Raw genomic sequence first — 144179 nt, forward strand, 5'->3', positions numbered from 1 at the left:
AGGTAACTAAAGATGTTTTCACACAATAAATATAACTTTAGAGGAAAGGCATTTTGGTTTCACTTCAGTTTGGAACAGTGTGGCTGTATATTAAGTACAGTCTGAAAGGTTCAGCACAGATTGTCAAAAGAGCAAAGATCAGGGAGATATTCGAGAGGTTAAAGTCGAACACTGCCTTGTGTTGGACTCATTTTGGGCTTTAACACCTGATTTATATTCCATAGGTTTAAGGTCATAGTGTGAAGCTGTAATGGATTTTCAGTGATGATAAACTTGCAGTGAATATGTGTTAGATATATGATATTCATTGAAAAAAACCCCACTGAAATTCACTAGGTTCAATCAGAATATTTCACATCACATTTTTGTAAATAGTTTCTGAAGAAAAATCCTTGGAACTATTCAAAATATAGTAAAAAGACAGTCTACATGCATGCTTTTGTTTTCTAAAATGTATGGAGCGGCTGTAATCAAAATCATTTTTGCAGGTACAAAGTTATGTCATAATACATTTTGTTCATCCTGGATTTTATTTTTACATGTTTTTGTTCATCAGTATTTTCATCTGTTTAAAGTAAATTCCATGGCAATCAAACCCCTTGTAGTGAACAGCCTGTGGGACGTTTAACTGGAGATAAAATCTCCAGTTCTGACACTCTAATGTTTGTTTATTTTTATCTGATAATTCTAGCATGACATTTGTTGAAGGATGACAGAGGTCATAATGCAACATCACTCTTGTACTTATGCGAAGGGAGAGAATGAAATATGAGCACTTAATAGCACATCTCAAGTCGCAAAAACTCTCCATAATTTATCTTTGTCAAAACTGCAAGTTTTTGAATGCTTCTGACAGACCTATTATTCTTTTGTTGAACAGATGAAATAGCTGTTCTTTAAATGTACCCACACTACTTAGAAATAAGAGCCTTTGGTAAGGGTATTTGAAGGTCAGAAAAATGCTTTATGTAAAGCTGGTATTTGTGTCTACACAACTGACACAAGCAAATCCATAAAGCCCCCTGTGCATTTACCTGCTGATTATAGTAATAATACATTGAATTTCCAGCAATGGCATGCATTCCTTTATAATGAATCTTATACTTAATAGATTATAACATCATTCAAGCATTTAGTTAATTCTATCTTAGGCTGCTGACCAAAAAAAAATATTTTTGCCCAGTCCAAAGGATTGTTGTGCAGAGGCAAAAGTCTCAAAAGTGACATCAAAAGATTTTTGATCTTATTATATATATATTCTGCATTTATAATTGTTATGAAATGCATGTCATTGAATGGGATTTACACTTCAAGTATATGGAAGGATTTCTGATTTTATCTCAAGTATGATGCATTATAATGCATCATGTTACACCATTTCATCTTATTCATATGTACTGGTCACTGTGTTTGAAAACCTCTCATCACAAAAACGAATTCATTTCATGGGGTACTCTAGACAAAAAATGCCATTAAACTAAGTTGCGAAGCTAAATTTAAATTTCTCTACTGTGACTCGGATTTTAAAATAAGTAATAAATACATTGAATTGCTAAATGGAAACCTCATCCCAGCCTTGTGATTCACTTCTGTGGCAAGCAGCCCCAGGATGAAAGCTTTGCACAAAAGGATTTTTCAAAATGGTGGTCATTAATATTAAGACCCAAGAGGGGCTGAAGATTGTATTGCTGCAGCAATAATTTTGTGTCAACAAATGATGGATTAAAAAAATCCATTCTCGATTAAAAAAAAAGCAAAAAGAACAGTAGAACACAATTTTTTTTACAAAGATCATAAGTCCAATATAATTATTGATATTATGACAGATACATAGAAGGAAGCATTGAATAAAATGTTTTTTTTTTCCGGTTCAACAGTCAATTTATTACACAGCACAAGAATAAAACTTAACAGAGCTCTGGGTCAATCGTTAGTTCATAGGTCACCTGCACAGTGAGCTATTCCCCAAGACTGACCCCTATTGTCCAGTTGGCTCAGTTTATATAGATCAACCTTATCATACAGAACAAAAGTTGGCTTCCTTTGCTAGATTTTTTTGCATAAGGGTTATCACAAGTCATCTCCTGTTTTGCAGATATCTGGGGTGTAGCACTCCCATCTTAATCCTCCAGGCCAGACTATCCTGTTGTGTTGATCAGAAAATGTTCATGTAGGTTTGGTGACTGGGCAATACTTCTGAAAAGTTAAACTTCAAGGCAACAAAAATATGGACAAACATTTGATGGCCATTGGGAGTCATGTAGTTGAGCAAACAAACGAATTAGCAATGGATTGTAGCTGTGGCTTAGCAAGTTCTGAATTTTTGATCAGGGAGAGAGGTGCTGTGAATAACATTGTGGAGAAAGGGGCTGAAAATGAAAATTTTGTTTTCTCCGATGTAAGTTTGAACAAATTTTGACATAGATGTCAATCCGCTGGTGCGATAGCTCAGAAATGATTTAGGGATTAGGAGAAATGAAACGAGGGTAAAAATTGGCAAATCCGTAAATATATGAGCTGATAACATCACAGCATAGACATCAGATAACTGTGATCTGAGAGAACAGAATAGGAACTATGTTTCTCTTTAACCAATTAAAGAGAAAGACTGAAATACTTAGCAGAAAGATTGAGAAGCAATGGTAAATTAGCTTAGATAATTCCACAATACATCAGAGACAAAGGAAAATAAAGAGGGTGAAAAATATATTGCATTAAGAAAAACACAAAGAGATAGATGGGAAAAGTAAAACAAAATGACAGTAAAACCCCTAGTATTGGGCACCTAGTATGGGGATTATGGATAAGTGTATTTTCTGGTTGCTTGATACTCTAAACATGTCTAACTAATACATCTGCATTTAAGAATAAACAGCTTAAAAGACAAAAATACTATACTGTATTTACACTGAACAAACTTCACTTGCATGAATATATAAACCTTAAAGAATTTTACTTTATTTTCAGTCAGGTTCTTTTAAAAACATTTAATTGTCACTGTATTGGAAGTCCCTCCCCCTCCATGGAGCCACTCAAAAGATGAACAATAACATTATAGATAATTAACCACCTCCCCTCCCCCAAGTCTACAGAGAAATCCTCTGACTGGAGCAACTCCTACTAAGCAGGGATAAGGAGAAACTTTGAGAGTCCACCCCAATGGCGAGAGGCATCAACCAGATCTTCATCCTGATTGACACCATTGCTGTTTCACACAACTTTATTGAAACAGCTGCTTCAAATAAAGCATGACCAAGACACTCTACTGGTTGAATATTTGCTCCCATTTTCACCAAGGGATTATGTGTTACTACAGAGGAGATTTACTTTTACAGATTTAAACTTACATTTTTAAAAACTTATTATTGTATTCTTATTTATTTCAATTTTTAAAAACATATTTTCCTCAACTTTTTTTGCCAATTGCTTGAGGCTGCCAGTTTCTTGAATTCTGGATAGCAGGGGTTTTACTGTACATTAAAAAAAAATTCTTAACAACCTTTAATTTTTGAAAGAGATGCTACACTTGCAACAGTTATCTTCCTGTAAAGAGGGTTAGTTTGGCAGAAATTAACACTCAGCACATTATTAAAGGGCTGACTAAGATTTAAAATTGTCATGTTGTGTATTCATTATAATTCATACACATTCAGTGGTAAGATGTGAAAAATAGCAAGACATCAATTTGTATAGCTAATGAAGGTTCAGAGATTCTCAAACAGCAGATCTCTCTCCGGGCTGAAGATTTTGATATATTTGCATGTAAATAATGTTAATCACTAGTTTGAGAGCAAAATCAAGTTGAATATACATTATAATAAAATTCAATAATATTAGAAAGAATTTGAGACTGTCTCTTTCACTATATTACCAAATGACCAAATAATTATTACTGGCATGACCACTCTTAGTTGAATTGGTAGTCTAGGAAAACTGATTGACAACATCAGTATAATACATTGCTGTGAATTCTGCTTGAGAATTATGATCCTTACACAATAATATTATCAGTGATGTGATTCTGTACTCCTTCATGTCCAATATCAGACTTATCTTTATTATCCTCTCACCTCTGGCACCTAGTACAGCTTTCATCTTCACCTCAGCACCTTGGAAACACAGTTTAGTAACTTGAACCCAAGCTACCTTCAACAAGCTATAAATACTGTCATATATATTATTACGAATAAAAAATGACTGACAGATTACTAGGAGTAATTGAACCTTTGGGTTCTAATGACAATGCAAATCATTTGAACTAACTCCAGCATTTTACAGCATTGTCAAATAATTGATTCAATTCTTGCTTTTTTTAAAACTTTCTGCTGGGATTGAATTTCAATATCAGGCTTACTCTATTAATGCACAAATATATGCTTTTTTGTCTGGAGATTACTTTGGCAGTAACAGCCTAGTGCCATACTTTTGGTGAATCTCCTTTGGATTGTTTTTTACTTCTCTCCTGTGATTCTTTCTCTTTTTCTCCCTACCTCTCATGAAGAAGATTGCAGAATATGGTTTCCAGGGAAAAGAATTGGTTTGACTGATATGAAAAGAACAAGGAAATCCCTTTGAATGGATTCCCATCTTGCAAATGTAATAGGACATTTTTAGTTCTGGACTGTAATAAAGAGACAATAATAAAGATTTTTCAGAATCTATTAAAATGTTATGTTAGTTTCTTTAATGATAAATGTATATTGTGCATTTAATTTACAGAATATTTTTTGGAGAGTTCTATATTACCCTTTTCTATTCATATTTTACTTTTGCATATAAATGATGAAAATGAATAGAGGGGGAGCATGAATGAGAGGAAGCTCTCTCAATTAAAGTTTTACCAATGTTCTTTGGCTTGGCTTCGTGAACGAAGATTTATGGAGGGGTATGTCCAAGTCTGCTGCAGGCTCGTTGGTGACTGACAAGTTCGATGCGGGACAGGCAGGCACGGTTGCAGCGGTTGCAAGGGAAAATTGGTGGGTTGGGATTGGGTGTTTGGGTTTTTCCTCCTTTGTCTTTTGTCAGTGAGGTGGGCTCTGCGGTCTTCTTCAAAGGAGGTTGCTGCCCGCCGAACTGTGAGGTGCCAAGATGCACGGTTTGAGGCGATATCAGCCCACTGGCAGTGGTCAATGTGGCAGGCACCAAGAGATTTCTTTAAGCAGTCCTTATACCTCTTCTTTGGTGCACCTCTGTCTCGATGGCCAGTGGAGAGCTCGCCATATAACATGATTTTGGGAAGGCGATGGTCCTCCATTCTGGAGACGTGAACCACCCAGCGCAGTTGGATCTTCAGGAGCGTGGATTCGATGCTGTCGGACTCTGCTAGCTCAAGTACTTCGATGTTGGTGATGAAGTCACTCCAATGAATGTTGAGGATGGAGCGGAGACAGCGCTGATGGAAGCGTTCTAGGAGCTGTAGGTGATGTCGGTAGAGGACCCATGATTCGGAGCCGAACAGGTGCATGGGTATGACAACAGCTCTGTACACGCTGATCTTTGTGTGTATTTCCAGACTCTTTTGTGTAGATTTTCCAAAGGCGCTATTTGCCTTGATGAGTCTGTTGTCTGTCTCATTGTTGATCCTTGCATCAGATGAAATGGTGCAGCCGAGGTAGGTAAACTGGTTGACCGTTTTGAGTTCTGTGTGCCCAATGGAGATGTGGGGGGGCTGGTAGTCATGGTGGGGAGCTGGCTGATGGAGGACCTCAGTTTTCTTCAGGCTGACTTCCAGGCCAAACATTTTGGCAGTTTCCGCGAAACAGGACGTCATGCGCTGGAGAGCTGGCTCTGAATGGGCAACTAAAGCGGCATCGTCTGCAAAGAGTAGTTCACGGACAAGTTGCTCTTGTGTCTTGGTGTGGGCTTGCAGGCGCCTCAGATTGAAGAGACTGCCATCCGTGTGGTACCGGATGTAAACAGCGTCTTCATTGTTGAGGTCTTTCATGGCTTGGTTCAGCATCATGCACCAATGTAGGTCTCCAGGTATTTACATTTTTGGACAGACATTGTTGAATGTATTTGTGAAAATGTAGCTTTTCCAAGTAGTTGGAGTTCAGCAACTGTGTCCTCTGATGGAATCTGACCTGGAACTAGTGGCTTAGCTTGGTGGGGGGCAGGGGGAGTGATTGTACTGCCTGAGCACTTTTCAAAAGTGCACCATCCCCAACCCCCCCACTCCATGTTGCTGCTGCCAACCCCCACCATGCTCTAATGCTGCTGAAAAATATGCTCCTCCTGAACCTCATAGCTATGCCACTGGCTGCATTATGCCCAGTCAATCCTTCCTCAGCGGTTCCCAATGAAGCATCTGGAGATCAGCCACCCGTCAAGGTTGCGGCAGAAATTGTGATCTCCCACACCTTTGTTTGGGAACTTTCGATGAAACTGGGGATGGTGCCCCACGGCCAGCACCTGCGGCCAGGCTCGATGGAGCCACAGGGCAATTGGTTGGGGGGACGGGTGGTGCCAATACACTACACTCTGGAGAACAGAGCTGGCATGGTGATGCAGCTGCCCGTGGTCCTCATGGCGAGCAGTGTCTGCCTGCATCCATCGCCCAAGCACATGGACAATGGCAGGGTGGCTCTCGGTGCAATCAATCCCACATCCACTGACTAAAACCCCATAAAGTATGTGTGTGTATTGGCTGGGAGACGAGGGTTGTTGGGGGGGAGAGGTAATATGGATGCGAGAGGGAAACTCAGCTCAACGCCGGGGTGAGGGAGTTTACATATAACACTTGTGACTTATGTATCTATTCTGGTTCTGGCAGTGGGAGAGAGGAGGTGGATGCTTGGTGTGTGGTCAGCCAAGGGGAGGGTTCAGAGTCGGGTGTCGGGAGCTCTGATGTGCAGTAGGCCGAGGGGAGGGTTTGGAGTTGTGGCGTTGGAAGCTCTGATGCGCGATTTAAATTTTGATTTTAAATACAAATAACAATTATGTACTTTCTTTAAAATCGTATCTTCTTTAAGTTCCTTGTGTTTTGATGTTAAGTACAAAATAAAAATGTATAATAAATTTAAAATTATTTAGTATGCATTGTGGATGTGCTGATATTGATTTCCTTTGTGGTCTGGTTGCAAAATGTGCACTACTTTCAGGGAATAGTGGTCATGGTGCCTTTTTTATGTGCTTGCTCCCCCTAACATTGAAACCTAGCTGTGCCCTGCCTGGAACCAACTTGCACCAGAGGAGTTCAACTATGAACATGTTTCATATCACATCCAATTCCAAACTACCTGAGGAGAGATCAGAAATTTCAATCAAACTGTTCTACACAAATAAATTAGACAAATCATTGAAATATTGATTGCTCAGACAGATATCTCAAATCACTGCTTCTGGGTAAACCAGAGCAGAATCAAACAGACTTTTCTAGTTTCCATATTTCTAGGATTTATTTATCCTTGTGATTAGTTAGGACCTTGCTTACCATACGTGTTCTTCAATTAACTATAAGTGTTACCATGCCATCAATCTACAGGTGGGAGCAAAAAGGATTATACTTTACATGGGTCATTAAGCATGCAGTCCTCAGTGCTTTCACTTGATCTTTTAAGAATTATGGGGGTGGGGGATTAACCTTCAACTTCACTACTGAGCCCCAAGACCCAGAACTAGGAGTCAGAATTAAAATGTTTTGAAACCTCCAAGCCAGTGGTTTTCAATTTTTTTCATTCCACTCACATAACACCTTCCGTTACTAATTACAGAACATCTATGGTATAGAGATTACATAAAGTGCCATGTGAGTGGAAAGAAATGTTTGAAAACCACTGCTCCCAATCTGTCCTTGAAGAAAATTCTTGCAGGTAAAGTGCAGAAAGCAAGACCAGATTTATGGAATGTGCTTTTAGCACTGATTGTTTGGTAGGTGAGTACTTCTCCAGACCAAATGAGTGTATATTTTTAGATAACCTGACTTCTCCATTGACTACCTTGATCAAAAGAACGATGAGTGGGGATTACAAGACCATGACTAATTCAGATCAGGCAAATAGAAGGAAGATTTTCTCACCTGCGATTGGTTCAAGGAACAGAGTGTACAGATAAAATATTCTTGGGAAAGTCAAAAGGAGGCATGTAAAGAAAAAAACATTAATGGTGAAAATAATTTGGGATTCATTATCAGTAAAGCTGAGGGAAATTTCAGAAGAGAATTGGAGAGCCAGGAGAACAAACAACTTGCAGTGTTATGGAGAACATGCATAATGGTGCGACAATAAGGATCACTCTGCTAAGAGCAGTAGAGTTTAATGGGATGAATTTTCACCTTCTGCCCTGTAATCATTCTGTAATCATTACCTGTTCCTCTGATATTTTCATGCATGGCAGACAGCTAGTTTGTTAATGAACAACTCTGTGCCTCTTGCAAGAGAAATCCATGAGCAAAATTAAAAAAAAATGAGCAAAGAAGCCTTGCGATGGTTGTAGGCATTGCTTTCCATGGGTGTGATTTGTGAGTGAAATTATTTTGGAATATTATAGAAACAAAGGTTTCCATAAGTATAGTAAGTGTAAAAGGATAGAAAGGGACAAAATTAGTCCCCTGGAGAATCAGAGTGGTCAACTATGTGTGGAGCCTCACGCAATGGGGGAGATCTTATTTTATTTATAGATTTTTACACATTGAATATATATACATTGTTAAACTTAAAATTGATTAATTACATTAATCAATTTGCAATGTGGTTATAAAAGGAAAAGAATGAAGAAAAAAAGAAATAAGAGCACTTATCTCCCCCCACCCCCGAGAGATCTAAAAAGGAAACAAAATAAAATGAATTAAAAGTGGGCTTCCAAAGAAATATAAAAAAAAGATTAATGCCCATCTTTTTCATATATGGGCTCCATATTTTCCAAAATATATCAATTTTATTTTTCAAACTATATGTTATCTTATCAAATGGTATACAACTATGAAATTCAGCATTCCACGTTTCCATACTCAAATCAATATCCAATTTCCATGTTATTGCAATACATTTTCTCGATATTGCTAAAGCAATTTTCACAAATTCTGCTTGAGTTATAGTTAACTTCAAATTTGGTCTAATTCCTATAACATTTCCTAACAAAAGCAACATTGGATCTTGAGGAAATTTTACTCCTATAATTTATTCTAAACCATTGGCAATACCTATCCAAAATGGTTTTACTTTTGGACATTCCCAGGTGGAGTGCAACGATATTCCAATTTCTTGACCACATCTAAAACACAGATTTGATAATGTCAGTATCAATTTATTTAATTTTTGTGATGTAAGATGTAATTGATATTAAGAAGTTATACTTGATATAAGAAGAATATAATTGATTTAAGAAGAATTGCAAAAAGTTAGGTTGCAGGTGCAGCAGGTTATTAAGAAGGCAAATGGAATGTTGGCCTTCATCACTAGAGGAATTGAATTCAGGAGTAGGGAGGTAATGTTGCAACTGTATAAGGTACTGGTGAGACCGCACCTGGAGTACTGTGTCCAGTTCTGGTCTCCATATTTGAGGAAGGATATACTGGCTTTGGAGATGGTCCAGAGGAGGTTTACGAGGTTGATCCCTGGGATGAAGGGGTTGACTTATGATGAAAGATTAAATTGTCTAGGATTGTATTCGCTCGAGTTCAGAAGAATGAGAGGAGATCTTATAAAAACATATAGGATTATGAAGGGTATGGATAGGATAGATGTAGGAAGGTGTTTTGAGCTGGCCAGGGAAACTAAAATGAGAGGACACAGCCTCAAGATTCGGGGAAGTAGATTTAGGACAGAGATGAGGAAAAATAGCTTTTCCCAGAGAGTAGTGAATGTTCAGAATTCTCTAACCAGGGAAGTGGTTGAGGCTGCTTCATTAAACATATTTAAAATTCAGTTAGATAAATTTTTACATGATAGAGGAATTAGGGGATATGGGGAGAAGGCAGGTAGGTGGAGTTAGGTCATAAATTAGATCAGCCATGATCTTATTGAATGGCAGAGCAGGCTCGATGGGCCATTTTTGGCCTACTCCTGTTCCTACTTCCTATGTTCCTATGTTGCTATGTTCCTATACTGAACCAATCTATATCTCACATTTATCGTATTTGTCATACTATCTTTATAAAGTTCTTTCCAATTCTGTTCATCTAGCTGTCCATGTAAATCTTCTTCCCATCTTAATCTAGATTTATGAATTCCTTCTTTTACTGATTCTCTTTTTAATAAACTTTATCACTTATCAATCTGTCAATCTTATTAGATCCCATTATGTTTATATTTGGTCTAATTCATTAATTTAAAAAGTCTTTAATTTGATTATTTGCAAATCTAGTAATCTCCAAAGTATCAAATTTATTTTTCATTTGTTCAAATGTCATAAAACGACCTCCTTCAAAATATTGTACAAAACTTTTAATCCTTTTCCACATCTATAAATAAAAAACTATCCACCGTAAAAGGTACCAGTCTATTCTGAAAGTTTTAATAGATAAAAATGTTTCTTTTCCTAAATCTTTATGAATTTTATCCAATAGATTAACCAAATGTTTCAAAATTAAAGTATCCTTACTTTCCGTTATTAATTTAGAATTCCATTTATAAATATTTTTTTCTGTTTCTTTTTCTCCTATCTTTTTAAATGCTATATCAATCCATGAAAGTTTCTTTTCGTGTTCAAATAATATATTCAAAAACTGCATTTTTGCAGCTTTATAATAATTCTTAAAATTTGGAAATTGTAATCTCCTAACTCAAATTTCCATGTCAATTTTTCCAGTGATACCCTAGCCATTTTACCTTTTCAAAAAAAAATCTTATAATTTTATTTATTTCCACAAAAATACTTTGAAGAATATTTATTGGAATTGAATTCTGAGAACTATATTCATTTTAATGCAATTCACTATGCCAATCAAAGTTATCGGTAAATTTATCTAATTTCTTCAATCTTCTTTTACCTTTTTTAAGTAATGAAACATAATTGAATTTATGTAGATTATTCAAATTATTATCTATTCATATCCCTACATATTTAATTCCACTATCTGACCATCTAAATTGTGTTACCCTCTTATAATAGTTATAATCTCCCTTAACCAATGGCATAATTTCATTTTTATCCTAGTTTATTTTATACCCTGATACTTCTCCATATTCTTCCAGCCTTAAATATAATTTTCATAAAGAATCTACAGGTTTAGTTAAATATATCAAAACATCATCTGCAAACAAATTTATTTTATATTCATCATGACTTACCTTAATATCTATATCTGTCCAGATCAATTTTGCTGGAGGTTCTATTGCCACAATAAATAAAGCTGGTGATAAAGGACATCCTTGTCTACTAGACATAGATAACTCAAAGGTTAAAGAAACTTGCACATTTGTTGCAACCTTTGCTGTCCTAGATTATCTAGTTTAACAAATGAAGAGCAAAGAGATTTAGATGCTCTTTTTACAGTAAGGGAAATGAATCAAGTATTAGGTACATTGCAAAGTAATAAATCACCTGGAGAAGATGATTTTCACTGGAATTTCATAAAATATTTATTGATTCCCCCATTTATGGAGGTAATCAAACAAGCGATGGAAACCTAAACTTTACCAGAGTCCTTTTCTACTGCAATAATTACTGTAATACCAAAGAAAAATAGAGACCCATTAAAACCATCATCATACAGACCTATTTCATTTTTTAAATGCAGATAATAAGATTGTTGAAAAAAGTATTGGGCAACAGACTAGCTAAATTTTTACCAAAATTATTTCATATGGACCAAACAGATTTTGTTAAAAAGAGACTATCAGCAGATACTATAGCTAGATTAATAAGTTAAACACATTTGTGTCAGAAAAGAAGAGATTTCAGTATAGCAGTGGCATTAGATACAGAAAAAAGCGTTTGTTAGACTAGAATGGGACATTTTGTTTAAAGTGTTAGAAAAATATGGTATGGGTCAAACTAAAATAAATTGGATTAAAGCATTTTATAAAAATGGGGGAGATCTTAAACAGTTTTTTTGCATCAGAATTTACTCAGGAAATTGGCATGGTGCATAAAGAAGGAAGGGAAACAAGAGTAACGGAACAGATGGAGATTAAGGAGGAAGAGGGGCTTGCTGCCCTGCAGTGAATAAAGGTTAATAAATCATCTGGGCTAGATAGGATATTCCCTTGGACCTTGAGGGAGACTAGTGTAGAAATTTCAGGAGCCCTGGCTGATATATTCATTAATGTCCTTGGCCATGAGTGAAGTGCCAGAGATTGGAGGGTAGTTCATATTGTCATGTTGTTTAAAAGTGGATCCAAAAATAAATCAGGTAATTATAGGCCAGTGAACCTGATGTCAGTGGTGGGTAAATTGTTGGAAAGAGTTCTGAGAGACAGGAGATATAGGTATTTCGACAGTTATGGGCTGATCAAGGATAGTCAGCATGACTTTATGTGTGGTAGGTCATGTTTAATGAATCTTGTAGACTGTTTCAAGGAAGTTACCAGGATGGGAGTTGAGAGAAGGGTTGTGGATGTTGTTTATATTGACTATAGTAAAACCTTTGACATGTTCCGACATGGGAGATTAGTTCAGAAGGTTCAAACATTGGGTATTTAAAGGAGAGGTTGTTAACTGGATTCAAAATTAGCAGTCTGGGAGAAGTCCCAGTGGATGGTTGCTTCTCAGTTTGGAGGGCTGTGACTAGTGGCATGCCTCAGAGATCCATATTGGGACCTTTGTTGTTTGTTGTCTATATCAATAATCTGGATGATAATGTGGTGAATTGGGTCAGCAAGTTTGCTGATGACACAAAGATAAAAGGCATTGTGAACAATTTGGAAGATTTTCAAAGCTTGCAGAAGGATGTCAACCAGCTAGGAGAATGGCCCCAAAAAATGGCAGATGGAGTTTAATGCAGACAAATGTAAGGTGATGCATTTTAGAAGTGCTAACCAAGTTAGGAGATATACAGTTAATGAGTAAAGAGATGCCATAGATGTACTGTCATTAGTAAGGTATTACTTAAGGTTGTACATGAGTGAAAAAAAAAAGGTTGAAAACCACTGCTCTAGCAGATGAAGTATAATGTTGATAAATGTGAGATCATCCATTTCAGAAGAAAAAATAGATCACATTACTATTTTAATGGTTAAAGATGTTGTTGTGCAGAGGAACTTAGAAATGCTTGTGTATGAATCAGGTTGCAGTTTATCAAGAAGGCAAATGTTGGCCTTCACTGCAAGAGGAATTCAATTTAAGAGTAATGAGGTCCTGCTGCAAGTGTACAGGGTACAGCTTTTTAAACTGCTGAATCCCTCCAGCTTCTCATTGTTTGCTCAAGATTCTAGCAATTGTTGTTCTCGAAGTTCTCTAGTCAATTAATCCTTGGCGAATTCTTGTCAAGATATCCCTACTTTGAAGAAATTTTTCACCTCCCTCCAGTGAGAGTTTTGTGAAGTTCTCTCACACTGCTCCTTCTCTCCACTGTCTTGAAAAAGGGCCCCAACCAGAAATGTTCTTTCATTTCTCTCCATGGATACTGCCTGACCTCCTGAGCCCCTCTCGCCTCTGATTGTTCACTTCGATTTCTACTATGTTTCCCAAGTGGCTTCAATATTTTGCTGGGAAGACAAAATTTATATATAATCTCCAAGGTATTGCCACCACCTCTATTCCTTTTTTATGGACTGTGTGTGTGTGTATTTCTTTAATCTACTCAATGGAATATTACGTATTCTTGAAATTTAAGTTCATAGCCAGCTACATTTGTTTATCCCTGATGTATTTTATTCTCAGAAATTAAATCTTATCTATTCTACTTCATGAAAACAAACAGTGATCATATAACTAGTCAAAGTAAACATGATCATGAAAAATGAATGGAAAACCCATCTGGTTCACTAATATATTAGAGGAGAGGAAATCTGTTTTATTGCCCAATCTGGCCAATATCTGATTCTAGAATCATTCATTGTGGTGATCCTTTTAAATGTCTTCTGAAATGTCCTTGCAGGCCACTCAGTTTACCACTCACATTACCTCTATGTTTAAACAAATCTGGATAGATGATTTGGGAATGACCTAGGTACCAGATTCAGACTTGAAAAAGGCAATCCCATCTCATGTTGACCATGAGAAATCTGAGAGTCATAGAGTACAGAAACAGGCCACATTGTTCATGCCAAGCATCAAGTATCTCTCTAAATTAATCCCATTTCCCATCACTTCTCCATAGTCTTTAAGCTTTGGAACAATGAAGGATGTAAGGTAACTTTAATAGTGGTAAGAAATAGACAAGTATCTCATTAGTGAGGGCATCAAGGGATATGGGGAAAAGGCCGGAAATGGAACTAGTATAGAGTAGCTTAGTGTAGATTTATGGAACAGACTCGATGGGCCTAGTGGCTTGCTTCTGTTCCTTTGTCTTGTGATCTTGTGATTTTATGAAGTTCAGGGGAAATTTCAGAGATACGATTTTTACTCAGAGTGTAGTGAGTGTCTGGAATTCTTTGCCGAGAGAGATGGTCGAGGACGTTGGTACAATAGGGACTTTCAAAAAAACTCTTAGATAGGCAAGAAAAATAGAAGGTTTTCGGGAAAAAAATAGATTGTTGTCGAGGAGGTTGACGTAGGTCTGGCCAGCATCGTGAGCTGAAGGGTCTGTACTGAACTGTAATATTCTATGTTCTAAATATTGGCAACTAGTTTCCCAAAGGGAGCCTCTTTGAGATGCTTTGTGATATATGCTTTGCAGTGGATAGAAAGTTGAACAGTCTGCTCAGGCACCTTCCTGTTTTTGTTTATACCTGACAAAGTGCCCAGGCTGAAAATGTTGCTTACTCATGATCTAGCAAGTTTCTGCAGCACGTTTATGCATTAAACTCGACCCCAGCACCTGCCAAATTTTTGCTTGCTTAGCTACAGTCATATGGCAAGCTTTACATAAAGCCTTACTTCAGATGAAGCAAATTAGATCCCCTTCTTCGCAAAAAAGTTGTTGAGAATCTGTTCTATTTATTCTAGTTTATTAGCACATGCATCAAACTAGTGAGATGGTTGGGGTATGTAAGGGTATATATGCCAGCAGGTTATTCCCATTGAGTTTAGATGAGACAAAAATTAGAGGACATGGGTTAAGAGTGAAAAGTGAGATGTTTAGGGGGAATTTCAAGGGGAACCTTCATTGATGAGAGTGTGGAATGAACTGTCATTTGAAGTTGAGAAAGTGGACTCAAGTTTTTACAGGTAATAAAAATTTGGGCTGCTACATGGATGGGAGGGGTATGGAGGGCTCTGGTCTAGGTCAATGAAGTTCGGCAGAATAATTTTTCGACATGGACCAAAGGGTTTATTTCTGTGCTGTAGATTAGATGCTTATTTTGCTGTGTTCCCAATTTATAAAGAATGGGCCTATCAATAAACTTCTGTTCATTTTGTGACTGTTTAAACAGCTCCACATCCAGCAGAATTGGCACTTGGGGGGTGTGGAGGGTACGGTCAGCACCAGGTGGCACCCTCAGAGAGGGTGACACCAAAATGACTGTGCAGTGTTTCAACAGAAATTTATTATTTATTATGAAAATATCCCTGTAGTTATTTATAACAACAAAAACATTTTTTGTAAGCCTAGCTTACATGTATCAATGTACCTACAAGGCTAAAGCTTTATGCTAATTTATTTTTTTGAGCCTTCTAATGCGCTTCAGTCAGAGCTCATTATTACCCAGCTACAATAATGCTCCGAATTACGTGGTTTCGTCTGCACATGCAACAAACGTGCTGTTGTTTTCGTTGCTGGCAATATTTTTATAGTCACTGCTTTTGTCAAAGTTTCTGAAGTTTTAGATAAAATATTGTGCTAATTAGTATTTGTGAACCTATATCAATAACATTTTTGAGAATATAACAAAAAACTTAATTAATTTTTACTTTAACCACATAAAACTATGTCAATGTAAATACATTTAGGCTGCGTGTATGAAAGCATAATACCTAATATTCTGTCTGGGAACCCTCCAATCAGATGGCATTAGCATCAATTTCTCCAGTTTCCATTAGGCCTCTCTCTCTCTCTCTCTCTCTCTCTCTCTCTCTCTCTCTCTCTCTCTCTCTCTCTCTCTCTCTCTCTCTCTCTCTCTCTCTCTCTCTCACACACACACACACACACGCACACACTCTCTTTCTGTCTCTCACTCCCTATCCCTCTGCCTCCTTTCCTCCAGTTCCATACCCACTCCCTCTCCATTCAGAAAGGTAAACCCTCCCTCTATCACCTCACCCCACCTTGTTATTCAGGCATCTGCCTTCTCTTTTCTCATAACTTGATGAAGGGCTCAGGCCCAAAACTTTGGTTATATATCTTTGCTTCCTGCAGGACCTGCCGAGTTTCTCCAGCGCTTGTGTGTATTAAACTATAATCAGAGCGTCTGCAGACTTTCTTGTTAACGGCAAGAGCTCCAAGAAAAGTGCAGAGAACAAAACAAAGGACTCTACATCACCTTTGTTGACCTCACCAAAGCCTTCGACACCGTGAGCAGGAAAGGGCTTTGGCAAATACTAGAGCGCATCGGATGTCCCCCAAAGTTCCTCAACATGATTATCCAACTGCACGAAAACCAACAAGGTCGGGTCAGATACAGCAATGAGCTCTCTGAACCCTTCTCCATTAACAATGGCGTGAAGCAAGGCTGTGTTCTCGCACCAACCCTCTTTTCAATCTTCTTCAGCATGATGCTGAACCAAGCCATGAAAGACCCCAACAATGAAGACGCTGTTTACATCCGGTACCGCACGGATGGCAGTCTCTTCAATCTGAGGCGCCTGCAAGCTCACACCAAGACACAAGAGAAACTTGTCCGTGAACTACTCTTTGCAGATGATGCCGCTTTAGTTGCCCATTCAGAGCCAGCTCTTCAGCGCTTGACGTCCTGCTTTGCGGAAACTGCCAAAATGTTTGGCCTGGAAGTCAGCCTGAAGAAAACTGAGGTCCTCCATCAGCCAGCTCCCCACCATGACTACCAGCCCCCCCACATCTCCATCGGGCACACAAAACTCAAAACGGTCAACCAGTTTACCTATCTCGGCTGCACCATTTCATCAGATGCAAGGATCGACAATGAGATAGACAACAGACTCGCCAAGGCAAATAGCGCCTTTGGAAGACTACACAAAAGAGTCTGGGAAAACAACCAACTGAAAAACCTCACAAAGATAAGCGTATACAGAGCCGTTGTCATACCCACACTCCTGTTCGGCTCCGAATCATGGGTCCTCTACCGGCACCACCTACGGCTCCTAGAACGCTTCCACCAGTGTTGTCTCCGCTCCATCCTCAACATCCATTGGAGCGCTTACACCCCTAACGTCGAAGTACTCGAGATGGCAGAGGTCGACAGCATCGAGTCCACGCTGCTGAAGATCCAGCTGCGCTGGATGGGTCACGTCTCCAGAATGGAGGACCATCGCCTTCCCAAGATCGTATTATATGGCGAGCTCTCCACTGGCCACCGTGACAGAGGTGCACCAAAGAAAAGGTACAAGGACTGCCTAAAGAAATCTCTTGGTGCCTGCCACATTGACCACCGCCAGTGGGCTGATAACGCCTCAAACCGTGCATCTTGGCGCCTCCCAGTTTGGCGGGCAGCAACCTCCTTTGAAGAAGACCGCAGAGCCCACCTCACTGACAAAAGGCAAAGGAGGAAAAACCCAATACCCAACCCCAACCAACCAATTTTCCCTTGCAACCGCTGCAATCGTGTCTGCCTGTCCCGCATCGGACTTGTCAGCCACAAACGAGCCTGCAGCTGACGTGGACTTTTTACCCCCTCCATAAATCTTCGTCCGCGAAGCCATGCCAAAGAAAAGAAATGATATTGTAATTTAAAGGAGTAATTTTAATTTTGCTAATTGTTTATTTCACTACAATTGCCATTACATTCAGTGATTATATGGGAATTGCAATTTTTGAGTAACATTAAAACAGAAAACATTACTAAGGGTTCTGTATAGTCTGGTACAGGAGGAGGTCCATGGGGTGGGGTGTGGGAGTGGGGGGTGGTTACACCACGAGTTACTGCACTGGGTGACACCAACCCTGGTGATGCCACTGCCAACAGTGACCTACAAAAAGATGTGAATCTGCTTCCTTGAAAGATTTCCGTAAATATATTTTGTTATTTCAATATAAGTGCTCTCTAACTCCTGTGCAACTCTGATATGATATTTTCTGTGGACAAAGGTACATTTGCCGTTAACAAGAAAGTCTGCAGACGCTCTGATTATAGTTTAATACACACAAGCGCTGGAGAAACTCGGCAGGTCCTGCAGGAAGCAAAGATATATAACCAAAGTTTTGGGCCTGAGCCCTTCATCAAGTTATGAGAAAAGAGAAGGCAGATGCCTGAATAACAAGGTGGGGTGAGGTGATAGAGGGAGGGTTTACCTTTCTGAATGGAGAGGGAGGGGGTATGGAACTGGAGGAAAGGAGGCAGAGGGATAGGGAGTGAGAGACAGAAAGAGAGTGTGTGCGTGTGTGTGTGTGTGTGTGTGTGTGTGTGTGTGTGTGTGAGAGAGAGAGAGAGAGAGAGAGAGAGAGAGAGAGAGAGAGAGAGAGAGAGAGAGAGAGAGGCCTAATGGAAACTGGAGAAATTGATGCTAATGCCATCTGATTGGAGGGTTCCCAGACAGAATATTAGGTATTATGCTTTCATTTTGTAGATGGCCTCGGTTTGGCGGTGCATGAGGTCATGGACCCACATGACAGTGTGGGAATGGGGCGCGAAATTAAAGGTTGGTGTTACATAACATAAAACATAACATAACAATTACAGCACGGAAACAGGCCATTAGGCCCTTCTAGTCCGCACCGAACCAAACACCCCTTTCTAGTCCCACCTCCCTGCACAATGCCCATAACCCTCCATCTTCTTCTCATCCATATACCTGTCCAACCTTTTCTTAAATAATACAATTGACTCCGCCACCACTATTTCTCCCGGAAGATCATTCCACACAGCTACCACTCTCTGAGTAAAGAAGTTCCCCCTCATGTTACCTCTAAACCTCTGCCCCTTAATTCTTAACTCATGTCCTCTTGTTTTAAACTTTCCTCCTCTTAACGGAAATAGTCTATCCACATCCATTCTGTCTATCCCTTTCATAATCTTAAATACTTCTATCAAATCCCCTCTCAACCTTCTACGCTCCAAAGAATAAAGACCCAATCTGTCCAATCTCTCCCCATACTCCAGATGCTTAAACCCAGGCAACATTCTGGTAAACCTTCTCTGCACTCTCTCCACTCTGTTTATATCCTTCCTATAATTAGGCGACCAGAACTGCACACAGAACTCCAAATTAGGCCGCACCAACGTCTTATACAATCTCAACATCACCTCCCAACTCCTATATTCCATGCAATGATTGATAAAGGCCAGCATACTAAAAGCCTTCTTCACCACCCTATTCACGTGAGTTTCTACCTTCAGGGAACGATGGACCGTTACTCCTAAATCTTTCTGCTCTTCTGTATTCCTCAATGCTCTCCCATTTACCACATATGTCCTATTCTGATTCTTCTTACCAAAATGAAGCACCTCACACTTATCAGCATTAAATTCCATCTGCCATTTTTCAGCCCACTTTTCTAAGCAGCCCAAATCACTCTGCAATCCTTGAAAACCTTCTTCATTATCCACTATTCCACCTATCTTAGTATCGTCTGCATATTTACTAATCCAATTCACCACCCCATCATCTAGATCATTAATGTATATAACGAACAACAATGGGCCCAATACAGATCCTTGAGGCACACCACTGGTCACCGGCCTCCAACCTGACAGACAATTATCCACTACCACTCTCTGGCCTCTCCCTTTCAGCCAATGTTCAATCCATTTGACTATCTCAAAATTTATACCTAAAGACTGCACCTTCCTAACTAACCTTCCATGTGGTACCTTATCGAAGGCCTTACTGAAGTCCATATAGATAACATCCACTGCGCTACCCTCATCCACATTCCTAGTCACCTCTTCAAAAAATTCAATCAGATTGGTCAAACATGACCTTCCTCCCACAAATCCATGTTGAGTGCTCCTGATCAGACCCTGTCTATCCAGATGTTTATAAGTACTATCTCTAAGAATTTTCTCCATTAATTTACCTACCACAGACGTCAAACTTACAGGCCGATAGTTGCCAGGCTTCCTCCTTGAACCCTTTTTAAATAACGGAACCACATGCGCAATGCGCCAATCCTCCGGCACTATCCCCATATCTAATGACATTTGAAAAATTACCGCCAGAGCCTCTGCTATTTCCTCCTTCACTTCTCTCAATGTCCTGGGGAAGATCCCGTCTGGTCCCGGAGACTTATCCACCTTTATATTCTTCAAAAGCCTTAAAACTACACCTTTTGTAATCTCTATATTCCCCATATTTACCCAATTTGCTTTTTTTATCCCACATCTCCCAATATCCTTCTCCTTAGTGAATACCGAAGAAAAGAAACTGTTCAATATCTCCCCCATTTCTCTAGGTTCCACACACAGTTTTCCACTCTGATTTTCTAAGGGACCAATTTTGTCTCTAGCTTTCCTCTTACCATTAACATATTTGTAGAACTCTTTTGGATTAGTTTTCACCCTGCTTGCCATAGTTTTCTCGTACCTTCTTTTAGCTTTCCTAATTCCTCTCTTAAGATTCCTCTTACATTCAATGTATCTTTCAAACATCTCCTTAACTCCATGCTTCTTATATCTAATGTACGCCTCCCTTTTTCTTCGAACCAAGTTTCCAATATTCCTTGAAAACCACGGGTCTCTCAAACCTTTTGCCCCTCCTTTTTACCTAACAGGAACATAAAGCTTTTGCACTCTCAAAATCTGATCTTTAAAAGACTTCCATCTCTCTACTACATCCTGCCCATAAAACAAATTGTCCCAATGCACACCCTGCAAGTCCTTTCGCATCTCCTCAAATCTAGCTTTTCCCCAATCAAAAACCTCAATCCTTGGCCCTGATTTCTCTCTTTCCATAATGACATTGAAGCTGATGGCATTATGATCACTGGACCCGAAGTGCTCGCCAACACTAACCTCCGTCACTTGACCCATCCCATTTGCCAACAGTAGATCTAACACTGCTCCTTCTCTGGTCGGCACCTCTACATATTGTTGTAAAAAACTATCTTGCACACATTTCACAAACTCTAACCCATCCATTCCTTTCACAGAATGTGTTTCCCAATCTATATGTGGAAAATTAAAATCTCCCATAATTACAACCTAGATTACGACCTAGATCAGCAGCAATAGAAATTCACCAAGACAATGGTGTCTTCTAAACAATAATTTCTATTAATAACTATTAATAATATAAAATCTTACTTTTTAAAAAAAAACTTTATTTAAAGATTTTATCACATGAATAAAACAAAAAAATTACATTTAAAGAAAAATAAGAATAAAGTAATTATTGCAACACATCATTGATGACCTAACTTAAATCAGTCTAAACCCCTCCCCCCATATATACGGCCACTAAAAAAAATCTATATATATAAAAAAAAACACCCTTCCCCCCCCAAATAAAGAGTGAAGAATTAATAAAGTTAATAATATTATATATTAAAAAAAAACACTCACAAACAAAAAAAACAAGTAAAAATGCTAATAAAAAAAGTTATCAAATCTAAAATATCACACATAAAACATATTTAAGTCAAACTTAATTGCATGTACTTAACAAATGGAGTCCACTTCAGCTTATAAAAAGACATCTTATCTTGAATTGAAAAAGATCTTCTTTGGCTTGGCTTCGCGGATGAAGATTTATGGAGGGGGTAAAAGTCCACGCCAGCTGCAGGCTCGTTTGTGGCTGACAAGTCCGATGCGGGACAGGCAGACACGGTTGCAGCGGCTGCAGGGGAAAATTGGTGGGTTGGGGTTGGGTGTTGGGTTTTTCCTCCTTTGCCTTTTGTCAGTGAGGTGGGCTCTGCGGTCTTCTTCAAAGGAGGTTGCTGCCTGCTGAACTGTGAGGCGCCAAGATGCACGGTTTGAGGCGATATCAGCCCACTGGCGGTGGTCAATTTGGCAGGCACCAAGAGATTTCTTTAGGCAGTCCTTGTACCTTTTCTTTGGTGCACCTCTGTCACGGTGGCCAGTGGAGAGCTCGCCATATAACACGATCTTGGGAAGGCGATGGTCCTCCATTCTGGAGACGTGACCCATCCAGCGCAGCTGGATCTTCAGCAGCGTGGACTCGATGCTGTCGACCTCTGCCATCTCGAGTACTTCGACGTTAGGGATGAAAGCGCTCCAATGGATGTTGAGGATGGAGCGGAGACAACGCTGGTGGAAGCGTTCTAGGAGCCGTAGGTGATGCCGGTAGAGGACCCATGATTCAGAGCCGAACAGGAGTGTGGGTATGACAACGGCTCTGTATACGCTTATCTTTGTGAGGTTTTTCAGTTGGTTGTTTTTCCAGACTCTTTTGTGTAGTCTTCCAAAGGCGCTATTTGCCTTGGTGAGTCTGTTGTCTATCTCATTGTCGATCCTTGCATCTGATGAAATGGTGCAGCCGAGATAGGTAAACTGGTTGACCGTTTTGAGTTTTGTGTGCCCGATGGAGATGTGGGGGGGCTGGTAGTCATGGTGGGGAGCTGGCTGATGGAGGACCTCAGTTTTCTTCAGGCTGACTTCCAGGCCAAACATTTTGGCAGTTTCCGCAAAGCAGGACGTCAAGCGCTGAAGAGCTGGCTCTGAATGGGCAACTAAAGCGGCATCGTCTGCAAAGAGTAGTTCACGGACAAGTTTCTCTTGTGTCTTGGTGTGAGGTTGCAGGCGCCTCAGATTGAAGAGACTGCCATCCGTGCGGTACCGGATGTAATTAAGAAATTTAAATTGAGCTGCCTCATAATAATATTGAAAATTCGGTAATCTAAAACCTCCAAATTGAAAATCCCACATCAACTTTCTCATTGCTACCCTCGGATTTTACATTGAAAAAGATATCTTTTCCATAATTAAACAAGACTTCATCTCTAAATACCACCTATCTAAGGTTAATATATTTCTGTCTTTCCAAGTAAGCACTATACATTTCTTGGCTACCGCTAAGGCTAAATAGATAAAAGAAATCTGATAATCATTTAAGCCTAAGTCAATTAATGATTGCATATTTCCTAATAAAAATATATCAGGATCTAATATAACATAGATATATAAACTATTAAATATAGATTGAATACCTTTCCAAACTGTTGCAATCGATCACAAAACCAAACAGTATGTAAAAAAGTATTGGCCGTCTGATCACAATGAAAACAACAATCTGACTTACTAAGACCAATTTTTTTTAAATTTCTCTGGTGTTAAATATAATTGATGTATAAAATTATAATTAATCATCGCTAATCTAGCATTGATCAATTTCAGAATACTATTCTGACAAATTTCCATCCAGGCTTCTTCAGCTATTATAGAACCTAAATCTTTTTCCCATTTCAACTTATCTTTATTCCAATCTGTCTTGCTTTCATTTTCTTGTAAAATACAATACAAATCAGATATTTTTGGTATGGAAAGTACATATTTCTCAAAACTAGTTTCAGGCAACAAAATCATATGTCGGCCACATATCTGTTTTACAAATGATCTTAACTGATAATACACAAATACAGAATTTCCACTAATACCAAATTTCCTTTGTAATTCCTCAAAAAAACAAAAACATCCTTCAAAAAAAAATCTGATAAATTTTTTATTCCTTTCCTTTCCCATTGTTTCAAAGTAATATTGGAGACTGTAAAAGGAACAAGTTGATTATTATATAATGGCAATCGCCCAGACCATTTATTTTTAAGCCCCAATTTATTAAGTTTACTTGTCCATAAATTCAATAATTGTTTCAATATTGGTACATCATGAGTTCGTAATAAATTTTTATTCCATCGAAACAAAAACTCATGTGGAAATTTTTCTAAAATAACTGCCATTTCTATCTTTGCCCAACTAGGTGGATCCTCCATATTCATTAATGCATTAAGAAATTTAAATTGAGCTGCCTCATAATAATATTGAAAATTCGGTAATCTAAAACCTCCAAATTGAAAATCCCACATCAACTTACTCATTGCTACCCTCGGAAATTTTCCCTTCCATAAGAAGTCTCTAACTGCTTTATATAAATCCTTAAAAAAACCTTTTTTTTTAAAATAAGGAATTGATTGAAACAAATATTGTATCCGAGGAAAAATATTCAATTTTATAGTATTAATCCTCCCCAATAAACCTAAAGGTAAATCCTTCCACCTAATCAAGTCTAATTTAATCTTTTTTATTAAAGGAAGATAATTAATTGAATATAAATCTTGATATTCTGTATTAACATTAATTCCTAAATATTTAATTTGTTTAGTCCACTTCAAATTTATAATATTTTTATATATTGAATAATCATCTTTACAAATTGACAAAATTTCACTTTTAGCCCAATTTACCTTATAACCAGATAATTGACCATAATTTTCTAAAGATTCTTGAATTGCTGGTAAAGAGATATCAGGATCCACCAAATATAATAAGACATAATCAGCAAATAAATTAATCTTATATTCCTCATTCAAAACTCTCATACACTTAACATTTTCATTTTGACGTATTAATTGTGCCAAAGATTCAATAACTATGGCAAATAAAGCAGGTGACATCCTTGTCTAGTAGACCTTGTTAAGTCAAAAGATTCTGAAATCTGTCCATTGGTAGCAACTCTATCCTTCGGACTATTATATAAAGCCTTTATCAATCCAATAAACGAGGAACCAAAACAAAATTTCTCAAGTACTTTAAATAAAAACTTCCATTCCACTCTATCAAAAGCCTTTTCTGCATCCAACGAAACCACTATTGGATAATTCATTTGAGATTTAGATTTGTTTATCAAAGTTATTAAACACAAAATATTATCAGACGCATATCTATTTTTTATAAATCCTGTTTGGTCTTTATGTATTATTTTAGGTAAATATTGAGCTAATCTATTAGCCATAACTTTAGCTACAATTTTATAATCCACATTTAACAACGATATTAGTCGATAAGAAGAAACCTGTAAAGGATCTTTATCTTTTTTTGGTATAACTGTGATTATTGCATTAGAACAAGATTCAGGTAATTGAAAAGTTTTATAAATTTGCTGTATTACATCCTTATAAATAAGAGATATATCAACATAAAAAGTTTTATAAAACTCTATAGAAAACCCATCTTCACCAGGTGCCTTTCCATTTGGCATATCTCTTATTGCCATTTCAATTTCATTTTCTGTAAAAGATTTATCCAACTCTTGTCTATCTTCTTGATTCAGTTGTGGCAATTTAATATTTTTCAAAAAAGAATCTATTGCATCTTCAGTTACATCTTTACATTCTGAAGTATATAATTTTTTAATAAAAATTACAAAATTCCTCATTAATTTCTTTTTGTCTAAAAGTAATACCCAATTTCTTTCTAATTGCTGGTATAATCCTAGATAATTGTTCCTTTTTTAACCGCCATGAGAGAACTTTATGAGCTTTCTCACCCCATTCATAAAACTTATGTTTAGATCGGTTCATTAAACATTCAAACCGATCTGTTTGTAATTCATTATATTTAAATTTTAAATTAGTTAACTGATTCTTTTGCATTTCGGTAGCATTTTTTTGAAATTCTTTTTCAGTAACAGTTATCTTTTTCTCTAAATCTTCAATCTCTCTGATTCTCACTTTCTTTACTTTTAAAGCATAACTAATAATTTGACCTCGTAAGAAAGCTTTCATTGCATCCCATAAAACAAAATGACTAGAAACAGAATTAATATTATTACTAATAAAAACCTCAATTTGTTTTTTTAAATAACTAATAAATTCTGGTTTTTGTAATAACATAGTATTAAATCTCCATCTTGGAGTTCTCTGAACATCTTGTGAACTCTGATATTCTAATAATAGTAATGAATGGTCTGAAACCAACCTTGCCTTATAATCCACAGATATACCCTATCCTGCAAATGTGTTGAAATTAAAAAAATAATCAATTCTTGAAAAAGGATTATGGCGTGAAGAATAAAAAGAAAAATCTTTCTCTGTAGGATTAAATCTTCGCCAAATATCAACTAAGTTCAAATCTGTCATCATATTAGTCACTTGTACTGCCATCTTAGATTTCTTAATTGCTCTTGGATACTTGTCCAATAAAGGCTCCAATACCACATTTAAATCTCCCCCAATCATCACATTGGAATTTGCTTGTCCAAGTAATAAAGACATATCCACAACAAAAGCTGTATCCTCAACATTTGGAGCATAAACATCAAGCAAAGTCCAAGCCTCATTAAAGATTGTACAATTCAGTTTTAATAATCTTCCACCATTTTTCTCTTCATTCTGTAACTGAAATGGTAGATTCTTGTGCACCAAAATTGCCACTCCTTTTGCCTTTGAATTAAATGAAGAATAAAAAACTTGTCCAACCCCTTCATGTTTAAGTTTCAAATGTTCCTTATCCGTTAAATGAGTTTCCTGGAAAAAAGCCACATCAACTTTTAATTTTTTTAAGTAAGCAAGTACTTTCTTACGCTTAATAGGATTATTTAAACCCTGGACATTAAGAGAAGCAAACTTTAATTTAGACATTTCTTACAACAACACAACAAGAAAAAAAAAGAAAAAAAAAGAAAAGAAAAAACAATCAGCTTTGTCACTCCGATCACCATTGCTTTCCATTTCTTCTTGAAATTCGATTCCCATCTTGCGTCTCCACTCTCTTTGGAGACCGTGGAGGACTACGTCGTTCCTGGAATTGCGTGATTGGTAACAGTTGAGCAAAGTCCATAGCTTCTTTAGGGTTATCAAAAAATTTTGGTTTATATCCATCCTGAAAAATCTTCAATACTGCAGGGTATCTAAATGTTGCTTTATATCCTTTTTTCCATAGCACTTCTTTCACAGGATTAAATTGACGTCGTTGAGACATAACTTCTTGACTTAAATCCGGATAAAAAAAAAACACGATTGTTCTGGACCATCAAAGGAGATCTACTTTGTTGCGCATTTCTAATAGCCACATGCAAAATCGTCTCTCTATCGTAATAGTTTAAAAAACGGACCAGAACAGGTCTTGGATTCTGTCCTAGAAAAGGCTTTCTTCTCAAAGCTTGGTGAGCACGTTCCAGTATTAAACCTTCCAGGAACTTATCTTGTCCTAACACTTGTGGAATCCAATCGGTAAAAATTTTTCTTGGATCTGGTCCTTCTATATCTTCTGGCAAACCAATAATTTTTACGTTGTTCTGTCTAGACTGATTCTCCAAATAATCAACCTTTTTCGCTAAATTTTTATTCTGAATTTGTAAAGTTTCAATTGTTTTATTTATGTCTTGTATTTGATCTTGTACCTCAACTATACCTTGGTCACAAACATCAAGTCTTTCATTCGTTTCAAGCTTAAAAACTCCATAATCAACCATCTGTTGAGTATTAATGTCCACCAAGGTATTAAGCTTAGTGTTAACTTGAACCAAAGATTTACCTATCTCTTTGATTGAAGAAGATAACTTAAATTTAAGATTCTTAATAAGCATATCAACTGGAATAGATTCAGGCAAAATAGAATCCTGCTGTTTCTGAATAACCAGAGGGTCTTCTAATCCTTCCCTTAGTTTAACTGCTTTTCTTGCAGTCTGACTCCGTGTAGAAACCCCTGCCACAACCTCCTCAGCAATATCAGAAGACTGATAGTCAGGGTTATCCTCAACCCATATTACATCAAGAGCCTTCATTACATCGAGATCTATTGAAGTCTTCATAACTGGTGGTGCATTTCGCAGCGCCACCGCTATATCAATCGGCGGACGTCTCTTTAAAGTCGGGTCTTCAGCTGGCGGCGTCCCAGCTGTTCCAACTGTCAAAGGTTCAGTGACAGCGCTCATAGCGGGCGTTGATTGAAATACACGCGCCTGGCTAGCCCTTTGTTCCAAAGGCTGCCGGGCGCTATCTTTAAAGAGCCCTACCGGTAAAGAGCGGGGCTCCATTGCTGAATCATGCACTTCTCCTCCTAGATCCATTCCACGCTGAGTCCTGGCTTCTTGTAAACAGGTAGGCTCAGATAACTTCGGGAAATGTAATTTCTTAGTGATCTGTTGCCGTTTTATTTTACTTTTTTTCAGCAATTGTACCATTAGAAGCTAGTTCAACACCTCTAACTATTTATAAACTTTTTAGAAGGTTTCAACGGGCACTTATAGACAAAACAATAACAAAGAGTCAGGAGAGGACTGGAAGGCACGTCTATTCCTTACGCCATCTTGCCACGCCCCCCATAAAACCTTACTTAACTCTAAACTTAACCTCACTATGCACAAATGTGTGGGTGTGTGGCAAATCCCAAAACCATTAGAATTCAGGCATAATTCTGAAGAGATGACTTTAAAGTTCAATTTCAGAAATCTTTTGTGTTGAAACAGAGTCTTCAATTGCTGTTCAAAATTTTTTTGTAGATCTGTTTTTGGAGAAATGTTTATTCATATGAATGATTTTGCACAAATCCCCGTCTCTTGCATGGAGGTTTTTGAATATGTTTTACATGATGATTTCACAAACTCAGGTATGAGTCAGACAAAGTAATCCTCACAATGGTTTTGATCCAGAAACAACAATGATCTTGCTTACTTTACCCAGAATTGGGTCATTCACAAGTGACCATTTAAAATAGCCACCTCAACACAGCTCTCTCTCTTGACAAAGAGAAGCAGCAAAGTGGTCATCCTTTCTGAAGCCATTGCAATTCTGTGTTCCTCCCTTGTCAAGGAGAACAGAAGCAGTTCTTTTCTCTCAGAATGTTACTGCATTTCTGACTTCAGATGAAATTAGTGCGGGGGTGGGGGGGGAGCGTGGCAAGATGGCATAGAAGACAGACGTGCAATTCCACCTTCCCCCAGCTAGATTTTTAAATACCCAATTTTAAAATTTATAAAAGTGGTTAAAAGTAGTATTTACAGTTTTTGGAATAGTGAAGGATTGCAATGGCTACTAATGTGAAAAAGTCAAAAGCTCAATTACAGAAGAAATTACCTTATAAAAGTGTTGAAGAATTGAGGCCTACCTATCAAGTTGAAACCACGGAGTCGCAAATTGGGAGTCCCCAGGCCTCAGAGAACTTCTGCACGGATAAGTATTACATGGGTGCCAATCCTGCATCTGCAAGATGGCACTGGCTCGACAACAAGATCGGCTGGTGCTGACTAGCGTGCCCGTGAAGCTGGGCACATGGGCGGTCCAGCCGAGAGAGGAGCCCTTGAGCCCGCCATGTTGCCTAGTGGTCCAGGGCGCGCAGTGAAGCGTCGGAGGATGCACCTACGCAATCAATGGTTCTGCCGGGCATGTGCAGTGCTCCGAGGGTGTGTGAGTTACTGGAAAAGGTGTGGGCTGTGGGGGAAACAGAGCAACGGCGGCCTGATGAGGTCGGTGAGCTGTTGTCAGGTGTCTAGATCCGCAGCCGCACCGGGAAAGGACCAGTTGTGGTTGAAGAAGAAGAGGATTTAACTTTACTGGTATGTACACAAAAAGAAATAGGGGCTGAGACCAGAGAAGGTAGGCCTCAAAGGGAGATGATGGAATCTGGACTGGGATTCTGTGCTTACTGTTTTGGAAGGGATTGCTTGCCAAATGGAGAATATGTTGAAGCAGATGACTCAAGAATTTTTGGAAGTGAACACTAAAATGAGTAGTATGTGTGAAGAAATGACAAATATGAAACAAGAAATGACTATAGTTAAAAGTGATTTTACAGTTTTTGGAATAGTGGAGGATTACAATGGCTACTAATGTGAAAATGTCAAAAGTTCAATTACAGAAGAAATTACCTTATAAAAGTGTTGATGTATAAAATCAGTAGACACTGTACAAGATAATTTCAAAAAAATTGAAGGTTCTTTTTTTGAATGTAAAAATCAAGTGGAATGTAATAGGGAAAAATGGAAAAAGTGGAGGATTCTTTTGTTGACTGGGGATTCAGAAAAATGAATTATTGAAGAAGAATGATTCATTGGAAAATCAAAGTCGGAGGAATAATTTAAAAATAATGGGTCTTCCAGAAAATATTGAAGGTTCTGACCCGATGAAATTTTTTCAGAAATGGATCCCTGAGGTGTTGGGCAAGGTGCTTTTTCCGGAAGGTCTGGAGTTGGAATGAGCACTTAGAGCATTAAGGAAGAAATTGTTTCCAGGACAGTCATCACGGGCAGTTTAATTCATTGTTTGAAATACCAAGATAGAGAAATGATATTACGACTGGCGGTGCAGAAGGTGTGACAAAGACAAACTTCAATGATGATTCAAAATAATAGAGTATTCTTTTATGTGGATTTGAGTCAAGAAATTATTGGACGTCGGGAATTTAATTCAGCTAAAGAAGTATTGTGGCGGAAGTGTTATAAATTTGCTTTTCATCATCCTGTGGTGTTGAAAGATTTTTACAGAAATTTTCAATCCCAATTTTATGAAAATGATCATGATGCATTAATTTTTGTTAATTCGTTGCCAGATTTGTGAGGGAACGGTCGGTTTTCATTGTTATCCCCTAAAAGAAGGGCAAATGGAAATGGGAATGGGAATAGGAAGAATGGGAAGCATGGAAAGAATGAAAAGAAAGAAGAACTGACACAAAGTCTTCTTGATATTGAAGACCCAGAACAATCATTGGGGCTGGAATCACTGGGTTGAATATACTTACTATATTTGATTGTGTTTAATTAAACAATGTCTGGCTGGGGGGCAGGGTGGATGGCACTGAAATCTTTGATAGTCACCTGCCGCTAGTGGGCTTTACCACACCCAGATTTTTAGGGTGTTACTACCTTTGGGTGGTTATTTTAGAGGTGATTTTTCTTTATTTTTTTAATTTGATGATTTATAGGGGGATGGTTTACGATTTTAAGGATTTATAAGGGGAGCGATATTTTATAGTGTGTGAATATATTATTAGTTTGTAGGAATGTCTAATTTGAAATTTGCAACCTTTAATGTTCAGGCGTTGAATAATCCAATTAAGCGGAAGCGAGTATTGGCCTGTATAAAAAAAATGAAAGTTGATATTGCTTTTTTGCAAGAAAGACATTTGACTGAAAAAGAACACTTGAAATTGAAGAGATGAAATTAGTGCAATATTAAAGATGTCTCCTTGAAGTGTCTTTACTCCACATGACATGACATCACTGCTGATTTTGTTTGAAGTTCCTCTCTTCCAAAAGTTTATGAGAAAATGCTTCCAGGCTGTCTGCTCAGCTAACCAACAGATGACTTTTTTGTGTACACAGGTGTTTCTCTGAATAAAAGGCATTGTCTTTGGTTTCAATGGACAATCACTTCAGTTTTATGGCCATTTATTCAGCTTTAACCAAACAATGGATTAGCAGGCATTTTGACTCTAAAAATAGTTTCTAAGTGTTTGTGTGTCCCTGTCAACCCACAAAGTCTTATCAAAGAAATATATTATTTTATAACTCAATTCTGTCACAGTTGGCCTATTGCAGCGGACAGAGCAAAGGTGCTCAATGAAACAACCTCCCAGTCGATGTGCAGGCTCTCCGATGTAGAGAAGGCCACAACAAGAGCATCAAATGCAGTAGATGACCCCTGCAGATTCACATGAAGCATTGTTTCACTTGGAAATATTGTTTGGAGGCCCGAATTGTGGTAGAGGGAGGAGGTGTGGGCACAAGTGTAGCATTTCTTGTGGTCACAGAGGTAGGTATCAATGGGGCAATTAGTGGGTCAGAAGCCTGAACAAGAGTGAGCTGAGCACACAGTCCTGAGTTTCACCAGTGTGATGGTGCTTGATATTCAGTTCCTAATCCGGACAGACTGGTCTTTCTGTAAGGAAGTCGAGAATCCTTATAGACAATGGGATGTGAAGAAGTAATTGTAGGAGTGGAATCCTTACACTTACAGATGTTGCTGTTGCCTCTTGTCTTTCTATTTTTTCTGGATCCAGAATAAAGTGATACATATAAAAGGTATAAGATGACAAAAAATTGGAAAGGTAACCTTTTGTTTTAAAAAAAAGCAACTCCAAATCTGGAACCTTTCCAGGTTGTAAAAAAATATTTCTTTGATTGGTCACACATTTACCTGATGACATCTTTTCATACAGATTCAACAACTCTTTCACCCCAAACCTATTGGCACGGTAGCAGGCCATTTCAGCCCACAAGCCAGAGCCACCCAATTACACCCATTTAACCTACACCCCCCCCGGAACCTTTGGAACGGTTGGAGGAATCTGGAGCCCTCAGGAAAAACTAACACAGATGCAGAGAAAACATACCAACTCTTTAAGACAGCGCAGGACTTAAACTACAGTCCTGTTCACTGGCACCATAACAGTGCTGAGCTAACCACTACACCAACCATGCTGCCCTTTAATTGGCAAATCTGGGGCAGCTTTATCTAGAATTGTTATCAGGGGTCTGATTAACACACACTTGTCTGATTTTTACACATGAACCAGTCTCTCCTGAATTTGAAGTTGGACTAAATGTGTCAGGAACGTAATGCGTAGGGATAAATTAGGCTTTTTATGTATAACATAGAATAGCTGCATTTTCAGATACTGTATTTTTGTCTTTTGCCAAATTTGGGACATTGTTTTTCAGTCACGCATTTTTCCCTAATGCCATTTTGTGTTCAGTCCTAGACCTTTTAACTTTGTCTTCATATTAGAAATACATTGGTGGCATGGATGGCACAGTTAGCGTAGCAGTTAGTGTGATGCTATTACAGAGTGATCGGGGTTCGAATCCCTTGCTGCCCAGAAGGCTTTTGTATGTTCTCCCTGTGTCTGCGTATGTTTCCTCTGGGTGCTCTGGTTTCCTCTCACCTTCCAAAATGCACAGAGTTTGTAGGTTAAGCGATGTAATGGGCAGCACAGGCTTGTGGGCTGAAAGGGACTGCTTTTGTGCTGCATGTCTAAAAAACAATGAATAGGATCCAAATTTCTGGATCTCCTTGTCTGTAAGGATGTCAAATGGATGAAAGCCCTGTAGAAGGTAGTGGACATCACAGGCAAAACCCTCTCAAACATCGAGGACATCTGCTGTCAGAGAGCAGCAGCAATCAACAAGGATCCACACCACCCAGCACACATTCTGTTCTCATCCCTACCATCAGGAAACAGGTATAGGTGCAAAAGAATCACACCATCAGGTCAGGAACAGCTGCTACTCTTCAACCATCAGACGCCTCAACAATAAACTCAATCAGAGACATTTAAGGAGTCTTTTACACTATTGCACAGTCAGTTTGTGTACATTTCTTTATATGTTTACATATCTATGTATCTATGTATCTTCAGTAATACTGCCTGGCCCACAGAAAAAAGAATCTCAGGGTTGTATGTGATGTCATGATTATACTCCGACAATAATTCTGAATCAGAATCTTGACAAAAACATAGACATAGTTATGAGTTCACTGTGAAGTTTGAATATCATAGAAATGAACAATGGATCTAAAATACTCCAGGAAAGTGTTCACCTTTAGGAGAGATGCTTGGCTGTGAAGAAAATGGGCTAATCAGCTTTGTTATTTAATTGTTATTCTGTTATTGACACAACAATAACAGTCATTAAACTCAAGCTAATATTGATACTGCTTTTTTTTACATGAGAAAGAAGAAGAAGAACATAGGTGGTCTAATTCTTCCATTGAATGATAATCTGCTTGAATAACTGCACTAAAGCCAGGAGATTCAATTGTTTTCTTAAAAAAAAACCCCATAAACTCAACAAAGCATATTTGAAGTCTTTTGTGTTAAACATGTACTTATCACGAGAAGACAGAATTAAACATCAAATATTTTCCATGGGGTAAGATATTACCACAACAGATAGCTTCAATGCCTCTGCAGACTGAATGACTACATAATGTTCGGCCTACAGTATTCAAGGGTGTTGAGGATCTTTTTCAAGCTGTCTGACAATGGACACACTTCATAAACTTCATTGAAACAAAATGAATTGTTGCATGAGGCAAGGCCATTTGGGTATGTTGCGACATTTTGTCACAATTTTACAGCCCAGATTAACTAATGATATTGGTCTGTTGCTCGTAAGTGTGAGTGATTTTTTTTGTGGGAGTAGAGAATTGAACTGAGGTCATGGACATGGGAGGATGCCAGAGAACGATGTGTTGTTAAAAGTTATTGAGTAACATTTGTCATGACATAGAACAATGAGGACAATCCATCCAGACCTAATGATTTATCTGAGGCCATGCTTCTAACAGCAGTTTCACACTCTAATATAGCAAAAAAGTATCTTGAGATGATCTCCCTGTTGGGTGGTCTAACAAAAGGTTTCAGCTCCATTCTTCATTGCATGGAGTGGAAATAATGTTTAAAGGGAAAGTGTACACTGTAGAATGCATATACATTTTATTTTTATAAATAATGATGTCTGGAAACTCAACATTACCTCTTAGTTGCCCAGTCCTATGTCAGTGTATTTTATGCTTTGAAACAGTGAGTGATAGTTGTCTGATATTCTCAGGAGAAATACATTTGATTACTCAATTAGTGAGCCACAGACTGAAGCTTCTATTTAAATCATGGTGTATTTAACTTCTATGACAGGCTATTTGTTGGAACTGTAAAATCAAATCTATATGTTTCAAAAGAAATTAATCCACAACCAGAAATATAGTAAGGCAAAAATGAGACAAATAATACACTCATGAATTCACAATCTCAGGCTAGCCTGAATCACTTTTACAATTAATGAAATACTCTTGAAAATGATAGTCAAGTACCAAAGTCAAAATAGTAGATTGTATACCAATTAGAGCCATGTATAAACCAGCACCAAATAATTCAATTACAATGATTGACATGTTCTTGTTTAAACAATAAAATTCACTCAATAAAATCCAAAGAAAACAAAAGTTCATTGTAAATTAAAGACTACAATGATGGAATAGATTTTCAACTGTTAAGAAGTTGATTCCTACTTAAAAAATATGACAGCTGGTAATTAAGTATTTATCAAAAACCTTGTACAGTCATTTGTTCTACTGAGACTAGTTTGAGTCAGGCTTTTAAATGGTTATCATTATGTTCACCCTAGGTAAGGGAGGGAGAGGCATATCTGGTATGAGTTTGATTTTAGTTTTTTTAAGTTCAACAAGGAAGTTATAAGTGTGCTGGTATTAGGAAGCTAAGAGGTTTGGATTTGCTTTAAAGTTGCTTACACTCTTTAATACCTGACGCTACATTCCCTCACTCACTTCATTCAGGTTGTGTATTGGTAGCAAAACACATTCTGAATCTCTTTACAGTCACTAGATTAAAAGGTTGTGCAGAATGGAGCCACCCAACCCACCATTATTTTCCTTTATTATGTGTCACAGGGAACAAACCCAGAGCACATTAACAACTTATATACTTACCATCATTTAGTATCTGAGATGCTGCTCCTCTTTTTCCAAAACAGATGACCTTCTAGTCTACTACTGTTTGGAGGGAAAATCATAGCATATTTCTGAATTATATCACTGGGAAAAGGCATGCAAGTGTAAGAACCTCTGTTTATTTGAGCAGATGTCCTTGCCAGTTGCTTAGTCCATCTGGTTAAAATTGGAACTGTGAGGTTCTGGCAGACTTCAAACAATTAAGTAAACTTGACAAATTATTACTACTTACTTGGTTTCTTCTGAATAAATTGAGTTAACTTTGTCTCTTAAAATGTCACAATCCTGACTATTCTTGGAAAGGATTTCAGGCATGTTTCACCACATGTCAATTTAATAGTTAAAACTTCTATGACAGGCTATGACAGGCTATTACAGCGCAGTAACAGGCTCTTCAGCTTGTGATTGAGCTAAACATGATGCTAAAATTAAACTAAGGTTCTGTTGTTTACAAATGACACATATTACCCTATTTCCTTCACATTCATGCATCCATCTGTAAGTCTGTTAAGCACAACTGTTATTATCTGCTTCCACCAGTACACCTGGAAATCTGTTCTAGGAACTTTCCATGCTCTGAGTAAAACAGTTGCCCCGTACATCTCCTTTAAACTCCATCCCCTTCAGCTCAACTTCTATGCCCACTTTGAGAAGAAGAACCAAACAGTGTCTACTGGAATTTCTGCAAAGGCTGAGGACCTTGTGATACCAGGGTGATGTTAGAACATCATTCAAGGCACCAGACTTTCGCTCCGTCGAGGACATCTCCACGAGATGATGTCTTAAAAAAGTAGCCTCTACCCTCTGTGTGACATTTTTACCCTGTGATAAAGATACTGACTGTCTAACTTATTAATGCCCCTCATAATTTTATTAACTTTTATCAGGTTTCTCCTCAGCCTCCAGAGAAAACAGCCCAAGTTTCTCCAACCTCTCCTTATAGCTCATACCCTCTATTCTTGACAACATCTCTTCTATACCCTTTCCAAAGACTCCACTTCCTTCCTGTAATAGGGGTAGCTAGAATTGCACACAATATTTCAAGAGTGGCTTAACCAAAATTTTATATAGCTGGGATAGTGTTTTATATAATTGGAGGATGACAGATATATTAGTGAGGGCACAATTGTGAAGTGTTGATTTCAGCTTCCACATGTCTTCTGATGTTACTCATTGTTGACCACCGTGACTTCTGTTGACAATTTTTGATGTTAGTCAGTCACAATTTCCTCCCTTAAACAGTGGAATCATCAAAACTAATTTTTGTCACAAGCACTGATTGTAAATGGTCTTGGAAACTGTGTGTTGTATGTCCTCAACCTCGGCAGCCATGACCATGTGGCCATTCCTATACCTGGATCCAGGCCAGCAAGATTCTTCTGTTTATTAAAGCCAATTGTTCCCTCAGCCTAGTCTTGGTGGTTACTAATAGAGTACTACACTGTTCTAAGTAGGTCATGTGGTTTTGCAAGCAGAGAGAGAGAGAGAGAACTGGTTTCTGCAGCATTGTAAGATGGCAGCTTGTTTAAAATCCCATTTTGAAGACAGGTTGGGAGTTCTGAGTTTAGCCTGTTGAAACAACCCACTGAAGTGGCTGATCAGAGCGAATCAGTTTGTGTGTGTCCAACGAGCAACAAATCTCTCTCTGAAACCAACGAGAACTTTCCTGAGCAGTAACCAATTACTTCTAGGCACCAGAGCTTGGTGAAAATTCATGAATGTTGAATTCTGTGCACAGTATAAGAATTGCCTGCAACCAGTGAACTTGGAGGAGTGAGAAGTGAGATTGGACTGTGAATCAAAGAAGTTTTCTGAACTTATCCACATTACATACACATGTGCTTAGAATTAGAAGGGGGTTAAGTTAGGTTAAGTTAATAGTAATAAGTTAAAGTTTGATCCTGCTTTCATGTTTGAAGAAAATTAAAAACTACTTTTATTTAAGTAACCATTTGTCTTGGTGAATTTCTGTTGCTGCTCGGTTTTGGGGTCCTCTGGGGCTGTAACAACACCATCTTGCGAGAACTTTCTTCCCAAAGCCACTCTCAAACCTCAGCATGAGATCCTGTTGATATGACCTGCTGTCACTTGAAGGATGGAGGCAAAAATATCTCTCCCCGAACACTGCTTTGATATAAAAATAAACAGCAACTCTGACCATCAAATTATTCAAGAATACTGTCAATATTTCTGAACAGCTCTGGTATTCAGAAACATTCAAAACAATTTAAAAATGAATTAAATAAATAACAAAATAAAAAATGGAAATATAAATTATCATATATTTAAAAATATTCAAAAACATTATGTGTTTAAAACATTTAACCTAATTAAACTTACAATTAATTTTTAAATGATATGATTTACAGTGATTAATTTTTACAAATGCTTGAAGGACCTACTTTTTGCCATTGAAATAATGTTTGCATTTGTCCTTTTCTGATTTTGGATAGATGTTCACCTATGACTGCATTGGTCAGCAGTGAACAGTTTGCAACAAACCCTGTCTTATTTTTTAATGTTATGATCTCATTACACACTAATATTGTGACATAAAATCTCTGAACTATTGCTCTCTATTGTGCTAAATTGGTTATGAATATCTCACTATTGTATAGCACAGGCATTGTATACAATGACTTTTTTTGTCTGCTTGTTCACTTTATTGTTCAACTATTCCATCTTGTTAGCTTGGAAAGAGTTGTGTAAGTTTTTCTGTCATGTAGAAGATGAACAACGTCTCCAGTGCTTTCCCCTTGTCAGCCATGATCTTGGGTTCATTATTAGTCTGGAAAAGACCTATATGATAAGGAAAGGTATTGCTCCGTCTGCCTCAATCCTCATCAAAAATTTCATTTTGGAGTTTGTCACTATGTTAGCATACTTGAGATCCATCATTACTGAGAACCTCGATTCATATAGAAATCTATTAATTTCCTTCTTAAATTACATATACACAAAACTAATAGAAATGTTCTTGTCTGCAATATTACTTTCTTAAACACATCTATCAACCCATCTCCAATTTCTTTAAGTGCACATTCACTTTGTCCTTAATTATATATTCCAATATTTTGCCTTGACAGGTGTTAGACTAACTGGTCTATAATTTCCTCAAATAATGCAGCTGGATTGGCAATGTTCTTATACATAGGATAACTTCAGTTTGAAAAGAACTTTGAAAAATAATGGCTAAAACTATTGTGTTTCCTCACACCCTTCTTTTAAATTTCCGAGGTGAATTAGATTAGGTGTTGGTGATCTATAAACAGTGGCATTGGGCTTGATTTTGTAAATAAGCAATGAACTGTTTGTAACAGACACTGGCAACATAATGAAGCAAGGCTTCAGATATTGGGCACATCTTTCATAGTTCTAATCTAGTAGTGAGTTTCAAGATTCAAAATTCAAAGATGTGCCACCGGCATAGCTCGGTTCCCCTAATAATAAGAGAATGAGAAGCAAAAAGAGACCCTCCAGAAACACAGAGTGTCCATGGATTAACTTCCAGTGCTCCTGCAGCCTCCGTGCCCACATAGATCTGAACCTCTGATACAAGGCCCGAGGCCCTTTCAGGAGCCATTCTTGCCCCCGGCACCTTCTCAAATCTCTGTCTCGACACCTAGTTCCTACTAATCTGTCTCCAGCAGCCCACAATCTGGTACGAGTCCTTCAGCTGCTGAGCCTCTCATTGGCCCACTGCAATGCTACCTTCTCAGTAGCATCATCTCTGGTCTTCTCCTTCCTGGTGGAAGGCGGTTCTCCTGCTCTGATCACCTTTGGACGTCCATTGATTGCCCAGAGTCTGCAACCCCTTGCAGACTGCTGCCAAGCATGGGGACTGCCATTTTTGGCACAGTCCTCCATGATGTTCAAGAAGTTCAAAAAAACATGTTGGCCCCTTTAACAGGCTGTTTAATGTATGGGCCGTTGGCATCAAGGTCAGATAGTAGGACCTCGTGGAGTTTGAATGCCTGTAAGTTCCATCATTCTGGGAGATGGGGGAGAGGTGACGTGGTGTGGCATGGGGGGGGCAGTTGAGGGGTTTGGTGGTGAGAGGTGGTGAGACAGAGGAAGAAGCAAAAACAAAATCTGCTTGTGAAACTTTTGTCAGGGGTTTTCATGCAAAAACCCCTGATTTGGCATTTATCCAAGCTTTCAAAACACAATAAATATATCTATTGGTGGAAGGGCCTGGAACCAAAGGATAAATTTTGGTGGCTGGGAAAAGGAACATTAGCCCCTTTCACAATGGCACTTGAAAACAACAATTTAGCAGTACACCAACCAGTGTGAATGTTCCCAAACAGGTATGGGGGCTCCATTTCAACCCAGGACTCAACCGCCTAGGGAGGTTGTATCAGATCCGATCTGTTTCGAATAAGACTTTTTTGACAAAATTGAAGCTAAAATATAATATATTGCAAACTGACCAATTTGATTCAAAGATCTAAGCAACGTTAATACAACTGAAGTTCTTTTAAGCAAGTGCAAAGCTGACCCTGTCTGTATTACATGTAGCATTTAATTGTGAATAGCATTTTATATGTTCATTGACAAATTTGACATTTTTTTCATAAAATATAATCAAACATTAAAAACAGACAAACTTTATCACTTTATTGATCCTTAAATTGGCAATGTTTATTTAAACTAATTCAAACTCTTTTTTTGAAACAGAATCCTTGTTAGATTGTCAAGGTATAAATATTTTGTCCATGTTAGACCCATCGGGGTAACCAATGTAGCAATTGTGTTGCAATGTGAAATGAAGGACGAGAGAATGATCAAACTTCATTGAGTCAAATTTCAGTAAAAGTTGTTACTCGGTGTCCTTGGTAAACTTGTACCTCTCACTTTATTCGTTTTAGATTGGTCACAGTATTTGAGCTTCCGAAAGAAAATAGACACACACGCCGAGAGCACTTCAGTTTATACAAATCTTTATTACAAATTTTAAAGCTGATATCAAACTACAATATGCAAGCCCTTCCCAATTATACTTATCAACTTCTGGACTGGTCCCAACTGCCGAAGCGAGGCAACGACCGCATACTTGTAGTAGGTTGTCGGGGCGCCGGTAGGGGCTTCTCCACCTCCCCCGACCGGGACGTTGGCTGGACTCTTCTTGCTGAGAAATGTTGCCACCTCTCGGAGAGTCTCAAACTTCAGTAGCGGGACCATGGCTTATATTACCCAAAAACTGGTTACTTAAGCACCTATTCCCAGCACAAAAAGAAAGCTAAGCAAGCATGCTAGCATGCTTAGGCTTCTATTGAATAACACAACTTTCAGCTTATCGCTTTGAATACAATGGTTTATTTTGCGTCAAAGTTAGGTCTCTGCCTGAAAGACTGTGACCAAAACAAGCAGGAAGATTAAATGTTCTTGGTACACAGATGTCTTTTTTGTCAGAGAACTCATCTCTGGGCCCCATGGTGGAATTTAGCTTATGTCTGCTGAGTCTCAAGCAGGTTACTGATTCTCAGCCTTGCAGGAGCAAAAACATGGTTTGAATCCTCCAATACACTCAGTCACCTGCAGCTTTTGGAAAAAGCCAGCATGTTCCAAATGACATCATCACATTGTGACATCATGACATCACTCGGAACCTCCCGAGCTGGTTCGATTAATCCTTCGGTGAGCTGCTACAAGCCCATCTTTTCCATGCCAATCACGATGCCTACCGACACTAATCCCATTTGCTTACATCTTTTTCTTTCCTGTAATTGAAGTAATGGAGGCCTATGAAAGAGACCTGGATTAAAAAGATCTGGTTAAGAACCTGAAAGGAATGGATGTGCAGATCTATGGGGATAGGATTAGGTTATGTTGGATTATTCATTGAGGTGGTGCAGACAAAAGGCTGAAAGACCTCTTTTGTTGTAATCTTTCTGGTATTTTATGATTTTCTCCGCAGCCAAAACTCTAGTAGGATGCAGAGGCAGAAAATTTGCTAGTCATTTTCAGTACCAGTGATGCTGATAACCACAGCTAATGGATGGATGGACATTAGCAGCCAACAGAACTTTTTCTTGGAGGTGCAGATGTCAACTACCAAATGATATGCAAAACTGGAACTTGTGAAACAATCAGACATGTTGACTTGGTATCACATCTAATCTTTCTGTCAGTCACATTTTGATGTTTGCGGTTTCCCTCATTGCAGTGCAGTTCTAGATTCGTGACCATTTGTGAAGGTAGAATGAGAGCTCCATAGCTGCTAGGATTGGGGTGGAAAATGTCAAGGTGAGGTTTCATTGCTTTGCAAGGGTCCAGGAGCACCTTTCCATGCTCATCAAGCAGACCTCAATGTCACACTGGATGTTGCACCATCTATCAAATGATGGATAGAAGCCAGTGCTAGAGGAAGAGCATCGAGAAGACCCAGGCCTGAGGATCATGAGGCAAAGACTGAGGAGCACCAGGCTCAGGCAAACAAGAAAAAAGATTGCCACCAGGGAGATGTCCCTGCTCAGCACCTGCAGCCTCATCTCTAAATCAGCACAAAATGCAGATCTTGGCCATGGCATTAAATGTACACCCTAATAGAGATCTAGTTTACATAGCCAAGTGCAAAATAAAATGCTGCTGTGTAGGTCTACCTGTGCAGAATGCAACAGATAACTAAATAATTTCCTCCTCCAATTACTCATTAATTTTGATTCAAGGCCCGATCTAATATTAACAGCCCTACTTCTGAAATTATGGAACAAAGTGTAAAAAAGTGATCTCTCAGTCCAAGTATTGTGAACAAATCTTCCATTGCCATTAAGTATCTGTGAATACTGAATACTTATTGGTCTGGTGCCCTGTGACTGATTCAGCCATTTTTAACTGTCAGAATCAACTTGTATCACTAGCAAGTTTCAGGAAGGCTTGGAGGTATATGGATCCAATGTTGGAGCCAAATAAATTTTCATGATATGTACTTGGGGAATATTAATTGGCAACCTGCTCTCCTGAAGGGTTAGTGTACATGCAGCTTAATGCACTTTGATGAAATGTCTCAATTGATGGGTTGATGCTGACCAGCTGCCTCTTGACTTGGTATGTGGCACCAATACCTCTGAGCGGAAATCCCTGAAAAAGGTAGTGAACACATCCCAGTACATCACAGGCAAAACTCTTGCCACCATCGAGAAAACCTACATGGAACGCTGCCATCAGAGAGCAGCAGCAATCATCAAGGATCCACAACACCCAGGATGTGTTCTCATTGATGCCATCAGGTATAGGTGCCACAAGACTTGTTCCACCAGGTTCAGGAACAGTTGCTACACCTCCATCATTGGACTCTTAATCAACAAACTGAATCAGAGACTCATTTAAGAACTCTTAATATGTACATTATTTAAATTTAAATTCATTAATTTAAAATTTTTTAAATTTAAATTTATACATACAGCATGGTAACAGGCCATTTTGACCCATGAGACCGTGCCACCCAATTTGCACCCCATTAACCTACAGCCCTGGTACGATTTGAACATTGGGAGGAAACCGGAGCCCCCAGAGAAAAGCCACACAGACATGGGTAGAACATACAAGCTCCTTTCAGATTCAAACTGTGGTCTCGTCCTGATCACTGCTGCTGAAAATGTGTGAATATTATTGAATATTTATTTTCTGTATTGAACTGTCAGTTTGTTTACATTTCTTTCTTTGTTTACACCTCTCTTTTGTATACGTATATTTTTTGAGTATTGTTCTTTGCTCGACTGAGAAGTAAAAATTTTGCATGGCCCGCAGGAGAAAGAATCTCAGGGTTATATGTGACAACATGGATGTACTCCGACAATCCCAAAACGTTCCCCGTGTTCAATGCTTATTCATACCCAAATTCACTAGTTCCGTGGACTGAAATAGAACTCTTCAAATATCAGAACCAATTCTTCAATTTGTTGGAGGTCACAAATGCCTTTTGGTCTTCAAACATGGTCCTTACATTCTCTGCAAAGTTTGCTGAACTTATTTGGATTTGTATTAACTACAAATTCCAGGGCAAAATAACCCCAGATGGTCAGTGGCCAAGTGTGTATGGAGTGAACAGTTAGTGCCTCTTTGTACATGGTTAGGTTGCCTTTCTGGGATTTTTTTAAAGCAAAATGATGTGTTAATTAAGTTCACAAGAAAATAGAAGATCGATTGAATTAAAACAATCCAATAAGTCAGATGTAAATCAGCACACCTTTGGTTGGTTTTGCAGCTGGGACACGAGAGGATTAGGGAGGATGATGAACTTCAGTCTTTTTAGATTAGGATCAGAGCACACTGGAAATTAGAGGGCTTTACTAGTCATCACAGCAGATGTGATTTCCATGGTTTTAAATATGATGCTCAGATTTATATTAAAATGTGAAGGATTATGCAGGTACATAAATGAAAGATGGCATGCAGCCCTTTTATTAAATAGATACAGGTTCAAAAGAAATCTTTTATACTTTTAACATCCTACACTCTATCACCTGGATTACAACACAGGCCAACTCCTCCCTTCTGTTCAGGTGCATCCCTTTAAACAGAAGTGCAGACAATATCATTGTCAAAGTTATATATAAAATTTTATGTGTATATATAACATATACAGTGTATGTGTGTGTGTGTGTGTGTGTGTGTGAGTGTGTGTGTGTGTGAGTGTGAGTGTGTGTGAGTGTGAGTGTGTGAGTGTGAGTGTGAGTGTGTGTGTGTGTGTGTGTGAGTGTGTGTGTGTGTGTGTGTGTGTGTGTGTGTGTGTGTGTGCGTGTGCGCGCGCGCCCACAGAGAGACACATATAACCTCTAACCAGTCATGTATCATTGCATAAAGGTCTAATTTTACTCCTGCAAGATAATTTTTGGATGGAAAATTAATTCTAAAATGTATATATTTCTGGATGGATAAAAAAGAATCAAAATATGTGCTTCAGTTTGATGTGAATCTTCACCGCGCGTTTCTATGATAATTAGCTCATGCAATGTAATATAGTTTGTTGACTGCCAAAGAATGTGCTGGAGAACAGATATTCTTCAATGTAACAATGGTTATTACCTGTGACCTACCTCACACTCTCTTTTGACCATGTGCTTTTTCCTTTATTCTCTTAAATATTAAATATTATGTGCATCTTATAATATTTATCTTTACAAACAAATTAAATGTACTATGTAAATTTCAAAAGTGAGCATTTGATGTGTTTCCAACCTGGACTTAGATGCACAACATTTAAAAAAACTAGAATTTATAAATTAACAGACCAAATAATCCTGACCATTTTCTGTCAGGGGTTTGAAGACAGTGGCATAAAATTGGTTTTCCTTAATGTTGCTTTTCATTGACTCAGTATAAAATCGGGCAAAGTTTGTCATGGTTGGCTGATTTACTAATAGTAGTTTTTCTACTCCCAATAAATTTGAAAATCACCCTCTGACTGACAGGGTGGATGCTAAATATGATGACAATTAGCTACAATTCACCTCAAGTTGCACAATTTACTGTTTGCATCTTATTTTGACATAATCAGTCATTTAAACTGTCAAATAAACATCAGGAGTACTCTCTACAAATTAAAGATTTTGAGAGCAGGGAAAAGAGCCTTTAATAATTGGTTGGAATCTATTTTTTTTTAACCAGCACTCACATGAAACAGAAGCCCTGCAAGTGCTAAGTAAGATATGAGACAGCAACTGAGTAAAAAGAGCTTGAAGTTTTGACAGAAGGATTTATGAAAATGCAATAATAATTTCCAGAAAATTATGTAGGTAATAAAAAAATATGCATTACCACTTCCAAATAAAGTTAACCTTGCAAATGTTTTTGTATGCCCAGATTAACATGAAGATTGAAAGTCTGCCACATTTTGAGATAATAGTTCCGGGGGAAGCAGAAATAATCCTTCCCATAATGTTTTATCCTAATCAAAAATGGAAGGTTGGGAAGGAAACTGGGGGAAGGGAGCACTGTGAATATTCATTTGTCATGCTGGTCTCCTGCTTTATAGAGCTCACTTAACGTACAGCAATTTTGTTTTTTACTTTCCAAATTTGTTATCTAATATTATGTTTGCTTTGTATCATCAGCTGTGGGTTTACAGGATTTTGATTGAGATTTAATTAATTAACTTTTTATTTTATTTTTTGAAAAATGCCACATAACATAAAATTTTAAAACTGAAATTGAATAATCAATTATTTGGTTGGGAATTGAATATGCAGCCAATGTTTGATGGTTGGACTGTGGATGAGCATCACTTTGACAGTTGCACTGGACAACAAAGATTTTTCTTCCTGAACACTTCTGGGTCTATTTTATGGATTTTGGGCTGCTTTTCATGAAAAAAATCACATTAGAATTTTCCTTTTTTAGATAATCCCTATTTTTGTGATTTCCTAAATTTAAGTTTTCTAGTATACTACACACAAAGCAAGCTGTTTTGGTCAGTCCAAGCATGCCTGCTAGGCATGTACTCAGTGCAGGTTCTATGCAAATGTTGTCTTTGGCCTGGGTACGCTTAGTCAGGATACAGCAGATGCAGCCAGGTTATAAAAACAGCTCACATATACAGATGCTGCCCCTTACATTGATAGAGACGGAACACAAGTTGATGCACATGTTCTTCAGGCAATAGCATAGTGAGTGTACTGAACAATAGCATTTATTGTCTTCAGGAAGATACAATACAGCAGATATGTCTCATCAATGTTGCAACAGCTGCAATGCATTCTGTTACATTTGTGCCAAGTATACGCATAAGGCTCAAAAACGCAGCATGACTGCACTTATTAGGAAAGCCCATGAGCTTTCAGTTGTTAAATTGGTGACCAAGGGAAATAAGGTTTCCTTGCATTTGTTGTGGAACATGTGCAGTCAATTTGAGAGCTTGGCTCAGAGATACATTATGCAATTAAACATCTAAATTCAATAGCAGCGCTATCTCTGATGTAAATCTGGAAGAGCGGGGAGCGGAGACACAGCGCTGTTCCGCAGGCTCTGTTACCTGGTCCTGATGCCTATAGCTCCACACAGGCTTTAAATGGCTTGTTAAAGGAACCGATGGTGAATTAAAAAAAAATCCTGTAATCAAGGGGTATGCACCAAAGATAGCAACACCTGTACTTGGCAGTGGACCATGAGATGTTGCAAACTCCATGAGTGTAGCAGACCTATGGAGGGCACTAGAAACAGGGAGAATGGACCCACCCCCCCCCCCCCCCCCACCACCTGTTGAGTAGGAGAAGCATGGGAGACGACCCGACAGGGAAGATGATCACGGCAGGAGGTTAGTGAGGTGCTCAGCAATTGACGAACTCACACAGACTTGTGGATGAACGGCCCACACAGTTTGCAGGCTGCTGGAGGCTGGCTCACGAGGCACAGGTATTGGAACATAGGTTTGAGAGGGAAGTGAGAGCAAGAAGAACTCCTGAAGGGCCTTAGGTGCTGAATACTTCCTGATCACATTGGAAGTTTGGATCTGTAGCTTGGGATGTCAATGGTTTGAAAAAGAGTCAGCGCAGCTGGAGAGGCTGTAGGAATGGTTGAGGCGAATCCATGGATACTCAGTCTCTGAAGGGTCTGTCTTTTGTTTTTCTTTCTCTTATCATTAGAGGTGCTGGACAATGGTCATGGTGACCCTTGTTTGCCTTATGGCAGACAAAAGATGAAGTCTATCATGTATATTACATTTTTATGTGTTATCACATGACAATAAAAGGAACTTTGAAACTTGAAACTTGATAACTTGAAGATTTGGCACCTTGAAGGACTTGACATAATGGATGCAAGTGCTTGACTATTTGGTTGTTTTATTTTTCTGTTATTAATTGCTTGTTGGAACATCTCTGTTCCATTGGAACTCTTATTTATTGGATAATTATCATTTAAACACAGAATAATGAAATATTAAGGAGAGTGCAGAAAAAATGACCCCATGCCATGTATACGAATAACATCTGAAGTATTCCTACAAATTTGCTGCATCTCAATTTCTAAATCACAATTAAATGAATGAATGCATGAAAATTATGGCTTATCCTGTACAAGATAATCTATCATGTTGCAATATTGTTACATTCATTTAACGTATACCATATAATATTCATGAAACATTGTGACAGCAGGAAAGCATCATAGATTAGAAATCCTAAGGTACCGGCCCAACATATACACGCTGACCAAGTTGCCTACCTGACATAGTCCTATTGCCTGTGTTGGGCCTATATCTTTACAAACCTCTTCATTCCTTGTTCCTGTCTAAATATCTTTTAAACTATTCTCTCTCTTTGTGTGGTAGCATACTTATCACCCTCTCTGTGAAAATGTTGCCCCTCAGATCCCTTTTAAATCTTTTTCATCTCACCTTAGATCTATGTCCTTTAGTTTTAGATTCCTCTACCCTGGGAAAAGGACTGTGATCATTCACATTATCTGTGCTCCTTATGATTTTGTATGCCTCTAGAAGGTCATCCTTCAGTCTCCTATACTCCATGGAAAAATGCCCCAGCCTATCCATTCTCTCTTGTCATTCAAGCATTCCAGTCCTGGTAATAACCTCATGAATGGTTAATTTAATTTTAATTTATTGATATTTAAAATTTTGAGATACAACATGGTAACATGCCCTTCCAGCTCACGAGTCCATGCTGCCCAGATAAACCCATGTGACCAATTAACCTTCTAACCCCTATGTCTTTGGAATGTGGGAGGAAACTGGATCACCCAGAGGAAACCCAATTGTACACAGGGAGAAGATAACATGCTCAAGTATTTTTTTTTCCGGATAGAAATACTATTTTGGTTGGACTATCTCAGACTTTAAAACTAAAGGGTGTTAAATTTAATGATAGTTAAAAATAAACATGTGGATCAAAGAGTGCAATTAACCCATGTATATGAAGGATAATTCAGGCAGCTCGTCAACTGAATGTTTTCTGCCATCCATGATGGCAGTGATTGGCCAGCATTAATCATATTGTTCCTTGGGATATTTCAATGGCAGAGCAACATCTTTGTCATGTAGATTGTGGAGGGTCATGTGTCCTCTCTATCTGGAACCTGGTGGAAATGTGGATTGTAGAGGGTCACGTCATCTCTCCACCTGGACTCTAGTTGGAAGTTGCATCACCTGTCAATTAAGGTTGTATCCTGCTCACCATTAGTGCACACCTGACCATTGGCCCCCTTTAATCACCTAGTGATTACCTGGGTCAGATCCTCCAGCTTACTGCACACACTATAAAGTCCACCATGTGTGGTAGATCTTTTTGTTTTGCTCTTTGGTCCTGAGATGAACCCTGCTGTGGACAATGCTGGAAGAGGGATTGGGGTATCATATACTGTTGTAGATAACATCTGAGCCATGCCCATGTTAGGCAAGGAATGGTGGGTAGTGTATTGTACTCCTTGGTTATGATAAGCCTGTACAAACAGTTGCTAGTATTGATTTTATTAAATTCGATGTGACTGGGGGTTGTACTGAGCTTATAAGAGTATAAGCAGTTACTATTTTTATTATTTTATTATTTTTTTTGAATAATTTATTTAAATTTTAAACCACAATACATTCAAATATGTTCAAGTATGATAATTCATATACAAGAAAACATGTGGTATATACCAAATCTCCCCCCCCCCACCCCACTAACCCTCCCTCCACTCCTTCCTCCCTGCTAACCCCAACCCCAAAGATAGAAGAAGGAAAGAAAAGAAATTCAACCATCAATAACATAACTAAATACCATGAATTAAGGTAACACTACCTCAATGGGTCATAGAAAATTCAAAAATTTAAGCCCATATAATCCAAATAGGGGCTCCATACTTTCAGGTATAAAGGTTATCAGTGGTGTTAAGTCCAATGTGACTGATGGCACTCCACTAACATATACTTCAATAAAGTTATTTCTACATTCTGCCTGTGTCCAGACCTGCTGTTCTTTGAAACCACTGAATCTTTCTGACTTAACAATCTTAAATGGTCAACACCAGTCAAAGTGTCATACAGCATGAAAGAGGCCCTTTGCCACATGCCAATCAAGTTGGCATTCTGGGCATGTCCCATTTGCTTCTATTTGATCCATACCCTTCTAAACCCTTCTGCCTGTATATCTTTACAAATGCCTTTTGAATATTGCAATTGTACCTCCTTAGATACTGTCCTCTGGCAGCTCATACCAGACACAGACAAGACTTTGATTGATGAAAGTACTTCTCGGGTCCCTTTTAAATCTCTCTCTCACCCAAAACCTATGTCTTCTAATTATTGAATAATCTACTCTGGGGTAAAAAAAAACAACTCATGCATTTAAAAACCTTTATAAAAAGTAACCCCCAGCCTCATCCTTAAAGAAATAAAGTCCTCACTTATCCAACCTCTCCCAATAAATTCAAACCCTCCAGTGCAGGAAGCAACCCAATTAATCTCTTCTGCATTGTTTCCAGAATATTGATAGCCTTCCTATAGCTGGGGAACAAGTACTCCAAATGTGGTTTCACCAATGTCTTGCACAGCTGCATCATGGTGTTCCAACTTTTGTACTCAATACTCAGCAAGTGTACCAAATGACTTTTAAATCATCCTGGCCATCTGAGTTTCCACTTTCTTGGAACTATGCACCCTTATTCACAGATCACTAGTTAAATCGGAGCTTGCGATTTTTCGAAGGAGGAACAGTGCGGAAAAATCAGAAGCTATCAAGCATTCTACTGCTGAAGCTAAATTGTAAAGTTGTTCAGAAGATACAATGTTGAAGAGAGTGGATTTTTGGAGGATTTGACGATGAAAAGAGAAGTGATGTCCGATATCTGTAGGGGATGAGGAATTCTTTAAAACACTAATTCAGTTCTAATTGGAATAGATGACTATGGGGTTTATGATTCAAACTCAAGAAGTGTAGTGACTTCATTCGAGGCTGGTGATGAAATGGACACTAAGTGTTTTATATTTACTGTGGCTCATCAGCTATCTTCCAAAATTGTTATCAATCAGAAAACATAACTAACATGATCACACAGTGAACATTTCTGAGGGCTTCAAATAGACAATTAATTTTGCAAAAACATATTGGTCAAGGTTAATTTCCTTTCTTTTGCGAGGCAAGATGATGCACAACTTGAGCCAACAGCAAATGTCAAGAGGCAAAAAGCCTATATGCATTTCTTAACTTTCATGGGGTTGCTGGAGCTAGCCATCACTGAGACACCCCCTTGGCAAGGTTTTGGCTAGCTTACTCTTTCTTTACATTCCCTCCTCTACTTTGATCCACAAACACTTCTGAATTAGATGTAGCAGACAGGGTAAGCATGCAACTTTCACATTTCCCTCATTCCCATTCCTCATTCCACCACCTTGTCTTTTTCATATCAGTCAGCAAAGATTTGTAATTTGGTGAACCATTGCAAAAAAACTATTAGAGATATTAATGATGAAGGCTCATTGTCCCATGATTTCACCCTCTCAACTGTCTGTTGAGAATATTATGTGGCACATACAGTAATTGCCCTTTTTCCTTCTTCCACCTAATCTTCCACATAGTGGTGCACAGTGCACAGCATGCGTTGCTTTGCTGGATACAAGTAGTTTACTGCCCAGGCAGAGGTGAGAAATGACATCTCTGGAGGGCCAAAATGAATGGCTTTCTTGTGTAGAGCTTTGGAGCACATTCTTCCCATAATGGAAGTGCTGATCAACTCTGTTTGCACTCTTCCAGATCCAATCATGATGAAAAGTCTGTAATCCAATGACATCTTTGGCTTGGCTTCACGGATGAAGATTTATGGAGGGGTAATGTCCATGTCAGCTGCAGGCTCGTTTGTGGCTGACAAGTCCGATGCGGGACAGGCAGACATGGTTGCAGCGGTTGCAGGGGAAAATTGGTTGGTTGGGGTTGAGTGTTGGGTTTTTCCTCCTTTGCCTTTTGACAGTGAGGTGGGCTCTGCGGTCTTCTTCAAAGGTGGTTGCTGCCCGCTGAACTGTGAGGCGCCAAGATGCACGATTTGAGGCGATATCAGCTCACTGGCGATGGTCAATGTGGCAGGCACCAAGAGCTTTCTTTAGGCAGTCCTTGTACCTCTTCTTTGGTGCACCTCTGTCTCGGTGGCCAGTGGAGAGCTCGCCATATAGCACGATCTTGGGAAGGGGATGGTCCTCCATTCTGGAGACATGACCTAACCAGCGCAGTTTGAACACTCACCTGATCTGTAAGTGCTACAGTGTGCAATGAACTGTTTGTGTATTGTTCTGATGGCTGGCTCCTCCCTTGGTTATACCCTCACCTATCCCAACATAAACCCTGGTTTTCCCACTTTACTTCAGATTCACCTGAGGACTATTGTGTCTACTGACCATTGATTGTAAGATATTAAAAGTGTGTTTGTACTCCTCACTTGTCTGAGTGAAATCAGTCGTGTTACAATTTTAATAGCTTAAATTTGAAGCAGGATGGAAGCTGTGCTGAACCCGGGCATGCTCCAGGTCAACCCTCCGTCCCTTAAGGTCCTGGAGGAATTTGCCTACTTGTTGGAGTGCTTCCAGTTTTACCCAATGGCCACACAAGATGTCTTCAACTCTGATAGACTCCGGAGATCTGCACTTCTCACTTGAGTTGGCCCCAAGGGGTTCTCTGTTATCAGAAACTGTGCTAAATAAGAGTCAGCCATAGAAGGCTTGAGGGCCCATTACACGAGGCCCCAGAATGATGTGCTGGCACAGCACTGACTCTCTCAATGTTGGCAGCATCCGGGTGAGTCACTGGATGATTATGCTCTTGAACTGTGGGCCCTGACCAGAAAATGCCACTATGAAATGATCACGGTGTGGGTCAGAGAGAAGGAACAAATCCAGGGCACTCTCGTGGCAGGATTGAGGTTGAGGCACACGAGGCAGTGACTGCTAGAGTTGGGGTAGAAAGACTTGGCTAGCACCCTGGAGCTGGAGGAAGTGCTCGAATAGGCCCATCTAGGAGTTGACGACCACATGGGAAAAAATGGTGCCTTTTCAGAGGACCAGGTGATTTGGGGCACTGGCAGCCCCCACAGCTTCAGCGCTAACTGCTGTGGCCACATGCGACTGGGGATGCTACTTCTGTGGACAGGCAGGGGGTGGGTTTCGATTGTATGTACTGAAGGTTTTGTGTGAGCCTGTGTTGCTGGGCCTGGACTTCCTGTGTCACCTTAAAAGCGTGACCATAGACTACTCTGGCTCACTCGCTCCAATCATGGTGTGGAATGGAAGGTCCCAAAAGCCAGACACCACATGCAGTCCCTCCATTCTCAATATTGATCCCATCCCCCTCACCCCACTGTTTCAGAACCTGACTCCTGATAGCAAACCAATAGCTATAAAGAGCTGGTGATACAGTGTCGGGGGACCAGAGACACAGCGGCTGCTCAAAGAAAACATAATTGAGCTTAGCAACAGCCCATGGAGTGCCCAGGTGGAAGCTGTGAAAGGGGAATAAAATTTCAGGCTAGTGATCGACTATAGCCAAACAATTAATAATTTCACAGTCCTGGACGTGTACCCCATCCCTCGCATTTCGAATGTAATAAAATAAATTATGCAATATCAGCCTATTTGACCATTGACCTGAAAGCTGCATACCACCAGTTACTGATCCATTCAAAGGACCGTTCCTACTCAACACTTGAGGCAGACGGATAGCTCTATCAGTTCTAGAGTGCCCCTTTTGGCATCACTAATGTGGTCTCGGTCTTCCAGAGACAGATGGACAAAATAGTCAACAAGTACGGATTGAAGGCCACCTTCCCTTACCTCAACAACATCATCATTCGTGGACACTCTCTGGAAGACCTTCCACATGTACAACTTCAGTACATGCCCAAATAAACCCATGTGACCAATTAACCTTCTAACCCCTATGTTTCCGGATGAAACATCTGGTGATCTTGAACTATGTATTGGAGATTGGAGTCATTGTCCCTGACCCCAATCAAATGCGCCCTCGTTAGACCTCGCAATCCTGAAGACCATGAAGGCCTTAAGGATGTGCCTGAGCTACTTCTTCTATGCCCAGTGGGTCTCCCCCCTCCTTTGGATCTACATCCTTCCCATTATCGGCCAAAGTCCAGGTGGCTTTGACTATGTTCAGAGCTACATCACAAAGGCCCCCATGCATTCGGTGGATGAGAATGCACCTTACCAGGTGGAAAGCGATGCTTCTGATGTAGTCCTGGCCGCTACCCTTAATCAGGCAGCCTTTTTCTCCTGCACCCTACAAGGCCATGAGCCTTGGAACCATCAGTGGAGAAAAAGGCCCAAGCCATTGTGAAGCCCACTCGAGGTTTTACCTGGCCGGCAGAAAATTTACACTGCTCACTGACCAATGATCAGTGGCATTCATGTTTAATAATGCAAAAAGGGGGCAAAATAAAGAATGATAAGATTGCTAGGTGGAGGATCAAACTCTCCACCTATAATTACGACATAGCATACAGGCCAGGTGCTCTCAATGAACCTCCAGATGCCCTATCAAGAGGAAGCTGCACCTCTGCACACACTGGCCAGTTGCGGTCACTGCACGATGAGCTTTGCCACCCAGGCATCACCTGCATGGCTCACTTCATCAAGGCACACAACCTGCCCTACTCCATTGAGGACATCAAGGAAATGACAGGTCCTGCCAGGTCTGCATGTTGTGAAAGATGCACTTCTATTGCTCCAACAAAGTGCACCCAATAAAGGCATCCCGCCCCTTCAAACTACTCAGTGTTGATTTCAAGGGTCCCCTCCCTTCCACCAAGGGAAACGTGTATTTTTTCGAGTATTCACATTTTCAGTTCACCATCCCCTGCCCAGACATGACCACCACCATGGTCGTCAGGGCCTTGCACTCTATTTTCACCCTGTTCGGATATCCCAGCTATAACCATAGCGACCGGGGCAACAGACAAATTGAGAAAGAGAACGCAACTGTATGGAAGTCCGTGAAAATTGCTTTCTGGTCCAAAGGCCTTCCAGATTCATGCTGGAAAGAAGTTCTACCCATGGCATTCTACTCCGTAAGGTTGCTCCTCTGCACAGTGACTAACGCAACTCCTCACGAGCTTGTTTATGTTCCAGAGGAAATCCACGACTGGGACTACCCTCCCAGCTTGGCTAATGACACCAGGCCCAGTCCTGCAGAGAAAGTACATGAGGAGGAGCAAGACAGATTGAGAGGGCGTACCTGCTGCATGCCAACCCAAAGTATGTTTACGTGGCATACCCTGATGGTAGAGAAGACACCATCCAATCAGAGACCTGACCTGGAATTGAGGATCGAAAGCCTCAAGCGAGCCAAGCGCTACCGAGTACCCTACTCAGGGTCCCAGAGGACACTGCTCAGGAAGTGGTCCAATCCACCCCACGGCCTGAGCTGAGCCTCGAGACCCACTGATCCTGTACCATAGTGGGTCCAGGAAGCCCAAAGTCCTCTAGTACTGCGGCGCTCGACCAGAATTACCAGACCCCCTGACAGACTTAACTTGTAAAACTTGTAAACTATTAGCCTTGTTGTTTGAATGAATGGTCTCTGTTTTTCACCCACAGGCTCAATTCTGAAGGAAGGGGTGAATGCAGTGAACTGGAATTCACTGACTAGAATTCAGAAGACTGGCTCCACCCTCACCTACCCCAGTATAAACCCTGGTTTTCCCGCCTTACTTCAGATTCACCTGAGGACTAAAGTTAGCTATTAAGAGGATGTTTGTACTCCTTATTTGTCTCTGAGTGCAATCAATCGTGTTACACAGTGAAAGTTTAGACCATCAAACAAGGTCAGATTGCTGCCACCAGAACTTTAATTTGTGTTTCATATTTTTAAAGACCTTGAATGGTCTCACTAGAATCTAGCTTTCTGCTAGGATGGGTGATGCACCGCCCCAGAAAAACAGTAATGTTTCTCTCGTAGTATCAGCATCTATTCTCCTATCCTTGTTGGCCCATTCTTGTTGCTGTCTGTCTGCCAGCTGGCTCAGAGAGCTGCCAGGAGGGGGCAGTTCAAATTGGCACACGCCTTTGTAGGATTACCACAGCAACTTAATTGGTCACATCGATGTATTTGGGTGTCGTGAACTCATTGGCTGGAAGGGCCTGTTACCGCGCTGTATCTCTAAATTAAATTAAAATTAATTAAATCAACAATCAAAGTGACTAACAATTTGCTAATCCCTTTCTTTAAATAAAATTAAAGAGCCTGGAGTTCGATGCATATTTAGCTGTACCTATATAATGGAGCTTGTGTATATCTTCAACTAGCTGATGCCAAACCATGGCTGGGTATTCATTGATCTACCTCTTCTGAATATTCCTGGTGGGAATCCAACTAAAAGGCATCAATATGACATGTTGGGCACAGATTTAAGTGCTCTAGTTGTGTCCAGAAAATAAACATGCAAAATTAGTGTTTCTGGGTCAAATTTTGCCCCTAAAGTGTTCAATTCAGCTTTATTTTATTCCTTTTTTCAACTTTTGATTTAATCCCTATTTTCTTCTTTGGCATTCATTCTTAGGTTGAAACCGAAATTGCAATGCAAATTACAATGAAATTTTACTCAGTGTTGTCATTCCACTGATTTTTAATAGCATGAAATTGTGCTGGATGTGGAGTAATTATTTCCAGTACTTGTCTGAATCGGAAAAATCCATTAATTTTGTCAGTGAGATATTACTACCATTGCTGTGAAACACTTGAGCAGAAATCAGTCTTACAGAATTGTACATGACTATGGATTTGATGCCACATTTAAACCAAATTACTAGCAATATCCAGTCATGTCACACCAAAATGGAATATTTTGCCTCTGCTATACAGTTGAAATTGAAAACATTTATTTTTATTTTGCAAGAATTTCTGATTCCTGGAGATCCAGAATTCAGGTTGTTTTCTTTTGGGGATATAATGCCAAAGTGAGATTTTAATGAGGAAAAAAAGCTGTAAATGTTCCATTAATGCATTAGCTTTGCCAGTAAAATAGCGTTTTAAAAAGATACTGTAAAGTGGTACACAAGCTTATGGAGCGAACATTTGTGGTGCAGAAAATATCTAGAGCCAATTCCACAGATTATGAAGCTTAGCTGTTTGAATATTATAGGCCTAGATAAACTCAGATGAAATTTTTAGCCTTTTCCCAATTAGGTGGATGTTTATATAGGGTGACTGCGTAAAATAGCCTCAGTATCCCTCAGTTTGGGAGGTAAAATTACATCTAGAATTTCTGCCTCTAAATGTTGTTTATTCATGGGTGTGGAAATGGAAATATTCAGATTTAAAATTTATTGTCAGAGAACATACATGACATCACAGACAACCCTGAGATTCTTTTTCCTGCAGGTGAGCCAAAATGCAAAAAAAACCTACACAACATGCACTTGTAAACAAATAAAGAGATATAAACAAACTGTGCAATGCAGAGAATTAAAAAAAAATCTACAAAGTGCACAAGTCAGAGTCTTTAAATGAGTCCAATTGAGTTTGTCATTGAGGAATCTAATGGTGGAGGGGTAGCAGCTGTTCCTGAACCTGGTGGTGTGAGTCTTGTGGCACCTATACTTTCCTGATGGCAGCAGTGGGAACAGAGTCTGGGTTGGGGATGGTGTGGATCCTTGTGCTACCTTTCTATGGCAGCGTTCCTTGGAGATGTTCTTGATGGTGGGGAGGGTTTTGCCTGTGGTGTCATGAGCTGTTTGCGCTACATTTATGCTCAAGGGTATTGGTGTCTCCATACCAGACTGTGAAAAATATTCGTTGAATAGAGCTTTGGTTGTGATGGTCCCATGATAAAATAATTTGCTGACATTCACCATGGTTTACAACCTAAAGAATGACATATAGGACATTGAAGTGTACAGTCCACAAAGTCTGTGCTGAACATGATGGCCAAATTAAACTAAAATTGCTGCTTGCACATGATAAATATTCCCCCAAACCCTGCATGTTCAGCTTCCTCTTAATGCTACTATTGAATATGTTTCCACCATTGGCAGTCTGTTCCAGGCAACTACCATATTTGTGTAAAAGTTTGCTCTGCACATCTACTTTTAACATCCCCCACCCCACCCCCCCAACCTCCACCACTACTCATTTTAAATGCATCTGGTCTTGTACATGAATAGTTTGACTGTCTACCCTCAAAAGGAAAATGGCAATGCTACTGTTACAGCAGTTCTGGCAGTGGTGCTGGTGCAGACTTGGGAGAGAGGAAAGGGGAGACACATCACTACTCTGAAAGGTTCAACTGCCCGATTACCGATGTGGCCCCATGCACTTTAAACGGCCTGTTTGTATGTAAAATGCTGCAACCACAGATGTCTAGGCCCAGATGGTGGTCCCTGTTCTCGGCAGCAATCATGAGGGGTTGCAGACTCTGGGCACCAGTGGACAGTTGCTGGATACCAGAAAAGGGAAAAATCTCCCTCCCCGCTACTGAGAAGGAGAAGCAGAGGGGCTGGCCCTACAGGAAAGATGACCACTGCAGCAGACCAGAGAGGGGTTCGGTGATTGAGGGACCTGCACAGGCTGTGGGCTACCTATGGTTGGGGAACCCACACGGGCTGCTGGAGACAGGCTAGTGGAAACTAGGTATTGGAGCTGGGAATGTAGAAGGTGCTGAGGGAAAGAAGTGCTCCTGAGGGACTTCGGGCCCTGAAAGCTTCTTGATCATGTTGCAGGTTTGGATCTGGATCTTGGGTTGCCAACGAATTGAACTGTCTGTGAGACTGCAGAGGCTGCAAGAGTGCTCGAGGTGAATTCACGGACACACAGTGACTCTGAAAGAACTCGGATTTGTTTCTCTTTCTCTCTTACTGAAAGGCCCAATGGGTGACACTGATGGAAGGCAGAATACAATTTTGTGTAATATTATATGTTCTGTATTATTACATGACAATAAAGAAACCTTGAATCTTGAATCATACTTGCATAAACATATGTCAGATCACACCTTTGTCTTTCAATCAGTTGAGAAAGTAACCCAAGTTTGTCCAACCTCTTACCTTAGCTCATACCCTCTAATTTAGGCAACACCCCGATAAACCTCTTCTCAAACGTTTCCAAAGTGTTCACATTCTTCTTGTAATGGCATGACTGGAAATGCACAATAGTCCAAGTACTGTCTACCCAAAATGTTATACAGCATCAATGTAACTTCCTTACTTATACCCAGTACCCTGCCCAGTTGTGGTGATACAACCACTGGACTGTCAGTGACTACCTGCGCCCGTCTGCACTCCTGCACTGCCTACTGCAGGGGTGTAGTGCGTGTCGAAAGAACCAAAGACCTGTTGATCCAAACCAAGGCTTTTATTAACTAAAAGACTGGAGCTTATCACAAGTAGGTCGACCAGTCCAGAATGACCTGGTCTGGCTAGGAGCAATCCTTGAAGACCTGCCAGTAGGTGTGGCTACACTCTCAGCCAATCACAGTCATCCTACACTACCATCTGTACATATGTACATATACACATTGGTGATAGAATCTGTACAATCACAAGGGGGTAACCCACTGCACCTGCAAGGAGATAACCTGGGAGGCTGGCTCCACCTACTTCCTGCCAATCACCGGCCCCATATAAAGGTTCACATCAACCCTTGTGAAGGCAGTAAAGCACCTTGAGCCAGAAGGGATACTGAACCTTGTGTGCAAGTTTAAAGCTAATTAAAGCCTCTTGAAGGTATTAATCCAGTTACAATCTGAACTCAAGATGTGGTCATGAGATGTCCTTGGCAAGCAGAATTAAAGAAAATCCAAAGGAGTTTTATACACACATTAAAAACAAGAGGATAACTAAGGAAAGGATAGGACTACTCAAGAACAAAGGAAGAAATATATACTTGGGTTTGACAAAGTGAATGAGATATTAAATGAGTACTTTACATCAAGAAGAAGGACACGGAGGTTAGCGAAAGTAGGGTGGGGAATGCTAGCATGTTATGGCATTTTAAGATCATGAAGAGATGCTGCTGTCCTTTGAAAACCATTACAGGGCTTGATGGGATGTATCTCAAGTTATTGAAAGAGGCAAAAGCAGAGATTGCTAGGGCCTTGGCAAAAATGTTTCTACCCTCATTAACAACAGGCAAGGTATGACGGAACTGAAGGGTAGCTAATGTTCCTTTGTTCAAGAAGGGAAAAAGGTGAGCCTCACATCAGCAGTAGATGAGCTATTAGACAGGATACTTAAGGATAGGATTTACAGACATTTGGAAGATGTGGCCTCAGTGGAGACAGTCAGCATGGTTTTGTGCTGGGCAGGTCATGTCTTACCAATTTGATTGAATTTTTTGAGGAGATGACAAAGACAGCTGATGAGGGTAGGCTAATGGATGTTTCCTATGTGGGCATTAGAAAAGGTTCCTCATGGTAGGCTGATCCACAAGGTATGGTTACATGGGATCTGGGGGTGAAACATAGAAGTCTACAGATGCTGAGATTGCAGTAAAAACACAAATCTGGAGGACCTCAGCAGATCTCGCAGCATCCATAGGAGGTAAATGTATATAACCTGGCATTTTGGGCCTGAGCCCTTCTTCAAGATATGAGTAAAAAGCAAGAAGGCTAATGAATTAAAATCCAGGTCCATAATTCATTGAAAGTCATCATGTAAGCCAAATAGCCTGTTCATTGGTGTGATGCGCTGCAGTGCGAACAAACAAGCTCAAACTACAAAGGCTGAACTACAGCCTTTAATTAGCTTAAAACTTGCACACAAGGTTCAGTATCCCTTCTGGCTCCATGTGCTCTAACCCTGCCCAAGGGCCAGTGTGAGCCTTTATATGGGGCTGGTGATTGGCAGGGAGTAGGTGGAGCCAGCCTCCCAAGTAACCTCACTGCAGGTATAGTGAGTCGCCCCCTGCAGTAGGCAATGCAGGAGTGCAGACAGGCGCAGGGAGTTATAGACAGTCCAGTGGTTGTATCACCACAATTGGAAAGAAATGGAGAAAGATACAGAAATGTAATCAATGTGGCAAACCTCCAAAATGAGCACGTAATTAGAATTAACTGCAAAATAGAATATCCTCCCTAATGTTTGGGAGAAATGCCCTTTTTCTTTATTTGTCTCTGTGCTCCACAGTTTTAAATGTGTAATCAAACAATTCAGATGTAATTAAAGTGCACATTCCAGATTTTATTCAAGGTTATTTGTATACATAACTTCATGAACCAAAATACAGAGGTTACACTGCAAGATGCAAACCACTAGTTAGCCCCTGAAAGAATGGCCAGATTACAGTTTGCTAAGAAGTACTTAAAAGAGCCTGTAGAATTCTAGAAAAAGTTCTTGTGGACCGATGAGACTAAGTTTTGTGTACTGGAGAAATTATGACTGTAGTTTGAAGTTCCAGTAGTTAATGTACACAGTCAAAACAGCAGAGACAAGGCACCCATGACTTGATACAGTGAGAGCTGAAACTCAAGTGGTTTAGTCACATAGCACATGGACCAAATGGTGGTCAAGTCACATTCCAAGGTGGTTCAGCCATTGCTGTACAGAGCATGCATTTTACCATATATGGTTATAGTGGATATTCCTTTGGTACTAAATATGGAACAGATCATTGACATAAAATGATGAGGTTAATGACTTAGCATAATTGCATATCCATGAGGTATTTGTAATATATCAGCATGCATGCTGTCTTATAGGATGCTACATGTAAAGGTTAAAACCTTGATTTTGAATTAACCTTGTTAATTTTGTGCCTGTCTCTTTAAAAGAACTATTATTTGTAGTGTTACCATAGTGTCTATGATGTAATATGTTGCAATATCTGCCCAAACTGACTGCTTCTCTTTTTCTACAAGATGTGAAGCAATTGTAAGCATGAGAATTTTTTCTTTAAATTTTGTATCTTAATATTTTGGAGGTTGGATGACTCTGCCTGACCGTATAAATACAAGTGAGATTTCTTTGTTGATTTGAGCTGGGAGTGGTTGGTCACTAAGATTAGAATTAGGAGTTGAGTGTGAACTGAGTGTCGGGACTACAACATCATCAAAATCAACAAGTGTGTGTGGTTCAGATGGGTCATCTACAGATTCATTATTCCTAGAGTCATCTGGGATCAGATGATCTGCATGAACAACTCTTCTATTGTTTCCTGGTACTCTAACTAAATATGTAAGTGGCCCCTTTATTAATACTATAGTACCCGGTATCCATCTTTCTTTCTCTCCCTTCTTGTTTCTGATTCTAATCAATAGATAAAGATCAAATGATCGCATTTTAGGATGCACCCTGGAATAAATCTGCTGGAGCTTTTTTCAGTGGTTGTGTGCGGTGTATTTCTGTAATGAAACAATATGTTTGCTACCTTATGTGGGATGGGTAGCTTCTTGTCAGATTTTTCAAGCAGCCATTTGAACATTCCTTTCGGCTAAACCATTGCTGGGTGGGTGGTATGGCAGGCAAAGGCTGTGGTTGATGCCATTACCTTTGAGGAATGATGCAAGCTCCTCAGATGTAAACTGCAGGCCATTATCACCTGTAAGGGCAATCCAAAACAGGAAAATAGTTGTTACAGCGTAGTGATGGTAGCAGGTGATGTAGTGCTACTCATTGGAAAGCTTCCAGCAACTTTGAATACTACAAATCTACTACATTTACTAGATTTGAAATCTACTACAAGTAGAAATTGCTGACCTTTGACTTCGGCAAAGTCAATGTGAATTATCTACCACTTTGATAATTGTAGTAGATCCATGACCTGAGACTAGAGTAGCAATGGAACTTGTTTAGGTATATTATGAGCTTCAACACATGTAGAATAAGTGTGTCTTCGATATCCTGGTCGATACCAGGCCACCAAATGAATGATGGTGCGAGAGCCTTCATTCAGCTCACTGAGTATGTGCTGGCATTGCACACCTCGTCTACCCCATAGAATGTATCCATCTTCCAAGGACAGCTCATGTTCAATGTGTGAAATACGGTTGCACCTTCGTTATGATTTTCCAATCCCGATAGGGTGCGTTCATACACCTTTACAAGCACCTGGTCTTTTTTCGATCGGTCTGCAATTTGTTGAGGAGTTACTGGTACCTGATCAACAGTAGTTTGGAGTACATACACCTCATCTAGATGAGGAGTAGCAGTAGTCAGGGGTAACCTACTCAAAAGATCTGCATTGGCATTGCAAGATGAAGACTGATATTCAGTCTGATATCAATAGCCAGACAGGAGCAAAGCCTATCTCTGCATGTGAGCAGCAGACAGAGGGGGACCGAAAATACTTGTAAGATGGTCTGCAACAAGAGTGAAATTTCTACTATAAAGGTAGAGGTGAAACATCTGCGCACCAAACACAATCGCCAAGCCTTCCTTGTTTATTTGCACATAGATTATTTTAAGCATCGCTCAGCGTTCTCGATACATAGGCAATTGATTTTTCTGAGACGTCACCCAGTTTGTGACTTAGGAGAGCCCCATGTGCATAGGGACGTGCATCCACACTCAAAACTACTGGTTTCAATGTATCATAATGGACTAGAATGTGGTCACTAGCTCGTATGTATTTTGCATACTCAAAGACTCCTTTGCATTTTGTGCACCATTTCCATTCTGGAGTGTTGGAGCAGCATATAGAGTGGGTGTAATTTTGAGCTCAGATTCAGAACAAATTTCCCATAGTAATTTATCATCCTGAGGAAAGATTTCAATTCAGAGACGTTCTCTGGTCGTCATGCATTTTTTATCATCCCTACTTTGTCCTCCAATAGCTTAATGCCATCAGTAGTGAGAAAGTGTCCAAGAAAACTGATAGTTAGCTTCAGAAATTGGCACTTTTCATGACTGAGTCGCACATTGTGTTTGTCCATCCAGGTTAATGAGGTTAATGACTTAGCACAATTGCATAGTCACGAGATACTTATATCAGCATGGATGCTGATGTATCTATAGGATACTACACTAAGATTAACTTGTATCAGACTGATGGCAAGAGTAAGGTGTGGAGGGATAAAGGAACTGTCCAAGATCTAAAACATACCATATTTGCTGTGGTTTGCATCTTGCAGTGTTCTGTTGATGAAATCTTTTGTAGATAGCAGTCATTGGTATTTCCACACCTGCCTCCTGAAGAGTGTTTCTGATCTGTTGGACATGCCTTTGGGATTTTTCTTCATTATGATGAGAATTCTGTCATCAGTGGTGGAGGTCTTCCTTGGAATACCACTCCCTTTGCAATTACTGAGCTCACCAGTATGATCTTCTTAATGATGCTCCAAACTGTTGATTTTGGTAATCCTGTTTGGGCAATGTCTCTATTTTATTCTTGTTTTTCAGCCTCCTAATGGCTTCTTTGACTTTCATTGACGCAACTCTAGCCCTCAAGTTGAAAAATGGCAACTACACACTCCAAAGGTGATCAAAAGCTTATAAGCAAACCTAGTTCTCTTATACCTGCACCAATGAAGCAATTAAACTAACCTGAGTAGTCACAACCACCTTATGAAGCTATATGTCCCAAACATTATGAGGCCTTAAATGAAGTGACTGTATATAAAATTTGCTATAATTTCTACATGGTCAAACCAAAATTTATACAAATATCTGGAATGTGCACTTTAATTACATGTGAATTGTTTGATTACAAATTTAAAAATTGTGGAGCACAGGGGTAAATAAAGGAAAAAGTGTCTGTCCCAAACATTTTGGAGGCTCTGTATGGAATATCCCTTTTCCCCACCATTATATCAACAGCAGAATGATATGCTGCATCCTGGACTGATCCTGTTTAAGCTTTTTACTCCTTTAATGCTGCTGCAGTTTTCAAGAACTTCATGATCCAATTTAAAATTCTTCTATCTGCCCTGGGAGTTCTCATCAGTGATTCTCACTGGAGTTTATATCCTTCCTGATGTCAATTACAATCATGCACTTTTGGAGCCGTATGATGTGGTCAGTAAATAAGAGCTGGCTAAGCCCAACAAATCATAGTCGGCGAATTTAACCAGCCCTATGCCAAGAAAACCCTGCCTAACTACTACCAGCATGTAACCTGCTGCATCAGAGATCCCAGCGTACTCAATCACTGCTACACCAAAATAAGGAAGGACTACCTTTCTTTCCTGAGACTGCATTTTGGCAAGTCTGATCACCTGGCTATCCTCCTCCTGCCTTCGTACAGACACAACCTAAAATGAAAGGCTCCAAAGATCAGGACTGGTAGAAGGTGGTCGCTGGAGGCTGAAGAATGGTTATAGGATTTTCTCAAGTTAATGGATTGTGTGATGTTCAAGAACTCAGCTGAGGATCTGAATGATTATATCAGCGTGGTCACAGACCTTATCAAAACAGCTGTGGATGAATGAGTCCCCACCAAATTGTTCAATCCCAGAGGAGTTCAATGCCTTATATGTCTGATTTGACCACAGTATTAGTGAAGAACCACCCCACCACACCCCCACAGCCCCTGATGATCCTATTCTGTCTGTATCTGAGGATGACGTGCAGACTGCCTTCAGGAGAATGAATCTGAAGAAAGCATCTGCTCTGGATGGAGTACATGGCCGAGTCTTAAAAATCTGTGCTGACCAACTTACCAATGTATTCATGGATATCTTCAACATCTCACTCCAGCAGGACACATACCTGTTTCAAACTGGTGTCAGTCATACCAGTGCCCAAGAAGAGTAGAGTTACCTACCTTAATGACTATCGACCAGCAGCACTTCCATCAACAGTAAGGAAATGTTTTGAAAGGCTGGTGTTGAAGCATATCAGCTCCTGTCTGAGCAGTGACATGGATCCGTCCTAGTTCACTTTTCATAGAGATAGGTGCACAGCAGATGCCATCTGACTGGCTCTACGCAAAACCCTGGAACACCTGGACAGCAACGATGCATTCACCAGGATACTCTTTATCGACTACAGTTTGGCATTTAACTCCATCATCCCCTCAAAACTGATCAGCAAACTGCAAGACTTGGGACTCAACGCTCACTTTGTAATTGGAGCATAAATTTTGTTACCTCCAGACCACATTCATTGAGGATTGGTAAGAACATATCTTCCATAATTCCATCAGTACTGGAGCATTGCAGGGCTGCGTTCTTAGCCTCCTGCTCTACTCACTTTACACCTTTGACTGACTGTATGGCTCGGTATGACAAAAACACCATCCACAAATCTTCTGATGATACCATGATAGTTGGTTGTATAAAGGAAGGGGATGAGTCATCAAACAGGAGGGAGATTGAAAACTTGGCTGAATGGTCTACCACCAACAACTCTATGTCACCAAAACCAAGGAGCTGATTGTTGACTTATGCAAGGGAAAACCAGAGGTGTAGGATCCAGTGACCATTGGGGGTTCAGAGGTGGAGAGGATGAGCAAATTTAAGTTTTTTGGAGTCACTATCTCAAAGGATTTTTCCTTGACCTAACACACTAATAACATCATGTAGCAAGCAGATCAGTGCTTCTACTTCCTCAGGAGTTTGTGGAGGTTTGGTATGACAACAGAAACCACGGCAAATTTCTAAAGATGTTTGGTAGAAAGTGTGCTCACTAGCTGCATCATGGTCTGGTATGGGATCACCAATACCCTTGAGTGTAAAGCCCTCCAAAAGATAGTGGAGACATCCCAGGCAAAGCCTTCCTCACTATTGAGAACATCTACAAGGAACACAGCTGTCAGAGAGCAGCAGCAATCATCAAGGATCCTCAACACTCAGTACATGCTCTGTTCTCGCTGCTGCCATCTGGAAAGTGGTATGGGTGCCACAAGACTCGCACCACCAGGTTCAGGAACAGCTGCTACCCCCTCCCCCATCAGAGTCCTCATTGATAAAGTCAATCAAGGACTCATTCAAGGACTCTTACTTGGCAACTTTATTGATTAAAAAAAAAATTCTCTCTGCATTGCACAGTCAGTTTGCTTATATTCATTATCTTTATTTGTTTACATGTGTATGGTGTGAACAGGTTTTTTTTGCACTATCAAATAAGTGGTAATTGTTCCTTGCCCTCGCCTGCAGGGAAATGAATCTCAGGGTTGTGTGTGATGTCATTTATGTACTCTGACAATAAATCTGAAATCTGTATCTGAAATCTGAAAATATTTTCTCAAATTCAGCTTAAGTACGTGACTTCTAAACATTTATTTGATGCAAGGATTTAACTTTGTATTTCACAGGTTTAAAATCTTTTATTGAGATTCTAGTTTTCTTTGCTATTGTACTTCATGGTAACCTTAACTTTTGGGAACTTGGCTCCATAGCAATAAAAGCAAGCTTTGAAAAATTTATCTTTTTTTTATTATCTAGTAAGAAGCACATTGATGCTTCATCATGCTTACAAAGTTCAATAAAAAATAAACATTTAAATCAGTAATTAGCAACTCAATCTGGCTTTTCTCCATGTAATTATATAATATTTGTTTAGTTAAGCATTTAATTATGCTAAGTTAAATGTATGAAATATTTTACAAATTGGTAAAGACAATAGTTCCCTTTAATGGAGTAGCTTATTCTTTGATGTCGTTTTGTATTTGGGTGGTCTTTATATTTTAGTGTCTTGATATACTCCCTGCTCCTTGTATACCTCCACAGGCTGAATAATAGCATCAAGTCATTTTTGTCCCATTCAGCTCCAGTGTCAGTTGACCACAATCCACATTCAATGCCATTTATCTGTTCTTACGGCACCTGTAACTCAATATAATAACACAATGTCACCCATAGCCAATGAATTCTCTTTTCTCCCAAAATGAATCATCGTTCTATGTTGTAAATAATCCATTCTGCTGCTTTTGATTTGCAGTTTCAATGTATTATACAATGACCCATTAAGTCTTGCCTGGGACTAAGCAAATGTTTTTGTTCTAATTTGGCAGAAGCAGATGTGATATGGAGAACAGGTACCCCTGGGAGTTGTCAACTGACAAGGCAGTGAAGTGGGCCTCAGAAAGGGGAAGGTAACTCATCCATGGAGAATTCATTGACCCTCATCTCTTTGTTTTGGTCCTTTAAAGTCTGCCAATTATACCAGACAATTCTCCTTCTACAGAGGCCACAGACAGTAATTTTACTGAATTGCATGTCAAGGATATTTTTCTGAGCAGCATTTTGAGAAAGCACTTCAGGGTACTTTGCTTGGTTCTTGATCAGATATATCCTAAGTTATTTGGTATCTTAAAGTGTTTAGAAATTCCAATTATATTGGCACTGACCTGACTAATTCAGGTTGAATAATCATGTTGCAACAGAGTAATTAATCTTTTGAAAGTGGTGCTATCAAAAACATAAAATTATTAAGCAGACCTACACTAACTAGCAATCAGCTCATAAAATATATCTGACCAAATACTCATGCTAAATGCAATTTTCTCATTTGATTGTCTCTCGTTAATGTCTTTGCTTGGCTACTCATCAAATAATTTTTTGGTAAATTTTACTTTTCATTTGCATGAATACAAGAAAGGAATAATAAAAAAAATCTACGATGCAAAAGGAATACTCCATTTCATATTTTCTCCCCCTACCTCCCGACTCCCTCCCCCAAAAAGTAGGAAAGATAGAAGAAACCTGCCTGATAATCATATAATCTCTTAATTAAACAACTTCTGAAAATAATCTGGTAGTATATCCAAGAGGCCATTTGAAGGCAGAGGCAATGAGTGTTGACAAACCACACTGCTCAACACCCAAGCAAATATTTTTCTTAACAGAGGTTTTTGGATACCAACCAAAATTGATATCCATTTTTTTTCCTCCTCTTTGGTCTAAGGTTATTGAAGTCAATTTTAGCGGTCAGCTTTTGCAGTTCCTCTTGTATTCTGACTGTGATAAGCACAATTTAGCACAGTAAGATTTTAAGCTATGTCCACAGTCCTAATAATATATGAGCATACCATTCATTCATTTCTTAGAAATTAAATATGATGTCCAATATTTATTCTTTCAAAACCCTCCCCACCATTAAGATGATCTGCAGGAAAGACTGCTATAAGGAGTCAGCAGCCATCATCAAGGATTCACACCACCCAGCACACGCACTGTTCTCCCTGCTGCCATCAGGAAGGAGGTATAGGTGCCCCAAGACTCACACCACCATGTTCAGGAATAGCTGCTACCCCTCCACCATCGGACTTCACAACAACAAACTCAATCAGAGACTTGATTAAGAACTCTTACTTTTGGACTTTAATGTTTTTTTTTCTTCTGTATTACACAGTCAGTTGTTTAGATTTGTGTAGTTGTTTACAAGTGTAAATTGTGTACAGTTTTTTTTTGCACTACCAATAAGTGATCGTTCTGTCTTACCTGCAGGAAAAAGAATGTCCTCTGACAATAAATCTGAAATCTCAAATCAGAATCAATTTGAAAAATTTATCTATATTGAGAGTAGAAAGCTGACAGCAAATAATCTATTGATTGCCCAACTCCATGTTTGATTTTTCTCCCCATTGACTTTAATAAGAAGAATTTTCAATATTAACATTTGCAACATATTAAATTAACATTAATATTTTAAAACATTACTGAATTGGGGATCATAGAATAGTGCAGCATGGAAACAGGCCATCGAGATCACCACATCCACAGTCTTCAATGCCAAAATGATGGAATGAATGGCTTTGTGGCCAAGTTTGCAGATGATACAAAGATAGGCAGAGGAGCAGGTAGTGTTGAGGCAATAGGGAGGCTGCAGAGGACTTAGATTAGGAGAATGAACAGAGAAGTGGCAAATGACATAAATGTCAGAAAGTTTACAGTCATGCACTTTGGTAGAAAAAAATAAACAGGCAGACTATTTTCTAAATGGGGAGAAAATAGAAAATAGATGAAAAGGACCTGGGAGCCCTCGTGCAGGATAGCCTTAAGGTAAACCTACATGTTGAGATGGCGCTGAAGAAGGCAAATGCAATGCTGGCATTGATTTCAAGAAGAAAAGATATAAGAACAAGGATGTGATATTGAGGCTTTATAAGGCACTGGTGAGTCCTCACTAGGAGTAACCTGAGCAGGTTTTGGCTCCTTTTTTAAAAAAGGATGTGCTTATGTTCGAGAAGGTTCAGAGGTGGTTTACAAGGATTTTTCTGGGAAGGAAAAGGTTATCATATGAGGAGTGTTTGACAGTTCTTGGCTTTATTAATTGAAATTTAGGAGATTGAGGAGGGGATTTCATTGAAACATTTTGAATGTTGAAAGGCATAGGCAGAGTAGATGTGGAAAGATCTAGGACAGTGGTTTTCAAACTGCCCCCCTAAACTCACATTTCACCTTAAGCGATCCCTATGCCATAAAGAGCTCTGTTGATTGGTAAAGATTGCTTAAGGTGGCATGTGAGTGGGAAGGGAAGATTGAGAACTACTGCTTTAGACCCAATTGTTATTGAAATATTTTGCTTGTGAAAAATTGTCTTTGGCCCATTTCCTTTGGAGTCATGAAATCGTGCTGTTATGTGCCCAGAGGACCCCAAAACCCATCAGCAATAGATATTCACCAAGAAAAATGGTTACTTAAACAAAAGTTGATTTTAATTATCTTTAAACATGAAAACAGAATCACACTTTAACTTATCACTGTTGACTTAACTAACCTAATTTAACCCCCTTCTAATTCTAAGCGCATGTGTATGTAATGAGTGTGTAAGTTCAGAGAAGTTCTTTGATTCACAGTCCAATCTCACTTCTCATTCCTCCAAGTTCACTGGTTGCAGGCAATTCTTATATTGTGCACAGAATTTAACATTTATAAAGGTCACTATGCTTTGGTGCTTGAGAGGTAAGGTTCTTGTCAGTTTTCAGAGAGAGGTTCATTGTACGCTGACATCCACAACTGATTCCTTTTTTAAATCAGTCACTTTAGTGCCTTGCCAAAGAAACTTTCCCCCTCTTTCTTTCAGGTCACCACAGAGTGCCTTTTTGTTTCTCTTATTGCAAGTGAAACATTAGAGAGCCATTCCTCTCCTCTTGCATGAACCACATGGGCTTTGATTAGGCTGAACTAAGTACTCGCAACCCGACTTCCAAATGAGGTTTTCCACAAGCTTGCCAGCTTGTCCTGTTCCAGTTCTAGTTGCTGCTGCTGTGCTGCTGACTGTAAAATTGTAGGACTGATCTGTGTGTGTGTGTGTGTGTGTGTGTGTGTGTGTGTGTGTGTGTGTGTGTGTCTCTCTCTCTCTCTCTCTCTCTCTCTCTCTCTCTCTCTCTCTCTCTCTCTCTCTCTCCCTCTTTCTCACACAGAGAGAAAAGTCTATTTTACACTCTCTGTTTGCAAAACCACATGACCCTCCTAGAATAGCAAGTTCCACTCCAGACAGAATATGGCTCCAACAAGGTCTTTCACCTGTTGCCTTTTTGTAAACAACAGTCTATTAGTGAAGTCTCTTGGGCACTCTCCAAAGCTTTTGCAAAGACTGTTGGCCCCGACATATCTAGCATGAGCAGAGCTCCAGTATTTTAAATAAGATTTGTTTTAAAGTTTTTGTATGTGACCTACACTAAAAACCCTGCCTCAGTTTATCTCCCAGAATCATATCTATATTCTGTCACAGTGCACGTAACGAGTTAATTAGGTTTGATTAAAACAGTGGTTTTCAAACCTTTTTATTTCACGCACATACCACCTTAAGCAGAGCACTTATGGCATAGAGATTGCTTAAGGTGGAATATGAGTTTGGGGGGCAGTTTAAAAACCACTAGTCTGGGACAAGAGGGCACAAATTCAGGATTGAAGGGTTTCTGCATAAAAAAAAGATGTAGAGGAATTTCTTTTGCCAGGGAGTGGTAAATCTGTGGAATTTGTTACCTCAGATGGTGGAGGAGGCCAAGTCATTGGGTATATTTAATGCAGATGTTGATAGATTCTTGAATAGCCATTCCTTCGAAAATTATGAGAAGGCTGGGCAGTGGGGCTAAGTGGGAAAATGGAACAGCTCATGATTAAATGGTGGGGAAAATTTGATGGGCTGAATAACCTACTTCTGCTCCATGACTTATGATCCTATGATTCCTGTGCTGGTCCAGCTACCTTTCATATGATGACAACCACTCTCTCTGATCTTGCATTCCAGGTGACCACCACTCTCTGAGTGGAAAAGGTCCCCCTCAGTTAGCCTCAAAATCCCTCACACTTAACCTAAATCTGCCTCCTATAATTTTATTCACCTCTGACAAGGGAAATAATTCCTGCATTCTACTCTATCTATGCATCTCATAATTTTATATCTCTCAATCATGTCTCTTCTTAACTTTCTCTGGTGCAGGGAAAATAGACAGATTCTCCAGTCCCTCCTCATAACTGAACTGCTCCATTCCAGACAACATCCTGATGAATCTCCTCTACACCTACTCCAACACTAGCACAGTGATTAGAACTGCACAAGGTCTGACCAAGTTTTTATGAAGTCATCCAGAAATTGGAGATTAATATTGGTTCTGTCTGGTGAAGTTTGTGAAAATGGAATACACAGAGCTATTTCTCCAATTTACATGTGGGCTCAACCAGTCAGTACAGTGTGTCATGGACAGACATAACAGTGTTGGAATGGGAAGTTGAATTGAAATGGTTGGCCTCTGGGAGATCTTTGTTGTAGACAGAGTGGAAGTGTTCTATGAAGTCATCATCCAGTCTACTGATGTAGAGGAGGCCACATCAGGAGCATTGATTACAGTAAATGACTTGCTTGGGGTCTTGAATACCTCCAATTTACCTGCTTGGCATGGATTCCATGGGACCTACCATTTTGTACCAGTCTCTAATGTGGAAACTTGTCAAAAACATTACCGAAGTCCATGTGCAGTACTGTGCATCTACTCCATTGCCCTCATCAATACACTTTAAAATACTACCCAAATGATCAAATGGAATCGGCCACTGTCAAAGCCATGCTGCCAATCTCTAATTAATCCTTGCTTTTGTCAGTCATCATTGATCTTCTCTGCCCTTTAATAAAGTGACCATACCTTGGTCTTCATTGATGGGACAGCTTAGCATTCACAAGTTCCTGTGAGTCCACATATTGGAGTACTTTTCCTGGAGCAGCACATTGTGGCAACTGTGAGGGAGCCATCCCAAAGCCTCTGCTTTGTGCAAAGTCTGAGGAGATTTGGCATGCCATCGAACACACTAATGAACTTCCACAGGTGCACCTGTGGAAAGTGTACTGACTGGTTGAATCTCGATGTGGTTTGGCAATTTGAATTCCCAGGAATGTCGAAGACTGCAGAAGGCACAAGTATAACCAGGTCCTTCATGGGCTTCAACCTATTATCCATTGAAGACCTCTGTGTGAGGCACTGCCTCAAGAGTGATGCCAACATCATAACAGACCTCCATCACCCTGGTCACTATCTCTTCTCACTGCTACCTTTGGGTAGAAGATACAGGATCCGGAAGACCAGTACCTCCAGGTTCAAGAACAGCTTTCATCCAATGACTATCAGTGTCTTGAATTTCCCCTTACTGCGCTAACGATAAATGACTTTAGGACCACCAAAACATCAGTTTGCATACATTTTTCTTTCATAAACTGTAACTATGAATATTTATCATTTTTATTTACTGATCTATCCTTCATATTTATTTTCTCTTTGCATACTGGAGTGAATTAATGTATACTATTGTAGTTTTGTATCTTACAAACCTTCTTTGCTACAGAGAGTATGCTGTGCGACCCCTGAGTTCCTCCAGCAAACTGTGTTTCCCTTCAAGTTCCAACATCTGCAGTGTCCTGCCTGTCATCCCCTGGTTCTTATTTTGTTCTTAATAAGTTTACAAAACACCTTTGGATTTACCATAATCCTATCCTCCAGTGATTTTTCCTAATCTTCTTGGCCTTCTTAATTTCCTTCTTCAGCAATTCCTTTTTTTAAATATTCTTGCCAGGTCTCCCCCTTCTTTAGCTATCTCTATCTATTACAAGCTTCAATTCTGCCTTTATTGCACAATATTCCTTGATGCCCAGGATTTCTATTCCTTTTACCCTGAATTTCAGAGATATTTAGTTCACTCCATTTGATTAGAAGGTCAGTGGTGTGCTTTGTAAGTAAATCATTACTTTCTTAGGGTTGCTCAGTCCATTCAGGAAAGCTGTATGAAAGTAAATCACAAAATTCCATAGACACCATGGTTAAAGTAAAAACACAAAATGCTGGAGAAGCTCAGCAGGCCAAACAGGGTCCTTTATGTAGCAACGGTAAAGATACATCACCAGTGTTTCAGGCTTGAGCCCTTCATCAAGATATGAGAGAATGCCAGCAGGTGTCCAAACAAAATAGTAGAGGAGAGCGGGTGATGGCAAAGGCAGGAGATGATAGGTGGAGAAAGGAGGGAGGGGACAACAGCAATGAGAGGGAGGAGGAATGGCTGGGTGGGTAGAGGGGGAAGGGAGGGGAGAACTGGAAAGACTGAAAAGGGGAGGGGAAAGAAAAGGCGAGTAAGTTTAGCAGAAAGCAGAGAAGTCAATGTTAATTCCATCTGGCTGGAGTGTACCCAGACAGAAAATAAGATGTTGTTCCTCCAATCTGTGAATGATCAGGGTGGGATAGTACATAAGGCCATGGACAGACAGGTGAGCCTGGGAGTGCAACTCAGAATTGAAATGGTTAACTACTGGGAGGTCTCTGTGGTTGCAGACGAACCAATCTCCCAATCTGTGACCGGTCTCTCCGATGTAGAGAATGCCACAAAGGGCAGTAAATAAGTCTAGTGGATATACAAGTGAAATGTTCCTTCCTTGAAAGTCCAGTTTGAGGCCCCTGGGAGATCGCTTCACTGAGCACCTCCTCTCTGTCTTCAACAACAACGTTCCACAATCAGGACTCTCTCTGACCACCTGTGTCCCTAGAAAAAGTACCCAATGTCCTTTCTCCTCTCCAAAGTAGCGAATTTGGTTACAGCCACCCAGTCTCTCCACAGCTGTGAATGGTTGTAGCCTGTACTAGCCCTTAAAAGTGATACTCACACTAAATGGGAGCTTGTAATAATTCATTAAATATTTATCTTTTTTCAACCATTCTTGACATATATACCCTAAATATATGGTCTTACTTTCTAAAGATATTTCAGATTAAAAATCTCTTGTAGATCATTTTGCATCCCACACCAATAATCTTTAATAACAGAGCAGTCCCAAAAATATGGTGATGGTTTGCATTTTGATTTCCACAATTTCTCCAGCAAACCTGGAGGTTACTATCATAATGGGATTTCTGAGAGGGTGTATTAAATATCTTATCAAGTTTTTCCACCCAAACTCCTTCCATTTCCGTGAACTGGTCACTTCCATTGATACCTTATATTATTGTCCATTCTTCCTCAGATATAATTATTTCTCCTTTCTTTCAGTGCCTTAAAGAATCAGTGTGAATCCTTTCGAGGTGATTTTTAATCTTCCCAGGTTTCATGGCATCATTACTGAAAGTCTTTTCATGTAATAGGCACATAGGAATTGTTTCTTTAGTAAATGAAGGTACAAATCCAAATTTCAAATACTCCTTTGAACATTGTCGGTACTTATTCTTAGCATTAGAGGCTACTGTTGTGTTTATGGGAAATGTGGCAAATTCACGCAGTAACTGCACAGCTATCAGTTCACTGATACCACTCTGATAGCTATTGGTGTTGAGTATGCACTGGCTACTTGGCACCATTGGGCAGGAAATGATGCGATCAGGATACTCAGCCTAGCATTGCCACAATTCTGATTTTCATTATGTAATGAAAATAAAGCTAAGGCTTAGCTTAAATGTTTCAAAATGTTACAAGGCTACAAGGCTAATGATGAATAATATGGTTAATATGTTTATCGACTATTTTAAAAAAAACAGAGTAAAGAAAATCAAAGTCAATTCATCCATGTGGAAACAGTTATTACAATGGCCCATCGTCTTGTGAATCCAACTAATAATAAATTATTATAACTATATTATTATCATTATGTTTCAATAAACAGAGACTTTAATCAGAAATGTGTATCAGCGAGACCTCCCGCCAATTTTCTGCTTGACGCCTCAGAGTGACTGTCAGAATCTTGCTGGAGACTAGTGTCTGGGCCACCCAGCAACAACCCAAACTTTGTTACAACACCCCAATCGCCAATGAACAAATCTGTAAATTAAGCAAGTGATTACAATAACATTAAAAAAAAATCCTTTCCTTCTGGCTGGGAAGATTCCAAACTGAGCTGGGTCCAAGTCTTACAGCGTCGGCTGCAGCCAGTCGGCAATGATGGCTCCATTCACAACATCAGGTGTGGTGCCATTCACATCGAAGAAGTTGCCTTGGGCTCCCGGGCAGGAGTGGGGACCTCAGACTCCCGATAAGAGCAGGGACCTCGGGCTCCCCTGCAGGAATGTGGAACTCAGGCTAAGTCTCTACAATTCTTTTGACCCCAAAAGTTCAATTGACCCCCCCTCCTGGTATTTATTGACTCTCTTTTGACCCCCTGGCATTTTACAACCCCTTGGATAGTTCTATTGACCCTCAGGGGGTTGATATCAACCACTTTGGAGACACCTGAGCTAAGGTAAGCTCCATCTCTGGTAGCAACCTCTCTCTCACTTTCTGATCAATAATTCCAAACACAATTTGATCACGGATCATTGAATCTTGCAGCAATCTAAAGTTGCATGTTCTTGCTTTCAATTTCTTTGATACTTTTTTCATTAAAAGAGTATCAAAGCTCCCTGTCTGCAGTGAGTGAAATATGTACCTCTCGAACATTTCATTTTTCTTTAGTGAGCAGTGTCCATCAAACATCTCGATAACCTTGTCGATCTTGCCCTGGTAATCTGCCTTGAGTCGCACCATGATAAGTAGCAGTACAATCTTCCATGCATCTGGTTTGCCTTCGAGTCCAATAGCTTGCAGATGCATGAATCACTGTTTGAACAACCACCACTCATGGTTGACATTCCCAGTTCAATTGACAATGTCACGCAGCTTCACACTTTCCATATCCCTTGCTGATACCCATTCTTGGTACCATGTGATATTTCATCTACTGTAATAAAGAAACTTGGGTTATTTTGTATTACTTATATTTTATTATAAAATCACGACCTCATGGGACACATCCATTTTGTGCATCTAACCCGAGGTGGGAGATTCTGTCTCTGATGCCCTCTAGAGGTCAGGAGGATCACTAACTCCCAATCACCACAGTCTTCAGCCATCCTTAACAGCACAAAGGCTTTGGAAAGATTTATATTAAAAGCAATGGTTCCAGCCATGGTCCAGCATGTAATGCCGAGGTCTCAGCTTTCATTACAACACAGGTAGGAGCCATGCATATTGAATCTTTGCTATTGAAAGTCACACAGCTGTGACTTCCACTGGAGGTGGAAGATTCAAGGATCACTCTCCATTCTAACACATTCTGTGCTTGGATATGTGCTTGGCCAGCTGATGACCTTCTTTGGGGAAGACCAAGTAGTTAATGGAGTACTCATTGGTTGTTCAATGTCAGGGAAATGGCATAGAAGAAGTAGGAATGGACATGCATTTCTTGATGACTTAAATTTAGGCCATTTAGCCCATTGAGTCTGTGCCAGACTTCATAATTCTAACATTTCCCTGTACATATTCTTTCACGTGGCCAATAACATCCTGACAAATACATTCCCACCGTCAACCTACTGCAGAAGCAATTTGGAGCTGGAGGTCAGAATTGAACTCAGCATTTCAATGTCTTTGATTCCTGCTTCCATGATTTGTGACAAAGAGACAATGAAATTGTCAGCAAGAGTGGAATGGCATCAGGAGGATTTGGGTTATCTTTTACTCTCTGTGACTCCTGGGAAGTCAGCATAAGTTGCTGATGCCTGTTGACATAGAGGGTGGTGAGGAGACACAGTCCTTGGAGAAGAGGATGCTCCACCTTATTTTTAATGGAACTGTTTCAACATGGTGACTGAATGATCATACAGGAAGGGGAAAAGTAATGCTCAAGTGCAGATGCTGTGTGACTTAGCTTACGTCTCAAATTCAGGTAGCAGCTGGAGGGCAAATATTCCCCTTGCCTTTGGGATGAAAGGGAAATCCTGTGACTGGCACCATGCTGGACCATACCAAATGGCAACACTGGGAGACTGGATTGCAGTGAAAAGCAAGCGTGATTAACATGGAGATAACTTGGAAATCCTGCCACCTTCCCCTCCCTTTTTATTTCCTCTTCTCCTATATACTTGCATTATATTTATGTTTTTGCCTGGGTTGAATGACAGGGGGTGACAGGGGATAGGGATAGATAGGGGCCTAAGGAAAAAGTAAGGACTTGGTAAATAATGATCTGTAAAAGGGGATTGTTCCCCTATACCACTTGGCTTATATGAATCTGTAAAATTATAAATAACATTAAAAAAAAGGCAAATGTGATTCAAGAGGACAAGAGTTTAACGATGTGGATGAGCTGTGCATTCTTCAGCATTATTGAACTGCTGAGTTCCTGTCTTAAGGGATCCATGTGTTCCAATGATTTCTTGAAGAAAGGAATTGAATTACTCACTGCAGGATATGTGCCTCCGAGATGACTATTGTTCGCCACTAATGAGGTGTCATGACATCTCGCTACTTACTGCCCCAAGTGGGAATAAGGTCTTTCATTATTCAGTGTAATCAGCCTCCCTGTCTGTTCACTGTTTAGCAGGGTGAGATCCTCAAGTGAACCTCAAGGTTATGGAATACACCAGGACTGTGGCATCCTGATTGCTTGGCCAGAGATGGCTGCTCTTTGTGGCATATTCTTCCTTGTTCTTCTCTTTCAAGAGGAAATGGTAGTACGGATTTTGTGTCCCCAGTGCTACTTACATTTCAAGACTCAAGTCAATGAGTTCTATCATGTTTATTTTCAGTGTGTGACCAAGTGCACCCAAGAGATACAACATGTATTTTTTTCAATGGAACAAGAAAATTCTCCAGATGCTGTGATTGTAGTTCAATATACAAAACCACCGCTTCAGAGCAGACTTGATGGGCTGATTGGCCTACTTCTGCTTTATCTTGTGATCTGTATCTTATGAGAAACTCAGCAAGTTACGCAACATTCTTTACATAGCACAGATATGTAACCAACAATTCGGGCTTGATAGCCCAAAAAGTTCGTGACTTACATTTGCTACATAAGGAACACTGCATGACTTTCTGGGTTTCTCTGCACTTTTGTATATTGAAATGTAATTTTCAATGCCTTTTTGCATTCTAGAAAGATCCCCATGACTCAGGTCTTGTCACTTTTCAGATATTGGGAGTGAAGTCATAATGATAAATTCATATCATTTGAAATGTTTTAAAATTTCTTTAAAGGAGAATTGGCTTTCATCGTCATAAACTATTTTTGCAGGGATCAAATAAGATTTGAATGCTGTGGTAATTTTTTTGTGGGTCTCATTTCTTCCATCCTTCTAATGAATGGAAATTTGGAGTAGGATCTACAAATATAAGATATTCTTTGTTGAGCGTGTAAAGAATCAGCTACCACAAAATGTCATGGGCTAGATGCTCTGCTTGCTCTTCTCCATACTTCTGCGACATTCATGTATGTGTCTTCTGCGGTAGTTCTCCTTGCATCCTTTTGGGTATAATGAATCTGATTCCACTCAGTACAGCACCATATACCAATGGGCCGACATCTTTGATTGACCACTAAGGCTTCATTGCTAACAGTGTTTTTTTTAGGCCACCCTTGAATCACTTCCTCAGAGAGCATTTGTAACTTCTCATTTCCCTTTGTCTGTTTGTTGATCTTGCTCTCCCTTGTTGGTATCTCATCTACAAACTGGTGTATTTTCATACCTAGCTCTCTCATCTTGTTCTTCCCGTGTGGTGACAGACTAGAAAGTGCATCTTCTGCCAACATTTCGAAAAGCTACAGAAGTAATCTTTTCAGCCTCGCTGGTACTCTACATGGCATTTTTCTCATAGTCTTTCTGTACTGATAGCTCTCTTTCTCTGGTAATGTACCTTGTTTCTGTCACTGTGATATTTTTAGAAGAGGTACCTGTTCGACAGCAGCAAGTAAGACTTTTGGTGAACATATACATTGAACATCTTGAACTATCTTGTTTTTTTGGTCTCTATTCTTTTTCTATATTTCTTTCTTTTTCTCAGGGGAAGGGAAGGGGAGATACGGTTAATTATAGTTAGAAATGCAATGTATATTGCTATTTTTTGCAAGCTTATTTTGTTCTTTGCATGGGTTAACTTGAAAATTTTTAAACTAAATATATAAAAAAAACCATATACATTGAACAACGGGCATAACTATTATCATTTTCTCAGTCAATGGTCTTTGGCTTCTCAACTTGTGTTGTCCAACTTCCAGGCATTTTGTAGAGGCAGGTGCATGTAAGGTATTGTTGTCTGTTGTAATGTAACTGACTCGTTTCAGTGCACATCACTTCCCTGAGTTTGTTAGAACTTGTTTCATGAGACGGTGACCACTGGTATTCCTTCAATCACTCTCTCAGGCTTGTCATACATTCTAACATGTGAGGAATGAAAGAATTAATGTATTGGATTAGCCCACGAAAATCTCTTCGCTTTTTTTGTCACTTTGGTGCTTTCATCTGAGATATATCTGTGACTTTTTGTGGGCTTGGCTTCACTGCCTCATATGAAAACCATTCAGAATGACTGGCATTCTTTCTCCTTTCTGATACATTTGTCAGCCCCCAACTTCAGCCAGCCTTTCTGCTTCTTTCCTTTTGCCTTATGGAAATTAACATCATGAGCTTTATCACCTCTGCAACAGATCTGCTGCTTCTACTGTTCCCTTGTACCCATCTTGAGTCTTGACTAGTCCTGCCCATGATTTGCTTCAAGGCTCTTCATCCAGCTTCACATTTTATTTCCTATTTTCTGGCAAAAAAATTGCTTCTGGCAAAGCAGATAAGATTTCTTTCAGGGATAATATTAATTAATGGTCTTCTATTGCTTGATTTGTCTTTTGGGTGACCTTAATTTTCCATTAGACTTTTTGCTCACTGTGATATTTGTTCACCATCAGTAGGATTTTGACTTTGACTCTTATGCTCCATCTTAAGTAGCTTCTTTCAAGCATTCCCTTCACTGATACTTCATAATTGTGTGTGGGTGGTTTGGGGGGGGGGTGGTGGTGAGGGAAGGTGCAGGGAAAGTGGGGTGGAACATTATTTTTACTTAGTAGTGATATGATATTCAATATCCTCAGAGTCACCAACTATCTCATCAATGCATTCTGTGTATATTTGGACAAAATCAATTTTGTTTATTTGATGAGTTTTGCTTTCAATTCTCCATGTAGGTGTTTCTACCTTTCAGTTTACAGAGATCAACCATGGTTTCTCACCAGGATGGTATAGAACATGGAGTTAGCATCTTTCCCTTTGAGCAGCCCTCTTAACTGAGTTGTTCCAAGTGATAGGATTTTACTCTCTCCAAAGGTTTTTTTTCAAGACATTGATAATATATTTTTCTTTCAGGTTTTCAGGGAATATCTTTTGGAATAATCTGAATAACATGATTTTACTTTATACTCATATATCCAGTTTTGACCAAAGATTGTTTAGATTTGTTTTTCTGATCTGGATGGGAGCCTGGATTTTTTTCTGTAGGAATCATCACATCTTATCAAGCAGGGGTACAGTAATGCTGGAGCTCACTAGAGCTCTGCTCCAGCACCTCTGTAAAAAACAAAAGGATCAACTTCTCCATGAAGGGGGGAGATGCGATGTGTAGTGTAGATCTGAGAGAATATTCCTCTCCCAACAGTTTTAGAATTTAAGTCAAAGTATTCCATTTGGCTCACTGGCATTAGTGTATCAGGAATGGTGGTGAGGCCAGACTGGGAATGATTGGCGGATACTCTCTACTGCCTCTGGACTCCAACAGGTGTGAGCAAGAACAACCCAATCCAGCTAACTTTCAAGATACTGACATGAAGAAGGACGTCACCATCTGGTTGGGGCCACATGGTAAGGTCCTGGCAGTAGAGGCTCTGATATTCTGATTTGCCCGCGTTTTGTCCACCTCTATGAATTCAGCTGCGCTTGCCACGTGCAGAACGGATCAAACTGATAACAGTATTCCATTCAAAATGAGCCCTCAATTAGAAACTATATTTTTCATTTCTTGGCAGTTGTCGGAGAGGAGGGGCCTTTTTCCTGGGGTCAAAATTGTATCAGTGAGTTTAGAGAGAGAACGAAATAAGAAAAAGGGGGAGACACAAGATGGGGGGTGGGGTATTTGTGGTGGGAGAAAGGCATTGGATAGAGAGGAGGAGGAAGGAGAGAGGTGTGGGATAGATAGGATAGAGAGATAGAGACAGAATACAGAGTCAAATACAGACCTTAGGGGGCAGAAATCTGGGAGATAGACCTAGGATTGAGAGAAAGAGATAGAAAAAGACCTGGGAGAGAAAGTACTGAATGATAAAGAAACCCAGGTGAAAAAGACCTGGGAAAGTGAGAAAGATAAATCAATAAAGAGATTAGGGACAGTGAGATAGGAGACTTGGGATAGAGTATTGTAGGACAGAGTGAGGAACCAGAGGAGAGAGAAATATGAGATGGAAAGAGAGATCCCGGGATACTGGGGAGACCTCGAATAATGTAAAAAAAAGACTTGGGTTAGAGGAGAAGATCAGAGAGGGAGACACATGGGATGGAGTGGGACCCAGGAAATGGATAGATTGATCTTTGGTTCAAGAGAGAGAGAGAGAGAGAGAGAGAGAGAGAGAGAGAGAGAGAGAGAGAAGGACCTAGGATAGATATGGAGAGGGATATTTCTAGAGAGACCCAAATCAGGTGCCACCATCATGATCACAGACCCTGCAGTTGCAGAATTTTAATTAAAAAAATACCATTGGCTCCTTTAACAGGCTGTTTAAAACCTGAACAAACCTGAACAACCACCAGGACCTGGTGGTTGAACCTGTTCCACGCTCTCCTGGGTCCACACCAATGGCAGCACCACCATTTAAGACCCTGGTTCTGGATTGAACTATATAATTTTTGGATACATGGCGGCTGGTGGAACTGACCTCCTGTGTAGTGTGTAGTGAACATGCATTCTCCCTATGACCTTGTGAGTTTCCTTCATGTGCTTCCTCCTGCTTTCCCAATGTTGCTTGGGTTGTAGGATCATTGGCCGCTGTGAATTTCTCTTGGTGTCTAAATAAAAGATAGAATCTGGGGGATGTTGAATGGAATGGGAAGAGAATAAAATGGGATTTGTGTAGGATGAGTGTAAATGAGTGTTTGATGAACTCAGTGATTCTTTGCTGCATGACTTCATGATTCAAATGCTTCAACTCAACTCCAGATTTTGTCATATCTTAGTCACTTCCCCAAAGATTCCTTTTCAACAACATCAAGTAACCTATTCTTATTGTTCATAATGAGATTTAAAATGAGCTTTGGTTCAGTTGTTTTCTCAATATATTGCCTGTTACATGCACCTCATATTTTCTGATTTATGCCATGTGCAGTATTATTTTAAACATCTCTACAAATGTTTTCTGCCTTTTGATATTTCCTAAATTGAGCCAAATTGATTCCAGTTCCATACCTTGATGTATATAATCAAAATAAATAGAAATATTTCTAAACACACTAATGATCTGCTCCCTTATTAATAATACTATATCACATTTATTTAACCTTTCCTCCCTCAATATTAACCATCCTTGAACATCAAGCATTCAGCTTTTATTACCCTTTGTTCATATTTCTGCAATAACAGCTAGATCATATCACTTCATTCTTATTTGAGTCAGTGAATGCTGTGAGTATTTAGATAGAGCACCTTTCATTTTACTTATTTTACTTTTTCCCATACCTTGATCTCATTCATCCTTCTTCTTCTCTCCCCATTTATTTCACTTGTTGTTTGTTCTGTATTTCTACTTTCATCTGTCTCCATTCCAATATTTCTAGTGAGGTTACTAGCACTCTGGCATGTTAGATCAGACCCTCCCTATGGAACCAGCAAAGCCTCCTACATTGGTCCTGATGCAGCTGAGATGCCACCCGTCCAATTTGTATGGGCTCTACCTGCCTGAGAAAAGATCCCAATGCCTCAGATTTTGGCCCACTGAGTCCATGCCATAAATCAATTGCACTCATCCTATGATTAAAAACCCATAAAAAAAAATTATTGGCACATCCTCTCCAGGCATGAGGGCAATTTGCAGTGGCCAATTAACCAATCAACCAGGACACCCTCAGATGTGGGAGGAAATCTGAGCACCTAGAAGAAGACCATGCAATGACAGGGTGAAAATGCAAACTCAATACAGTCAGTATCCTGTGCTACGAGCTATAATTCAAGTGACAGGAGAGACTAAGCTAACCAAACAAAATAGAGAAGATTGGTATATTGACAACTTAATTTACTTTAATTCACATTTTCTGAAAACTGTGAACATTTCAGCTGGAGAGGGGCGTGGCAAGATGGCGTAGAGTCTAGACGTGCAATCTCGACCTCTCTGGGCAGACTTTTAAATACCTGTTTTTTAACTCTTTGTTTTCAAGTTTAAACTTTAAATTTTAGTTTAAAGTATTAAGGAATTATTATGGCCACTAATGGTAAAAAGACTAAACCTCAAGTTCAAAAGAAGTTACATTTTTGAAGTGCTGAATATTTGGGGCCTAGATGACTTGATACAGCCCTAGGCTCAATCTCTTCATTGCCTAAATCCCAAAGATTGCCTGTGGGGGCTAAAAAAAATACCTATTGCTCACCAAATGAAGGATGGTGCTGGAATTACCCATTCTCCGGAAGAAGGTGCATGGCATGTTCCCAAGAAGTGGACCCCAATTTGGAAAGCCTTTCAATTTCAATGGAGGGAGCACGCAGGAAGATGACTGCATTGTTAGAAATGCATCAGGTAGCATTTCAATCTGAAGAAATCATTTTTCTTCATGAATTGATGAGAAAACAACGAGATATGGGGGAGACCAGCGGCGACCCCCTGAGGAAGTTGGGGTGACGTCGCTGGGAGTCCAGACCTGCAGTAAAACTTTTAAAATGCCTTCTGTTGAGTTGCAGCAGGAGCTGCAGTTACCTTGTTCTGCCACTATGTCAGAGAGAGCAGAGTTGAGTTTTACTGATTCACAGTGTATGCAATTGTGATTCAAGCTGTTATAAAACCTGGAATGGATTTGCTGACATCTCAAATGAATGAAATGGTTCAAATGAATGCTGGTATAAGTTCAGAATTAAATATGGTTAAGACACGTGTGGATGCATCTTATGAAGAATTAAAAAAACTTCAGACTGCTTTTTTGGACTGTAAACAACAAGTGACTTCTAACACAGAAAAAGTGTTGAAGGTGGAAAAATCAGTCATAGAATTGGGAGATCATGAGAAGGAGCTAGAAAGAAAAATAGATTATTTGGAAAATCAAAGCAGAAGGAATAATGTGAAAATTGTTGGTTTGCCAGAAGGTATAGAAGGACAAGATCCTCTTCATTTTTTTAAAGACTGGATTCCACAAATATTAGGGCAAGAATTTTTCTCTGGGGGATTGGTACTGGAAAGAGCCCATAGAGCTTTAAGAAGAATACCCTCAGCTGGTCAACTACCGAGACCAGTTATAATTCGATGTTTGAGTTTTTTGGATAGAGAAGCAATACTTCAACTTGCAGTACAAAATACGAGACAACGACAAATCCCATTATTGATTCAGAATAGCAGAGTCTTTTCTTTTATCCTGATTTGAGTCAATATGTCATTCAACATCAACGTCGATTCAATCCAGTTAAAGAGGTTTGGTGGCGTAAAGGTTACTTTTCGTTACCCTGCAGTATTGAAGGTGTTTTACAGAGACTATCAATTTCATTTTTTTGAGACTGATCATGAAGCAATGATTTTTGCTGATTCATTGCCAGATATAAGAGGACAAAGACGTAGTCCACCATTATCCCCTAAAGAAAAATTTGATAGGTATGGAAACGGAAGAAATGGCAGAAATGGGAAAAACAGGAATGGAAAGAGTCTACCTCCTTTCAAAATGGGATCTTCAAGATTGGAATATTCTGGATGAAAAGAAGAATTTTCTTATGCTATTTTTTCTTTTGTTATTATGATATTTTGATGTTATTGACTGTTTGGGTGGGGAGGGAGAGATCTGCACTAAGTTCTTTACTGGTCATCAGCCACTGGTGGGTGACCCGCACCCAATTTTTGTTTAGGGGATTACTACCTTTTGGTAGTTTTTTTTGGGGGGGGACTTTCATTTTTTTCTTTATTATTTTTTAAATTTTATTTATTTTTATTTTTTTTTAGTTTTTATTTTGTGATTTTTTTATTAGAGGGCCTTTATACATTGATTTGAGTTTTTCTATAAAGATGTTATTGGTATTTAGTAATACTAGTAGATATGTCAAAGTTGAGGTTTGCTACTTTTAATGTTCAAGGATTAAATAGTCGATTAAGCGTAAGCAAGTCTTGGAGTATATAAAGAAAATGAAAATTGATGTTGCCTTTTTACAAGAAACACATTTGAATGTGAAGGAAAGCATGAAATTAAAAAGGGATTGGGTTGGGCATGTATATTCTTCTTCATTTAATTCCAGAGCTAAAGGTGTAGCAATTTTGATACATAAAAAAATTACCTTTTGAATTACCATCAATGGAAGAAAAGGCAGGATGTATTCTTAAATTGAATTGTAAGATTTTTAGTGAATTTTGGACTTTACTTAATATTTATGCTCCAAATGCAGATGATGAAGTATTTAATTCAGATGCATTTTTATGTTTGGGTCAAGCTAATGATAATATTTTAGTTGGTGGTGATTTTAATTGTGTTTTGGAACCTTTATTAGATAAATCTCCAAAGAAAATTAAAAAATCCAAGATGGCAATCCGGGTCCAAGCATTGATGAAAGATCTTAATTTAGTAGATATTTGGAGACGTCTTAATCTGACAGAGAAAGATTTTTCCTTTTATTCATCTAGACATGAATCGTTTTCAAGGATTGACTTCTTTTTAGTATCGGCACATTTACAAGGGAAAATACAACAAGTGGAATATAAAAGTAGGGTGATTTCAGATCATTCTCTGTTATATTTTACATATGAAACTTCTGAGAAAATTCAAATAGCTTATCGTTGGAGATTTAATACAATGTTGTTAAAAAGTATGGAATTTATTGAATTTTTGAAAAAACAAATTAATTTTTTTGGAAAGAAAACTCTAATTCCGTTCAAAGTAAATTTGTATTATGGGATGCTATGAAAGCCTATTTGAGAGGACAAATAATTAGAAGTTATACTTCTAAAATAAAAAAAGAATTGATTAAATCAGAGTCTTGAATTAGAGAAACAGATCGATGAGTTAGAAAAGGAATTTCAGAAGAATGCTATAGAAGATCAGAAAATATAATTATCTAGGCTGAAATTGAAATATAATACTTTGTAATCTTATCAATTTTAATGTGTGATTAATAGGACTAAACAACGGTATTATGAATGGGGAGAGAAAGCACATAAGGTATTGACATGGCAATTAAATAAAGAACAGATATCGAGGTCTATTAATGCTGTTAGACAGAATTCTCTTAATACTTATAAACCTTGTGAGATTAATGATGAATTTTATTCATTTTATAAAATGTTATATACATCTGAAGGACAACAGGAAACTGGATCGATTGTTTTTTTTTAATCAGAGCTGATTTAACCAATATTAGAGGATGGAGATATACAGGGGTTCGATGAACCATTTACTGATTCGGAAATTAAAATGGCTATGCTGGAAATGCAGAATGGTGATGATGGATTTTCATTTGAATTTTATAAAATTTTTTATGATGGTTTATCTACAGTGTTTGGGGATGTATTACGTCAAGTTGGAGAACATTATGATTTACCTGAGTCTTGTTCTAGTGCTTTAATTACAGTAATTCCTAAAAAAGATAGAGTTCCTTTGAAAGTATCTTCATATAGACCAATTTCATTGTTAAATGTAGATTATAAAATAATAGCTAAAATATTAGCGAATAGATTGGCTAAATTTTTACAAAAGTTGATTCATATTGATCAAACAGGTTTTATAAAGATTAGATATGCTTCAGATAACATTTTGGTCGTGATTAGTTTGATTAATAGATTTCAACAATCTTTAGATGCAGAAAAAGCATTTGATAGAGTTGAAATGGAATTTTTTTGTTTAAAGTTTTGGAGAAATTTAAATTTGGTCCTTCTTTTATTGGTTGGATTAGGGCTCTATATAGTAAACTGGTAGCTAGAGTATTGACGAATGGTTTGATTTCGGAATCTTTTAAGTTAACTCGATCAACTCGTTAAGGAAATCCTTTATCACCAGCTTTGTTTGTATTAGTGATTGAACCTTTAGCACAGTTGATAAGACAAAATACACAGATACAAGGCATGAAAGTTTTAGATGAGGAGTATAAAATTAATTTATTTGCTGATGATGTATTGGTGTATTTAATAAACCCAGCTCAGTCACTTTTGCATTTGAAGGAATGTTTAATACAATATGGATGTCTTTCTGGATATAAAGTTAATTGGGAACAAAGTGAAATATTTCCAGTAAGTGAAGGAGATTATTCAGTTTATAAGAATATTATTAATTTGAAGTGGACTGATCAAATTAAATATCTGGGTATAATTTTGAATGTTAATTATCAATCTTTATATAAATTAAATTATGCTCCATTAATGAAATAAAATAAAAATGATTTGATTAAATGGAAAGATTTACCTATTAATTTAATGGGAAGGAAATATACAATTAAGATGAATATCTTTCCGCGTATACAATATTTGTTTCAATCTATTCCGTATTTACTTGATAATTTTTTTTGAGATTTAAATAAAATGGTTATGGAGTTTTTATGGAGGGGTAAATTTTAGAGAGTAGCTTTGAATAAATTAACTTGGAAATATGAGTTAGGGGGACTACGTTTACACATTTTCAACGAATATTGGTTTTACTTTTTCTGAAAAGGATTGGTTAGATATCTGTTATGATAGAGTAACTAGATTGATAAATGCATGTTATGCAATGATTAATTACAATTTTTTACCTCAATTATATTTGACAGCTGAACAATTAAAAAAAAAAATGGTTTTAATGAATCAGATCTGTGTTTTAGATGTGATGATACGGTTGGAACTTTTTTTCATGCTGTTTGGTCATGTATACATATACAATCTTTTTGGAAGAAAATTCAATCGTTTTTAGAATATCTGTATAAGATTAAAATAATTTTAGATCCAACAGTATTTTTATTGGGTAGTTTGCAACCTCTGAAAGGCTTGGGATTAGATAAGTTTCAGTTTGCTTTTGTATATTTAGCTTTATCCATAGTGAAAAAATGTATTGATAGTATGTGGAAAGATACAAATATGATTGATATTAATAGATGGCATAATGAGATGAAATATTGTTTAATTATGGAAAAAATTACGTGTTTCACATGATAATTATAATTTTTTAAATTAATAAGTGGCTGTTATACTCTGAATATTTACATTTCAATTTATATTGATTAGATTTTAATATGTATATTTAACTTTTTTTAATATTCTTTCTTTTTTTCTTTTTTTATGACTCTCCTTAGGATAGTTGGCTGAATGGGGGGGGGTGTTCTTTTTTTTTTCTTTTTTTCTATATTATATTAAAAAAAATGTTCATGTTTAATTGCTGTATATGTCATATATTATTTGTTTTTTTAACGAATAAATAAAGTTTAAAAAAAAACATTTCAGCTGGAGTGGAAATCCTCAATTCAAGAACAGATAGGCAATTCAGGAAATCTTTCCTGAGTTTTGCTCTCACTCTGCCTCTCTTGAGATAAAACCGAGGTAGAGTTCCCTTGGTTTTAACTTTCACACTGCCAATGTATGCAATTAGTTACAAAATTCTTCATAATTTTCACCAGTTACAACATGATCCCACCATCAATCACATGTTCCGCCTCCCAAACCTTTCCACTTTCCATAGAGGCCACTCTTTCTGCCGTTTCCTCATTCCTCTCTCTCCCTAGGTACTTTTCCTTGCAACCGTATGAGGAGCCACACCTGTTCCTACACCTCCTCCCTCACCCCCATCCAGCCATAGAGCTTATATAGCCCTTCCAGGTGAGACAAATATTCACATGCTTTTCCTCGAACCCCCTCGATTGCATTCAATGCTCTTGGTGTGGCCTCCTCTACATTGGCAACTCCATTTTGGTGAACAACTGCTCTCTAAGTTCAATGGACATCTTGGAGGTCTCAGTTGCAAGTCATTTTAACTCCCCTCCCCATTCCTCTTGTTTGCATTTAGCCCTCTTCAACGTCAGGATGCGACGAATCACATCTCTAGGAACACACCTCATATTCTGTCTGGGTATTTCACAACCAAATAGCAAGAACACTAAATTCTCAAATTACCAGTACTCATTTTACCAGCACCCCTATATTCCTTTCTCCATTTTTCTGATCCACCCAGGCCCTCTCACAAACACCCCTCTCCCAGAATCTTGTTACAGTTTCTTTCAACCCCTTCCACCTGGTTGCATTGACTTATTGTCCACACACTCAAAGCAATGGATCTTTTATGCCCTCTGACCAGTTTCTATCCATCCACTATCCCTCACTTATCTAATTCCCTTCTTCCCCTTCCTTTCTTATCAGATTCTGTAACCTACAGCTTTTTGCTGTCTCCATTGATCATCTCCTAGCCTCCATCGCTATCTCCACCTGGCTCCATCTGCCAATCAACATCTCCCACTTGAAATCACCTACTGCCTGCCTGCCAGTTTCTATCTCACACCACCCCCTCATCTCTTTACATTGGCCATCTTCCCTTTGCACTCTCAGATGCAGGGTCTCAACTCAAAACATCAAATATTTCTTTCCACGTATACTGCCGAGTTCGTCCAACAGCTCATTTTTTTGTTTGCTCTAGATTCCAGTATCTGCAGTCGCTTGTGTCTCCAGGTGTTGAACAAGGACTTTTCTTCCAAATTCCACCATTCTCTGATGTCTGGGTCTTTTGTGCTCCTCAGCTGGTGGCTTACCCACACAACCTGAAAGAAAACAAAAAAAAATCTAAGCTTTGTTGTCTGTCTTGCACCTCAGAAGATAAATCTGCTAGCCAATTATTAACTCATCTGTATAAACAACACCACATGAAATGGCAGGGATTCAGGTGTATATTAACTCTTTGTATCCCAAATTTTACTTTGATGATCTTTCAGCAATATTTAAACTGCATTGTTGCCCCCATCAAACACTTGTGAAACAGCTAATTGTCTATAGATCTCTCTCCATCCTCTCAATTACTTAGATAAATGCTACAGTATTTTGTTGTTCATGTTGCTGTATTGGCCACACAATAATTTGTTATGTTACCAGTTGTCTGTTGGAATATTGTGGTTGAAATAAAGGTGTTATTTTGTCACTAAAAATGGAAGATATTTCCTCCTCTAATTAACAACACAGTGATTTTGCCTAAATGCTTGTGAAGTGACTATTGTCGAAAAATGTAGGATTAATATTAAGATAGGCTAACAGAGATATGTGTGAATGGGGCATTTAGCTGTTACTACTTCCTCTTTATGAATATTTAGGACTGCAATTGACATCAGGAAAATGTGATCTAACTGCACATCATTAGTGCTTAGTTCTCTCTTCTATGTTCTGAGCACACAATTTTAGAGTTTCATTGTGAGAGCACATAGAAGGTATTCTCTTTTTAGCCGACACAATTAACAATGATGGCCATCAACGGAAAATAACATAGATGGATTTGTTCAAAATTCTCCTACCTAGTTTACTGGTATGTATGAGGAAGTGGGAATTGTGGGCGATGTAACTTGCCCAAAATGAGTGCTAGTTGGTCAAGTGTCTGGATGTAATGCACCCATTTTCATTGATAAAATTACTACAAAACCTTGAATTGTTTATTTCTTGTGGCCTTGAAACCATTTTTCATATTTCACATTTCTATTTCACCCATCCAGTCTTCATTAGGACTCAGGGCATTCTTCAGCATGGAGCCACAGAACCACAGAATGCTACAGCACAGAAACAGACTCTCTGACCCAACTTGTAATTACCAACCAAGGTATCTTTCTGAGCTGGTCCCATTTGCCTGCATTAGGCCTACATCTCTTTCAAACTTTCCTATCCATGTACTTACTATTATTATGTCTCTGTGTTACTTGGGAGGCTTCTTGGATAACTTAGGGATGCAAAAATCAAATAACAAAAGAGACTTTACTTACTGCTGCCTCCCACCATCGCAGGAAACTGTTCACACACTCTCTTATACATATACATATGCCCCACAGTGGTGCACTAAAGTTACTACAGTGAGAAGGGTGTATTCTTACACAGTTACAAAATAGTTCACATTACCCTGACTATATAACACCAATATGTCTTTAAAATGTTGTAATTGTAGCCATCTCCACCACTTCCTCAGATAGCTTATTCCATGTACACATCACCCCCTGCATGAATTGTTTGCCTCTCAAGTGCCTTTTAGATCTTTCCCTGTCCCTTTAAATTATTTTTGAGTGCCCTTCTCTGGGATAAATTCTGTGACAATCTATCTTGTCTATGCCCCTCATGATTGTCTAAACTTCACCCCTCAGCTTCCCTCGCTACAGGGAAAGTAATCTCATCCTGCATCCTTAAAATATAAGTACTTCTCCCATTTCCCCATTACCTGGCTTATCTCCTGAACTATTCACTCTCTTAATGTGGTCTCCTGCCACACACCGAGATGAAGGGTTATTCACAAAAGTTGATTAACCTAACAGCCAGCATGTCTTTGGGTTGTGGAAGGAAACCAGAACAGCTGGGGAAAGCAAAGTGCATGTGCAGATTCCACATGGGTAGTATTAGAGGTCAGGTATAACTTCTGTTGTAGGATTGTTCAATTGCTTGCACCTCAAACAGCACTACTGTGCTGCCTCAGTCCTTTTGATTGTTTTCAATGCAAATGAAAATCAATCAGCATCTATAATGGACAGTTGAGCTCCCCCTTTAATCAAATCAGTCAGAATGGTTTAGTTAATGATTGAGATGGATTTAAAATTTCCAAATAATGTCTGAGTTGGTTAGTATGACTTGTTTAAACATGTTAGAATGGGCCTTATTCTCTATTTGAACACGGGTTACTGTGTAGTTAAAAAAGTTTAATGTTTTCAGACACAGAATGTAGAAGATTACAGCACAGTACAGGCCACTCAGCCCATGATGTTGTTCTGACTTATGTACACAGACTCCACGACAGTCTAAGCCTTCCCAGTCTCATATCCATAACCCTTTATTTCCACTGTGGTATGGTGGTAATGGCTTGGCTCAATATGGTCAGTCTGTTTTAGACTGAGTGGGTTTTTGGAGAAACGAGGACTAAAAAGTAAACTGCTGGAAGAATTCAGCAGGTGAGTAGAGCAGGGGCCTAAGGACACAGCCCTGTGGTGCTCTGGTACTGATGGAGATTGTGGTGGAGAAATTCTTACCAATCTTCACTGATTGTGGTCTGCAGGTGAGGAAATCCATGATCCAATTATGCAGTGGAGTGTTATCTCCCAGGTCTTGGAGTTTGCTGATCAGTTTTGAGGGAATGATGGTGTTAAATGCCTCACTGTAATCAATAAAGAGCATGCCGATATATGCATCTTTACTGTCCAGTTGTTGTAGAGCCAATGAGATGGCATCCGCTGTAAGCCTGTTATTACAATAGGCGAACTGGAATGGATTCATGTCGTCACTCAGATAGGAGTTGATAGGCTTCATCACCAGCCTTTCAAAACACTTCATCACTGTTGATGAAAGTGCTACTGGCCAATAGTTGTTAAGGCAGGTTACAACACTCTTCTTGGGCAACCGGTATGATTGATGCCTCTTTGATACAAATGGATACCACGCCCTTCTGGGTACAATATTGAAGATATCCATGAATACCTTGGTAAGTTCATCAGCACAGATTTTTAATACTCGACCAGGTACTCCATCTGGGCCAGATCCTTTCCTCGGATTCACTCTCTTGAAGGCAGCATGCTCGTCCTCCACAGATACGAACAGGATGGGATTATCAGGGGACATGGGGGTGCGGAGGGGTAGTTCTTCACTGTTACTGTTATCATTTTTGGTGTAGAAGGCATTGAGTTCTTCTGGGAGAGGAACTTTGTCGTCTGCTACTTTACTGGATTTAGTTTTGTAGCAGGTGATGGCAATTTGGCCCTGCCACAGCTCTCGAGTGTCCCTCGTTGTTTCTATTGTTATCCAGAATCTCTACTTTGCCCATAATCTAGATTATCTAGATGGTCCAAAGCTGTAGTGTAAATGTAGCTGGCTGAGAAACTGCAGCTTTGCTTCCCAATGACTTTCATGGATTGGAGATTTATGATTTGAACGTCAGGACGACAGTCCAGAAACAACTGAAACTTTGATTCATGTTGAGCACCAATAACCAAAGAGAATATTCTCCCATTTTAGCTGTAAATGTCATGTGTTAAGGGGAATAAATAGGGCTGTACAACATCAAACTGTTTAAGAAAAGCTCAGTGATATTTTAAAGCTATTAACAAGATTACATTGGGCTGGAGGAAATTGCTGGCATTCAGCTGCTTCCAGTTAAGTAAGACTTGGAAGTTGGAACCGTTGAGCCCTCTGGACTGCCGAGCATCAGATGCCAGCTCTTCTGTCCAACAGAGGAGTTGATTGTATTTAATGCCCCAGTGGTATGCTGGAGAATCCAGCCAAGGTCAACTATCTGTCAGGATGGAGGCCAATGACAAATGGTGTGCCTCAGGGATCAGCGTTGGGTCCTTTGTTGTTCATCATTTACATTAATGATTTGGATAATGGAGTGGAAAATTGGGTGAGTAAATATACAGATGATACAGAAATAGGGGGAGTTGTGAATAGTGAGGATGGTTTTCAGGGACTGCAAAAGGATTTGGACTGCTTAGAAGAGTGGGCGGAAAGGTGGCAGATGGAGTTTAATGTAAATAAGGTGTGGTGCTTCATTTTGGGAAGAATAATCAAAATAGGACATATGCAGTGAAGGGGAGGGCATTGAGGAATGCAGAGGAACAAAGAGATCTTGGAATAACAGTTCATCATTCTTTGAAAGTTGGTTCTTGTGTAGATAAGGTGGTGAAGTATGCTGGCCTTTATAAATCAAAGCATAGAATATAGGAGCGGGGAGGTGATGTTGAGACTGTTCAAGGCATTGGTGTGGCAAGTTTGGAATATTGTGTGCAGTTCTAGTCCCCAAATTATAGGAAGGACATCAATAAGGTTGAGAGGGTGCAGAGAAGATTTACTAAAATGTTGCTTGGATTGCAGGATCTAGAATACAAAGAAAGATTGGGTAGACTGGGTCTTTATTTATTGGAGTGTAGAAGATTGGGAAGGATTTGATAGAGGTATATAAAATTAGGAGGGGGATAGATAGAATGGATATGAATAGGCTTTTCCCCTTGAGGGTAGGTGAGATTGGAATGAGGGGTCATGAGTAAAGGGTTAGGGGGCAAAACTTTGGAAGTAATATAAGGGGAAGCTTCTTCACTCAGAGAGTGGTAGCTGAGTGGAAGCTTCCCCTTCCAGAAGAGGTGGTTGTAACAGGGTCAATTTTGACATTTAAGAAAAGGTGGGATGAGTGCATGGATGTGAGGGGATTGGAGGGTTGCGGACAGGGAGCAGGTAGGTGGGACTAGTGGAGTTTCACTTAAATTGGTGCAGACTAGAGGGGCCAAGATGGCTTGTTTCCATACTGTAATTGTTATATGGTTATATAAGGTCTCTTTCAGTCCACTGCATTCACATCGGTAAATGAGAATGAATGAAGACTGTGGGCAGCAACACTGGGCATTGGGCCAGATCCACCCCAATACACCTCTTGAAAATTTCATGCATTTGTTCAATGAAATTGTCCAATGATTTATAAATACACGTACTTATTTTTTAAAAAATTTTCATGATGATAGGATATAAAATTATACTTACAATATGTTTGCAGAAGTACAAAGTTAACTCTGTAATTAACCCGACTTCATCATTCCCATTCCCATTTCCAGATTCCACTCAGAATCAGAATCAGAATTTATTGCCAAGAACAAGTAAACAAAATTCATTGTTTTGCGACACCGTCATAGTGCAAATAATCATATAAACTACTTTTACAATCACAAATAAAAAAATAGTGCATGAAAAGTAAGGCAGTGTCTTTAGGTCATCGATTATTCAGGAATCTGATAGCAGTGGGGAAGAAGATGTCCTTGTGCTGTTGAGTTCTCGTCTTTAGGCTTCTGTATTTTTTTTTGATGGTAGCAGAGTGAAGAGGGCATGATCTGGGTGGTGGGTTGGTCTTTGAGGATAGATTCTGCTTTATTAAGACACAACTTCATGTAGATGTCCTCGATGAAGTGAATTCTGGTGCCCGTGATGTCACAGGCTAGAGTTTATTCCTGTCCTGAGGGTTGGCGCCTCCATACCAGGCAATAATGCAACCAGCTAGACTGCTCTCCATGGAACACCTGTAGAAGTTTTCAAGAGTCTTTGGTGACATATTGAATCTCCTCAAACACCTCACAAAGTATAGATGCTGACAAGCTTTCTTCATGATTGCATCATCATGTCAGATCCTTGGAGATGTTAACACCAGGAATTTTAAGTTCTTGACCTTCTCAACTACTGAGTCCTCAATGAGGACTGGGTCATGTTCCCCTGACTTCCTCCTGAAGTCCACAATCATCTCTTTGGTTTTGCTAACATTGAGCCCATAATTATTGGCATGAAACCATTCAATGAGCTGATCTATCTCTCTCCTGTACGATTACTCATTGATGTTTGTGATTCTCCCGACAACTGTGGTATCATCGGCAAATTTGTAGAAATCATTGGAATTGTGCCTGGCCACACAGTCATGGATGTATAATGAGTAGAGCAGTGGGGTAAGCATGCATCCTTGGGGTGCACCTGTGTTGATAATCAGTAAGGAGGAGAGTTATTTCTAATTCGCGCTGACTGTGGTCTTCCGATTAGGAAATCAAGGATCCAGTTGTAGAGTGGGGTACAGAGGCCTAGAGTTTTTAGCTTTTTGACCAGCACTGAGGGTATAATTGTGTTGAAGGCTGAGCTGTAGTTGATGAAAAACAGCCATATGCATGAGTTGCTGGTTTTCGAGAGGATCCAGGGCTGAGTGGGGCGCCAGCGATATGGTGTCTGGAGTTGATTGTGACAATAGGCGAATTGCAGTGGGTCCAGATCTTAACTTAGGTACGTGTTAATTCTGGGCATGTCTCAAAGCATTTCATCACAGTAGATGTTAGTGCTACTAGGTGATAGTAATTGAGGCAGTTCAGACTGCTCTTCTTGGGTACTGAGATGATTATGCCCTTTTGAAGTAGGTGGGAACCTCTGACTGCAGCAATGAGAGACTGAAAATGTCCAAGAACACTCCAGCTAGTTGGCTGGCACAGATTTTCAGTATCCTGTCAGGTATGCCATCAGGACCTGACGCCTTGCGAGGGTTTACCCTTTTGAATGACGTTCTGACGTCGCCCTCAGAGACTCTGGGTGAAAGAAATCTTCTCCAGTCCCCTTGAATCTCTTAGTCTTTACCCTGCATCTGGGACATTTAATTGTAAAGTAAGGTTTCCTATTATTCATCCCTACTTCGTACCTCATATTTTTGTATAGAGTACATCTGTACTCTATCCTGGGATATCAAATTCAGCCTTATCACTTATACTAATAGCTACAATGCTCCACCATGTGCAACGTCCTGGTGTATCTCCTTTGAAATATTATCATGTCCTTCATAAGATAAGGCAATCAGAATTGCACAAGTACTCCAGAAGTGGCTTAAACAATGATTTAAAAAAAAAATGATGTACCATAACTTCTTCATTATCTGCCCTTCTCCACCTTCTTAGTCTCCTCTTTGGGGATCTTTTGACTTGGAACATAAGTTACTTTGCTTGCTGGAACTCAAACTTCACTTAGCACACAAAATCCTTCCAGCTATTCATTGTTGCTACCCACAGCACCATATAGAGGTTAGAATAGAGATATGGAGGAATTTCTTTAGCCAGAAGGTGGTCAATCTGTGGAATTTGTTGCCACAGGTGTTTGTGGAGGTCAAGTCATTGAGTGCATTTAAGGCAGAAATTGATAGGTTCTTGATTAGGCAGGGCATCAAAGGTTATAGGGAGAAGAAGTCCATGCAGTGAGGCTAAGTGGGAAAAGGTTCAGCTCATAATTAAGTGGCAGGCAGACTCAATGGACTGAATAGTCTATTTCTGCTCCTGTTGTATGTCTTATGGCTTGATATTTCCAATGATCTCATGGTCATTGAAATCAACTATGATCTACTCGCATCTGATGTCTAATCAGTGACTTATATTTCAAAACCTTAGAAATTAACTTCAAACTGTTATTTTACAAATAATTTCACTGGAAAAGAGAAAAAAAGTGCTTTGATTGTGAAGCATTTATCTAGCTTAATTGTGGATAAGTGTAAAGATCCTTGATCGTGTATCAGCAAATGTGTTGCCCTGCTGAACAAGTCATTGAATGAAAATGTAACTTTAGTTTATCAACTGTAACTTTCCTTTCTAGTTCAAGAAAAGTGCCTGCTCTCCACATGATTCCACCAGAATCTTCGCTGAGTTCATAAATCAATGCCCATGCCTGGCAGATGGAGTACAGTGTTGGAAAATGTGAGGTTATCCACTTTGGAAGGAAAAATGGAAGATCAGAATATTAATTAAATGGCAAGTGTTTGCAGCATGCTGCCATGCAGAAGGACTTGGGAGGGTGTGTGCATGAATTTCAAAAGGTTGGTTTGCAGGTGCAGCAGGCTATCAAGAAGGCAAATGGAATGTTGGCCTTCATTGCGAGAGAGATGGAACTTAAGAGCAGGGAGGTTATGCTGCGACTGTAGAAGGTATTGGTGAGGCCATATCTGGAGTATTATGTGCAGTTCTGGTCTCCCTACTTGAGGAAGGATGGGCTGGCTTTGTAGGTGGTGTGGAGGAGGTTCACCAGTTTAATTTCAGAGATGAAGGTTGTTAGCCTATTAGGAGAGATTGAGTCATTTGGGATGGTACTCGATGGGATTTAGAAGAATGAGAGGGGATCATAGAAACATAACATTATAAAAGGCATAGATAAGTTAGAGGTAGGTAAGTTGTTTCTATTGGTAGGAGAGATTTCCAACATTTTATTTTATTTATTTTATATTTGTCTTCACATTTGAGACCCCTTAGCCAAAGCAAAGAAATTTTCTTTGATCTACACTGTTTGCTTCCTTTATAGTATAAAAAAGCTCAAAAAACACTAGGTGACATAGCTTCAAGATCTAGGCTAGCAGATTTAGGACAGAGATGAGGAGGAATGGAGTGGCACGGTTGGCATAGCAGTGAGTGCAAGGCTGTTACAGCACCAGTGATCAGGATTGAGGTTCGAATCGCATGCTGTCTGTAAGGAGTTTGTACTTTCTCCCCGTGTCTGTGTGGGTTTTCCCTGGGGTCTCCAGTTTCCTCCCACCATTCGAAATGCACCAGGTTGTAGGTTAATTGGGCGGCATGGGTACGTGGGCCAAAATGACCGATTACCTATATCTAAAATATGTCTAAATAATAAATAAAAAAATATGAACTGTTTTTCCGGACAGTGGTAAATCTGAAAAATTCTTTGCCCATTGAAGCTGTGGAGGCTACCTCAGTAGATATATTTAAGACAAGGTTGGGTAGATTTTTCATACTAAAGGAATTAAGGGATATGGGGAAAAGGGAGGCAGGTGGAGATGAGCCTCTCATCAGATCAGCCATAATCTCATTGAATGGTGGAGCAGGCTTGATGGGCCAGATGGGCTACTCCTGCACTGATTTCTTATGTTCTTAGGTCCTTTTATCATGTAACAATGTCATACTTGGCACGAGCGACCTTTACCTCTGCCCCCCAAAAAAGTTAAAGTATCAATTTAACTCTGATAAAGTTTGGTAGAAATTCTACAACAGTACAATTCTAGTAACAGGCCATTTCAGCCCCATGTGTCCATGCCGCCCAATTACATCCAATTAACCTATATCACCTGGTATGTTTCGAACAGTGGGAGGAAACTGGAGCATCCAGGGAATTCCCATGCAGACACGGGGAGAACATAACAACTCCTTACAGACAGCATGGGATTTGAACCGCATTCCAGATTGCTGGGCCTGTAACAGTGTTGCGCTAACCACTGCACTAACCATGTCACCCTGGTATCCCATCTATTTCACTTTGGATATAAAAGGAGAACTCTCCTTCTCCTCACTATAGCCTAAGTCAGATGGGACTATTTGTTTTTATTGGACCCAATAGTTAGTAAAAATATGATAAACACTACTTTTGTGGCTTCTAACATATTTGACAGCTCCTCGCTTGGTATGGATTAATGGGAACATGTGTCACAGGAAATGGTAGCACACGTGAAAAAAGGATTTTTTTAATCTACGTGTGAAAGTTGCTGTTTAGAGGCAAGATGTCCAAATCTAGTCTTAAACTTCAATTGATTAACTTAAGCACTTCCAAATTTTTCTGAAATAGAGCCATTAAACATTAACTCAAAGAGAGATCTTAAACCTGACAAAAAGATTTGAAATATATAATTATATCTTTAATGGGAGAACATTTAAATTTTACAAGTTCTATTCAAGACTTGACATTCAAGACATCTAATTTGTGATTATAACAAAGAAGGAAATAAAAAATGATCCAGAGAGAGTAATTTATTTCAGCACTCTGCAGTTGAGAACATTCATAGGGCAAAATAGCATGAAACAATGGTCATTTTCAGGTTATTTCAAATCATTCCAGATATTTAACCATTCATTTCCAGGGATGTGCTTCATATCAAGTGTTGTCAGTCCCAGTGCATACCCTTTTAAAGAAATTCATTCAGTTTTCCCAGGGGCATTCAATTGTTGGTCACTACTGGTGGAGCCAATTTTCTCTGCTCAGCATCAAATCTTTTCCAACAACTGTGACATTTTGATCTCTATTCACTGTTTAGTCCACTGCACTTTTCTTCCAGGAACATCAACCTTTAGGAATTTTTCCTCTTCCTCTTCAACTCTGACATAGACTGAAGGACCTGAAACAATAATTAGTTATGTTTCCACCACTGCTGCCTAACCTGCAGAGTGTTTTTAGCATTTTCTGTTTTTGTTTTACATGTTCAAATAGGCTCCCACTGATGTTCCATATTTATCCATTTGTCACACAAATGTGCCATCCCTATTCACTAACTGCAGCCAATAACCCTAATCAGATGTTCAGATCATCAAAATATCCATTCCTGAATCCTAAAAGGCTTTGATTCTTTAAAAGCTGAAGGCTAGGCTCTCCCTTTCCCGATGGAGGCTTTAGACACCATCCAGTAGTGTCAGCTTCTGTTCGCTGATAAGTAAGCTCCGATGTAACGCACCTTCCAGCTCCCATCCCCCCTTCCTCTTCTTGCTCTCCAATCACCCCAAATTTCCAGGTCTGGTTCAGTCCTGGAAATGGTAATTATTGCACGTTAAACCCTTCCACGTTATTATTTCCAATGGTCTAATGCATAAAGAAGCAATGCGCCAAGATTGAATTTCTTGGCCTTTTTGCTTTCATGTAAAGCAAACATTGGAAACAGAATTTTCATTGGTTGATTGTGCAATTTGGACAGCACAGTGGTGCAGCTACTGCCTCACAGCTCCAGAGACCCCGGTTCAATTCCAAGAGATGCTGTTTGTGTTGAGTTTCCAAATTCTCCCTGTGAACCTGTGGGCTTTCACTGGGTTTTCTGTTTTCCTACAACCATGAGAAATGGTAGGATATTTGCCCCCAGTGTTTGTAAGTGAGTATAAGAGTCATGTGAAAGGGGGAATATAGGTCACAGGAAAAATTAGTGGAGGAATGGGGTTGGTCTGCGACCCAGCACAGACCCAATGGACTAAATATATTGTAATATAATTTGGAAGTTCATAGGCCTTTGGTGCATGTTTCATAACTGACAAAGAACATTGACTATTACGGTGGACACTGGGAGGAAGCATTCCAAATTTTGTCAATGGATTATGAAAAATTGATGTGAATCTTTGAAACTACACTCTTTGCCTGATAGACAGTTGAACTGTAATTCAGGTGTGGTCTCACCAAGGCCCTGGATAACTGTATTAAGCCTCAATTGCACTCAAAATAAAGGCTGACAACCATTTGCCCACTTAATTCCTTGCTTTATGTGCATGTTGCCTCATTGACAAGTCTACAATCTATAAGATCTCATTCTATATGATAAATGATAATGAGGTTATTGTTATAAACATTCTACAAAGTACATATGCCACAAAGTTCTTACTTGATGCAGCCAAACATGTACTTCATTAAAAAAACTATGATAGTATCCATTAAATTAAAAAGAGATAAATACAAATGATAGATAATAAATCTTCACAATTACTATTTATTGATATTTTTTGACCTATTACCATTTAATAAATATTCCACCTTTCTATTTCTCCAGTGGAAGTCAGAACACCTCACAGTTATCCACTTTGTCCTGCATATGCCATGCCTTTTAACTTAATCACAACTCAAAATCCCAGCTCGGATATTGCATTCGGTTTCCACATCCAGATAATAGGTACTTTTATAAATAGGTAGGGTCTGAATGATCCATGCAGTTTCTCACAAGTCATTGCATGCCACCTACGGAAAGACTCATTTATTCTGTATTTTCTGTATCACAACCAAGCCACATATCCAAAGTCATCTCCTTGTGAAAATTAATCCAAAAAAATATATTACAGTTTTCTTGAAATAAAAACTGATTGTTGAAAATGCACAACTGTTCAATCAAGATTTGAAACTGAAATTATGTTCTCAATTTCCAAAAATAAAATTACGGTCTGACTGTTGGTCCATTTTCTGATGTCTTTCCATTTTATTTAAGATTTATTCAATCATAGAAGCAAAACACAAGTGACAAAAAAAAATTAAATTGCAATTATGACACTCAGGCCTCTTGGTCCAATTGGTCAATTTTGTTGTTTCTCTTCAATATGCGCAAAGTTCCTAATTGTTCTGCTTTCATTTGTCCCCCTTTCCTTCAGCCATCTGCTCGTCAATGTTTACATGATCAATGGTTCGATCATTAATGCAATTTATGCACTTCGTGGCCACATAACCTCTTGATTAAAAGAAAGCTTCAGCTGATTTATATTTCCAACATTTTATTTTATATCTGTCTTCATACTTGAGATCCCTTAGCCAATGCTAAGAAATTTGCTTCGATCTACCTTGTCTCGTTCCTTTATAGTTTTAAAAGCTCAATTTAATTGCTTCTCAATTTCCTGTTTTAACAGTAACGTTGAATGAGAGTGATCAGCAATTACACCCAACCATGTGATTTTAATAAGGCTTCTATATTTAGAATAAATCCATGGTGCGCAATTTATTATACATATCCATTTTCAATAGTATGGAACACATTCCACCAAAAAAATAAATCAAGGTGTTGAACAATATATAGTAGAAATTGAACAAATAGAAGCTATAATTAGAACAATCTGTATTTATCCTAATCACTTTGTTAAGCTCCATTGTGATATCTCTGTCTTTTCTCTTAAAGTAGCTCTCAGGATGTCAACCATGAGGATATAACCAATCAAATACATGTCTAAAACTCATTAGAAATGCCAATTGTTTGATTTGTCCATTGGGACCGTAATTGATGATTTTTATTCTTTGTTTGTCCTAAGGGCATGGAACGAGGTCAACCGGTTGAATCACGTCTTTTTCCCTTCAAAATTCTTTTGACTTTTGGGAGTAATTTAATCAGTAGGACAGATTCTGGGTTAGATTTCCACTGTAATCAGCAAAAGGGCATTGATTGTGAATAATAAGAAATGGAAATGAGGTAATGCTGCAGCTTTGTAATGAAAACTGAACATTCAAGCCAATTAAGCTGCTGTAAAATAAAGATTTCTCTCTTTTTCAAGCGAGCTGGTACAGTACATCAAATGTACACATGTGATTTGAAACACAAAACAGTCTCGGCAAAGCAAAGGTTCTGGTTAACAGTTGACTGATTATTGAGGTGAAGAAACAGACATTTCAAAATATGAACATCAATGAAACAAATTACATGAGCAACCATAAATCACATATCTTTCCTATTGAAAAATTATGCAAATTTGACAGTCATTGGACAATCATAACTGTTTAACTGGTTATATTATATTTTATTATTATTATTGAAAAAACCGCAATTAAAAATGAATAGCAGAAGCACAAATGGGATCGCAGGAAAACAAACAAAAAATCAAATATTTGCTTTATTTGACTTTTGTTCAGTTTGATCAATTTAAGCAACACACTTAAAATACAGAAGAAAGCAAAATCGGAGCAGAAGTAAGCCATTCACTTCTTTAATCCTGCAATTGTGCTCAGTATGATCATGGCTAATTCTTTATCCCATTTCCATTATTTTCTCATATCTCTTGATACTTTTTGTGCAAAGAAATATATTTGGTGACTTGGCTTCCACCACTATCTGTGGCAGAGAATTCCAAAGATTCGCTACCCTCTGTGAAGACATTTTTCATCACCTCAGAGTTAAATCCCCTTATTCTGAGACTGACCCCTTGCTCCAAACCCAGCAACCAAGGAAAGCATCCTTCTTGCATCCAGCCTCCATGTTTCAGCTAGCTTTCCTCTCATTCTTCTTAATGCTCGTGAATATATGTTTGGTTGATCTAATCTCTCTTTATACAACTGCTTTATCCCCCCCCAGGAATAAAGTTGGCGAACCTTTACCACGTTCACTCAGTGGTCTATATATTCTTTCTGATGTACAAAGGCCAAAGATGTACACAGTAATTCAGGTGTGGACTCACCAAGGCCCTGGATAACTGTATTAAGCCTCAATTGCACTCAAAATAAAGGCTGACAACCATTTGCCCACTTAATTCCTTGCTTTATGTGCATGTTGCTTCATTGACAAGTCTACAATCTATAAGATCTCATTCTATATGATAAATGATAATGAGGTTATTGTTATAAACATTCTACAAAGTACATATGCCCCAAAGTTCTTACTTGATGCAGCCAAACATGTACTTCATTAAAAAAACTATGATAGTATCCATTAAATTAAAATGAGATAAATACAAATGATAGATAATAAATCCACACAATTACTATTTATTGATATTTTTTGACCTATTACCATTTAACAAATATTCCACCTTTCTATTTCTCCAGTGGAAGTCAGAACACCTCACAGTTATCCACTTTGTACTGCATATGCCATGCCTTTTAACTTAATCACAACTCAAAATCCCAGCTTGCAGCAAAATTAGGAATATCACATTCGGTTTCCGCATCCAGATAATAGGTACTTTTATAAATAGGTAGGGGTTGAACACTGATCCATGCAATTTCCCACAAGTCATTGCATGCCACCTACGGAAAGACTCATTTATTCTGTATTTTCTGTATCACAACCAAATCACATATCCAAAGAAACCTGCTGAAATGGATCTGGAGTAAAGATAATGGTGTCATTTCTCCTCAATCATAGAACATCACAGGACAGTACAGGCTTTTTTCCCCTTGATGTTGTACTGACTTATATATTCCTACCAAAAAAATACAAAACACTTCCTACCTTGTAACCCTCTATTTTTTTTTTATCCATGTGCCTAAATGTCACTTAAATGCCCCTAATGTTTCAGCCTCCACCATCACCCCTGGCAAGGTATTTCAGGCACCCACAATTCTCTGTAAAAAGCTTACTCCTGATGTCTCCCCTAAACTTTCCTCCCTTCACTTTGTACAGATATCCTCTGGTGTTTGCTGCTCCTGCCTGAAAAAAAAAGATGCTGGCTATCTACCTTAACAGTGCCCTCAGCACCTCCTTGCTTCCCAGTTCCAATATCTGTTTCCCCTCTGGCCAGTTCGAGCCAGTCTCCAGCAGTCGGCAGCCCGGCACGAGTCTCCCGAAAGCAGTCTTTGGCAGCCAGCAGTTTCCGTGGGTTCATCACCTCGAGTTGCCAGCAGCCCGCCACAGAGTCCCCTCACTGGTCCACCTCCGAGATCACAGACTCGTGGGTCATCTCTTTTGCTTCTTCTTCTCAGCCGGGGGTTGGTCTTCCTGTTTTCTGTTCCTGTCCTCTGCTTTCCTGGAGTCTGCAGCCCCTGTGGCTGCTGCCGATCAGTAGGCACCACCATCTTGGGCGCAGACCCCGAGGTCATGTGATCTCAAATAAAACCACCATCGGCTCCCTCAACAGGCCGTTCAAAGCCCGTGCAGAGCTCACTGCAGTAGACAGGGTGGATGGACCCCACGGGAGCGCTGCATCTCCGCTCCCTCGCTCCCCATGGGTCTGCACCTGCAGAAACACTGCTTCTCCAGTGACTCCAGTAACACCCCATTTTTACTAGTTCTGCTAACCTTGCCTCATAAGACATTTTCCAATCCAGGCAACATCCTTGTAAATCTCCTCTGCACCCTACCCATAGCCGCCACATCCTTCTTATAATAAGGTGAAATTACCATGCATTGCTGTAGTAGTCTTCATCCCTCTAATACAATTAATTTAATTGGTATCCACTGCATCCACATTGTCAAACAACATGTGAAAGCAAGACATACTGGAAAATGATACTGCCAAAAAATCTTCAGCCTGAAATGTTAACTCTCATTCTCTTTCCACTGATGCCTCATCTGATTTATTTCTACACACTTCCCATTTGTGGCACTTTCACAATCTTGAACCTCTTTCACCTCCAGTCCCAAACTTAATCTGGCTGCGTGTCATCTGATTTGCCTAATATTAGTTGGCCAGCTGACTCTGGGTATGAAACAGGACCAGCCTTATACCTTACCATTGTGCTGGCGGCCAAGTTTTTCCATTGTCTGGTCTGCAAGAAGAAGAAAGTTGACTTGACTAAGGCACTGAAAGGCAGGCTGATTCTTGTAAAACCACATCCAAGCAGAATTCAGGACCTGCAGATCTTGGTGTCTAATTAATAGAAAAATATAAATACAGAAAATATCATATATCAAAGGGATTAAAATGCTCCTAGTTCTAAATTAATCCATTAAATTAACATTAATAAAATCACTCCTTTTTTATTTATACTTGCAGGAGGCCCTATTTTAGCTTGTTCTGGGATCAGACCACCAAAGATGCATTCAGAATTTGCCTCTAAACCTACACTGGAATAAAAAGTTGCACTGGTAGATATACTCATAATAGGTTAGCAATAATGTATTGCTTTTAATTTTAATAAACGTATAGGAAACTCAACATACCCAAAGGGGCAGGCATTAACCCTCATAATATACACTTGCCTGGAATTCCTAAGGTGTAATTCCTGAGTTTGCACAATACGGAGCATGGCTAGCAAGGGAAAGAAAATGGCCGGGAAAGGTGTTGGAGAAGGTCCTCCAATAATTGATGCTAATTCTGGGATTTTCCACCAAGTGCATTGGTGGTTCTAGATATAACTGCACAAGTGTGTCATCCATCATATTCTCTGTCATTGTTGTCATAGTAACACTGGATGTTGCTGCAGGTGGTGGACAGCTCCCTAGGTTTTAAATCTCCTGAGGATTGGAATTAATTGTGTCAGGAAGGATCAAATAGGAAAGAAAGAAGAGGTGGCAGGATGTTTGATTCATAACAGAGATGAAGAATCTCATTGGGTGGGTCTGGGACACTCAGTGGGAAAGTTTTATAGAGCCACCACATCATAAACAGGAGCTGGGTCCGTTGCTGAGACAGATTGCAGAAGAAAAAGAAATAATCGCAGCAGCTCACTTTTGATCACAAAGTTCTTATAAGAGACTGGAAAATATGTCATATAATTTTAAGGAAAAGTTAGGAATTAACCAAGCAAAATACTTCAGAAGTACAACAGAAGCAAAATACTTCAAAAAAATTATCAAATGAGGGAAACCAATTTCAGGTAATGAGTAGACATTAATAAGCGGAGTTTAAATAAAGGACATTTGTGGGTGGATCTTTTTCTCTTGAATGGCTGGGTGGAACATGGAGAGGAATATCTTGTGCTGTTCCCTCACAATGGATTTTCCTTCCATTAATTTAGGACAACTGCTTGGAGTCTAGTGATTATAAGGTGAACATATAACATAAAAATTACAGCACGGAAACAGGCCATTAGGCCCTTCTAGTCCGCACCGAACCAAACATCCCTTTCTAGTCCCACCTCCCTGCACAATGCCCATAACCCTCCATCTTCTTCTCATCCATATACCTGTCCAACCTTTTCTTAAATAATACAATTGACTCCGCCGCCACTATTTCTCCCGGAAGCTCATTCCACACGGCTACCACTCTCTGAGTAAAGAAGTTCCCCCTCATGTTACCTCTAAACCTCTGCCCCTTAATTCTTAACTCATGTCCTCTTGTTTTAATCTTTCCTCCTCTTAACGGAAATAGTCTATCCACATCCACTCTGTCTATCCCTTTCATAATCTTAAATACTTCTATCAAATCCCCTCTCAACCTTCTACGCTCCAAAGAATAAAGACCTAATCTGTCCAATCTCTCCCTGTACTCTAGATGCTTAAACCCAGGTAACATTCTGGTAAACCTTCTCTGCACTCTCTCCACTCTGTTTATATCCTTCCTATAATTAGGCGACCAGAACAGTTGTTAATGGTAAAGTTGAAATGAGAACAGAACAAAAAAAACCTATTAAGATATCAAATTTCAAGAGGAGTGGACATTGTGGGGATTGAAATACTGCAGGTGTGTAAAGTTTTACACAATTATGTACAAGGAATTCAAGTAATATTATATTGGGGGTGTCTTTTAAGGCTGGGCACATTATGAAAAGATAATGGCTTGACATTTTCTAAAGAAACTTTTTGCTGGGCATTTGCAGTGAGAATTCCTGTTTACATTATATTAATCATTGTATTTGAATCCCGATGTTTTACATTTCATAAACATTACAAAACACTTTCAGAGCTAACACTGACAGAGGAAGCTTCTGTATTACATCAGAATGAGTAATGGCAAAAAATTGTAATGCATATTCTTTCTTTGGCTTGGCTTCGCGGACGAAGATTTATGGAGGGGGTAAATGTCCACGTCAGCTGCAGGCTCGTTTGTGGCTGACAAGTCCAATGCGGGACAGGCAGACACGGTCGCAGCGGTTGCAGGGGAAAATTGGTGGGTTGGGGTTGGGTGTTGGGTTTTTCCTCCTTTGCCTTTTGTCAGTGAGGTGGGGTCTGCGGTCTTCTTCAAAGGAGGTTGCTGCCCGCATATATACATCTTAGGATAAGACATACTTTCATGGTCAATTAAATTAAATGAAATTGACAAAACATTACATTTGTATGAAATTGGTTATTCATGTTACATAACATCAGGTTTCAAAATGCCTCAAATCTTCATAACCAATGAATTATTTTTAAACACAGTTACTGGTATTATTTAAGCAAGCATGTGGTCAGGCTTAGCAAATAGCAAATCAAATGAATGGCCAATTTTCTACATTGTTTGACAAACACAATGGACCTTGTTGCATCTTATCTGACCAGCATCCCACATATGACCCTGCAGTAGCATTTACATTTTGTAGCTTGGTGGGATCCTACAGCTATCCCACAAGACTGACTGGGGTGGAAGCAATGACTGGGTGTCAGGGAGCAAGCGATTAACAAGTTTCAGGCACTGGATGCAGAAGCCTTGCACCCAGAAGGCTCTGACAACTTTTTGTTAGCTTAACACTATCAATGACATTTTAACAATATTTAGATATTTTGGATAAAATCAGTTACATTAAAAAAAAATAAAAGAATTTATGAAGTCCAAAAATAAATAATTGTAATAATAAAAATAAAGAACATAATACATTTACTTAAAATCCCTTGAACTATTTGCAAGCTTGAAGACATAGCGATATAAAGAAACTAAATGAACACTTTCCTGTACATTGCTTTTTAAACAGAGACAAGTACAGTATTAACCTTTTCATTCACCCCCTGAAAGTGGATTAGTAACCTGCCCTCCAACCCACCTCCATTAGTAACAGATCAGGGAGGTTTTAAGATGGATTAGGCCTGGGTATGTAACATTAAAAAAAAATGTTAACTTATCACCTGGCCCACCTGTTCGTGAGGATTAAAGCTACTTTTTTACTTCTTATGTTGAAATGTCTCAGCACAATTATATTTTAACTTTCCAATTCAGAAGCCTTACAATGACTGAGAAGTAGACACAGGAAAAATCATAGAATTATAGTGTTATACAACATGGAAACAGGCTCCTTGGTGCAACCTGTCCATCCTGACCAGGGGGTTCTCCTGAAAATGTCCCATTTCTCTGCATGGAGACCATTTTTCTCTAAGCATTTTATATCTATAAACCTGTCCAAATGTTTTAAACCTTGTAAATATACCTGCTTCTTCCACTTCTTCTGGGAGCTTATTCCATATACCAATCATCCTCTGAGTAAAAACGACCATTCAGGTCCTTTTTAAAATTTTCCTCTGTAGCGACCCTTGGCACGTGCCTCGGGCCAACACTGGAAATAGACATCAAACATGGTGACTGGCAAGACCTCTCACGGGCTGAGATGTCCATTTCCATAGCCTGCCGGTGGTATGGTGAAACTGGCCCATCACCACCGGTGGATCCCAAGGGGCTCCAGGAAGTTCAAATTTATATGGACCACAGCCACTTACATTCACCTTCCATACGTTGTTGGTCCTGTGGTCAACCAAGCAATAGCAGCACCTGTCCTACATCTCTGAATTTACTACAGACATTGATCATATAGCCAGTAAATCTAACGTAGTAGCCGACACCCTATCCCGGTTGGCTATCTCGGTGGTGCATGACCTTGGCATCAACTATACGGCCCTGGCAGAGACACAGCAGGCAGACCCTGTCATTACCTTGTACCAGACAGCGCTCACCAGCTTACCCCTGGAAGACAACCAGATGCCCCCCGGCAATCGCACGCTGCTCTGTGACACCTCGACAGGTAAACCCCACCCTGTTGTTCAGCCGCATGGAGGAGGCAAGTGTTCATCTCAGTCCATAACTTAGCTCAGTCTGCCATCAGGACTGTTAAAATGGTGGCGAGCAGGTACATCTGGCACGGCCTCCACAAAAAGGTCGCACTATGGGCCAGGACTTGTACTCATTGCCAGTCATCCAAAATTCAGACCCACACCAAGGCCCCCCCCCCCATCAGACATTTTAGTCCACACATCGTCAGTTCAGCCACCTGCACGTTGACATTTTGGGGCTCCTCCCTGTGCCCAGAGGTGTGTGCTACCTCCTCATACTGGTCAACCAAGTGACCAGATGGCTCGAGGTGGTGTCACTATCAGAGGCTTCCACAGAGGCGTGCATATGGACCCTACTCAACACTTGGCTAACATGTTTCTGTGTCCCCGAACACCTCACTTCAGACAGGGGGGCCCAATTCACTTCTAGTGGACCTCCTTAGCCCACGCCCTGGGGTCCCAACTCCATCACACCATGGCATATCACCCACATGCCAATGGGTTGGTTGAGATGTTCCACAGACACCTCAAAGTGGCTTTAATGGCAGGGCTGACTGGACCTAACTGGGATGACAAGCTTCCCTGGATCCTGTTAGGAATTCAAGCTGGACCAAAGGAGGACCTCGAGGCATCCTCCACTTAGTTGCTCTATGGCGCACCCCTTGTCATACTGGATGAATTTGTTATGACCCCCGAGGACTTGGAAGAGTTCCCAGTGACCACACTGTCCCAGCTTCATGAGCACCTAGGCACCCTGGCCTCACCAAGCCCAGACCCCACGGCCAGCCCCACACGTATATCCCCAAGGACTTGGCCAATTGTAAATTCATATTTGTTCGGGGTGGGGCACAACGGCCACCTCTCCAGAGACCTTATGAGGTGCCATAATGTCTCATAAGAAACAACAGCTCCACCTGTGTTCTGGACATCAGTGGCAGAGAGATTTTTACCATTGACCGGTTGAAACCGGACTAGTTAGACCCTGACCAGCCCATCACCCATCCGACCTTATGGCGCAGGGGTCAGCCTCCTAAGAACTCTGTCCCAATTGCCATTTCGGGGGGGGGGGTTTGTAGCGGCCCATACCTTGGGCAAACACTGGAAAGGCCATTGAATGTGGTGACCGGCAAGATCTCACATGGGCTGAGACACCCGTTTTCATAGGCTGCCGGTGGAATGGTGAAACTGGCCAATCACCACCAGTGAATCACAGGGGGCTCAATAGGGGCCCGGATGCTAGAACTGACCAATTGGCGGCCGGCTCGCTCAAGCCATGCCCCGATGGTGACAGGACCAAGCTCACTATAAAAGGCAGAAGGGCCTCTGAATAAACTCTAAATAAACTCCGTGTGCGTGTCTTCTTTCTTCTATAAGTCTTGAGCTTGAGTCCAGCAGGTATAACCATGAGCTATAACCTGGCTGTAGCAGTAGCAACCCCTCTACACCCCCTCATCTTAAACCTATGCCCTCCAGATTTAGACCCCTCTAACCTGAGAAAAATACTGTGTCTAATCTATCCTCCTTCTGATTTTATAAAACTTGTTAAGTTCTCCACTCAGTCTTCTTTGCTATATGAAAAACAATCTTAGGTCACCCAGTCTCTCCATATAGCTCAAACCTTCCAGTCCTGTCAACATTCTTATCAATCTTTTCTGCACCCTTTCCAGATTTATTACACCCTCCTAGAGTATGGTGATCAGAAATGCACACAATGTTCCAGATGTGGTTTCATCAAGGTTTCATTTCACAGTACATGGAATTGCAACTCTTGATCTCAATACCACATCTGATGAGGCAGGTCATACCTCTTCTTCACCACACTGTTGCCTCTTTAATGGAACTATACTCTTTCTGACCCTCTGTTTAATATGTGAAATACAAAAGTCTGCAGAGGGTATGATTGTAGTAAAAAAGACACAAAAATTCTGGCGGAACTCAGTGGTCTTGCAGTGTCCATAGGAGATAGATATATTGCTGACATTTTGCACATGAGCTCTTCTTTAAGGAATAAGCAAAGAACCTCAGGGTCCTGTCATTTACTTTGTATGACCTGCCCTGTTTGAACTTCCCAAAACGCATAATTTTTCACTTGCTTGAGATAAATGTTTTCCTCTATTCCTTTGCCCATTTTCTCAGTTAATTTAGATCCTGTTGGAATTTTAGGCTATCTTCTTCACCAGACCACCAATTTTGTAGTCATCCACAAACTTAGTATCATGCCACCTACATTTTTAGCCAACTTGTTGATATGTGTGATGTACAACAGTGGATCTCGCACTGATCACTGCACTGACCACTGGTCACAGTCTATTGAACTGAATAACTACCCTCTGACTGTTTCCACCAAACCAGTTTTGCCTCCTATTGGTGAGCTCACTAGGATCTCATGCGATCTCAGCATCCTGACCAACCTACCAAAAAGAACCTTGCAAAATCCTTACTAATCTAAGTATGATCTTTTCTATGCAGATCAATTTCAAGTTTAGAATTTCAATGCCACCTGAGCAGTGTTGTTAATATATCTTATGGAACGACATTTCACTAATTCTGACAGAGAAGGTGTTTGTTGCTGGCCAGTTTATAGTAACACAAGGTATTATAGCTCTCCAATTAAACTTTCAACAATCTTGGCTGTGTAAGTCTACACATGTCCTGTAATTACAGGAAATCTTCCCACGCTCCGAACATGGCGTGGTCTCATTTCAAAACCACACACTGATGCAAATGTTAATTTACCAAAAGCAAACCAACAGCATATTTGTAAACTCCATTGTATTTTATTGCAGTGGGAAAACCAAATAAAATTACTCAGACTGAATTAAAAACAACATATTGGGAGATGGTTACAAATGTTTTTTGATGTCCAGAGAGGGACAGAAGGCTCAATATATGATCTGATAAATTCTTCCATTGATTTCTGTTCCACTATTTTGTGGATGTTGTTCAGTATTCTAGGAGTGGTGTTTATGCTGCTCTTTGTTGATTTGAAATAATATCCGTGATATTTATTGAGGACAATGGAGAGATCAAACAGAAAGATCTTGGATGGGAAATCTGATAGTATAAGCTGAAGACATCCTATTGGATGATTTCAAGTCATCGTGGCTTGGTTTTCCTCAAAGCATCCCATGTTGCTTTGGTTGCTGGGCAAAGGAATCAGCCAGGGAGAGGCTACCACTTGGTTGCAGAGGGCAACTCAGAATCTGAGTCTGGTAGATTCCTTTGTTGAAGTGGTTCTGGACATGGGTGGGGCGTAGTTATGAGATGGAATGTCAACAATCATAGTGAGTGTATCAAGCGAGGAAGGCCGGCAGTTTTGATTGTCTCATTCAAGTTCTGCAGAAATCCTTATGATCTGATCTTGCCTTCTTTCATTTGCTGAAAGGACTGAAGCATCTCCTGAAAACAGATGAATCCCCATCTTGCTTTATGAAAGAGAAGTTAATCTGGTAGAATAGTAAATTGCAACCAATTAATGTGGAGGTTTACTAATGGGTTTGAAACTATAAATAAATAAACAGTCGGGAGCACCAGAAAATAGGAGCTCCTGGCATTATCTGTCCAAGGGCAAGTTGCTAATTCCTGGGCACTTTTATTCTATGATATCTAAATTTCTCTCTATATAGAACAAAGCTTTTTCCACTTTATTATATTCCCATTTTATCTTATGACCTTACAATGTAAATGACTGACTAGAACCTGTTTCTATAGTGCTTGTAATGTAATTGTATTTAAAGGTTTATATAACTCACACCTGCAATTAATATTTTTGGAATGAGACACAAACTTGGAGCTAGGGGGTTTCTGAATGTTATCATTCAATCTTTGAAACTTAAGTAATGCTGCATTATTCATGTATTTATTTCTTATTGTTCAGTTAGTCTTGTAAGGGTTAGGAGGGCCTGGAATTTTGGACAGGGCTGTCTTTCTAACTTTTGCCTCATTGGCAAACAAACTTTTGTCACTGCCTAATGAGAGTCCACGTGTACAATCAAAAAGCCAAATATTTCTGTGATGCTAAATTGGAAGGGCCAAAGAATGGAACATCTTAAACTAGAAGCCTTTTTTTTTACTGACTAAGCAGACTTAATGCTCAGTATGGTTTTGTTGTCTCATCTATTGCCCAAGGGGTTCTTTGAGGTTTAAATTCAGAGGTGGAGCAAAAATACACACATGGCAGCTCCAGTGACTGAGCTTCAATCTTGACATTTGGAGTTGTCAATGTGGTGTTTCATTAGGTGCTTTTATGCCAGGCCTCCATCGTGGAGAAAAAATTGAACTTGCCTTTTTATGGAGCAGCCCCAAAAGGCTTATCCTGCGCCACTTTTATGAAGAGCAGCACCTCATAGCGCCCTTCAGAGCTTATGGAGGCGGGGCGAGTGGTGCTATAGCACTGCCGGTCACCATGAGGTCCAGCAAACACGCCAAGCAATGACCATCTTCATTACCCGCGATTCCCCATGTAGCTGGAACCACTCTAGGAAATGCAGAGCGATTTCAGTTGGGGGGGGGAGTATGGGTAACAAAGACAACAAATGATCATTCCTCCAGCTTTTCTGCCTAATGCTTCCCCTCCAGCTCTTCACTCCCCTCTTACATCCATCAGACTCCATGGCTCTGCCTCTCTCTCTCTCCACTCCTCAGCATCCGTCTTCCTTCCTCCTGGGTTGTGGAGCTCAGTACCCGGGTCCCTTCACCCTCTGGCCCTAGCGGCTCAGCGGGCCTCTGGCCTTCTCCAGCTCTTTGGTCTCAACGGCCTTGGTGAAGGAGCAAGAGATGGAGGGAGAATGAGAAGAGGACATTTCTGGGTGTCAGGAGGGAGCCCTAACCCCAGCTCCAATTGGCGTGGGATCACTGGTGGTGGCTCGTATGTCGCGGGCTGATGGTGTCATCATGACATCACGAGGCCACTCCTAGCCAGCCACTTGCAGCGGCAGTACATTTATGATGCCTGGCACCTCTGACAGGTTAATGAGGGATGGATTCAATGCCTTGGAGCCACTTGTGGAGTATTTATGATGGAAAGTTCTGCGATGGAAAGGCAGAGAATCTCCACCTTTATGACTGGATTTTTTCACTCTGTAAAAGGGCCTAGAGACTGACTTGGTTTCCACTTCATTCTCTAATTTCCTTCTGCATGGCAAAGAAATGCTGTGGGTAGATCAGTTAGCCACTGTTAATTGCCCCAAATATTTGGGGAGTGGAGGTGAGAGTGAGTGGGGTTATGAATGGATAAAATGAATGGGTGTTTGACAGCATGAACTTGCTGGGCTGCAGGGCATGTTTCCATGCTAAGTGAATATTAATTAATGAACTGAGAACACTTAATATTATTGCTCAGGTCATAATATTATTGAACTGGTGAAATATGGAGAAACTGATGAGCATATCAAGACAATTTGCTGGACAAAAAAAAAATGGATGCAGCAACTCACCCAGGAAAAGGACAGAGGTTTGGAGGAAAAGGATATAATCACGAGGGAGGGCCACAGTTTATTATCCTTGGAGTTCCTTTAAAAATATTCTGCAAGAGTGAAAGAGATGATATGGGGCTGGGCATAGTACAAAGACACAGACACTGGAATGATGCAGATTTTCCCTGCTGCCCGCTGTGGTGTTTGATCTCAACCATAGGATCAATGGAGATGTTACAATTGGCCATAACACCTTGGTCCTGCGAAGGAGAAATCAGCCTGCGTAATCTGGCCTATTTACAGTATTTTAGTGTGACTGTGCCTAGGGGGAATAAATGGATTCCAAAAGAGGTAGTCAAGAAGCACATATTCACTATAGCCAGAACTCTGCGACTCCCAATGCCGGTGTAGACAAAACATGTGACCCATGGCTGAAACAGCTGCTAAGCCCTCTTGTGTAAAAGACAACTAGACAATGTTTTGGGTTAAGCAAGTTGCCTTTGAATATCAGATTATTAACATTCACAAAAAATATGTATAGTGATTGTACATAAGCAAGCACAAAAACATTCAGACACATCTATGCGCACAAACATATTTAATAACAAAATGCCACATATTTTCCTCAGCAATATATTGCTCTCTTTATACCCTTTAAAAAAGGCTTCACATTGATCAGTCAAGTGTTAAATCCATTACCATCCATTTTGATGGCCATTGTAGTTACAAACTAACTCTGGGGTAATTTGTCAAATGACTGAGATGTCGGGCAGGTGAGATGTCGGGCAGGTGAGATGTCACAGTTACTAAACAATGGCAATTCAAAAGATATTGGTCCATTGAATGTATTTCTAGGTTTGTCAGATCATGGTTTTATTTTCCCTCTGATCCTCTTCACCAATTCTGTGGAAAACCTGATCAATCCTATTTATTTTGCCTGGAGGGTCTTAAGAAGGAGGAGTTCCGTACCAGGTGTGCCACCCCTGGGCAATTATTTTCTGACACTGAAAGGGAAAATTTAATCAATCTACCGATAATTAGCTGCTGAATTGTCATGAAGCTGCTCAAGTGACCTGGCACAGGGAAGGAGATCAGAGGAATGCCTACAATAAAACATTGACTTCTGAATCTGAATAGTGATTCCTGAACCTCTCCAATCAACAGCTGGGACGTCAAGAAATTAAAATGAATAAACCTAGTTCTGTCCAAAAAGGACTTAATTTTGAACATTCCCATGTAGAAAAGTACCTATTTATTTATTGCATCTAAAACATTTATCTGGAAAATTAGAATTTAATCTATTTAATTTATGTGGAGTAAGATATAGTTGATGTAAAAAAAAGATATTGTACCATTCTATACCAGACATTAATTGTATTAGTCATACTGTCCTGACAAAGTTCTAACCAGGTTTCCTCTTGAATATTTATTTTTGGAAAGAGTTACAAAAGTTAAGTTTCCTCAAGATCCAAATATATTTTTACGTGGAAATATTTTTGACACAGAATTGAAATTGAAATTAAATAAATACCAAAAAGAATTTGTTAAAATAGCCCTAGAGGTAGATAGAAAATATGTGGCAGTAACTTGGAAATCAGATGTGAATCTGGGAATAGGTAGATGGCATACTGAAATAGGTAGGTGTATACTGCTTGAAAAGATTACATATACTTTACGTAACAAATTAGAAATAAAAAAAAAATTGGGAATTGTAGAGCTGGACACAACCAAGAAAGACTCAGCCACCACATTGAAAGTCGTTAATGACTGTTTTTATTCAAATTCAGCTCGTGCCCCTTTAAGGGCAGCATGAGCTCAGTCACTTCGTGGATTGTGACATCATAATCACTGCCACAGGCGCGTGCTGGGCAGGAGACGAGGCAGGGAGAAAACCTTGACAGTGCCATCTTCCCATGGCTGCCCCGTCACGTGGCGTTACACGTGGGGCCGGTTCACCATGAGAGAGTGCACCGCCACACAACCCCTCCCAGAACTGGCTATGCGTCCCACCACTTGGGTGGGTGGCCCCGGCGTTTGGGCATGGCCATCTGCACCAGCCGTGATAAGTCTAAGTATGCCGCCTTCAAAACGGCCCATGGTGAAAAGTTCGTCTTTACCCCCGATGTCCAAAGTGAAAGTCCTGCCGGACCACTGGAGGACCTTGTATGGACCTTCAGACGGGCGCTGTAAAGGTGTCGTATGTGGGCTGCGCCGAACAAATACGAATTTTGCTAAGTTAAGCTCTTTGGGACTAGGTGTCGGTTGGACACCATGATGCGAGGCCGGGGGGGGGGGGGGGGGCTAGCTAATGAGGATAGTTTCTTACATGACGTTGGGCTCCAGGCCAAAGAACTCACCGGGCAGCGAGAGCGGCGGGCCGTAGACCAGTTCCATAGAAGACACCTGTAGGTCCTCCGTGGGTGCTGTTCTGATTCATCTGCCCAGCCTGGGCCAGTGAGACGAGCTATGAGGGCAGATTTCATATGATGATGAAACCTCTCCACCAAACCATTTCCTTGCGAGTGGTAGGCTATGATGTGGTGGAGTTTAAGCCCCAGAAGGATCGCCACATGAGCCCAGAGCACGGAGGTGAACTGGGCGCCCCTGTCACTAGTGACGTGCGCTGGGACACTGAACCTAGCAATCCAATGACTGACTAGGTGCCTCTTTGATGGGAATGGCCTCTGGTCATCTCGTGGTCCGATCAACTATTGTGAGAAGGTAGCATGCTTCTCTGGACACCAGCAGGGGGCCTACGACGTCAATGTGGATGTGGTGAAATCTCCACCTCGCCGGGTCAAATTGCTGGATTGGGGCCTGCGTATGCCAGTGGACCTTGGAGGCCTGGCACCTGGTGAAGTTCCTCGTCATCTTGGCCACCTCCTTTTTGAGCCCATGACACACAAACCGCTCTGCCACCATTCACACCGAAGTCTTCACCCATCGTGGACTAAGCTGAAAATCCTCGACCTCCACTGCGGTGGGACTACTGGGCGTGGCAAACCAGTGGAGACGTCGCAGAGCAGCGTGTCCGGGTTGTTGAGCAACTGAATGTCCTGGAGCTCGAGGCCAGAGATGGTTGTCCTGAGAGCCTGCATCTCTGTGTCCAGCTTTTGGGCCTGTGCCAACTGTGTGTAGTCAAGGCCGTGGGCGAGAGCGTTGATTGCCAGATGAGAGAGCACATCCGCCATGATGTTGTCTTTGCCTGCCTTGTGCCGGATGTCGGTGGTGAATTCCGATACGTAGGAGAGGTGGCATTGCTGGCGAGCCGACCAAAGATCTTTGGCCATCGCGAGTACCGTGAACACAGTAAAGGGCCTGCCCTCCAGAAAGTATCGAAAGTGCCAGATGGCCAGGTACAACGCCAGGAGCACCCAGTTGAAAGCACCGTACTTGAGCTCCGGTGGGTGCAGCTATTTGCGAAGAAGGCCAGCCGGCACCATTGTCCGTTGAGCCACTGCTCGAGTATACACCCTACTACCGTGGCTGAGGCATCCACCAAGAGCGCTGTGTGTGCCTCTGGGTGTGGGTGCACCAATAGAGTTGCATTGGCGAGGGCCTCCTTTGTTGCGGCAAAAGGTCAGGACTTTCTCCTTCATGGCAATCAACGTGAACAGTAGTCGTATGGTGCGGGTGGTGCCGGGGATGAACTGATGATAAAAATTCACCAGCCCCACGAACCCCTGCACACCTTTGAGGGTGGTTGGCTTAGGGAACCACTGGACGGCCGGAACCTTCTCTGGCGCCGGAGCAGCCTCTTCTGCCAAGATGGTGTGCCCCAGGAACTGCAGTGTCTGCTTGCTGAACTTGCACTTGGCCACGTTGACCATGAGGCCATCTCCATCAGTCGGGCAAACAGGGTACCGAGGTGGGCTTTGTGCTCTTCGTGGTTGCAGCTGGTGATAAGGATATCATCCAGTTAGATAAACACAAAGTCCAAGTCCTTACCCATTGCATCCATGAGGCGCTGAAAAGTCTGGGCTGCGTTCTTGAGGCCAAAAGGCATACGCAGGAATTAAAAGAGGACAAGGGGGGGGGGGGTGATCACTGTCTTGCCAATGTCCTCGGGGTGGACCGGGATCTGATGATACTCCCACACCAGATCAACCTTGGAGAAGACTTGCGCGCCATGGAGATTGCCCCAAGAAGTCTTGAATGTGTGGAACCAGGTACCTGTCCGGTGTGGTTGCATTGTTCTAACACTGGTAATCGCCACAGGATCTCAAGCCCCCAGAGGATTTGGGGACCATGTGGAGAGGGGATGCCCAGGTGCTGTATGAGCGACAGACGATCCCCAACTCCTACAGCCGGGAAAACTCCTCCTTTGCCGGATGCAGCTTCTCGGGCTGAAGTTGTCTAGGCTTGGCATGCAGCGGGGGGCCCTGCATGGAGATATGATGGTATACCCCATGCTGGGGTATGGAGGCACTGAATCATGGTTGAAGGATGGCGGGGAACTCATGGAGTATGTTCAAATACTCATCCCTGGAGGTAGCAATGGCAGTGATCCCGGGCCTACAGTCATTTGTGGCATCCAGGCTCACCGAATGGAAGGTGTGAGCATTGACCAGCCTCTTTCCCTTTATGTCGACCAACAGTCCATGTGCCCTCAGGAAGTCGGCCCCTAACAACGCAGTACCCACTGAGGCTAACACAAACTTTCCCAGTGTGGATCTGCATCCTTCAGTTACCGAAGGTCTTGATGGCGGAACCATTGGCTGCCCACAGGGTGGGACCGTGAGATCGGGTGCATGTCTCGAGGGCAGTGGGGGGCAGGTCGCTCAGCTTCTTTCCTGTGTCCACCAGGAAACATCGGCCGGTGGACTTGTCGGTAACATGAAGGAGGCTGTCCACATGGCCAACTGTCGCTGGCTGGGTCATTTCCCCTGGTAGTCACACGGTTGTCGACACTTATGAGTTTGTACTCCCCAGCACTGATGGTAAAAGCACCAGGTGGAATGGTGCTCCTCCGGCTTGTGCTTTGGGGGAGTGTTGCGGCTGGCTGGCTCTTTGTCGCACAACCTGACTGAGGGCTGCTTCATTCTCCCTCTTGGTGCACTAGAAGGTGTCTGCTCGGGCTGCAACTCGGCGTGGATCCGAGAAGTCCTCATCCACCAGGACTAGTAGGATGTCCCCGGGCATCTGCTCGAGGAAGATTTGACGGAATAGGAAAAAAGGTTTGTGATTCTCTGCCAGCGCCAGCATCTCGTTCATTAGGGCTGATGGTGTGCAGTCCCCAAGACCCTCGAGGTGCAGGAGCCTGGAGGCACACTTCTGAGGAGGGAGCCTGAAAGTGCCAAGGAGCAGGTTCTTGAGGGCAGGATATTTAGCCTCGGCTGGTGGGTTGTGTATTAGATCATCCATCCTGGCTGCCGTTTCTTTGTCCAGCACACTCACGATGTGGTAGAACATTGTGGCATCTGCTGAAATGTTCCTCAGTTGAAACTGTGCCTCCACCTGCCTGAACTACATATGCAGGTGATGGGACCAGAAGGGGGGCAGTTCCAGATCCATGCTCTTGAGACCAGAGAGGCATTTGGGCTCATTGGGTTCACCAATGTAATGCTGGATGCAGCCAAGAAAGACTCAGCCACCACATTTAAAGTGGTTAATGATTGTTTTAATTCAAATTCAGTGCGCGCCCTTTTAAGGGCAGCATGAGCTCAGTCACCTCGTGCATTGTGACATCTTAATCGTTGCCCCAGGTGCGAGCTGGGCAGGAGACTTGAGGCAGGGAGAAAACCCTGATAGTGCCATCTTCTCATGGCTGCCCCACCACGTATCATTACACGTGGGTCTGGTTCGCCATGAGAGAGTACGCTGCCACAGAATCATATTTACAAATTGTAGGAATTAAGTTCTAATCACCCAATCTGAAACTTGTGACTTCTAAAATTAAGAAAATTAAGATATATAGATTTTATTTGATAGTTTTAGTAAGTTTTTATAAATATTATCCAGATGTTTTCTTTCTTTTTTCTTTTTTTTTCCTTCTTTTCTATTGAGTGGGAGGTTGGGTGTAGGGGGTAATTAAAAAAAATTCACTATATTAATTTTTCACTATTTTCAAATAAGGAATTTGTGTATGTTTTTTAATGCACATGATAAATTAAATAAAATGTTCAAAATAAAATAAATTAAAATGAAATGAAGGAAAACCCATGAAAATTAACTTGCAGGGAGCTAAAATATATGTCTCAAAACTTACCTTAAGAATATACTACAAATGGAACAAGGTTGAATCTATTGTCATGTTGCCTTTTATCAGTTTGTTCTTTCTCAGTTTATAAGTTTTATAATTAAAGTAATGACTATGGGTTGATAGAGGATTGCTTGCTTTGTGTCAGATTTGTTTCAACTAGTAAATCTTACCCTCTTCAGATAGTTCAACACTGGAGCCAAGGCTGATTGCAGAAATGAGGGTGCTACATTGTCAGAGGTGACATCATTTAGGTGAGAGGCTAAGCAGTAACTCGGTCTTTTTTCTTAGGTGGGCACAAAAGATCTTATTGAACTATCTTGATGAAGAGCACGAGGGATGCATACAGAATACCGGAAGAACTCAATGGGTCAGACAGCATCCCAGGAAGGCAATTCCAAATTATTTTGAAAAAAATTAGCATACTTGCCTCTGGTGTGGTCGTTTACATAGGGGAACTTTTACAAAGCCTCCCTGTGTTGCAGAGTTTGTCGGAGGGGGAATATTGTATTCATTAGGTCTGTTTCATCTTACACTGCAGCTGGTCCATAAAATTGTGTAGGGGTACTGGTGGAAAAATTATGGGATGGAATTTCGACCCAACATTTTTACACTGCCACTGGAGCAGAAATTTTCCTGAACTTTTCTGCTGTTTGGTAGCTTTGTAAAAATACCTCATGTTTCGGATTGGAACCATTCATCAGAAACAAGCAGATGCCTGAATAAAAGGGTGAGGGAATTTGAGGGAGGAGCACAGGTTGGTGAGTCTGGTGGTCACATGGTCATAGAGCTTGAGAGCTGCAGGGATCTTGGAGTTGATTCAGTGAGAGAGGCTCAGAGAGATTTAGTGAAGCAGCAATATGGAGGTAAACACGAGAAATTGCAGATGCTGTAAAACTGGAGAAGTGCACAAAATGCTGGAGGAACTGAATGGGTCAGACAGTACCCTTGGAAGACATCAATGTTTTGGTCTGTAACCTTTCATCAGGGATAGAAAGAAAGAGGCGGACACCTAAATAAAAGTGTGGCATAGGGGGGTGGGTGTTGGGACTCCAAAGCAGTGTTGGGACATGTTGGGTGATCATAAGGTCGTCGAGTTCTGCTCCATTGTTGTCTCTTTGAGGTATACCAGCCTTGAAGACATTCTCCTCCTCTCTGCAATGGGAGAGGGCCTCTTTCACTGCTTCCCCTTGCAATCTCTACGACTATGTGATGACCTAAACTCACCAACTTGTGCTTCTCCCAACTCCTTCCCACCCATCTCTTTTATTTGGGCATCAACCTGTTTCTTGCCATTCAGCATTTCATCAGTCTCAACAATGTTTTCTGCAGTTGCAACATGATATCCCTGCTCCTGCACTCAATGCTCCAAACACACCTTCTTCAGTATATGAATGTTTGCACTATGAGACTTGGTCATGACAATAAATTCAGATTCGGATTCACCACCCAATCGACCTGTGTCACTAATTTCATGGAACTATATACCTGTACTTCCAAGTCTCTCTGTTCCACAACACTCTCCAGGATTCTACCATTCACCGAATAAGTCCTGCTCTGGTTTAAATGAGCAAAGTGGAACACCTTGCCCTTGTCCAAGTTAAATTCCATAAGCAATTCCTTAACCCACTTTCTCAATTCATTTGCATCCTTTTGTAATCATAGATAAACCTTCTTCAGTGTCCACTATACCTCCAATTTTGGTGTCATTGGAAAACTTAGTAACCACATGAAATACATTGTCATCCAAGTCATTCATAGAGAGGACAAACAACTGTGGTTCTACCATCAATCCCTGTAGCATACCCCTACAAACTCCTCTGATGAACACTGATATGAGAGAGGAATCAAATGCTAAGTGCAAATGAAAATCAGTGGCAAAATATTTTTTATGGCACTTGAACTAATGCAATGTGTCAGTATCATTATGTGATTAAGCAGCTAAATTCAATAAAAGATAATTTAATGTTTCTCCAAGATCTTACATGATACAGCAAATCTGAAATGTTAATTAAAAAAAATTAAACACACAATACAGTAACAGGCTTTTTCGGCCCACAGGCCTAAGCTGCCCAATTACACCCAATTGTCCTACAATCCCCTGTACGTTCTTTTGAACAGTGAGAGAAATTCAGAACCCTCAGGAAAACCCACAGACATGGGGAGAACATACAAACACCTTACAGGCAGTGCAGAATTCGAAAGCTGATCACTGGCACTGTACCGGTATTGTGCTTAACCGCTACACTAACCATGCAGCTGCTTTCTTTCTGTTCAGCTTGAAATTGTCCATCATAATCCCCAATTTTTTTTTCCAGAAAGCAAACCTTTGGAAAACATTTGTTTTTCATTGTAGTCGACTCTTCAGTTCTGAACTGGGATATTTGTTTCGTATGGCTTCTTTGGCACTGACTCAGTTATTGAGGTACTGTGCACAGATGATCCTAATGTATGCTACTTGCTGAGCTGAACTTGGTATGCTTCATGGTGGGGCTGAGGTATTGCCTTTCTTAAACCTTTTTTTTCTCTCAGGTGGCCAAAGGCTATGCTGGCACATTGAGGCCGTGTTCAATTTCATTACCAATCTCTACTTTCACTAAGAGGTAATATTTACAGTATAGAAAGTAATGCATGTTTTCTGTCATGGGTTTATCACCTCATTTGTTTAGTGTATGCAATGTGTGTCCATAAGAAAAATGAAGTTTTGAGCATTGTGAGTGGCTATTTTAGTTGCACACAAATTATTTCCTCACTTAAAGCAGCAGCAAATAACAGAAAATATCTGAAATGGAGAGGCTGTTAATATTTATCAATGGTGAACTGTACTTGCTTGTGTGGAAGTGATGATAATTTGCTGTTTTTAAACTGAAAACATTGTGAGAATGACAATTAATATAAATGTCGGCTGATTTTCCACTCTGGACAATATTGTAAAAGTCATTTGAATTCAATGGCTAAGAACTTAATACACCAACTAGTATGATGAACGTATTTAATTCTTCTTTTTGACTGGAACTATATGACTACAGGATAACATACTTTTCTGAATGGTTTATGTTTGCTGCTTGGAATGGTGAACATATTTAAAAGAATCATTCTTTATTGGTTTCTGATGCTTTCTGGTCCATTTGCTGTAGAAGTGAGCAATCAATATTTATGCTTCAAAACTGCACAATTAAAAATAAAGAAACTGGAGATATTAAACCTTTATGAGAATGTTGTAAATCAAAAAATATATTAAGAATGTTTGCCTTGGGAATCTACGGAAAGTCAGGGATCTGAGATTGAATAAAATGTCTAACTTGCAAATATCTAAAAAAAGAGTGTTTGGAAAGTTAAATCACCAATTGTTCAAGGGAAGCAAAATGTTTTGAACATTTTAAAAATTCTTTAAAAATGTAATATCCAATCTGTGCCAGTCATTAAAGACAGTATTTTGCAAAGAAGTTTGAAAAAGATGATTAGATAGAATAGGGCTGACAAGAGAAAAACTCTGAAATAAACAAAAACCTTCTAAATTGTGTCCATATTCTCAAATTTTGCAAGCGTATCTTTCAAATATTATCAGTGATTTCTTAAGTTCAAATTAGAACCTTGCCCTTTAATTACTCTATTCAGATCATTTCTAGATGATGATGTTTTACTGACTCAAACTCAAAATCAAATTTTGTCTTTAACTTCATTGATAGTCGTGCAATTTTGATTAAATGGAAAGACAATACACCTACCCATACACAATGGTTAAGTGATATCATGTCTTGTTTAAGTTTAGAAAAAAAATTAGATATGTCATTAAAAAGTCAAATATAAACTTTTACAAGTTAATTTATGGACTATTATCATAACCTAAAGAATTAGGTTCGTTCTGAAACTTTGGTACTGTTCTGTCCATCTCCAGGTTGTTGTCAGTTGTTACCTATGTGTTAACCTTGCTAAATGGTAGAGGTTTTTTTAAAAAAAAATTCTTATCTTTTGAATTGTACATTACAATATATAACTGAACTGTTCAATTTTGCATAATACAGACATCAAGAAAAATAAAAAAAAAAAATAAAGAAATTGGAGAGTGCATCACATTAATCATCAGACCATACATGCAAGACTAATAATTCATGTCAGTTCATTGTGTCCTGTAAGACAAAAGTGATTAACAAAGTCTAAATTTCCTGCATTAGTGTTGCTTGGGCAGCCATTTCATTTTTAAGCTAGTGCCTGGGAGCAAAAGTACATTGGATTGTGTAATTGTGTTACCATTTCAACAATTCCTCTGCTTGTAAATCATGCAAGTTTCATTTAATTCCTCTATCATGTCAGTTTTTTTAAAAATTAGGAACTGGCAGAAAAGCACCGGGTGGAAAAGGAAGGAGCTTTCTACAAGGATTTCCTCATACCAACTCTCTCTCCAACACACTCTCAGTCCTAATGAAGTTGAGCATTCTCCTCCCACTGATGCTGCTTGACCCACTGAGTTCCTCCAGTAGATTGTGTTTAGTTTCATATTCCAGCACCTGCAGCCTTCTGTGTGGATCATTCCACAAGGCCCAGAGTAACTCAATTCCCTCTTCCTTTGGAATTCAAGCACAGCCACCACCATTTTTATCCTTCCATTTCATCAGTTCTATGTAAACATTCTTGGTGTGAGCTTCTGCTTTGGAAGTGAAGTTTGTGAATTGTCCTCTTCTGTCGAATGGAGGAGGCTCTTGACTGTTTCTAAGTCATTGCCCTCTTCTGAATCCGATCACTTTCCTCCAATTCCCATTTCCTTCTATCATTTTAGTAATCGAAAAGTCCTTGACAATAAAGCAGACCTGACTGGCACTTCAATTTGTAAAATCTACTTCTAGGTTGGTACACTCAAGACTATTATAAGCTTTAGTGCTTATTAAGGGATAATCATTGACTGAGAACTATTATTGCAAGTTTACTTTTTGTGATTGGCTGCTTAATTGTGTGTTAATTGTAATGCATCTGAGATATTGTGTTACATGCTGAGTAAAATCTTTTGTTTCTATGAAAGCATTAAGTAATTGGAGAAAACAAAAGTTGGTTTAATGCCAATTTGAGGTCAAAGATCAAATTAAACAACAAAGATTTATTTTAATGGATTTCTTTTGATTTTCTTGCATAAACATTTGATTTTTTTTTGAGTGTTTGGTCTTGTTCCAGTCCCCCTGTTCACTTTTCATTACAGTATTCAAAGGTCATTGTGATCTTTAATACTGACAACTTTATCCAATATAGACCATAAAATAAATGATTTTCAATACAATGTGAGGCATCTTGGACCAAAAAATCCTCAGACATGGCCCCTCATATGAGGCAAGTGGAACTGACAATTAGGATCTCCTGTGCTGGGATGCTCCTCATCCTCAATTTTTTTTTAAGGCAAGGAACTCAATGTTGGGTTGAAGTGAAGCAAAGAGCCAAAAAGGGAATCCAATAGAGAAGAGCCAAAGTATGTCAATGTCCTGGAAATCTTTGATAGTTGTCCTTGGATTGGCTCCTCCTATGAAGTGAGTGATGGAAGCTGAGAATGTAATCAATGTCCTGTGTTTGAATTCAATAATTCACAGGCTCCAAGATACCCTGAAGGCCTTTCACTTCTTCTACCAGACTGCTTTCATCACCATTCTCCTCCAACTTGTTCTCACATAGAACCTTTTCTTCACCTCCATTTGAAAGGTATTTCTATGGGAATCCATATAGGTCCAAACGACACCAGAGATCTTTTTTGTCATGGGTGGAATGTTGACTTAGTTCTATTCTAGTCCTGTCTCTTTCTCTTTTTTTTTGTGATTTGATTGATGCTTCTTCCTGACCTTGAAGAATAACATTTCATGATTATTGCTGTCAATTTCCACCCTGCTCTCTGTTTTAGATTGCCCATCTAGGCCCTTTCCTTCCTTTCCTTGATTTTCATAGTGCGCTAGCAGCTGGCACCCTCATTACTCCCTTCTTTTCCTGTTCATCTTGATTCTTCTTACATAATGATTAGGATCAGGGGCTATTTGTTTGCATTATGTTTGTGTGGGTTCTGAGGTGTGATTTACAGATTCAGTCATAAGTAGGGCAGATAATGTAGTTTTTTTATGGATTGTTGTACAACTTTTCTGCTGTTCATACTGTTTTGCCAAACTGACATTATGACCTTTTATAGAGGAAACAAAAATAAATTGTTAAGACAGCTATTCTTTGTCTTTAAATCACTTCACTTACCTCCGTAAAAGATCCGAAGGTGGATTGACTGGTTGAATTTGGTCTATCTTCCATCCACCAAAGGGGGTAGACTCAGATGTGGAGTGAAGTCACTCCACCTCCTCCTTAAAAGGAATGTCGCTGAATGCAGCTCCAAAGGGGAGGGCTATGACGTTGCAACGACTCAGTCAGCCCGTGACAGGAGCACAAATTTAAAAAAAAAAAATGGTTAACAGAGGCTATTACATTGCGTAGGAGATCTGCCCGAGTCCTAAGACTGCTTTCACAGATCTCCACTAGTGCCCTTACCTGCTCTTCAGTCACCATTTTTTTTAGTATAGTCTGCTTTCCCTTCTCGGCATTTATGATTGAAGTCATGGTGGCGGGTGGCGCTACTGCACCACTCATCCCGCCTCCTTCAGCTCTTGAAGTCAGGTCTCAACTCATTTCTGCGTAAAGGCCCCACAGGTTCCCCATATTGGTTGTCACCATAAAAGGTAAATTTGCCTTTTTTTTTCCAACTTGAGCCAACTGTAATGTGGGATTTCATCATTAAAAAAAGAGGCTATTGTCTGAGGATCCTCTATTCTTTAATGTAGGCTACTTGCTATTCATTAAGTAGGACAAATGAAGAGATGTGTGTATGTTGCTGAACATCTCTCTCCAATCTGTATGCATTGGTGTGAGATTCCAATACTTGTCACCTGAATTCTTTGACACAAACCCAGTTTGACATCTCTTCTCAACTTCTGGCATTGTTCCAATGAAGCTTAATGTAAGTTTGAGGATCTTGCGACTCGAAGCATTGCAGACTTTTGACAAGCATTGAGTTCAACCATTACAGCCTCTTCTATTTTTATTCAGATTTTCAACTTGAAAGGTCAATTTCAGACTATGATTTTTAACCTCTCTCTCATCTTCTCTAGACTGATCTTTTGTTTCTTCATTTATTTCACTACCATTTTATTACCGCATCAAACAATTTATTTTTCATGGTCTATACCACCCATTGGATTGTAATTTGCTTTCCGCCATAACACATATCTTGTCTTTTTTTTCTTCTTCTTTTCCCCATTAGTCTAAGAGACATGGATCATGGAAGCAGAATCTTTTGCCCTCAATTTCTTTTTTGGCTGTCAACTACCAATGGTCTGTACTTATCCATGCATCTTTAAACCTATTAATCTCTCATTTTACCATTTCTGTTCTAAGCCCATCAGCTTCAAAGATCAACTGTTTCTCTGTCTACAGTTTTTTTGTTCTGTTAATTTTCATTTTCATTTCATGTTTCCAGTATCCACGGTATTGTTCCAACTTCTGTTAAGGAGAAGTTGTGCCTCACCCTCGTCAGACCACATTTGGAATACACAGTAGCTGCATGGGACCCATACACAGACAAAAACACTACTACCATCGAACGAGTCCAGGGACAGGCAGCTCGATTTGTCACAAATACATATGGAAGGGAAGTGAGTGTTATAAAGCTCTTGGATTCATTAAAGTGGAGTTCTTTCCAACACAAAATGTTAAACTACCAGCTCAATATAGTCTACCAATTCTACACTGAACCCAAGCCTGCTAGGAACAGACGAAGGCACACAACACAATCCAAGATAGATGAGTATATCAATTCATTCTTCCCCCGTACAATTAAAGCATGGAAAAATCTTCACCTGCCATACTCACACAACCAGACCCAAATTTAAGACCACTTCTTTAAAAATCTCCTCCTTAAACACACCCTCCCCCACCTCCAGTTTAAATTCCATAGAGAATATTTTGGAGGATCAAGAACCATCCAAGAAACCAATATACAATGTATTTTCTATACAGAATTATTGAACCTTTTGTTATGCTAACAAAATTCTAAAAACTGAAAACCTCTGAAAACTGAATATTTTTTTAATAGATGTTGTCTGCACACCAAAGCTCATGTTTGGTGCCAAACATGACCTGATGCAACCCATGCTCAACTCACGTTTGAATATTCTGTGCTGGTCCATGTTGGTAATGAGTGGAACTCTTGGAAATCTTTAATTTATAGGTGCCAGTAGAAAAACAGATTCACCAAATACGTATGCCCGATTTATTGTAGACGGCTGATGCCTGGACACATTCCCCAGTCCAGTAGCCTCGCCGCAACCCCCCCCCCCCACCCTGTCCAGAGTTCCTTCTAGTTGGAGTGTGTCTTTGTTTTGCGTTGAGTCTGAAATCAACACAATTAACGTACCACTGATACTATAATTCTTTTATCCAAAAAATTCCAAATTCTGAAAAGTGTCTGGTCCCAAGGGCTTTGGATAAAAGCCCTTGGGACCTGTACTATGCATTTTTTTTTCTAATATTATTTAATTTTAAGGAACAGTACTGAGTAATAGAAATGGGAAAATCCTCCATTCTGTCTAGTTGCCATGCCACCTCTCTTTGATGGGTTATATATGACATTAACTTGAGCAGGTTGGGCTGTTGAATCTCTACTATTGTTATCCCTGAGTAGACACTAACCAATACTTCTTGAAAAAAAGTAAAAGAATTACGCAGTTATTTCCATCTCCTTCTCCTTGTAGGCAATTCTTTGGCAATATGGGTTCAATTTAAAATGTAGTAGAGAAAACCAAGCAGTTGATTTTGCTAAAATGGACAAAATGGTGGAAGTTTCTCTGCAATATTCTCAGCAATATCATAGCATCATGAATGTATAAAGATGATGTCCTGTGTAGTTGTCAAGCTTAGCGCTTCCCACAAAACCCAAAAGTTATCTGAGAGGAGACAACACACCATCAAGTTTCACAGGAACTGCTTACATGTTAAACATACAAGAGCAAGGAGACATTCAAAAACATGCAAAACTATTAACAAAATAAAGGAAAATTAAAAAGATAGAACAATTTTGAAAAAAATAATATTAAATACTAAACAAATCTATATTACTAAGCCATTTGAAAGATACAGTATAAAGAATACTCTTGGCAAGATTTGATTTTTTTTTTCAAAAATAAAGGAATGGGAAACCTTTTTAAGTTGACAAGCTGTGAGCTTGCCTCTCACAGCCACTCCCTTCCATTAAAATCTATTGCAAAACATACCTTTGAATTGGTGAAGATCTTTGGACAAGTTCCCTCTGTGAGCACTGGGCAATTAGCCCAAGTTTTTCCTTCTTCAGTTCTTCATGAAGTTAAACATCAGATAACTGCTTGCAGGATTTCACTGAAATGCTGACAGCAACTTCCAGCTTTCTATGTTTCAAATGTCACATACATAAATCCTCAAGTTGTGGTCAGTCATTCAGAGTAAACTGCCCATTAATCCTACTACAACATCAAGGTCATTCATTGTTGCTATTCAAGGATGTATTGTGTTTGGTTGTAGGATGTCAACAAGACTCTTGTGTAAAAAAAACTCTTAACTGAAGATGCAAGCTAAACCAAGAATCCATCAAGAGGAAGTATCCAATGTCTTTGTAACGTTACTGTCTTCGCTTCAGCATATTGAAAGATATTTTAGTGCAAAAGGTGAAAAAACATATTTTTGAAAATATTTCCAATCATTTCACAGGAGATTAGAGATCAATATGCCAAAATAGCATTGCTTCTTTTCATATGTATATATATATATTTATATATATATATAAATGAATGTATGCAGTCAGCATTTATTCTCAATTATTTGCATGTGATTGTTATCAAAGTATTAGCATATCTTCATTGTGATGTTGGTGGATTGTTCTACTTTGCTGTTCTGACTTTCGGTGTGCTTGTATTAATTGTGTTAGGCAATGAGCAATTTTGTTTAATCTCCTGAGACTGCCCCTTAAATTTCCCAATCCCTTTTGAATGCTGCCTTCTCCAACTCAACAAAATCAAACGTAAAAATCATTTAGAAAATGCTGGCTCATTGACTTTTAAACTGTTAATTGTGAAGGAAGACCTTTTTTTGTACAAACTGCAGAGGAGAAAATTAACACCTAATCCCAGGCTAAGTGGTTGAAAGGAGAGTAAAATTAGTGGAAATAACCAGCTGCGCAGCCAGTGGCTTAAAGACTGTTAGCCTGGGTGGTTCCCAACATTTATCAGAACAGTGAAAAAACCTCTGTGGCGATTTTTGGTGATTAGACAGAAACACCACAGACAAAAGCCACAGCAGAGTATCACTTTCTTTCAAGGGAATAGCTTGACCTTTTGTTCAATGGTGTCACAACTGACCGATTTTGACAGCTTTAACTATAAGAGGAATGCTGAAAAGATTCCTGTTCCTTGCCTTAAAATAGCAAAGATTTTTCTTTTCTCAAGAATTGTCTCACTTCTTTCACGTTGTTAGCTGATGGATCTGGTGACTTTATAGGAAAATAGGATCACAGAGAATACTCTGCAGGACATTGCAGCTTTTCTTTAGCTGTCTGCTGCAAACACACATCACTTAATCATCACTTAAATTATTCAAAACAAATACCTTTTGCTTGTTATTTTGATGATTATTTACCTTGAAGATCCCAATTGTTCATTTGTCTTTCTGCTCATTTTTTTTCAATAATAGGCTCTGCAATTATTGATGGAAGGCAAGAATTAGTCCAAGTGAACTGGGTCAGAATAAAAATATGTTTGGATTTTTGTGACTCAGCTCAAATTGTATTTCTTTTATATATCATAATTTGTATTTCACATTGCCCTGAATAAAGAGAGAAACACGGAAATCCTGGAAGATCTCAGCTGGTCTTTTCAGCATCTTTAGAGGAAACAAAGATATATGGCCGACATTTTGGGCCTGAGCTCTTCTTCAAGGAAAAATCCAAAAATGCTGAAGAAGGATATATCAGAAAGTCTCAGAATTCAGTGAGGTAGGAATCCAGGCCAACAAAAAGTGTTCATTCGATGTGATGAGGAACGAGGTAGAATTGATCATATCTGTGTCAAAGGAGACAGGGAATGGAGGGATGACGGGGTAAGTGAGGGGGGGGGGTGGTGGGGGGATAATGAAAGCAAGAGAAGTCAATATTAATGCCATCTGGTTGGAAGGACCCCAGTTGGAAGATGAGGTGTTGTTCTTCTAATTTACAGGTGGTCTTAGTCTAGCAGTACATGAATCCATGGGCAAACATGTTGGCAAGGGAATGGGATGTAGAATTGAAATGGGTGGCCACTGAGAGATCTGCACTATTGTGGCAGACAGAGCCAAGGTGCTCATCGAAGTGATCTCCCAATCTGCGTCCAGTCTCTCTGATGTAGAGGAGACCACAGCAGGAACACTGAATGCAGTGGGTGAAATGTTGCTTCACTTGGAAGGACTGTTTGGGGCCACGAATGGGACTGAGGGATGAAGTGTGGGCACAGTGGAGCATCTCCTGTGGTCATAGGGGTAGGTCCCAAGGGGAGGATTGGTGGGGAGGGAGAAGTGGGGAGGGGAGCCCAGAGAGACCGATTGCTGTAGAAGGTGGGGAGGAAAGGGGAATATCTGTTTAGTGGTGGGAACACATAGTTGGTGACAAAAATGTCGGAGGAGGATGTGTTGGATGGTGGGATAGGAAAGGACAAGAGGGATCCTGTCCTTGTTATCCATGGGGATGGAGGGAGACGGTAGATGTGTGGGCAATGGAGGATATGCAGATAAGTGCCAAATTAATGGCGGTAGAGGGAAAGCCACGTTGTTTGAAGAAGGAGGATATTTCTGATGATCTGGCATGGAGGTCCTCACCCAGGGAGCAGATGCAATGCAGGTGGAGGAATTGAGAGAATTGAATAGAATCTTTACAGGGGATAGGGTGGGAAGAAGTGTAGTTGAGGTAGCTGTGGGAGTTGGGATTATAGAAGATGTCTGTCAAATGTTTGTCTCCTGAGATGGAGACGGAGATTGAGGAAAGGGAGAGTGTTGGTAGATATGGACGAAGTGAAGCCTCATCTTACGATTGGACACTCTCCAATTGGATGACATTACTATTGAGTTCTCTGACTTTCACTGAACTTCCCCACCACCACATCCTTGTTTCCCCTGTCGTGTCTCCATTCCCTGTCTCCTTTCGCATAGACATGTCCTTTATCACATCCAATTAACACATTTTGTTGGTCTGGATTCCTGCCCCATTTGTTTGAATTCTAATACTTTCTGATATATCCTGCTTCTCTCTTTTCTGATTTTTTTTGGGCTTAGCCCTGAAAAGTTGGCAATATATTTTTAGCTCCTTTCACACTTATGTTCCACTCAATCGGCATTCAGTCTCCAGGATAGGAATGGGGGTTTGGCTTTTCACACTTGACCATTGCTAACTGGAACACCGAATGCTTTCACACTTGCAAGGAGTCATCCCTGAGGTTAGGACTCTTCTACCTTCTTCTTTTCTTTGGCTTGGCTTCACGGACGAAGATTATGGAGGGATATGTCCACATCTGCTGCAGGCTCGTTGGTGACTGACAAGTCCGATGCGGGACAGGCAGGCACGGTTGCAGCGGTTGCAAGGGAAAATTGGTTGGTTGGGGTTGGGTGTTGGGTTTTTCCTCCTTTGTCTTTTGTCAGTGAGGTGGGTTCTGCAGTCTTCTTCAAAGGAGGTTGCTGCCCGCCAAACTGTGAGGCGCTAAGATGCATGGTTGGAGGCGATATCAGCCCACCAACGGTGGTCAATGTGGCAGGCACCAAGAGATTTCTTTAAGCAGTCCTTGTACCTCTTCTTTGGTGCACCTCTGTCTCGGTGGCCAGTGGAGAGCTCGCCATATAACACGATCTTGGGAAGGCGATGGTCCTCCATTCTGGAGATGTGACCCACCCAGCGCAGTTGGGTCTTCAGCAGCATCGATTTGATGCTTGCGGACTCTGCCAGCTCGAGTACTTCGATGTTGGTGATGAAGTCATTCCAATGAATGTTGAGGATGGAGTGGAGACAGCGCTGATGGAAGCGTTCTAGGAGCCTTAGGTGATGACGGTAGAGGACGCATGATTCGGAGCCGAACAGGAGTGTGGGTATGACAATGGCTCTGTACACGCTGATCTTTGTGTGTTTCTTCAGGTGGTTGTTTTTCTAGACTCTTTTGTGTAGTCTTCCAAAGGCGCTATTTGCCTTGGCGAGTCTGTTGTCTATCTCTTTGTCGATCCTTGCATCAGATGAAATGGTGCAGCTGAGGTAGGTAAACTGGTTGACCGTTTTGAGTTCAGTGTGCCCGATGGAGATGTGGGGGGGCTGGTGGTCATGGTGGGGAGCTGGCTGATGGAGGACCTCAGTTTTCTTCAGGCTGACTTCCAGGCCAAACATTTTGGCAGTTTCCGCAAAACAGGACGTCATGCGCGGGAGAGCTGGCTCTGAATGGGAAACTAAAGCGGCATCATCTGCAAAGAGTAGTTCACGGACAAGTTGCTCTTGTGTCTTCATGTGAGCTTGCAGGCGCCTCAGATTTCTACCATTGACATAATGACACATAGAGCGAAGGTGGACCTGGCCTATATCCTGATCAAGGTATTATAATCTTATATTTGAACAAAATTAATTATGCCTAATTATAGCATAATTAATCTTTATGTACAGTACAATCTCTGTTGTTATGCTGACCTATATAAATCTGTAAAAGGAACTGTGGGAAAATGCTAGCAATAAATGGCAATAGAGGACAATTTTTAAACAACATGGGGAAGTTGGTAGTGCTATCGCATACAATTTATAAATACCAAGCGAAAAAGTGATGGTGGACATGCCCTCCCAGAAAATCCATGCGGTAGGGAAAGGGTTGTGTGCGTGGCTGCATGCACAGAGTACTCATGGAAGGGTTTCTCTGCTGAATGACATTCTAGGAAGTCAGGTCTGCCATCGTTTTTTCCCATGGTCTTTATAAATTGTGTGCTATAGTGCTACCAACATTCCCACGCTGTTTAAAAATTGTCCACTATTACTATTTATTGCTATTTATTTCCTCTTTTTCTCTCTCCCGCTGCGACTATCCCACGACAAAGTTTATACTGTGGCGCTTGTAGGAGTTGAAAGAAACCACACCGAAGGTCGTTAACGACTGTTTTTATTCAAATTCAGCACGCTCCTTCAAGGGCAGCATGAGCTCAGTCATCTGGAGCATTGTGACATCATAATCGCTGCCCAGGTGCGCGCTGGAAGGGATGCTGGAGTCAGAGAGAAACGTCAGATGACACTATTTCCCCATGGCTGCCCTGCCACATGGCGATACAAGTGGGGCCGGTTCTCCTGATTGCAATGCTAGCATCTGCGGATGCCGAGGATTGTACTATGGTTTGAGGCTGTGAATCCCCAGTGTGAAATGATGTCATCTGATGCTGGTGATGAGAAGATTTTCCTTTCACACTAGACACTTTAAAGGTTGATTTTAAAGGGACCACTTGCAAGTGTGAAAGGGGCTTTTACCTCTTATATATGCTGAATAGACTAGCTGAGTTTGTCCAGCATTTGGGTGTTTTTAGTACAGTCACAGCTTCTGCAGCCTATCGTGTTTCTCTGAATAAAGAATGGCACGGTAAGCTTAGTGGTTAGCGCAATGCTATTACAGCACCAGCGATCTGGGCTTGAATCCGCCACTGTGAGGAGTTTGTATGTTCTCCCTTTGTCTGCAGGGGTTTCCTTTGGGTGCTCCAGTTTGCTCCCACTCTCCAAAAACATATGGGGTTTGTAGGTTAATTCGTGATTTGAGTGGCATGGGGTCTTTATCATGCCAGTGAAATACTGCTTAAAATTAATTTGTGCTCGGACTGATAATGAAACAGCAAAGTTGAATTACTATGTTGGTAAAATAGGGGTTAAAGATAATTAAATTAATTATTATGATACTACCACCAGGCCTAAATGCCAATCACTTTTATTTTGTTAATGCAAAGGCTGTAGGATAGTTTGCCATCATTTAAAACATTAACCTAAAGTTAAAAAAAATATTTATTTGGTCCCTGTTAATTGCCAGGGAACATTGTGAAGTTCATTTTACACTGAGTTCTCTTAAATTTCCAGTCATTGTGAATATTTTCAGAGTTGCTCTCTTTTGACCTTGAATTTCCCAATTTATTTTTTACTTTGTATCAATGTGAGGCTGATGCAGTTCAAATGGCTTAAAATATAAGCCTTTACTGGTCACCATTCTTTTCTGCAACATAAAGAAAGCTCCAGCAATTCTCCAGTTTCCGTGTTGTATTGACTAAGAATGGACATGAACAGCCTTTATTTTTCTGTTTGAAGTTGCACGATCGCTGCATTGCAGTAATTCACACAGAGACCTTTGCGCAGGAGAGGTCTTCAAACAGAAAAGGAATGAAAAAAAAAAGATTTGTTTTTACAAGATCAAACACCCTGGTAGTAATTTTGACTTACTGTGGTATAAAGTCTGCATTAGAGTGGGAGATGGAGCAGTGATCTTGGACCTTTTAGCCAAATCCCAAAGGAATCAAACACATTTTGCTCATGAAAAGTGAAAATGATAAAAGAACTTTACTCAGATTTGTGAAGTCATTTCTGGATTAACTGAAACAATAATTTCAGTTTGTCTACATTCTTTTCTTCATTCTCTGGTTTGAAGGATGGGGTTTAACTGATTGAAATCCTATGTAGAACCTGATTGGGTGGATTGTATTGCCCCTTCCTCAGTAATCTGATTTTTAATAACCATTGCACGAGAAACAAAATTAATTACAACTAAATGAGTGTTACAATTTTATATTATATTTCTTTATTAAAATTAATAGTGTGATGCATTCAGTATTCAGGATGAAGTCATAATTTGGATGAGACATTGCCTTGTGGGACAAGTGAGAAGGTTGTACTAGAAGATTGCCTCTCTGACTGAAGGCTTATGACTAGTGGTGTGCCTTAGGGATCAGTGCTGGGTCCATTGTTGTTTGTCATCTATATCAATAATCTGGATGATAATATGCTAAACTGGATCAGAAAATGTGTAGATGTCACTAGGATTAGGCCTTTTTATGGTGCAATGCCTCAACAGAAAGAAAAAAAAATTGAATTTACCTTTTTAGGGACAAGGCCTGTAAGGCTGACCCAGCTTTGATTTCATTCTGAGAAGTGTCAGGAGCCATCTTCTGCAGCTGAGGGAAGCGGGGCAAGTGGTGCAGTAGCACTGCCCATCAACGTGATGTCATCCATGTGTGCCAAGAATGGAAAGCGTCCTATACCGAAATGGCGACTAAAAAGCAGATAAGAGCGCCAGTGAAGATCTATTCAAGCAATCTTAGGACTCAGGCAGATCTCCTGCATAACGTAATTAGTTATATTACAGCATACGGATTTAAAAATTCCTGCCCCTAGGTCGAGGGCTGACGATGCCATCGTGACATCATCAGCCTGCCCCTTCGCAGCTGCTTTCAGTGGCATTGCCTTCATGGAGGAAGTCACTTCTGAGTCTACCCCCCTAGGTGGATCAGAGTTCGCCTCCTGAATCTGCCCTTGGAACTTTAAACAAGGTAAGTTAAGCTACGTAAAGGTGGAAAATATCTGCCTTTACATTCACCTTTTAAAAAAAAAACTATAAAAAGGCCTACTGGGGGTGGAGTTGACAGTGAGGAAGGCTTTCAAAACTTCACTGGGATCAGCTGAAAAAATGGGCTACAAATCAGCAGATGGAATTTAATGCAGACAAGTGTGAGGTAGGACTCATGTGGTAAATAGCAGGAAACTACGAAGTGTGATAGAACAGAGTGATATGGAATGTAGATGCATAATTTCTTGAAAGTGGTGTCACAGGTAGATAGGAACATTGGTCTTTATAATTCAAAGTATTGAGTACAGAAATTATGATAGGGTCGAAGTTGTATAAGGCATTGGTGAGGTCAAATTGTATGCAATTTTGGTCACCTACCTTAATTGAAAGCTTGTTTATAGGACTTCTGAAGCTGAGTTATAAAGAAAGATTGAACAGGATTGGACTTTATTCACTGGAGAATTAGAGAATAGGGGAGATTTGAAATAGATTGTGATGCAGAGGGTCGCCTCACTTGTCAAACAAGAAACACTGAAATTCCCCCTTGTCAATCAAAATCTGACTCACCCACAGACTAAACTACTTCCAACCTGAAGTCACGTGACTCAATTTTCCCATACTAAGTGTATGATTGGCCATCCTCTTCAGCTGAAGTCATATTACTTATTACCTGGGCTGGCCTCTGACCCCCAGGATTATAATATGCGGCACATGTGTGATTTTTTTCTTACACTAAGGCCACTCGTGGCTACAATCTGTGGGCTGCGCCGCAACAGCAGTTGCGAGGTGTGTGCCATAAGGGATGGGGGCCCCTATAGGATCATTGTGGTTCACCTGGTTTAACTTGTACATTTGAATCTGTAGCTAGTTTGCTTCTTTAATTCATCTACTGTGTCTGTGCATCAGGGGTGGCAGGTATTGCTTTTTTTTTAATCTAGCCCCCATGTAGTTTCAAATACCTTCTTTAGGCATTTGGGATTTAGTTACCTTGCATGCTAGCTAAATTGATTTGTGTATAGGTTTTGGGTCTCCGGATTTGTGTTTACTCCTAATAGTAAATAAAATTTGAATTTAGATACTAACGTGTCAGGGTTGTAACTTTGAATTCCCTCATCACCACAGAGGTGTACAAGGTTTGATTCCAGCATTTGAGAAAAATTAGGGTGGGTACATGGATGGGAGGGGTATGGTCAGTGAAGGTTAATGAGGCGAGGTGGAAAATGGACTGGATGGGCTGAAGGATCTGTGTCTGTTCTGTAGGGTTCTATGTTACTTTCACTGCTATAAATGACCTGACTTCAGAAGTCTAACTTTATGCAAATTTTCTTATGCATTTTAAAATAATTTTTCAGCCCCATGTTAAGAATAAGTTGTTTCATGGTATTCATTTGTATTTAAATACCCAGTATTTAATTCTGGGTAATGCTGGGTGATAATTCAATTAAATTAAAGAATTACAGGAATTTACCTCGATATAGGTCTCTCCTGTATATAAAAATGGATGTTTCTAACTTATGGAGAAATCGACTTGCAGTTCTCTAGAAATATTTGTGTAGCCTTGGGCTGTATCTCAAAATTTTGATTTTTTTTTTTGCACAACTAAGAAAGACATGATTGAGCATGAAACTGAGATCATAATGTGAAGTGCCAGAAATTCACCGTAGTATCAATGAACTCTGAAAGATTAGTCAGCATTTCAGGTGTGAACACTCCCAAGGATTTCACAAAATACAAACACCTTTCTGGCTCAAGTGAAGACTGACTTGTGTATTTTCACTGGCTTCTATTCACTTCAAACATTAAGGTCTGTTGAGAATGAAGGACTGGTTGCTGTCCTTTGACCTAATGGGAATTAGGCTGGGTATAAACAGACAATCTGCAAGGACAGCAGGTACGCTGGTGAAGAGAGTAGAGATGAGGCATAGAGTTACATGTGATGATCAATAATGCAGCTGTTAGCAGTGAGTGCAAAAATACTGCAAATCAGAAAGATAAGTTGACATCTTTCAGTCCATTGTACACTGTGAAAAGCACAGATCTTCAGGTTTGACTGTTTTTTTTAAAAAAAAACAAAGATCCAACAAATTAGTAGATCTACAAACTCCAACTGTTAACTTTATTTTTTATTTATTCAAGGAAAGAGCCACCGTTTAACTGCCCATCCCTAAATGCCCCTGGGAAGTTGTTGTTTGAACTGTTGGAGGTCTTGACGTGTGGGTATACCCACAATGTTGTCAGGGATATGGTTCCAGGATTTTGAGTGAGTGATGGTGAAAGAACGGTGATATATTTCCAAGTCAGATTGGTGTGTGGCATAGAGGGCCACTTCTAGATGTTGGTGTTCCCATGCTTTAGCTGCCTTTGTCCTTCTGTCTGCTGGAGATCATGATTTTGGAAGGTGATATTGAAAGAGTTTAGGATATTGGCTGCAGTGCATCCTGTGGATAGTACAACCTGCTGCCCCTGTAGTTGATAATGGAGTGATTGAGTGCTTATGGGCTGGGTGCCAATCAAATGGGCAGCTACTGTATGATGTTCAATTGCCTGAGTATTAGAGATGATAGGTGGAGAAAGGAAGGAGATGATAGGAGCACTAATGGGGAGGGAGATAGGTGGAGAAGGAAGGGAGAAGACTGCAGCTGACTTGCTCCTCGGCCAGTTTCTATGTATGGCTACTCCAGTTCAATTTCCGGTTAATGGTAACCCCAAGATATTGATAGCAATGATGATGTTTTTGAATGATGGGGGTAATCGATGGCTTATTTTTTTGTTTGATATCATCATTGCCTGGCACTTGAGTGATGTAAATGTTAGTTCTTACCTATCAGCCCAAGCTTGGACATTGTCCAGGTTTTGTTCCATTGAGAATGAACTGCTTCATTATATGAGGAGTTGTGAATGGTGCTGAACATGAGCAATTGTCAGAAACATCCCTACTTCTGAGCTGATGAACAAAAGAAGTTTATTGATGAAAATATTTGAAGATGTTTGAGCCTAGAGGCTGCACTGGGTACTGCACTGGTCATCGCACTAAACACTGCATTAGAACAGCATAGCTAGGGTGCGGTGAGTTTTGGAGTATGTCCTCAGTACTATGGTCAGAATATTGACAGGGAATATGGTCTTTTCAATATCCACTGCCTTTTGTCCTAATTTGGTATCACATGAAGTAATCAAATTGGCTGAAGCCTGGTATCTGTTGTCCTGGGGGCTACAGGAGGAGGCTGAGATGCATCATATACTCAGTACTTCTTGCTGAAGTCATTGCGTGGATCTTCAATAGGTGCTGAGTGGGCTTTTGCAAATTTTTCCCTGATGTGCTGGACTCTTCCATCACTTAGAATGACAGGGGGTGTATTTGTGGAGACCCCACCCCAGTGAATTGTTTAACTATCCACTACCATTCCCTACTGGATGTAGCAGGACTGTAGATCCAATGGTTGAAGGATGCTTAACTCTATTGATTGCTGTTTGTTTGGCAAGTGGTCGTGTCTTGCAGCTTCACCAGGTTGATCCCACATTCTGAGATTGTCCTGATGCTGTTCCTGTCATGCCCTCCCATACTCTTCATTGACCTAGGATTCATCCTCTGGTTTTATGGTGAGCAAGGTACATGCCAACCCAAGAGGTTGCAGATTGTGGATGAACTTAATCCTGTCTCTGATGGTCTGCAACATCTCATAGATGCCCAGTCCTGAATTACTGGATCTGTTTTATCATCTGCTCCTTTTTTTTAACCGGTTGTAGTGCCACGCATCATGGTGTATTTTCACTGTGAATTTGGGGTTTTTATGTCCACAAGGGCTGTGCAGTGGTCACTCCCCTGACACTGCTGTGGGCAGATACACCTGAGGCAGGTGGATTGGTGAGGATGAGATCAAATAAGTGCTTCCCTCTTGTCCAATCTCTAAACACCTGCTGCAGACCCAGTCTAGTAGCAATGTTCTTTGGCAGTTGACCAGTTTGGTCAGTAATGGAGCTACTGGGAGAGAGAAACAGACCCTGTGATAGTAGTTAAAACAGAAATGCTGGAGGAACTCAGCATGTCTTGCCGTATCCATGGAAAGTGATGATGCATAACTGACGTTTCAGGCTTGAGCCCTTCTTCAATGAACTACTGAGCCCAACTTTTCCGTGCTGTTGATGGCTACTGTTGGTGATGGATGTTGAAATCTCCCACAATTATGAATGAAGTTGAAAAGCAAAGCAGGAAAAATTGGTAAACTAAGACCCTTTGGTTTCCAATACACCTGTGAATCTGAGATTTTATTTATTCCAGCAAGGCTTGCCTTCATCACAACAGGTTGATGCCAACTTCTGATTGAGATTGCCTCGTATTAGTAGGTAGGCTATTGAGATGAATGAATCATCTTCCCAAATATTATGTGACTGTGCACGCTACCATGACGTGTGGAAAGAAGACACACACAGAGGAGAAGTCGAAGTCAAACACTGATTTATTGCACTGGCAACTCTGCTTATATTCTCTCCCTGTTGCTGATGACAGGAATGACATCACAGGAGCGATGATCTCCAATTGGGTGGCGTTCCTGTTATTGCTCATTGTTTCCTGCCATGCAGGGTCTGCATGGTCACATGCATTCATTAGCCATTTTCTGTACTGGTTTGCATCCCGGTTAGTGGACCGCTACAGGACACAATAAGCTAGAAGTACAGTTTATTCTTGGAATAATAGACCATTTTATCCTCCTGCAGAAACTGCCTTCATTTTTATTTTATTACTAACCATATATAACATCTGGTAATGCTATTAGGCAGGGATTTTGCATTTTTCTCCTTTTTGTTTTTTTTTATTTGTTCTTTTTTCAGTCTTCTCTCTGTTTCTTTTCTTTACACTTTTTGTTATTAACTCTTTTTAACAAAACAAAGGACTCTACATCACCTTTGTTGACCTCACCAAAGCCTTCGACACCGTGAGCAGGAAAGGGCTTTGGCAAATACTAGAGCGCATCGGATGTCCCCCAAAGTTCCTCAACATGATTATCCAACTGCACGAAAACCAACAAGGTCGGGTCAGATACAGCAATGAGCTCTCTGAACCCTTCTCCATTAACAATGGCGTGAAGCAAGGTTGTGTTCTCGCACCAACCCTCTTTTCAATCTTCTTCAGCATGATGCTGAACCAAGCCATGAAAGACCCCAACAATGAAGACGCTGTTTACATCCGGTACCGCACGGATGGCAGTCTCTTCAATCTGAGGCGCCTGCAAGCTCACACCAAGACACAAGAGAAACTTGTCCGTGAACTACTCTTTGCAGATGATGCCGCTTTAGTTGCCCATTCAGAGCCAGCTCTTCAGCGCTTGACGTCCTGCTTTGCGGAAACTGCCAAAATGTTTGGCCTGGAAGTCAGCCTGAAGAAAACTGAGGTCCTCCATCAGCCAGCTCCCCACCATGACTACCAGCCCCCCCACATCTCCATCGGGCACACAAAACTCAAAACGGTCAACCAGTTTACCTATCTCGGCTGCACCATTTCATCAGATGCAAGGATCGACAATG

Source organism: Narcine bancroftii, chromosome 3, assembly GCF_036971445.1.
Source record: "Narcine bancroftii isolate sNarBan1 chromosome 3, sNarBan1.hap1, whole genome shotgun sequence".
Taxonomy (NCBI): domain Eukaryota; kingdom Metazoa; phylum Chordata; class Chondrichthyes; order Torpediniformes; family Narcinidae; genus Narcine; species Narcine bancroftii.